Genomic DNA, 144179 nt, shown 5'->3' on the forward strand with positions numbered 1-144179 from the left:
ATTCGAGCACTCCCCTGCACGAGAGTGAGTGGCGCAAGATAAGGTTTTGGTTGAGAGAGCGCACTGAAGCCGAGTACATCGTTTGCAATCGTGCTGCTGTTCGTCTGCCGCCGCAAAACCTTTTACAGACCGTTGCTTGCAACCCCTCGGGCGGTGGGTTTCCCGTTTTGTGTGGGGTTGGAAAAGTGCGCCTGCTGGCGCTCAGTCTCGCCGATTGACGCGCCGATCGTGGACGGGTTTTCCGTGTGCTCCCGTTCGCTAGCAACCGTGTGTTGGATGTCGCCCAGCTGCCAGTTGGCAATAGTGGAGGTGTCGCGCTAGCAGCCAGCCGTGCTGCCAGGTGCAGTGGTTTGATCGAATCCCGGCCCAGCCTCCGTGGTGGATGGTGTGATGTGGTGATCCTTGGTGTGGTGAGTGCGTGGGGCTGAGGTGCGAAATTTCACCGCTTTCACGAGCCAAATTCGAAAACAGTCTTCCTTTCGGGATCCTCCCCGTGTGATACAGGACGTTCGAAATGGTTGCTCTATTCACCGCCACCGACCATTAAATGCTCCCTTGAGTGTGGTCCAGGACCCTTAGCGGCACAGCAGGTGGGTTTGGAAGCGCAAGCCTAGCTATCGCAGGACTTCGAAGACCACCTACACCATTTACAGACGACCGAAACGGTGCAGGTGGCAGGCGAAATAAAGCGAGCTAATGTACCGCTGCCGCATAAGGACGATGCGGTCGGTGCGATATCCTTCCATCAGGATATACGGTGATCTCGCCGGTGAAGAGACCAATTGCTAGCCAGCCAGAGACAGCGTGATGAAAGGTTTGGTTTTGCGTTTCTCGGGTTCACCGTGATTGGTGCCCGGTTCGCAAATCGGAACGAAGTGGTGGTAATATTATTCATTTATTTCGCTACCAGCGATCAGACGCTTCCGGACCACCGACTATCGATTCCAGCGTGGTATTAATTTTTGTTGTGTATGTTTTTTTTCTTCTCACCTCTCCACGAAGATGCTGCGGCCGCGAACGTGCCAGTGAGTGAATTACAAAAATAGCGTTGCGAAAGTGCCACCGAGAAATGGCAGAGAAATGTCACCCGTACGGCCATCGCGCCACCAGCAAACACGTCCTTCAGACGTCCATACCGTGGTAGGCAACTATCTAGCTGTGAAGGCGCGTCCGGGCGCGGAAGCAAAAAAAAAAAAGAAATAAATAAGTGCAGTGAAAAGTGATGAAAAGCGGTTGCTTGTCGCTCAAGCAGGCACGCTGAATCCGTTTCCTTTCTCTTTCTCGTTCTCTCTCTCTCTCTCTCTCTCTTTCTCCTTCTACTTTCTCCTGCACTCTCACACCGTATATGTTCAACGCCTTCGGTGATCGCCGATTGTTGTCGGGGCGAAGGTGCGCGAGTGTATATTTATGAATATGTGCCCGGTGCTTGCGTGCTGAAGGAATGGTAAATTGGCATTTTTGGAGCGTGCGGCTTTAGCTATTTTTGGTGGTATGTGAATCTGTGAGTGCGTGCTGTGTGTGTGTGTGTGAGACACGCGCGTACGTGGGTGTGTGCGCGCGCGAGGTTGTTTGTGTGGAGAAAAAAAAGAGAAGAAAAAGAAACAAACCAAGGAAAACGCAACGTCGGGAAAGCCGCACGAACGGTCGAACGGACGGTGTGTGTGTGTGTGTGTGTGTGTGTGTGCCGCAGGAAGGAAGGAAGTGCCATCGTCCCAGCCGCGTCCGAGAAAACTTCAAACTGAACCCGTTAGTATCCATTTCGTGTGTCGTCTTTGAGGTTGACCTTTTGGGCGTTTGGCTTGATCTTCTAGGACGCCACGCACGTCCTTCGCATAAGAGCATTATCTATGGCCATTATCGTGTGGCATTAATAGCTCGTCTGCCCGGGCTGATTGAAAGGAGCAACCCCCCGGGGGGGTGCAGCAGCCATGTGGGGTTGCGTTTGGCATGTGATCGTTTGGTTTTTTTTTTTATTTTCGCTCTTCGCTTTTCGCTTTCTTTCCGCCTCCACCTCAGAAGGTCATTAGTTTCAGCTCGAGTTGCCCCGGGAGCTTGGGTCACGCACGGAATGCGTATTTCATCACGGGGGTCGGCTTTGGGAGAGCTCCGAGCTGGTGCTATTATTTTTCAGTGACAGCAGGAATGCATCCCGATGGGGGTTTATTCCAAAAGCAATAATAAAACAGGACGAAGCACACCAAAGCCCGTGAGCCCGTTTTTTCGATTTTTTTTTCTACAGCGCGCCCATTTACGAGTATGATGAACTCGAGCTGAATGTGTAATGAAACAGCTGTCAATAACCGCCACGTCGAGTTTGGGACACTCGCAGGATGCGCGACCCAGAGCAGGTCCTTGCGGTGGCTAATGCTACCCTCTGGATGCCTGTATCCGTGGGAAGCGCGTTGGTACCGACCGGGAAGCGGACGACCGAACGAACGTGCAGTATTAAAATTAATGATGCATCCTTTGGCGGGCCGTTCGGGACCGATATCGGGAACGGTGTCGGTGGCCACGCGTGGCTTATGAGAATCCAACAAGTGTTTCCAACGTTCGCTTATGGCGATGAGATGAAATGGGTATGGATTTTACATTAAGTCCAACGGGCAGAACCTGTTGCAGAACGATCGATCGAACGGATCCATGAACGGAGCTCGATGATTTTCTGCCGAAAATGCACACAGCTGTCGCGATTTTGAATATCTTTCTGCTGACGATATGCGACAGCTATAGAAAGATACTTTTCAATTCACACGTGTTACGTCCCCTGACAAGTGATAAATTATTGTTAACAACTTATCAGCATCATTCTGGAACTAGCGAGCCTAACTTCTATGAAAACTGATACACTATTTTTCATCAACCAACCCAGTGTGGGATCTTTGATTTGATAACGCATGCACGAACAACAACGAAAAACACTTTCCAGAAGCCGCTCTTGTTCATCGCGCAAGTTATGGATTTTCTGCTACATGTTTTGCCCTATTTTTGTTGGGGGAATCACCGAAACGCTTCTAGCTTAACGATCCATCACGGTGCTATCTCGCTCTTCCATCTCGATTTTAGGCCGGTGGGGAGCAGATCGTATGCTAAAGAGTGGGTCGCATCCGCCGACGAACGCCTGTGAAGGAGACTTTCTACGCTCGTGAATGTTTATTTGATCCTTGCCGGTGCTGCTAGTCATCCCAGACGGGTTGTCGCGCTGATGTACCTCGAAGAATGTGGGATTGAAGTGGATTATTCGTCGCGCGGTGACGGTCCGCGGAGGAAATTCGACGGAAATGAAATTTCTCCGTGGGAGTACGTTGAAACGTTTAGATTGACATCATGTATACGTGGGGATGGCACCTCTCGGGGTCGGGGTATTTGTCGCGTTGTAAAATGGGGCTCTGCTGTAGAAAGTGTCTTAAAGCAGCAAGCGCCTTTTGGTTAACGTCGAGCAGCAATTGATCGACAGTTTTGTTGTAAAAATCTAAATGCTATGTTTCTGTGAAATGACGTCGACGTTTGCCAAAATTTTCGAGATACCAACTGCTTATGTTACATCACGGGCGGAATGTACTTTGTCTCAATCTCTCCGTAGTTTGTACTTCGACTTGACGAGATGAACTTACGGCCGGTTGGTCTTGCGTAATGCTGGAACAATTTTGTGCCATGATCGATGCGCGATTGCCCCGAAGGAATTTCCCGCATCCGGTGGTTTCGGTATCGATGTCCACGGCAAGTCCTCCCAATCCGTCCCATGGTACAGTTTCTATACGTAACGCAAGGCAGCGAATTAGTTAAAGCACTGCTAATATTGACACAATAATAATGACTTTTCTTCGCTCTATTCTGCTGGCGGGAGGTCTTCTCTGACGCCGTCTTCTAGCACTTCTCGGGCGAAAGCTAGCCATGGGCTTATTATGTTGATTTTCAGAATTCTCGTCATCGTGCGGGCACGGTCGGTAAAGTAATTTCCTCCGAGCGAATCGAGTGCGCTCGTTGGATAGCCAACATCAGTGGGCCATTGACTTGACACCCATTTCCATTTGTTTCCCAACGGCCGCATGCCGACGAGCGATCTATCCACTGCTCCACGGTTATTCTCCGCTGCCGCCTGGAAAAACGAAAGACCGCATAAATGCGAACGGAACGAAGAAAAAGAAAAGCGGCCTTATCAGTTTCGCCCCGGTTTGGGACAGGAATCGTTATTCTTGCTCCTATCCACGCCCCATCGCCAACGGTTGTACGATGGTTTATCATTCGTTTGGCCTAATTCTTTGGGCTTTTTGCGCAAACAGAGAACCGACGTATGAGACGGAACGGACACAAGCTCGTCTTCCTGCATGAGCTCGTTAAAGCGAACCGGGCGGGGCCGGTTTGGCAGCTGCTCAATTGAATTGTGGGCGAAAACAGATTTTCCATTTATTCAAATTACATCGAATCATTTCCTCACCGATGGATGCTCAGGTTCAGGTGGGCAAGTATAATACCGCCCTCGAACCTCGATGCCTCGTTAAGGGCCGAGAAACGCACGTGTTCTGCAACGAAATACGAGCTCCAGCGGGATGGCCAGCAATGCGGCTGCTCCAATGAATGCTGCCGATAGCGATTCTCTACCAAAAGTGCTCAATAGCCCTACGATGAGATTGGTTCTTTTCTGTGCTCGAGATTGGAGCCAATATGTTAGCTGCTGTTGGGTGGTAAGGGCTGGTTCCCTTTTTTGCCTCACACATCGACCCGCCGATCATTTCCAATTTTCCGGTCTGATAGTGCCGGATAATCCTCGATGATGATTTTACGCCACCAGACCCGCACATTGGGCGCTCTGCTCCAGGGCGCTAGTTGGTTTTGTGGAGGTAGAACTTGAGCCGATGCCAAAGCGAAGCAATCCAAGCACTACCTTGGGGCTTGAAATATATAATACCACCATGAGTGAAGCTCGAACATGGGCGCCTATGGAAGAGTGAATCTCTGAGGGACAAACAGCTGCAGGTTGCACACCCGCACTATCTAAAACACGCTCACTCAGATACCAGCTTCTTGACGGGGTGGAATTACTTAAGAATTTAATATGTTTGCTTCCGTCGGATACCTTCCTCTTGGAGAACGTCTATATTTTATTGGGCGCCAAGCTGCCACAAGCTGATGCTACCCCGTGATGTAGGTGCTACGTCGTGGGTTGCTTGTGAAGGTGTTGGAACGTTGCAAAAATGCCGACATAAAAAGAAACACTCTCGACGTCAGAAGCAGTACTCCTAAGGCAAGACGAACAGCTTGAATATAGTGCATATCTGCGTTGTCTGCGGTGTGCTATTAGCGCAGGAAAAGATGCAAGACACGCCAACCAACAGGAGCGGTTTCATGGTTAACGTAATTAATAATGGGCAGTGGAGAAAATACCCACCGGCCATTACCGTAGCTAAGCCCTTGCGCTTTCAGCACTTCATTCCGCACGGCCGAACCGGGTTCCCGGACGGGATTCAGAGCGGGAAAATGGTTGCTCCTGGTCAGGGAAAACTAAAGCGTGCTAGCACCATTTGCTAGTTTAGCTGCACGGCCATTAAGGTGGGCGCTGGTGGGAATGGCAAGAATAAGTGGTTCAGAGGATCCCAGGGCTAATCACTGCTGTCGTCAGAGGTTCTTGCCAATGGGTTGGTCTGGATGGAGCTGGAGCTAAGCCACCCGGAGACCCGGAGTAGATTCGTTCCCTGGGAAGTAAGAGTTAAAAATCTCATTCCTCGCCAGCTGACGGTAGCTTCCGGTAGGGGTTGAAATTTGGCCACCTTACGCTGAAGGCTTCTCCACCGGAGCGAAAATAGATGGCGCCTGGTGGGAACGAATCTGGTTTGGTGGGAAATGAGTCCCGAATGTGACCAGCCATGCAATGGCGCTTCGGTGCTGTACTAATTAGCTTTAATTGGTTTACGACTAATTAGCTACAAGCGATCTGTCGAAGAGTTCGCCCTCACTCTTGGGAATAAGGCCATTTTTGCGGTCGAGATCTCGCGTGGTGCTTGATGGACGGCTCTCACGGCTAGAGACGTTCTTCCCAGCGCAAGGTGTAAATTATGGATGGAAACAGACACATTCGCCGGTTCGCAAACTATAATGGGTCTGGTGGGATGTATGGCTCCGATGGCAGATAAATGGTCTCCGATGTGCCATGGGACTCGAAGGTTTGATGCCAAAACCGAGTCGCTGGATGTATCGCTGCTAATCGATCCACCGGCTTCTACCGGTTTGACATCGTTCCGGTGTTGGATGTGGTTGATTTTTGCCAGGTTACCTGGTACAGCCTCGTTTTGGATCGTTACCGAACGGATGTTCTTATTTTGTAGTCCGTTCGCGAAACTGCACCCACCTCAGACGAGATAATGCTCCCACGAGCCTCGGTTTGCCACGAGGCCTCAAAAAGCATACTGCAGGTCGCTGCACACGGCGAAACGGATCGATGTGGCATCTATTTTTATCCCGCCAACGGCTTGGGGGAACAAAAAAACCCGTGCAAAAGTTTTCGAGGCCACTCCGAGTCGTAAACTGGAATGCGGCACGGTCGGTGCTATCGAACGACTCCGGTATTTTTGGCGAAGGTTTGTCTTGTTTTTTGTTGCAGAAAAATAAAATCACAACCCGTGTCACTGGTAGCCTCGAAAGCGAGAATGGAGCGAATTGCCATAAACACCACCGTCGCTGCATGCTGGTCGGAAAATAGCTTTTCATTTCCTGGAAAAAAAAGGCACTCACCCTATAACGAATTGTTGTACATAGGTGCTTTAGAGCGTGGTAAAGAATAGAAACAGGATGCATAAATTACAGTAGAAATAAACACTATACTGAATAAATAATCCATTACATTCCGCTCTATCACAATTTCATAATTTCAAACAAGCGATCTGTTGCGAACGGCCTGATTCGTTGAATGGCTGCCTTTTCTCCCAAAGTCCCCTATCGAATAACGATTTACGCGCGTTGTAGGAGTCGAATATATTAGTGTCGTTAAATGGAGCCCACGAATAAATTATCACCGAGCCTAGCGAGGCTCGGGTTCGATCCCTAGTGCGACATATTTGCATTCATTACTCTGCCATTCCCGGTGCGATCGATATAATTCCATCCGTTCAAAAATGTCACCTCCAGCCGGCTGATGGGGTTCTATTGTTAAAATTAATTTTCAATCCATTAGCTCCACGGACGCCTCACCGGAAGCTGCGTGGAGCGAATGGGAACGAGAAGTCAAGGCCTTTCACTTGCTCTCCACCGGATACTTCCGGGATGCCTCGATCCGCGCCGGTATTTGTCCGGATTCGCCTTGGGGTTTGGGCGCAACCCAGCTCCGATAAGGGCCCCACGAAATCGCAACCATTCATCCGTCCGACGTTTGATCCTTGGGCTTGATTACTTCATTCAGCCCGTGGAAGAAAAATGACTTTCGCCGACGGCTGGATTCCGTTCGAATGATTTACATTTGCGCAAGGTTTTGGCTCGAGTGGGTTATCAAGCACGAGACCAGGACGGAGCACGATCGCATGCGGCATTAGCATATTCGATTGATTGGAACCCGTCGAGTGGGGGCGCATTTTTGTGAATGTGCGATTCCTTCTCCTTGAGGCAAAACTTCCGATTCCTAAATCGAGCCGGTCGTGAGTCAATGAACGAACCCGTTTTGTTTCCCTTCCATCTCCGGATCACCGGGGAAGAACGAAACGCGAAAAAACCCGTCTCACGAAAGGATCGAAGAAAGCACCGTGTGCGATGGTCCGTGGCATGAGGATGGGAAATTAATCGTATGGAAAAACTGTTCAGAAGCCGAACGAAAATAACTTACTAAACTCTTTTCTTTTATGTGGTGCTTTCTTGCGGTTTCGGTACGCCATTCGCAGGCTGTTGGCCATGGTTGGGTGTGTAGCTGAGGAATGAATTGATGCGAAATTCAACGTAACCTCGCATGGAGTGGGTTGAGTGACGTTTGAGACGTTATGCTAATTTTAAATCTATTTCCCGATGAATTTTCTTCCGCTGGTCGAGAGAAATACTTCTTATCTGATCGACATAGCTGTGCTGAATTGGAACTGCTGCTTTAAGCACATTTGCTATTGGGAAACATATCACAGTTACGCCTGACAATTCGATTAATATTCAACAAATTAGTAAGCCTCAAGTGTGTGCTTTGTTCTTGGAAAATGTCTCAACAGAGCTTTCCTGTATTTTCGTTCAGAAAGATTGCATGAAATGCCGTACTGGCAAAATTGGCTTTCGGTTTGGGTACACAATTCACAGAAGAACGATTTATCGCTGTTTGGTTGTGTTGCTCGAATCGCGAATAATGTCAATTTGAAGCGGACGACATAATTCGCAATTCGTGTTAAAAACGAGTTTGATTCATAATCACGCCCGTACGTAGTAAGTGTCGGGAAAACCGCCCACCAGGATATCGGAATGGGTGCGAGCGTGCTGAAAGACGGCAATCATGCAAAACGGACAATTGACGTCTTCATCGCTCGGGCCATTCGCTGCTAAGCACCGGTTCCATGTAAAGCCCATTACGGCGCTAAGTGCACGTTCTTTGACAGTGCATTATGGAATGGTAAATGTATCATTAAACTTATCAAACATTCAGCGTCCGGAGCCGTCGGTCCGTTTGTTTTGCCGTCTTTTTGTTTGTATCTCGGGTGCGGCCTCCCGGGTGCTGTCCTCGACACGTACGGTCGTGCGGTGGTTCAGGATAAACGCCGGTGGTGAGCCGTTTCGCCGTTTCGCCGTTTCATAAATTGCTCCACCCGGACCCGGAGGCTGCCCAATTGACGCTGAGCTGGCGAAGCGATGGGAAAAACAAGAAGCAAAAAAAAAAAAAACAATCCATGTATAAAGGATGCAGGAAATGGGGATTTCATAAATTTTAAATTGATCATTCCCTTCTGCAGCGGTACGTCGGTTGAATCCCATGAGTATTCGGATACGGAGAGGAAATCTGGTCACCGTTGGGGCTGCCACAAGCGGCCTCAAGCAGAAGGCCAGAAAGGTGACGCAACGGTGATTTTCTTTCCTCTCATGGCCCAGTCGTGAAGGATGGCGTCGTGATGGTTCCGTTCGACACTCGCAGACGGAGGAATGGCCGACGTCGTTACGTGCCCGGTACGTGATTCTACCGCCAGGGCCGTTGCCATTATGATTTGCCCTAATTCAATAAATTCCATCAGCAAAAGTGTGCGATAATTTGATAAGAAGATTCGCATAAATAAATGTGTCGACCGTGGCGACGGACAACGGGCAAAGGGTGATTGAAGGTCGCGTATTTGCATGCAGCAGCTACTGGGAGCCATTTGTAAAACGACCGTGATATCGAGGCCAGTACCATCGGCATAAACTTTGTACTGTGAAAAATTAAATTCCATGCAATTTTCTGAGAAGCAACGCTACAGTGCGTAACCCACCAGCAGCTCGTATTTGTTGTGGGGCTCTTTTTCGCTTGCTTAAAAATAAACTCGTTGACTGAGCAAATCGATAAATAGCGCAAATTTTACGAAATGGTTCCGTTAATAAGAACGACCGAGCGATGGCGTGTCACCTTTTTTATTTTTACGCGCGCTTACGGTGTTTGTGCTGTTTTTGTGTGAGTAAGCGCCATTTACAACCACTGCAGCCAGCATCAGCGGCAACTATTACATTACGTGGTGTTGAGTGACTTTTTTGCCATTTACTTTATGGACGACCAAAAATTTAATTAAATAAAATTACATTTTCCCGCCAAAGGGTCGGCAACGGCTCGGCCGACCAACCAGCGGCAGTTGTTTTCCCTTTTTTTTGTGCTAAGCTATAAATTAAAATTGCACAATTATCACTCGGGAACAATGGACAAGCCGATAGAGCGGCGGTTAGCTGTGGTGTCGGAAACCGACGCACGGGCAGCAAAAGTCAGGCATCGAGCGGCCTGCCACGGTGCAGTAATTGGTCTTGTTTGTGTGCTCGAATAAAGCGGAAAAAGCGTCCCCAACTGCTTGCGGGTGCAATGGCTGAAAGCAAAGTTTTTGAAACTGTGGTGCCGAGGGAAAAAGATAGTAGATATAGAGAGGGAGAGAGAGAGAATTCTCGGTGAAAAGCGTACGAGAAAGAGAGAGAGAGAGCGATTGATAATGCAGTAAAAGTGCTGCATTGTGCGTTAATCATGGTGCCTTTTATTTAATGAAAGTGTCGGTGTCCTTTGGCGGGTTGCTAGCGTGAATTTATGTGCTAGCGACTTTTCAACCACACATTCGCACATTATCGTCATCTGAGAGTTTGCTGTTTGTTCACAAAGGAACTATTTACGCTTTTTGTTTGCAACAGCGTTTAATAGCACAATTGCTGTCAAGACTGCGTAGGATGTTGCATGCGTAAAATGATTTCTTTTTCGTTTCGTCCTGAATAAAAATTGTCACAACAATTTTTTTTTAGTTTTTCACGCCATCATTGTCTTTGTGAGATAAAACCACCTCCTTAGTGCACTTGGGATGGCGAAAAAAGATTCTCAACTAGGGCTATTCCAAGCCCTGATTGGCATGATTAGAATTTTCTAAATACCGCTGCACCGGCAATGCTGAGTTGGCAATCGGCAAACGAATTATGAAATAATGAATCGAGTGTCTCGTGCAGAGCAAAAGCATGATGTGATTAAATTAAGTAAGAAGCTTTTCCAGACCGTGGACAAAGTTTGCGCGTTGTCGTATCTACGAATGCTCGCAGCAAAACAGACACTTCCGCGCTACCTTGTGATGCGCTTTTTCCTAGGACGAGGCAAGCTAGAAGCAAAATAATAAGGGCATACGAACGCGCTTACACGAAACCTTTATGAAAAGGAAAAATGAAATTCCTTCGTCCTGATGGGTCGGTGGCCACCAAGCGGGCAAAGGATATCCTTTGCTCGGTGCCTGACATTCGTTCTCCGTTCCGTGAGCACCGTGCTGAGGGTGAACCTAGCTGCCGTGAAGCTTGCGGGAGATGCAACGCCAGAAAGGAAGCATTCCTTTACAGCTCCATTCAAAATGCGCCACTATGAAAACGCTGAAGTATGCCACTGGGCATCGAAAGATAACGACGACCGCACGCCACCGGCCAGGGGCGATCGGGGACGAGTTTCGCAAACTTGTTGAAAACGGAGGAGCTGGCTGTAAATTTTGCTGACATTTATTCCATTCCTGGGGCTGTGTTTCAAGCGGAACCGGCGTCCAGGCGACCGATGCACGGGGTGCAAGGATGCCGACGATCGTTTCAGTCAGTCCCAGCTCCCATGGAAGGACAGCTGGTATATTTTCTGCTTGTCTGCGCGCTAGTTGGTGGTAGTTCGTTCGTACTATTCACATTCGCTCCATTACAGTAGATGCTTGCTGTATTTGGAAAAACGCGGCGAAACGCGGCGAACACAAAACTTTTCCGAAATGCTCCCGTTTTTGGTGCAGATTTCGATTGGTATCCGAAAAGCATAAACGCGTCAGCATTCAGTAACGGGACATGAAATCAAAAATTTATTCGCAAGAGAATGAGTGAGCTTCAAACAGTTTTCCATGAATGATTTTGCAAATGTAACAGAGATTGGAAAGCTTAAATGCGTAGAGAAAAATAGTGAAAACATGCATTTTAACTACAGGCCCTTTACCGAATACAAAATGAAACATATGTTCTGCACTGTAGAAATAGTGCTCGTTCGTACCCGCGTTTTCGTATTATTTGATAGTGTATTTTTTTTCTGTGCTTTCGTAATCATTTTACAATTTGACTCTACGCTGTCATGAGTGTGGGTCTATGTGTGGCTGGTTTGTTTTTAATCAACGAAATCACTGCAGTCTCTGCAATGGAACGATGCTACAAACTCTGTGGCCCAGAGCCGTCCCATGAGTGTCAGGTTTTGAACTACTGACAGGTTGCTGTTGCATAGCTCTGCTTTTTTTTCCCTCACAAACACACAATAATCGCACGGGCCAATCTTCCGGGGAATGAAATTTAGACGGCACAAATCCCGCTCAAGTCACCCCGTGTTATCAAAGGGCAGTGTCGGACGTTGGCTTGCATCGGTCCATTTGAACACGGTGACAATCTTTTGCCTCCATCTTTACGCCCTTTGACCGAGGGGTGCACTGAAGAGATCTCGCATGGTACGATACGATACGTGCGTTTATGTACGCCGTCAAGAGTGAGAGAGCCGAAATCCATGTTCCTGCCGCCGAAAGATGAATTGGTATGATGAGAAAAGTTTTCCTTTCCCCGATCCGTCTGACCTTTCTCTGGTGACGAAGAAACCATCGGACATTTATTGGGAAAGTTTCGGGGGATGTCTTTGTTCGTCGTTTGCCGTTTTCATCAACCACCTTCTAGTGGCAACACTGAGAGGAAAGACCTGCCTGAGATAATGTTTGAGCTGCTGCCGCTTGTCCAACCAACCCGTTTGCTTTCATTAGCCTCGGCCATTACGAGTCCAGAGTTATGGGGCAATCATTCGGGAAGAAACGGCTTCTTTTCAAGCGAGACGGATTGCCTTCCTTGGGTAGAGCGAATAATGAGTCGTGGATAATTTGTTTACGTAGTGGGGTTTATGAGCCTATGCAAAATGGTCGGGTATTTTCGCTGGTCATCTGCTGAGGATGGTTATTTTCTTGGCGCAAATAAAATAACAATTACCCACGATCCACAATGGGGCCCGGGTGATAATTTTTAATGTGGTGTTATGAATTCGAGCAGCGTTAACATTGGGTGAATACAAATTAATAAGCTCAATTAATGACATGAAATGGAAGAGTAATTCGTGGAGTACAGCAGTACGGTTAATAGTTGAACAACGTGATATTTACTATGACAGACAGTGCATCATTGAACTTATTGAGAAAAGAGAAAGTTTCCCATCAATTTCTTCCTATTTGGATGCGTTGAAGCCTACGTAAAACAGTATTTCTATTCGGATACTCCCAAACGACGGTTAAATTCTATCGATTCGTTGAAAGCGTTTTCGAAACAATATTTACTTTACGGAAAGTCGTCTTGTCTCGCAACGTGACAGCTTGGGCGTGAATCGTAAGCAAGACTTCGATCCTCGGTTTCACCATTTATCGCTTGCTGTTCCACGCTTCTGCTTGTGTCGATACAACCTCGCCCTCGGTGGGCGTTTCTGTGTGAGCTAAAACCAAAGTTTCTAATTCCAAAATCAATACCCTCGAGCTCCCAATACACCGTTCTTCAGTTGCGTGTCCCTCAACGAACCGTGACATACTTTGCAGAGGTAGCTCCTGGGAACGGTAGCAGTTGGTCACGGGGACATCAATTAAAAATTATATCTCCACGCGCTGTGATTCCGTTCCATCCTGGCCGTTCTCCGGGCTGGGAAGGGACTTGTTAATCGGCTTTTGGAAGCTTGTCAAAGCGAAGGACATTCGGTGTTGGTCGATTGTTGTGCGAAATAATTATCCAGCTCACCGGAAGTGTACAGTAGACGAGGGCATTGAATTGAAGCATCGAACGGTAGCTGCTGACGTTAGGTTATCACCAGCCGCATCCTAATTCGTGGTGGTTTCGTTGAGAAAACTGGTCAACGGAAGCGAATCGAAGCAGCAGCACGCTGGTTTTGCTCGCTTGTGCGGCCAAGGCTACGCTACGCTACGCGGCTAGCTGTTATTGGTATTAAGAAAGTTTTAATTAGTTTTTTTATTCCTACATTTTATCATTCGAGCAATTAAAATGGTCTGGTTCCGAACTGCAAGGCAGCAGTGTACTCGATGTCTGTTCTTTTGTGGCACAAATCGTCTTTGGGTTATGAAAGAATTGCATTAGAAGGAGAAGTGCAGTTTGCGCAGGATTGTGTTTTGTAGAGAAGCTAATTCCCCGTTTCCAGGAATAATAATTTCCTTTCGTTTGCTGCCGCTTTGATGGAAGAGTTTTTTCTGTGTTTAAAGTGAAGAAGACAAGTCAGAAAACAACGCAAGAGTAATTTTGTTAAACAAGTTTTGCAGAGGGAATAAATGCACGAGAAAAAAAATCATCTTCCTTTAGCATTTTGCTGCTTGCTCTTAATGTTGCTTCGGAACTAAATTAGTTGCGAGAAATTATGAAACTTTCCGTTTTCATTTAGCGTTTTTCTTTTAAATTGCATACTGTGCAGCAAAACGAAGCCTGCAAAATATGAGAAGCACGTTTATAGTGGTTCGTTGTGAAAAAAATCCTCAGAAACAATCTTCGAGAACTGGTCTACCAAGGGGCGGTATTTTTTGTGCTAACTTTCCCAATATTGGCAGCAGAAGACCCGGGATTCTTCCTGCTTCATGCTAGTTTTAAACTTTCCAAGCGACACCGAGCAGCGCGCAAGATTATTGAACAAATTTGGAAAGTTTAATTAAGTTGAAACTATGAGCGAGATGATTTTTCGTGCCAGTTGTGCCATCCCAACAGATACCTTGTTACGCGCGGATTGATACGAAGTGAAATTAATCACTAGTGACCAAATAGGATCAGGGAAGATTTTTGTATAGAACGTTGCACCACCATCATGACGAAGTGTTTTCGTTTTAGTTCTATAGGAATTTATCAGCTCGTCAAGCGGAAGCTCCATACATAATTCCTTGAAATTATGTGTTTCCGGTCGGTCGAGAGTGTAGGCATCATTCTTCTTTTAAGGCTTCCGTTTCTTGCATTTCCTTCTCCATGACGGCAGGAAATAGAATAAATTAAGCAGATGACGACGATCCCCAGAATAACGCTAAACTAAGCCCTTACCAACCAGCGCGAACATCGAAGGGATGGAACAAAACTGAAGCCGAATTTTAGCCCTTGTTTAGAGATGCTGCTGCGAATGGCGCAGGCCTCGATGGTTGACTTTTGTGAATGTAATGAAAACTTTGAAGGCCTTGAATGTCGCTAAATGTCTGCTAAATTCTTCTCGCTATAGCATGCTTCGCGTGTGCTTTAAAATTCTTCACCTACTGCTCGAAGCGTCGTGCTCTTTTTGTACTTCCCTATCGAGTTCCACTTCAGCACAACAGTTCAGTACGAGTAAGAACGCTAGACCGCGAACGCTGGAAGCAGCTCTGGTGTGCCTAAAACTGAACCGGACTTGCCATGTGCTCGAGCGATGGTGAAAAGCACCAATGGGAAAGCTTTCGTTTTTCAAACTTTTCCTTGTCCTACTTCTCGCTCGCTCTCACCGGCGCTTGTCAACCGATCCTCGGACGGTCTGGCCGTGTCAGGCGAGATGCACATGCACGAGACGCTAAAGGAAACACTTGCCACAATCCCCGGAAAGTGGCACTCTGTCGGTGGCGTGTCAGGCACGGGAGACACACAGCGTGGATGGGGTGGACTCTAATGGTGTGGTTATGCTGATAAAAGCTGTACCATATTTTAGTAGGCCACTTATGTGCTGCGGCCGGGGAAGCCATTGTTGGGCGCTCGAGAGCAACATGACACACTCGAGCGATGGTGGAATGTTTTTGAATGTCTCGTTAAAAACTTTTTCCACCGGGAAGCTCGCTTTTCCTTCCGAACGCTGTTAAAAACGCTGTGGTGAAAAAGGGACGGAAAATCAATTGAATGGCAGTCTCTTCGTGCCCGGGGGGAGAACTTTTCCACATACCGAGCATCTTGTTTGACTAGTTTAAGAGAGAGTGAAGAAGCTGTTTTGTAATACTTTATATGAATTAAAATGAGGGCGTTGCCATATTTGCATGTCTTACACGCAACGTTCTGGAAGTCCGTCGAAACCAATCGATTGGGCAATTTCCTAATCTCAGCTGCGCTTTATCGGCGTTTGTTCGCAAAACCGGCGCGAATCCATAATGACAGTCTTAAGCGACAAATTGTGACGGAAAATGGAAACGACGTGGCATTAATAACGTGCCGTCCGACACGGCCGGTGGCATATGTGTGCGGTCGCGCGTTACCTGTACGTGGCACATGTGTGCGCCCGGTCCCATAATTCAGCCGCCTTGAAGGAGCCGTGGCCGAATTGAGCACAGTTTATGAGGGTATTTTCCACTAAGCCTTCCCCATCGGGACACCGGTTTTCCGGTGCACCGGTGCGCGAGGGATTACCGGAGGGTATGATATGTTTCCCGAGCGGATTAATATTTTGTACCGGTTCGAGCGCAGGAGTGTCTCGGAGCCAGCCCGACCGACCCGGTGGTGGGTGAGATTGGGCGTTTGAAGCATTTATTTTTATTTCACTCGTTCCATCCAGGTTAATCGTTACCGGTAATATCGTTCCGTTGGCGGTGGAAACATATTTTTTGTTTGGCGAAGCTTATTTGTGGAAGTTTTGTAAAACTGATTAATTCATAGCTTGGTTGTACAGTAAATGTGAGAGCTAATTGAATTCGTTCTATCGATAGGGCTATGTAGCATTGGAACAATTAAACATCTCTTGTAAACGTATACCAAATGTATTCAATTGATTTACCTTCAGGATTATTATTTAAAAGTCGGTTATATTATGTTACGTTAATATCTTTGGAATTGAATAATATACTAATTTTTAAACATATTTAAACCCAAATTGAAATTTGATGAGTTATTGTATATTTCGACAAACAAATTAATCCACTCGGCCCCATTTGGCATGACTTCTGATCCCGAAAAATAATACTCGCCAAGTTTGTGTTTTCCAATGGAGCTTCATCAACTGGCAAGGCATAGGACCCAACGACTGGCACGGTTACAGACGACTGTCGTGCCTTCGTGTAGGAACAACGACCGAAGACTTCGAGCAATGGAAAGTGATTAAGTTTTTACTACCGCCCGTTCGTGACCGTGGCCAAGCACACTGCGCGATAAAACGGGAAGTGAAGCAGCAGAAAACCTAGAAAATAGCCAGTGCCCGTTTCAGTGAACCACCTGCAATGGGTCACATCGGGAGGCGAGTGGGAGGAGTACAGCAAAAGCAAAAACCCACCCACCCACCCACACACACACACACACACGGAGATCAGCGTTTCGTGGTTCGCAATTTCGCACAAAAATAACATCGTAAAAATGGCTGGCTGCGAGTTCCTCCAGTTCATAAGACTCAATTACGTGCCCGGGTCGAAACGGGCAAAATTTTACCCAACGGCCGGAAAGCCGTCCCGTGGGCTGTGGTTTTATTAAATTAAACGACCATAACAACCGATCGTAAAACATCGATTATTTTGTGCTCGCAAGAGATGTGATACGATCCCGGAGGCCGGGTCAACCGAGAATCGATTGGCCAGTCCCGAATCTATGCCAAGGTTCGTTTGCTTGCGACCGTGCCAGCCAGGATCCGGAGCAAATCTGGCGGCCAGCTTCCGAGTGGTGGCGTCGAACGGTCGGTTGCGCCTCGTCGTTTCGTGAGCGGCCGTTTATTGCGGCAGTTTAGTATCAATTGTGACTGACCCCTGGAATGCGCGTCACGTATGCGACATATTTTCGAGTGGGAGGTATGACGAAGAAGCAGAAAACGACCGTTTCCGATGACCTCAGACACGCACAGCATAAGAAGCATGGCAAAATGTTTCGCCTCGCTGGCGTGTGAGAAAAAGGATCAAAAGATCATATTGATTATGAGAACCTCGCAGTTTGGAGGAATTTCACGCGCACGGATTTAATTTACACGCCATGCCACGTATGAAAATTCTTCTTGTCATGTTTGCAGCATTTCATGCTTTTTTTCACTTGCTCTTCTCCGCGTGATGGCCGTCTTTTCTCACCCGACTGTCGATGACGTTGGGGTTTTTTCACCCTCGGCAGCGAGTTGGATTCGGTGAAGGAAACCCATATTTCACGCTCGTCTCGTTGATTGATTCGCATTCTCGGCAATATCTCGGCCACTACGTTGCCATGCAATAAGTGAGTGACGTTCCGGGATGCCGACGCTCGAGTTCGACGTGTTGAAGGCACGTTAGTCACGTAGCGCAAACTAATCGTTCGTTCGCTCAAACACTCGAACGCCCCGTGCTCGACTGCAATCGAATGCAAGTGCAGCGTGATTCGAGGAGTCGACGTAGCCGTTGGTCTGGAGGTTTGGAGAGCGAACTCACAAAAAAAAGAAACGTATGAGAACCGTTCGAGACAGGTCTTATTTGGTTTGGTTTGCTTTATTGGCGCTTCTTTTCTCACCGTGCTGCCCTTTCGTGGGCCAATCGGCTTTGCACAAACGGCGGCAGCAATCGATAGCTGCCCTCGAGCGAGAAGGATGGCTGCTAAAAGGTCGAACGGTCGAGAAGCCCTGCCAAATGACATCATCCGACCACTGACAGAAGATGGACAAAAGATGCGATCGTGATTATGTTGGCGCTCACGAGCTCGATTGACGATATTGGCGTGATTGCGGCGTTCGCTTAACGCCTGTCAGCGAGGCGTGCGTGGAGTGGGAAACGGACCGATGAGCTTCGAAGTCGAGCGAATAGAGGCCTTAATGGGCTCAACGGCCTACCGTAATAGCCCACCACCCTAAAGGGCCCGCAAGACGACCGACCGACTCGTTTCATTAGCAAATTAGATGGCGTGTTTTATCCTGCGGCGAATGACGATGAATCGATGATAACGAGTAAGGCAAGAGAAAAGCGGGGCGGGATTCTTATGCGTTATTTCGACCTCCGGATGGACTTTTCGACCAGTTTTTGTGGAGGATTTTGTAACGGTGACCTGCAGTTGTCATGATTCTTGAGCAGCGCTGCAATGCTGCTGGAAAACTTGCCAAGAATTTCTAATCAACCAAAGCCGCAGGGAAAATGACGTTAGACGAACTGAAAGCCACTCGCAAGCTGCCTCAAATCGGATTTGCTCGACCGTAAATTGAACAACGCTCATCGAAGGAAGCTCAAATAAATCCATTAGCTACATCGTTGCGTATCGTGTGCATGTGTGCGGGCGCTTTTTCCTGCTTCGTCCTGGATTGCGGTACAATATCGCTCAGCTGGGCGATTAAAAGTTTCCCAATATTCCGAGCCACACCCGCGGCCACTTTCCCACGGTGCCATCCAGCACCACTTTTCCCAGCCACTCGACCCTTTTCGAGTGGAACCGGGAAACTTGGTCCACCAGCTGCGAGAGCACCGGAATAGGGACGTGAGTGATAGTTTTCGCACAAACTTGCGCACGCCAAAGGGTTTCGCATTCAATTTTGCCTAATGCCACTTCGGAGGGAAAGTTTCTGGGTGAGAAATTTTCACCCACCTCACTCACTTTGCAAAAGGGCGTGAGGGAAATCTTACAGTCCACTATCTGTGTGTATGTGTGTGCGCGCGCGCGCAAGCTGGAGCTTTGAGCTTGCCTCAATGCCAGTTGCATCAGGATGGAATAGCATGAATAGGTGGCTTCGTTCTTCCAGAGTGGCCACTTTGCACAAAGACCTTAAGCCAACCGGTGCTCAAAAGCTGTAAAATCATCTCAACTAGCGTTGGGGGAAGAGCTTTTTGTTTTTACAATCGCTCTGCGCCTGCGAGGATGATGAAGTTATCTTGAGATTGTTGCAGTGCGTTGCAATGCTGGAAAGGAAACTGACGACCAAGTTCGATATTTGTGCTTCTGCGACGAATTACTCGATTTTGCAAGTATTTATAAGAGGCGTCGCTTCAAACTCGCAAGGGATTATAAGAATAAATTTGTGGAAATTTTGAAATGCTCTTCATTGATGTCGGGTACATTTATCGGGATCCTTCACATCGAAACTTACCGCTTTCGTAGAACAACTCTTTAACGCGTTGCGTAAAACGCGAATGAAAGGATGAATGGCTGTTTACAAATTAACTTAAGATGTCAGTCCACAGTTCCGGATGACGAGACGGTTCCGTATTTCAGGTACAACGAATGATTTGAGCTTGATTTGGTGCTCATTTCACCGAAATTATAGGGGAGTAAATTGAAAACGGATGGATACCAAAATTCAGCCCAGCGTTGATGAAGATGTAGCGATCTCACCACCACGGAATGGTTTCGAAGAAACCCGTATCTTCCTTCGGTCCCAAAAAGCAGTATCGGATGCTTTGTGAGTTGTTCCAAAACCAGCGGCACGGGTGTCTTTTGCATGCCGAGACAATGCGAGTGAGAAAACAATGTAAACTCTTGGTAATACCACCGTTGATTAATGACCGTATTCGCCCCTGTCTGCCGGCCAGGCTGGCGGACGGTACGGAACATGCTTAAAAGTGCTTCACTTTTGCCCATCCAAGTGGAATACCTGTGTCGCACCGGCAAGCGTACCGCATCAGTCTCGCCGGGAATGTCACTTTGCGGTTTTTCGGCCGTCGGTTAAGACAGCAACGAGACGCGGCGCTGTTTTCTCAAGCGAACCACATCGGGACCGCAGGACGAATTCATCCTCCTGCGCAACGAACCGGCAACCCAGTAACTTGGTCTGAGGGATGTCTACCATCCTCGGCCCAGCAAGGAACCGGCAAAACGGTTGGAATTCTTCCAAAAACGCAATCAACGCAGAACTGCTTTCGCCGTGACATTTGCCGGGCCTGTGGGTGCTCTTTGGGGGCGGTCGAGAAGAATGAGTGAAAATAATTCTGTCATTTCACGAGCATGTGTGCCTGTGTCGGTTGTGACTGGTTGTGTGGGTGGGTTGGCCAAATTGCACGAAAATTCGGCTACATTGTAACGCGTCTTGGAGAGGTGAAATACGTCTTGTGACGTTAAGTCGAGAGTGATGTAGCTTTGGTGCAAGAACGCGAAGAATCCGGGCCGCATGTGAGTTGAATCATGACATGCTTCGTTTTGAATATGACATTACACGCCTTTTTTTTCTCATACGTAACACATTTACCGGATTAATTGAAATGAATGGCCTGCTATGAATCCATCTTTTCGAAGCAGTTGCGTAATTTTTCATACCAATATTGCGCTCTCCACAAAATGCCTCACTCTGGAAAATCTATTCAATGGAGTGCGATTGTTCACGTTCTTCAATATGCTGCCTTTTTTCCGTCAACTCTCTTTAACGATAACATGCCGTACCAATGCAGATGGCAGGGTAACGAACATTAATTCCCAAAGGCGCCGAGGTCTGCGGAAAAGTCCATTTGCACGGCATCGTCCAAGTGCCGCATCGCCACCACCGGGCGAGCTCGTTCCAAGTGCCGGGAAACATTACTTAACTTTCGCAACTCGACAATGTGTCACCCGTGTCGGGGCTCATTAACTGTCTCTTAATTTGACCGTCACCGAGGCCGCGCTGACGTTCGGTCCCGTGAGAAGTGTGTGAGTGCGCCATCCGCTAACAAGATGCCCTTTTTTCCCTCGACTGGATGGCCGTGATCTGACCTTAGACATGATGCCGTGCCAGCGTGCTCCTTTCGCCACCCGGTCAAGTGGCCCGCCGTTGGCCGCGGAGGTTGGCAATTGGGTCAATTTAGAGCTAAGAGTCCGCGGAACGGCGTGAGCCCGTCGGTTGCGTTTGTGCTGCGTGCTTCTGATGGGGCGCGATTTGGCGATCGGGAATGGAGATTTATATCACGCGAAAGAACGTTTCTCGCTTTCCGTTGAGCAGGATTTGCGCATCCGGGGCGCTTATTTGCTGCTTCAATCAAAGAAACGGAAGCCAACCTCGCCACTACACTGGGCATCCGCTGTACGGGCAGTTCGCTTGGGTGCAGAGATTTATCACCCACCCGTCCCACTGAGCACTTAAATTGACGGAAAAACAATGTGTCGATAAATTAGTGCCACTGCCTGGTTGCCTACAACCGGCTCGGGGTGTCGAAATGTGTCATAAATTTTGGCCCATGACAAGAGCGAACGAGCCCCGACATGCTCGTGTTGATGATGTGCGGCAAGTTGCCGCATCTCGCCGGTAGAGCACATGCCGAGTGTTGGTATGAATAGGAGGCCATGATGTTGCTTGATCGATCACGGCAAGTCGGCATTTAGTGCCGGTGAAAATTAGCACCCGTTCAAACGAACGCGGCTCGTTTGATGATGCCTGTTCAACACACTCCCGGGGTGCTCGATGGGTGGGGATAAATGGGTTTACAATGTTTCATGTTTAAATAGATTGTTTCGGCAGCAATTGTGTGAACGTGCTGCTGTACGAATCAGCCCGCCCATGCTTGGCCATATGGTTTGTAGTGGTTTCGTGCGTGTTTTCTATTCACAAATCCGTACCGTTTTCGATCGATTGCGAGAGCGAGTGGGCGTTACCGTTCCATCGAGTGGTTTTGAGAAAGATTCTATTTTCTGTTTTCAAACATCTGAAGGTCATCTGTAGGGATTATTTCGATGAAGTGAAGATTTTTACGAAGCGAAGATAATAAATGGTAACTTATCGAAATGTGAGGGAGTGAAACCCATGTCGAACATTCGGTAAGTATGTTTATTTTTGATGGTAAAACCTGTAAAATACTTTTATCTTCTTACAGCAATTTATGCTGGCTTTCATGGTTTTTATTGCATGAACATTACATATGCCAATTGGACGATAAATTTTTCTTTTCTTATTCTTCTCGCTATGTTTTGCGCCCCGACGTTTATTGTTTATGAAAGTGATATGGTCATCATTTTAGTAAGGCGGCTCCTATCCAGTAATTAATTAAAGACGCCCTCAAAGTTAACGAGTTGTTAATACCACCTATTTCATGAGACATATGTAGAATGGATAAAAACTAACCCTCAATGCTCGCGTGCAAGAATGTTCTCCAACGTCTCATGCGCCTCGTTATGGAAGAAAAGGCACCGAATACGTGCCGACCATCTCGAAACCCCAATCTTCGACGTGCTTAGACATTAACTGTCCAACCAAGCAAATGACCCAAGGTGTCGACGGTTTGATGATGGCTAGGATGGCTATCCTCGTTAACACGACTTGGCCACGCTAATCTTGTTTATGCTGCCCGTAACATGATCGTGGTTGGTCTGTCAATTTCACAGGCTAATAAACGCGGGACATCGCTACATGATGTACACTCCCAGCCGCTAGTCAAACGAAGACAGTGTTTCGCTTAGGAGCTATTCGCTCTTTATCCGAGCAAAGAAATGCGGTCCGAGATCTTTGCATAATCCGTGCCCAGTCGCGATGGTCTTTTGATGGGAGCTTTAACATTTTCTTTCATTTCCTCCTCGGTTCTTTTCCTTTAGGGAATAAGTTTAATTAACACGCTAGACGACCTGGTGGTACGATGTATTGATCCAGCTAGGAGAGTGGCAAATGCGTTGAGAAATGCCCAAAAAATCCCCAAAAGATTCATTTCCTAGTCGCTAATGAAAGGCTCAGGCAGGATCATCTAAAACCACGAGTCCAGCGTCTGAAAGTTTGGCTGTTCGTTTGTTCCTAGGCATCCTGAGAGCGCATGGGGGTGTCTGTGCCTTCTATTGACCTTTCGCTTCCGACCTTTCAGCAAGTATTGGTAAATTATGGCGCTAGCAAAAGATCCGCCCCCTTATACAAGCACAAGGCGAAAAAAAAAAAGAAAGAACGCCAATAAGCGCAGCATCGTGGTTGATGCGAAATAATGACCCCGAGACGGTAGGCCTGCTGGCAAAAAAAGGGCACCCAAAGCCGATACCCGTAAAGGTGGGAAATTTTTAATTAAAACCATTCCGTGTCCGCGGTTCGAGCAAATAGGATTTACCTGTACGGTCGCTGGGTGTGGTTGGAATCGCAAATGGAGTCCGTCCGGAGGTGCGAGCGGATCGGGCGAACTTGGAAGCAGGTGGAAATAATTAGCGATTCCACGGCCCATCACCTTTCGGTCGGGCTGGGACTTTTGCTCGATCCCAACGCTTCATCGCGTTCGGTCATCATGGCGTCCTCTGTTCGTCCTTGGCCGACTGATGAAGATCGCGTTACTTCTCGCTCGAGCTGGGATGGCGTGATCTTGTGCGGGCGATTTGGCATCCTCGTGTCCTCGTAATGACCGCCATCATCCCTTCGCGTGTTGGTGCCGGTCGACGAAGCAGAAGGGGTTCAGTTCGGTCGCCATGACGAGATGATGGATTTCCATCAATCACGCCCCGAAACATCATCTTTTTCAATTAATAAACGTCAGCCGGCGGGACTGACATCGGAATCTGGTCCGAATTTGTTCCGTGCTCACGCGGCGATGGCGGCAAAGAATCGCCCGTCGTTGGACCGGTTCCTGTTTCTTCATCGCTGTGGTTGGATCGCAGGAAGTAAAAAGAACCCCTCCATTTAGTTGGTTGCTCTTAGCTCACTCTGGGAATATCCTCGTTTTGAAAAAAGGCCTTTTTATCAGACTACTATGTCACTCTCTGGTTCCTAGATGAGTGTCCTGGAAAGAGTTGCTTTGGACGGGGTATCATCGATAAATCATCACGATAGGCCACCTACGAAACAGATGGTCAGAGGGATCAGCGCAGCAAATTCCGTTTTTTTGTGTGTGGAATCCATACCATCATGCAGTGTTAAAAACTCTTCAAGTCAGTGTAGCCTTTCCAAATGACAGCCAATGAAAAATTGAGATCATCACAGAGCAGACTAATGCAGTGAATAGTCCTTTTTGGCTCACATTTTCTCTTTAAGACAAATTGACTGGAAGTTTTCGAGCTTCGAGAAATGTTACCAGGAATGCACGTTTCTAATAATTTCCTCAATATTTGTGTGAGTTGTTGTTTTTCAGTTCACACATTTTCCACCCATTCGCATGCCGTTTCGGAAGTAAAAGTTCAAAAGTTATTACATCGAGTGCGTATGAACCAAACCATTAGATTGAGCCAGCAAAGCGATTTCGACGGTTTGTTGGATTTATCTCCAACAGCTTGTTTTCCTTCATCCGGCTCTAGAGCTTACCAGAAAGTACCACTTTCAATCAACCTGGCCACCAGATCCCAGGCTCGTTTCGAAAAGGAACCGCCAGGTTTTGTGAATGTGTGTTTTTTTTTTCAGTCTTATTTCCTTTTTTTAGTCCGCTGGTTTCCGCTGACCAGCACCGCCACGGCTATGGCTGTTCAAATTTAATACTCTATTTACGTTCGAGCTTCGTAAGCTAAATAAAGCGGGCAAGACAAGATCCTGTCTTTATCCACCGATGCCTTTTCGCCCGTATATTGTGGCATGGGAATAGAACCGTAAGCCGGACGAAAACAAACAAACAAACACCCAAAGAAGGACTCGATAGAAAGCAAACGGAAAAGAGGGCCCATGTCTGTCGGAGTGCCTTGCAGTGTCAGTGCACCCGGTAAGAAGGAAAATCTCTTTTAATTAAACCAATGGAATCCGTCAGGAGGCGAAAGATGAGCAAATCCTGGAGAGGGGACTTTTATTTCTTCCTTTCGCTACCACAAGCCGAAAACAAAAATGAGAAGTGAAGGAAGAAAAGGCAACAAAAGAACTCTGGCCAATCTTCGAGGGACCAGTGAAAGCAAAACTCCTTGGGACGTCTTCAATGAGCTCTATTTTTCTTTCGCCTGTTTTGGCCTGTTTTTGTTACAGTTTGCTGAACTTTTTGACTTGATTTTCGGGACTTGTAACCTGCACTGGAAACCGGCCCTCTCTACCGTATTGAGTGAAAATTGGATGCTGATGAAGGTGCGGTCGACCGCTGGATTTTCATTTTGCGCCCCATCTTTGCTGAAGTTCAAGGGGGTTTAAGATCGTGTGGGAAAAAAATGTTCACCCAAATCAACGAGCTAGTGTCTGAAACAACCTTTCTATCGAGTGTGCTTACCTCGATAGAATGAAACGAGAAAAAAGCCAATCGATATTTCTGCGCTCTAGTCAAACGGGGCAGAACACTGCATGTACTACGGCTCGATGGCTCTGTTAATTATCCATCTGGCTAATTTATGTTCATTCCCCTTGGTGCTTTTCGGACAGAGAAACTTCACTGTTCTTCGTGAATGGCATAAAGCTTCCGCGAAACAGCTGGCAATTGAAATCAACACGCAAGTTGAAACTTTGCGAAATCAATCAAACGTTGAAATCGATCGTCGTAATTGGCCATTGAGCACGGTCGGGTGATTCTGTAAATGTGAATTGAAAATTCGATCTCGTATGTCCGTGGCATTTTCCTGTTTTGTTATTTCGTAATGACCAACCGCCCTAGGGTTGTCGATTGTTGCGTCCTGCTGTGAAAGCTCCGGGTGATATTTCATTATCGAACCATGTATGGGCTATTACGGGCATCGGGCCAGACCCGCCCAGAACATGTAGTGATGCGCAGATGTGACCTCGATTTCCGACCACTTTATCGCAGGCAGCCTCGAATAATTAATACCGCCCTGGTTGGCTGCGCTCGGTTGGGGTTGAACACGGGTGCACACGGGATGGAACGATTGTGGGTAATTTCGAAGTAATTGTGCCGATGTCAGCATGACATTAAACTCAATACTATTGCTCTTGTGATCGACTTTTATAGCCGTTCCAGAAGCAACGTTTGCCACACATCGGAGCGCTAGTCACGTGGTGGAGTAGCAACAATGAAAGGCTATGAAATCCTGTTAGTTTTTTATACATAAGTATATTTTTCCGGTTGATTGCCATTTAACTGCAGAGTATTGAATGGGTCCTGAGATATTGCAGCCCTTTATAGAAAAATGATGTGACAATATATATATCTGAGTAGATTATTCGCAGATCGTGACACTTAAGTGTATGTGATGGGATACGAAGATGTAGAAAAAAATGCACTGAAAGCAGTCAAAGCCAGTAGCTGCATTATTTCAGCATCAATAAATTCGGTTTTTACAGCTAAATGAAAAGCTTGCTGCGAAATAGGGTGAAAAAGACCAGGCGCCTCCATCATGAATACTGTGGTGCTCTGAAAGTACGATAATAGTGAAGAATATTTTCAACAAATTCGTTGAGCCATTTTCGATCCCGTCAATCATCATGCTGCGTGAATTGAGCTCCCTAAGAATCCACAGGGAAATCAGTCGAAAAGTTTACCTACACACTGTTAGGACAGGAGAATCGGTACTAAGCAAGCAGTAGATTAAATTGGATCACAAAGGCGAACAAGCGACTGGTTTGTTTAAGCTTCGTTTACCACTCCTTTGTTGACCATCGAATATCTCATGATACCCGTCTTTTGGTGGCAAGCGCTTGCAGGTTTCGGCCAAAGATTGCGCAGGATGGTGCAAAAAACCGTTACGGACAGATTGGTCATTGAAAAAAAAACACGGAATTGTAGTTCTGAGCGTGACCGAAAAAAAAGCACAAAAAATGCACTGAATCAAAAGTGTGGCGTAAAAAACAAGATAAACGAATGGAAAAGGCTTCCACGCCCACTGCATCATTAGAGCGTGAGGCAAGTCGCAATGAGGAGGTGCCTAGCAGGAGGCCTAAAGGTCACACGAGGGAGGAATGAGTATCATATTACTCGTCGCCACCGGTGGCGCTATTATGTAGCAAATTGATGTCGTTACCGGGAACGATGGTTTTGACACTTTGGGTCTGGAATCATTTGTATGATTGAGGGGGCATTTATTTCGGTCGGTGTTGACTTTCATACGGACGGGATGTACATTGAAGACGCAGGTTTGCCTCAATTGAGTGTGGGGGTCAATTTGGTGGTTGCGATGCGCCGGTCAAAGTCAGTCGGTCTTAAGCTCGTTTTCAAATGGGTAACTGTGTTTCTTAAAACTTAATAAAACTCAAACGGTTTACTTTATCAGAAAATGTTCTTTGCAGCTGGATCTATGAAAAAGACCCTTACTTTTAGCGTATTAATTTCCATTCTGAACCATTCACTCAATCGGTTGTTTTTTTTTCCATTTCAGATACAACACTAAAGGAAAGGTATGCAATTAATGCGGTAACCAAAAGAGTGCATTTCAAATGAAAAGTATACCAGAAAAATCACGTGAAATGCGACGTGTACAACGGTGTATCGCAAAAAAAAAGCTAACGCACCCACATCAAAAGTGCAACCTCAACGCAACCGCGCTTGGTGGAAGAAAATAAATAATACGTGCATTAATTAAATTACGAAAAAGAAAAGCAACAAACACCTATTATTATGGCATTGTTTTCCGTGAAAATGAAAACGCTGCTTGGCAAGCGCATTAAAGTCGGTAATGGCGAGCATCATTATTTCATTTGCGCTCGCCCACCCATTCCGCGTCCGGACAATATTATATTGGCTGCGTACATTAATCCGCGCTGAGGAAAACGGACGTCCATTGTTTGCCAAGGGCGCGGAAATTGCGCGTTCAGTGCACGCATCCAAACGCAGAGCAAATGCAAGCCAACAAAATTAGCAGCCATCCGCGAGAGCCGATTGAAGCGGTGTAAACAATCCCGCGGTTCGCGGTGATTGTTTTTTGTGGTCTTTTTTGTTCGTGCTTTCCTGGTTGCAATATGGGGTGTTTTTTTTTTTCATTCATTTCCCACCCACCACTCTGTGTTCTATGTTTGCCATACTGAAAGATGCTGCCTTTTGAGTGCGTGGGATGTGTGCGAGGAGATGAGCCATTAATGAGCGGATACTTTGTCGTGTAAATTAATGTACCATGAAAGTGTCATTGCGTGTAATTATACGTTTATTTCGACCACAGCAAAATAAGCGCCTGCTGAAGAGGTACAAAAAATGATGCAACGATGCTATGAAATCGATTATATCACTAGCAATTGTGATGAGATTAGCTCTTTATGGCTTTGCTATTGAAACATGTTTTTTCGTTAAATGAATATCAAAAACAATGTAGATTATACTCTAACAGATGAACGAGCTAGAAAAAGTGGCCTTTGCGCTATAATGCCCCGAGAGAAACGCGTTCCAATTTCTGAAAATGCAGCATTCGATGAATAATTAAGCGTTGCTATCGCGGGCTGGTTTGAACACATTTGGGATCTACAAAGGTAGGGGATTAAATTAGACGTAAATGTTTGCACAGGAGTTACTGCAAGGAGGGTGGATTACGGATCGTGTGTTAAAATAATTGGCCAAACATTGAATGATTCAGTAACCATTAGTATATACCAATTTCCCAACGTGGATGGATTGGCGTGCTCCTATGTATGTGTGTTATGCTGATGATCGTGTGCTTACCATCTCGCGCTATGCTTCGATTAGGTTTGGGATTGATTGAATTAGTTGTAAAGTACATTTTGCACCTGTATGCGTCGCTGCATCTGAACAGCGCATTTTTAAGGCTTTGTAGTGCAGTGTTTAATAGTTTTCACTCTGAAATCCATTACAAACAACTCATGAATGAATGATTTTGTACAAGCCTCCATTAGGGGCAGCATTCGCAATGAGAAAACGGTCAGGCCATGTGCGAGATTATTGGGATTGTAAAAAGAGCATTGAAACTAAATGAAATATGTCTAACTTAATCCCTCACACCTTTCGAGCGCATTCGTGCAATAAACTTATGCAAAGCCTTCGAACGGTAAACGAAGCGCACTCATGTGTGCTTATGAATTTTCCCTACCGGTAACTTTAAATGGAGCCAGTGTAGCGATTAATTCAACCCAACCGACAAACCAGAATCGTTTATTAAACAGCTACGATATCGTTACCGTTCTGGTGGCAATTTTCCGACAGGTACGTCAGCTATACAAAGCACTGGGTTTAAATCAACACTTCCTCCAGAGGAAGCTTCTGCCTTGGGGTGACAAATATTCGTGGCTGTCTTCTCCTAATGCCCGATGGCGACCGGGAAATGGTCCAATGACGGAATCTCCGCTTCGGGTTCTGGCCCTTTCCACACCCCTAACAAACAGCTCTCATTTTCCCGCAGGACATTTGGCACCGTCCCGAAAGCAGTCGACGGAGAGAAACTCACTTTCTCTGTGAGAAAACAGCGAGGAGTGGGAAAAGGGTTTGCCCCAAAATAGCACCGCTGGGTCGGAGAATGGCATGTAAAACAATAATCCACTTAATGATTTGCTACGACGAGCAACCAGGAAGGGAACTTCCGGAAGCTACCAACCACAGCGTGTCCTGAACCTGAAGCGGTGTTTGCAAATGGTGCGTCGACATTCGTTCATCAGACTTTCCAGTCGTTTCGGTGGCTTTCACCATACCAAAAGGTGACTTGATGCCCGATCAATTCCTCCCAACGCCATTAGTGGTGGTGGGGTTCGTTGAGAACCAGCTCTGATGAGAAGGATTCTGCTTTTGCGAGACGGATCTGACCCGATTTCCGGTCGACGGACGCTGAAACCGTATCCCAAGCATCCCGTTTCAAGTGTCGACATATCGAGCATCCATCATTTGCCGAGTCCCGAGGGCGTTCGGGGTTCGTTTCGCCTGTGATACATTGCGGATGGCGTTTGATCTACGATCGCACATGAGAGTCGGGAATCGGTCAAATTTCCACTCATCACAGCCAGCCAGTCTGTAGGAGACAGCGAGATTGACCGTGTAAAGACGGGCTGATAATAAAATATCCTGGATCGGATGTTCCTTTTTTTCGTTTTCATTTTCTATCCAATCGCTTAAAGATCCGTTTTCGATTGCGTGGACATTGCAACCTCGACTGTTGCCGAGCAGGATAACGGCCTCTCCTAATGGCCGATAATGATGGCGATTGGATGAAAATGATACTGGCCCGCAAAGTGTCCGCTCGGCAGCTGCCGAGATGGAATAATCGATTCACTCGGTGGAAACGCAATCAGAGTCAAAATTTAATAATTCAATAGTCAGCATTCGCTCACGCACCCTTCAACTTACACTTTGAAGCTCGCTTCTCCACATGGTCCTTTTTGGGACGCAAGATCAAAGCAATTGGTTGCATTTGTGAATCGATTCCATCGGTTGTATTTGTGCACGGCTATTGCTCACGGCCGTGCCTGGATGAAATCGATCGGGTGCAATTTCCATGTCCCGCATGATGCTGCAAATTGCATAAGTACGCAGCCGAACTGTGTGCTACGAGCTGTTTGCATTCTGCCGCAGCTAACGATGGCATGGCTCGTTCAAAACCACCTCCGAGGCTTACCGCAACGGCCCGTACCGGATAGGTTAGCGTGATTTGGAGGGAATTTGCAAATTTCTCATAGCGAACCGAATGAAATCCGCAATGCAACATCACGGTACGAGCGTTTTGATAACAGGTAGCCCAAATGATTGGAGGCTGTCCGATCGAATGAGTCGAATAGTTCATCTAACCTTCGCTCATGTAAGCTTTTTGTGAGTTTTGGTGCGTGAGAGATTTTGTTGAATATAAATTGAATTTCCCGTAACGAGAACATGTAAAGGATTACCTCGCATTTTCCGGGTTTTTGAAACAAATCCAACATCAAATGATTTCAGCCTATCGAACGCACATCCTTTTCTAATTGATTCTCGCAATCCTATTAGCATTGTTTCTCTTAACTTCTCGAGCTTGAGTGCGATCTGGGAAATCCGTCCGAAAATAATATTCATGAGAATTGTTTCCGGATTTGGGTATAAGAATGAGTTTTTGAACCAACGCGTAATTAATTACCAACGCTATTGTAGCAGCTGCTGTACGTTTGACATTCCTTCCAAGAAGCACCCAAAAGGAGCGATGATTTCGTAACAGATTTCGTAGCAACACCAATCAAATGGTCACAGAAGAGGCCGATCCAGAAGCCTTGAGGCCGATTTTCCGGAAGAAGGCTAATTCGAGTGTCTTGCTCCCGGTCACCGGCGGTGGAAATTTTGACCAGACCGGAAAGCGAACGGAAACAAAGTGCCGAAACAATCGTCAAAGACCGATGGCCGCCTGCTCGAAGCTCGGTTGCTCAAGGACGCAAGTCCAAAGTACTGCGTAGCGAGTGAAATCGTGTTCCCACGGCGACAAACAGCACTCGTCGTCGGGTGTAGCTGGAGCGCGCATTCCTTCACGGGGCACTCGAGACTCGACATCGGGACCGCCCTCGGGGGTAAAATACGCCAACGAACGACCTTGGGACTGCGACTCGCTGTTTGGTGGCGAGAAAAACACGAATTTTCCCTTCACCACCGATGCCACGGGATGGTGGTTGTGTTTTATTTTTATTTCAAATTAATTAAGTAGCTCGTCGCCACGCGGGCTTTCGTGGGTTTTGGATGGAGGCGCCTGGTTTATGGTACCGCCGGTGACGGGGTTTTTCCCTGCGGCAGTTGCGTGAGCGTGTGGAAGCGCGCAAGGCGTGGCAAAAGTTTTCCGCCTTCATTACAGTACGACGGTGAATATTGCGTCGAACCCGGCGGTTAGAGCCCGTGTCCTTCGCTGTTTATGAATTTGATGATTCGAGCATTGCATGCGCCGGGGAAGTTAGGAACACGGTTGTTCAAATCCCCGGACAATCTGTCGAAATGAGGCGACGGTCCAACATATAGCAATGTGTTTGTGGATGTGTGCGAGGGGGTTTTCTGTACAAAGGAAAGCTTTTATGACGCATTTTTTTAATGGGACCTAAGCAGTGCACACGGCACAAGAATTGGTGTGGAAATTAATTGCTCCCGTATGGAATTAGCTGCTATCATTTAAAGTTAGCCGAGCACGTAGCCAAAATTAAATGTAAACCTTTTTGATCGATTTTTGAAGCATCGTGTTAAAATAAGCAAAGTATCCCAAGCCAACGGCAATGGCAACGATTTCCCATAATGGAGTGGCTCGGTTAACGTTTTGTTCATTTATCGTAGCTGTCAGCATCGATCCATTTAAATGAGACATGCCCAAAAAGGGATTGACCCACCGATAGCACGCTTAATCGCACCAAAAGCTGCCCATTTCCGAGACAGATTTATCACCAAGCGCCCTTTCGCCAAAGGCGCCAATCGGGTATTCATGGGCAGTCCGCAGACAGAATGGTGCGCCTGCTGTGGGAAAACGAGACCCCCATCTCCGGGCAAAGCCGCTCCAATTAGCTGCGATATCAACGGGTATCGATTCGCTCGACATCACAGACCTGCCGTTTTGCTGCACCGGTCACGTACTAATGAGGGCCACATTTCATGGATGGCATGGTGGTAACCTCAATGCCTCATCCGTGCTGCGGCAACGAAAAATAGAACCTGCACTGAGGCTGCCGTCTGCCCTAGAATTGAACCAACCGCAGCCAAGGTTGAATTTGATTTCCGCAAAGAGAACACCGGTGAACCGGGCCCATGAAGGTAGCGTATCGTATCGGTCCGGGTCATGGTAGCTCGGTTAGCCCGGTGAAGACTTCACTCGGCCATCACTCGTCACTGAACCTGGCCTCTGAAGCCCATCAAAGGGTCAAAAGCGCCCGGTTGCGCCATACACATGCGTCAGGGTAATAAAAACAAATCAAAACAGCTCTAGATGTAATCAGTGCTCCGGTCTGGCGGTTGTTCGGTACAAATAATGAAGATTTATTGGCAGCATCGGGCCATTCGGGCAAGGTAGGTCAATTTCTCGAGCCGGTTCCAGCTTTCGCAGCGGTTTTGGGTATGAAGTGAGCCGCTTGATTGGCTCGCTGTTTACCGTCGGACTCTCATGTGTGGGAATATTTTTTCTTCCCTTTTTGCTTATTCTGTTCGAGCTGAACAAGCTCGTAAAACTGGCGCTCCAGTCATGCAGGAGCATGATGAGAGGGATGGTAGGAAAAGTTTTGCAACGACTATTTTCAGAACGTCTGCGCGTCACATTATGGAGGCACTTTGATTTAGGTCTGCGATGGGCCTACCGGATGGAAAAGTCAATAAATATAAGCTAACAACGGGTTGGTCGTGTTAATGCACTGAGAGAGAGAGAGGCCTGACTTTTAGAATAAGATACCAGCGTATATCTAAATAATGTATGCTCCTGCAGTTTAACGTTTGTTGTTTCATTATTAACGGAACTTTTCGCGCCGCACGTTTTCTTTCTTTTACAACATTCTCTTCCGAGGAACAAAACGATCGTTCGTAAACATGTATGATTTATTTAGCAGAGGCTTGTGTGAAAGTCAACTCAAACGAACGAGTCTCAAGTTTTACATCCCATCGAGCTTTTTTCTGAAGAAAAAACCCTTCTGCCATGAGTGAAGACTTTCCTCTCAGGGTGTTCGGGTACAGGAGAAACTTTTACGTCCCATTCCCAAAACGCGACCTAATCGTCAGCTTGTTGACATAGGAAAAACTTTGATGAGGCCTCGACGACCCTTGCCACCTCGGAAGGGGTCATCCGAGTGGTCGGAGCATGGGTCACAAATCAAGTCAATGGTGTTTCGGAGCGTTTGCACGTTTAAATGGTGACAAATTCGCCATTCTGGCATTCCAAACCATAGAAACTCACGCCGGGAGGTTCTATCGAGTAGAGCTGCCAAAAACTTTAACCCCTCGGGCCGAGCAAGGGCGGTTTCGTAAAGTTTAACGGCTGTTGTTTGCCTTCGTAAAAGTTGTTAGATTTGTGTAAAGAAAAAAATAAAGCCAAAAACTACCCTACGGAGCGGAAATGCATGGGATGGCGCATCTTTCTCGCATCAAACCTCGTCCGCGCTAAGGTCTGCCGGCACCGGAAGTGGTCCGGGACAATCGCCACGTTTCTTACACCGTTCCATCGCATTAGCCGTTAGGCATGCACGGTCCCATCACGACATCGGAAACACGTGTCGGGCTTGCGTTGCGTTTCCAGCCGAGCGCTACCATTCGCGTCAACGGGCTGGATCTGGCTGGGTGTTCTTCGACCACCCTGCCGGCTGGATTATGGAGGTCCTATATACACCATTCGACACATCAGACGATGGACGTGAACGGGCGACATTTCGTCACCGGAACCCGGAAGGACACCCGGTGCGTCCGGTCGAGCACGACGTGAGATTACCGAAAGCTTAACACTTGCTAAAGCTGCTTCCCAGCGCCATGTCGTTGGTGGTGGTGGATTTGTGTCTGGTGAACATTTTGCGCTTCGCTTTCTAAAAGCTGATATTTTTTTTCCGCAGAGTGTTATTTTCTATTCTTCTTTCGTGTCCTGCGGCTTCGTCTGGTGAGGGTTCTAGCCGGTACCAAAAGTCGATTGTTGAAATGGTCCAATTTTGTCGGTTTTATTTAAGGCGATGTAACTGTGGAGCTTCTATCATCGTTTTTGTTGATTTGGGTCCTTTCGTGTAGTTGAAAGTCTACTTTAAAAACCCATGTCACGCATGTTGCAGCCATACTTTAACGAAAGTTTTTCTTTTTGTATGGCAGCCCTTTGAAAACTGTGTTATATATCATATCATTTGTTTGAAACAGCAACTATTACAAGTGTTATTAGTTAAACGTTCACCGTTGATGTTAAGGGAATCCATAGTACAGCTATAAACAGAAAAAAGAGAATTGTATAGAATGCATGCAATTGGTTGGCTTTAGAAATATTCATTATGATGTTACAGTTAATTGAGTTAATTGATAAAGCTTTTGACTACCGTTCGGCTTTCATAAATACTGCCTTTCGTCGCATTTGACTGTTATGATTGCAATCCGAATTACTCGTTCATACTTTACATCAATCATTTGATCATATTCTTCAAATGCTAATTTTCGCTTCGTTTGAAAAAGATTGCACTATTCAAGTATGTCTCAGTAAAATGTCTGTTTTTATGCGTTGTACCATAGAGGAAATATTTGTTTGTTTAAGACAAAAAACCTTCTCGCATGATGAATATTTGCTCACTCTGCCACGAGAGCGGCACAACAACATGTGATTTAATTTTCCTCGTTTGTACTAGGGCGATTCGGAAAAATACAAACAAATATGCCTGATGAACGGCGCGTGTGGAAGTGTATGGGGCAAAGCAAAAAAAAAAGGAATATAAATACAAACCACCGCAAACGGTGAAACAAACGAAACGATCGTGATAAACAAAACCCGCACCGGTGAGTGACTAACTCAGCGCAATGTATTCGTCGCACCACGTGCAGCACCCTACCGGAAACCTCGGCCTCACAGTGTAAGACGTAACAACACGTTAGGAAAATAGATGCAAATAATAATAATCAACAGCGCACCCTACACATCTTGTCACGCCACAAGCCATCTTCCTCGTGGGTGAGTACCGGCTCGTGATCATAAACCAAGCGGAATGCACCGTGCAGGGTGGCTGGGTGGTCGTTTTTTCTCCCCTTCAACATTGCACCCTCACAAGGGGTGGTTCACCATCAGCGAAGTGCAACCCCTTTTGCATCAAACGTGCTCCGACGATGAGAGCCGCCACTTGCAGTAGCGGTTGTTTGTGCAAATAAACAATAATAGGACCGTGTGGTGTCGTTGTGGTTGGGTGTAATTTTTTTTTCGCCAACAGTCATAGCCAGCATGCTCGCTGGAACGATTGTGAAACAGCTTTTTTTTGCGCGTGGCATGACACACAATGTTGCCTCTGTCCAGGTGGTGGCGTTCGTGCTTGCAACTGTATCTGTTTGCACCTACTAATGGCACTACTAAAGAACGATGACTCTATTCCCTCTCACGATTGTGCTACTGATCACCGGACGTATCGATAGCAAAAGTTCAGCGAGGGTTTACTTTCGACCACATTACCCCTTCTGAACGATGTCATTAATCGAATCTAACCCGGCTGACATAGATGAATGGGCAGCGTGTCGAGCATGCCGCGAGATGCACTTTTCTGACGATGGAATGTGGCGGCATCTTCGCGCCCAGCCAGAGTGATGCATTATAATTAAATTATTCCATGCATATTCCCCCAAGGACAGGCACTCCCTCAGTGTCTCATCCTGGCATGCCCGTCAAACTCGTATCGGGATGCATCCATCATTTTAATTCCCGCTTCGTCCGAGCGAACTGAACTGGCCGGAATTCTCTGCTCAGGGTTTGCTCAGCTCGCACGGCGTCTGTGGAATGTATTTGACTGTCTGGCCGCGTCTCATGTCTCCTGGTGACGGCTTGCGCCCATCTTTCTTTGCCATGTGCCGCGTTGACTTGTGTATTATCTATCTGCATAAAGTGGCTTTTTAGGTGAAAAAAGCACAACCAGACAGCAAGCGGTAAAATAAACATCTTGTAATGGCTTCCTTTTTGTACATGCTTTTTTCCCCTTTTGGCTTGGATCGCATGTGAATGAAAGACAATTTACCCGAACGGGAAGCGGGTGCGCATCATATCAATTCAGCAGCTTTCCATCAATCAATCGTCAAGTTGATCAATCGCTCGCCGAGTCAATCATTGATTTATTCTATCCATCATTCATGGTGGTGCTGATTTATGAAGCTTTCTTCAACAACGACAACAAAAAGGCTGTCGTATTGAAGAGTTTTTTTATTGGATTCGAAAAGAAATGGATCATTTTAATATTGGATATTTTTATCCATCTGCTGCTTGAAAGCAACATCAAAACGAACATCTAAAAACAAATGTGCTCTTTTTTTAACCAATTTTTCTATGTTTTTTTCTGCGTCGTCCCGTTTGTGGCACGTGGAGTCTCAGTGGTGGATTAAGTGTAGTGGAAGCAGACGGGTTGAGGATAATTTAATTCTTCCCTCCTAGATTAGATAGACAAACAATCATTTGCATTTTTTACCGATACCCGTCCTAGTCTCCCAACACGTCGCCTTTTATGCACCATCCATTTGTGCATCATACCGGATCTGTACGCCAAGCCAGCATTAATGAATTGGTTTCCTTTTCTACCACCCAGCGAGGGTCGCATCACCGCATCATGCAAATAGCGTGCGCATCCATCAATTCTAACCATTTGCGATACGGTGGCAATGAGGCGAATCAATGGCTTAACTTAATTACCCCCAATCAACGCGTTCCCGGGCGAATTAAAGTTCTGCAGAGCGTGGACGCTTCTCCTCGGCTTCCATCGGTTTTGGTTGTCCATCTCTTCATCACTTGTGCGTTCCTCCATCGGACAAACGACCACCGCCGAGTGGCAACTAAATGCTTCCGGAACTGAAATTCCTAGGCGAAGCAGAAACTGAATTAAATTCATTCAACACGAACGGAGCGATATAGCGAACGGCACGCGATCGCACTCGCGTAAATGGTCTCCGCTCCGGTTGTCAATTGGTGTCGATCAATTCGAGTCTAGCCACTGGGTATGGGGCTAGAGATAGGAAACAAAATATAAAACACCCCCTCGCAGGCATAAAAATCTATTTTAAAAAAGAAGTGAGATGATGAGCGAATTTACAAGCCACTCACGGTCGGCCGGCCGGCCGGCCTGCTTTGAAATGTCATCCGGCAATCGATCGCGGTGGCGATAGGAATGATCGGCAATTAAGCGAGCGCGAACTGACCGATCACACACGGAGCGCACCCTTTCGACGAGCGAGTAATGGCAGCGTGGGGATGATTCGCGAGTGACACGAGCGCGTACTCGCGCCGGCTTAGCGGAAGCCTTGAACTTTGTCGCCGATGATTGTAACGCGTGAGGGCGAACGTGAGACATGCGGTCTGCCGATTTTTACAACACTGGTTTGATGTTTCTCTAGCGCTAAGTCGTTAATGAAGGGTGGTGCAGGAATAGGTCGAACTGGTCTGTCGTTAGAGTTATGTTTATGATAAAAGTTAAATACTTATCCTAAGCCAGCAGTCATAAAAGAGGTTGATGGTGAATAATCCACGATTTTGAATAGTTAAAATCACATAACAAATGTATCGCATAACATTTAACACCTAAACATCTGCAAAACCCAGGTGATTTAATTTAATGTCACTTCGCAAACAGTAAATTTAATTTCAGCTTAATTTCTCCCTCGAAGATGACATTCGTCGAACTCCCTGGTCAGATGAGAAACGGTACTTCATTTATCGCTTCCGCTCCTTTCCAGCAAGAGCAAGTCAAACGGATGCCATTTTCGCGAGCCGGGTTCATTATCGAGCGTGCGAAAACGTGAATCTGCAATGCAAATATGCTCACCGGAGCGGATTATCCACCCGGTCGTGCGTGGCCACCAGCGCGACACTTGTCAGCGCACTTCGAAGCGCTTGCTTACTGCTGCATAATGGTCGCTATAAATAATTTCCATAAAATTATCACCACCACACCAGCAAGCGAGTGAGATAGGAGATCATTGAAATGATGGAAAAAAAACTAATCCTCTCGCTCTCGGTTCGTCTCACCCGGCATCTAACGATGGGCTTGAGCTGAGGTCCAATCCCAGTGCTGCCATCGCTCGCCTTCGGGCGTCGCGAACTGCATCCGTGCTGCAGTTGCACTGAGAATTTGCGACCGTTGGATGCTAGAAACGTGCCTCGGGTTGCTGATAATCGCATGCAGCACGGAACCGATGCTACATTAACGAGTAGGTATGGCTTCCGGGACGAATGGAGCCCTTCTCCTTCGTTGGGAGGAAAGCGAAAAAGGTTTCAATCTATTGCAATCGTAATAACTGTCGCTGTGTAGAAACTGACGGGTGAAACTCCCGTTGCTGAGCATTCGCAATTTGTGCCTTTCCGTTATGGTAGCTGCACATAAAAATCACCGATCGTATCCTTTTTCGAAAAGACTTTCTGGTTCATTGGTGTTTCACGAAGGCAACACAGTTTAACACAAACTTTAGTAATTGTGTTTAAAACCAGCCAAATGTTGATTTCAATGGTGGAGTTTCTGTCGTAACACTGTGAAAATAAAATAGACAAGAACATGATCTGTCATAAGAGCAACTTTTGCAATGCAACTGAAAGATACGCGTAATGATTGCCAAAAAATGTAGAGTTGCATCAGCAAACAGTCATTCAAAAGCAATGGACAAAAAAGAGCGCGACTCGGTTAACAGCTTAGATTATGGTTTCAACACCGAAAATGTCCCCCACAAACGTATGCTCGAAAACGAACTGCACGTGAGCCTGGCACCAAATCTGGCTTACCTTAATGCCTGCCCGGGGAGAGAGATTACATTGCAGCAATAACTTCCAGTGTCCGAAAATGCAAAGTTGAGAATCCGCTATCGGTGACATTTTTTTTTTCATCACCGTCAGTGAGCCGCCATTCCTGAATATATTGTGCTTCAAGCAACGAGTTACATTCGCGTGCGATAGATAGTGACGGTCCGAATGCACCAAATTTACTCGCTCTTCCATCTCATTTCGACACGCGCAAACGCCCAACTGGTGCTGCTGCTGGCTGATGCACAGTGACACTAGGTCGGTGGAAACGAATGGTGCATGTGGTTCCGTTACATAATTCCGCGCACAGACAATATTTATCGCTTGCCCGTTACCGCCCGGCAATCCCGTGTGCCTGCTCGATCAATTTCACGTTGTGCAACGTGGCATTATGCACGTTCGGGTTCATACAGCAGTGCGATGGAAAGTTCATTCAAATGCCCGAGCTCCAGGCCCTGGTCGTCCACAGATTGCACTGCAGCATGCAGTGCGGCGGGAACTGGCAGATAATAGAACTGCACTGCATCCGTCAGCCGTTGGCCATTCGCAACGGCACGGGAATCTAACATCAACGCTCGGTTTCTCGGTATCCATCTCGCTCGCTCGCTCGTTCGCTCGTTCGCTCTCCTCAGAGCTATTTGAATTTGTTTCCATACCGATTCGTACACACGTGGCATACCCTTCTTGCATTCCAATCTCGCAACCGAGCACGTTGAAGCCGACGGATGTCATAAATTTATTAACACTCGACGCTTCTCAACCCAGCGGTTCATCGCATTTCCTTCCCGATCGTGGACATCCCTGTATGGCTACGCGCAATCGAAATCCGCTTCAATTCGGCGATGGATCGCAATCGAACAAGTCGCACCCGAAAAGCTGCCTCCGGAAGTCGGTGGAGGCTCGGGCGGATAAGCACGGGCACCATTAAGGCAAATTGCCTGCAGTTATAGGGTCGTAAAAATAAATCCAATCCAGCACGCTGGAAGCGCACGGTCACACCGTGCAATCAAAATAAAGGCAAAAAGATCTGCCAACAAAAAATTCCACCCAAGGTACAGATCAACAAGACTGCGGACGTGTTAAAGACGCAGGGCCGCTCGCAAGGGAGCACTATAATCGCTTCATTACGACGAAACCACCTCGGTTCCGGTGCCGTTTTGACACGTGCGAAGCTCGCTGGCGGCATTGTCGGTCGCATGAATCGTTTACCACACAACGATCGCGAAACGGCCGCGTTGACCGCCCGTCAGCTCAGTCCGTGCAACCCCCAAGGGGGCCATTTTGCGAACGATAAGCAAGCGGTCGGAAAACGCACACAAACAAACAACAGCCGACACTCGTACGACCATCAAACGCCCTTCTTCTGGGAAAACCCACCCACTCGATCGAATCGCCTGCTTGCAGTTGCACTTGGCGATGGTCGACGGAGGCCACGGATCGATTGACGGCCGCTCCTCCCGAAGGGCTTAAGGACGAGTGCACCCCCGGGGGTTTGTGGGTGGATGAAAACTCCCTTTCCCGCGTAGCGTGAACTTTGCGTGTGCTGGAGCTGTAAACAAGCGGGCAAATGACAGATTTATTTCCCGCAGCGCACCAATCGAGCCTGGAGTGGTACGGGGCGAAACCAACCAAATACAGTGAATACGGGGGGGTGTGAAGACGCCAAAGTGGGTGGGTGGTGGGCGTTTGACATAAGATTGCAATCTTTATTCGACCGCATGCCGAACGCTGCGGTTCGTCGAGACGGTGGGATAATTTGAACAAATAATATCCATTTAACTAGCACGTGAATCATTCGGCGGGCGTGGGTGTTTGTGTGGGTGGTGGGAGGGTTGTGTTTAAATCTGCGGAACGATTTCCCATCGAAGCTGCAAGAGCTGCAAGGTAAGAGTGCGCTCGCGTGCACTTAATTGACGTCCGCACGATCTGGTATCTTCATCGCACGGGTTGAGCCGTAAACAATCGAAGACACGTCGAAGCGGCTCTGTTGGCGAAATTTTGCTGCATTAATTTCGCGTTCGATTTAAAATGGTACGGTCGGGTGTGATGGTTTAAAGTAAACATTTCTGCAACGAGGATACCCTTTTTGGTGGCATAATGGCGGCGGTAAAGAAAACAAATACTGTTTGAATTGGCTTAATGCATTGAGCACTGTTTGCGTCTAATGCGATCTTTATTACAAACTAGTCAAGGTCAAGGTTCCAAGCGTAATTTCTATGCTCAAAGAGCCGTATTCTTGGTAGTTCTTGGGTTCCAAGAGATAACTTTGACGGGAAACAGCGCTGTACACGCTGCTACGAGTGCATGTTAAATCATTTACACAAAGCCAAACCTAAACGTCGGCTCGTCGTCAAAAACCCAAAGCTATACTTCGGGACACTGAGGCGCAAAATCGAAATGCTTCAAAATAGCCCAACGTTGTTAAACATCCTTACTACATGCACTCGGCGACCCACTCGTAGCCGTTCTGGCTCGTATGAAGTGTACGGCGTTCGGTCGGTCGGTCGGTTGTGTTCTCGCCTCACACTGGCATTGACTTTTCACCAGGTCAAGGATAAATCGATCCACAAGACGGAGCACGGAGTCGGTACATTGCCATGCGCCATCTCGACCAATCCAAGGACATACCAGTAACATTTGGTCCCACGGCAAAAGGGTGCTTTTATTTTGGGCGTTGCAACACGAACGTCGCCACGTGGCACCTGGCCGAACACCTGGTGGAAGGAGACAAAGTCACGATCCGCTGTGTCCCGGCATGCAATCGGCAACGGCGTGTGCTATGGACACGAAATTCGTGCCAACGAGCTGACAATTGGAACCATTGGAGCCAGTGTCGCATTTCGTCTTCGTCTGTTTTCTTTTTTCCATCGTCACAACAACACCCGAGAGATGCAGTTGATTGCCGTAAGTGCACAACACCGCACGCCATTGGCAGCCGAAGGGTGAAGGATTTCCAATTAATTACCGATCAATCATCGAACGAAAAGGGTGGTTCCGTTCTGATAAGGGGGGCCTTTAAAAACGACTCAAATGGTTCGCTCCAAACTCTCAGACCGCGGGGAACTGACCGCGTTATGCTCGGTAATCCAGCGCATACAAAAAAGAGGTTCGATTTGACGACAAATAGCCCGGAGGTTAATTATTGATCCGGTTGCTCATTAGAATAACCTCTGACAAGGGCATTTGCCGTTCGCTCTAGCAACCATGAAACCATAAGGCTAAGGCCACCAAAAAAAAAACTTTGCTAAAGGCGTTCGCAGTGGTGCAGATAAGGCGAGAAAAGTGAGGCAAAAATCGTAGCCTCCCAAAAGACTCACCCCGTGCGTTGGCCGGCTGCCATTGCGAATCAACCGGATTGATCGGATTCTGCTTAATTAAACCTATTTTCTCCGCTCCATTACCTCTAATTAGCTCACAACCCAGTTATCCGTTTCGCCGTATAGCCGTATAGCTCATAAAACTGTGCGACCCACCCCGAGGTGTTTCGATGGTGGTGAGCTCGAGCGAAACTCGAAACAGAGGCGCACAATGGCGAACCGGGCCGGGAGCTTTGGAACGCCGGCGTCATCATCATCGCTCGCCCGGCATCATCACACTCACCCCCGTGGTCGATTATGATGACCATTAATATCCTCATCATGTGGCTCGTTTAGCACCGGCGAGCAGGATTCGATGGTCGTGGGAGGCAGTCGGAGAAATGTTGAAGGAAAAAAAAAACCATTCGAAACGAACTGGGAACCACTCGGAACGTAGCTCAATTTATCAGTACCGCAGCGACTGGCCTGCCAAAAAGGGGCGACCCATTCTATTGGGACCTGTCAGATTGATGTTGTGAAAGCATTTTTTTCGGTCGCAAACGCCTTAAACCCTCCGTGGTGCTTCAGCTTGAGCTTAGGGCCGTTTTCGAGGAGAACGAAATGGAAAACCCGAACCTCCTGGAAGCTAGGGTAAGGGATGTACTTTTTTGTATTCGTTAGGGCCACCATGCAAAAAAAAAAGAGAACGAGTTTGTGAATTTACGTATGTATATTGAACGGAAATCGCTTACGCCGCGTTCATGTGCGAAATTGATTGCCGTCCTGGCCCGGGGAGCGTCCTGCGACCTCACATTTTATTTACCAAACCGATACCGATCTAGCTCATCGGTGCGATTTTTCGATTACCTTTTCCTTTTATTTGCATGCTTTTTTTTTGTACATTGGAGGGTCGCTGTCGTTGACGCCCGTACTCAGTCATGTAAAAAGCGTAGCCTTGCGGGTTTGTGGCGATTTGCCTATGTTTTCCTAACGATGTCTCGGTGCGACCGGGTTTGCAGGCAGTTCATTTGCAGCGCTACGATTACCATAAATCTTTCGCCCGCGGCCGAACAATGCCGCGCCACAGGCGGACAAGTTGATGTATGCGTCTTCCGGCAATGGGAAAACTGATGCTGTTGATATATGCGAACGCGGAACCGAGCATATGTTCGGATCAACCGTTGAACGAAGGCGTACGAAACTCCAATCAGCGGCGGTAAATGGTGCAAAATGCGATTTGAGATTTGCTCCGCTGAGGAAAGCTGCTCGAACTTTCGCAATCTTTGCTTACGGAGATTCTCGCAGCCTGGTGTATAAATCAATCTTGGCTGGAAGTTATGAAAACACGCGGATGTGTATTCTACCCGAGCGCTTTGTCGCCCTCATGTTCGATTCAAATGTTGAATAACTTATCTGTGCTAAAGGTAAAGGCAAAAAAAGAGTGAAAAAAGAATGGTTTAAGAGAGATGGAAGAATGGTTTAGTAGCATTTTTTGACCAATTTTGTCTTCATTCATCAAAATCGGATTGAAACCTGTCTGAAACGGCATTGCAACGTCTGAAGTTTTAGTTTGATCGTTAATCGAGCTGGTAATCACTTTAGAAAAAGAAGGCTAAATATAATGGACCAGGAAAAGAGCATTTTTATTCAGGTTCAAGATGAAATACTACGAAAAATCACGATGATCTTTTTGTAATCCTGACGCATGTAGGATTAAAAGCTTTGCGAATTCAGTCAAATCCAGTGACGTGGGAGAGCTTTTTCTTTTCCAGCGAATGCTTCTCGTTGTTTCTCAAGTTCGGAATCCAATTTAGGGTGCATGTTTTTTCCCCAACAAAGTAATGATTAAAATTAAACAAACTTTGCCCAACACAAAATTACTTAACCATCTCCCAAAAGATTTGGGGGCATTTTTTGTGTGTGGTTCCGCCTGCAGCCATAACATAAAGTCGGCTTAAACCTACGGAGTTCGCGGTAGCCAGTACCGGGGCTTCTGCAAACATAATGTTTGCTCAATTAGGGCCGGGTTTGTGGTCCCGTGCCAGAAGTTTACGGTTTCCACCAACACGGGCAACTGAGCCTCTCGGTACCGAATCACGGTGCCCTTTTGCGGGATGGGATGTAATTTTGAAATATGATTTTTATGACGCCACGCGATCAAACGCCTTCACGATGGGATCGCTCGACGGTCGAGCCACCGATACTTTGATGTTATTTTTCATTACACATAGTGACTTCCCGGCGTGTGTGTGTGTGCACCCAACATCTGCTGAACCATTCCATGAAAGGGCAAAGCTGATTCCATCAATACGATACCGCTTCGGTAACAAACTTTTACATTTTCACCCACCCACTGGGGGTAGGGCAGTATCGGGAAAGCACCCGGCTGGAATTATGATGATTGAGTTACAGGCTCGCGGAACGCGGTTGGGCAAACACAGAGAAAAAACAACAAAAAAAAACACGATTCTACGCCATTGCTAAGTCAACGGTGAAGCAAACTTGCGTTATTGATGCGAGTGAATGCTTCCCGTTCGTTTTGGGGCTCGACGCGAGCAGATTGCGCTTCGCCGGATGGCGATTGAGCGAATGTGAAGATAGGCCGAAAATAGAAGCCAACACGTTCGCTTTGGATCGCACCCCTTACCGGTGAGGTCGCTTTCACATTCGGGAAAAGTTTGTGTAATCCTATTACAACACACATCACGGCGCACGTCGGGTGCCGAGCAACTCCTCCGGGAAAGTCAGCAACCGTTACAAATCAAATTTCGTGCCCGATCTTTGCGCCCTTTTTCGACGGCAGGGTCACGTTACTCGTCCGGTTTTGCTTGGGTCTATGGGGACGTGCGTGATTCCAATCCGTTTGGTGCGTTGGTGCGAAATTGATGAAAAAGGAGCCCCTGAGCCTTTAGCAGGAGAAAGCTCCGAAGCGGATGTGTTCGATGCTTCCGATGTGTGGTTTTATTTTAAACGCCTCCGTTCACGGTATTGAAAGTAGTTGTCAGGCTAACGATGATTTGCAGTCTTCGAGTTCTTCCATTTAGGATGCAAGTGAAGGCAAAGTGCGTGGTTTAAAACATGCAGAAAATGACGTCCTGCTTTGCCGACCACAGGATGAACTTTATTTTTAATCTACCACGTGAAACGATCCCCCTAGCGAACATCATAAAGCAATTAGTGCCAATGTTTCATTCATTTGCAGCTAACTCGGTCCAAGCGCAACCGCTAAATAATGTCCATTATTCCTTCGGCCATGTGGATTTTTTTTTCTTCAACCCATTGCTTAGAATCATGCACCTGGCGGATGTACTTGCTAAGAGCAGCGCACGGTCCAATTTCCTGGTGGCTTAATTTGATTGTTAATAAAATATAATCTCATCATTCATGCTCAAGCCCCAGCGAAGTTCAGGCGAAGCCTTCCATAAACCGAGAGCGGAAGTCGGATCGTCAGCGTGAGTAATCGAATCACGGTCAACTCGCTTGTGCACTTCCGTGTAGTTGGTTGGATCGGGCAAATGCACCGAACGCTGTAGTAAACAAGCACTCACGAGGAACCTAACCCCTATGAGTGTGAAAATAGAACGATCGTTGCGAAAAAAGGCGCTTGCTGCATTCCAGTCATTGACGACGCGGAGCAAACCTGTCCATTTCTAGTATGAAATGGCACGTAGCAGCCCGTTTTATTTTCGGATCACTTTTTTACACTTTGTGTCTGTGTTTTATTTCCTTTTCTCGGAAAAACTAAGAAAACAAAAAGGAAAAAACACGCTCGTAAATGAAGTCAATTATTATTTTAATGAAACGTGCCCACTGGGGAGAAAAAATAAAACGCACGAAAAAACCCTGCCACAGTGGCCAAGAGTGATCGAATTTGGTGGGAAATAAAAACTGAAACGACTTCTTCTGGGAAGGGAGAGAAGCTGGAATTTCCCGGAACGGACACCTGCTAAAAAGTACAAAGAACCCCGTCAAGACTCCTGGGTCGTGCTGGGAGGGCTCGCAGTGAAAGATGAAAGAAAAACCATCCGGTAAGGACTGGTCCCGCGGGCGGCACAAAACGATTCTAAATACGTCAGAATCGCTCGCGAAATCGCAAATTGTGAAACGCGTGCGCGCGTTTTCGTGGTGCTCCCTCAGGGACGGCACTCGACCTTCGTCCTTCGTCGAACTGACTTCGAAGGTGTCGGTCGAAAGTAATGAAAACAGAAATAACGCTTTATTTTTACGGGCTTCTTTTTGGGAGCCCTCTCTCTCTCTCTCTCTCTCTCTCTTTCTTTTTCCGATGGCAGGATCACACCGAAGCGGTGCCTTGAAAATCGAGCCGTAAGTCGGTCAGTTTCAGTTCGCAACCCATTGCAGGACGATTTGATTAGGTTTGATTTTTTTTTGCTTCAGCCGCTCAAGCACGAACCATCTCCACCCGGCACCATTTCATACAGCCGAGGTGAAAGTTTTTGGAGAAAAATTGAGCGATACCTCCCACCCGATCTGGTGGAGTGGATTTCGGAGTTGGTTTTACGGGGCTTTATGACTCGAACAAATAGGGTCCGTGCAAGCTGCTTGGTGGAGTTTTATTTACTTTGCCATTGTTTTTCCCCCGTGGCGCAAGTACACCCACCTTTACTCGGTGTTGGGGTCGGGAGGGTTTCTTTTTATGATTTTCCGAGAAAACCGATCAATTCCATTCGCCTTTCCCGTGGCCAAAGCCGGCGGAAAGTTGCGCCGAAATAAAGGGATTAAAAAGCGATCCAACTTTGTAATACGGGGTCGCCGTCCCGATTCCCGATGCCTTTGGGAAGAAACGGCCAATAACAATGGTGAATTTCGAGGGTGGAGGGTGGCTTTTCCCAACAGCATCCCTGTCATCGGTCCGATTCGCCTGTTTGCGTTCGATTAATGGCGCCAAGCGACGGTTTCGATCGTCTGTCTCAGGGCGCTGATGGCGCTTTAATTTTCATCGCTTCGCGTCGTGACCGCGTCGTGGTACCGGTCGGATTTAGAAGTATTGTCCCTCACATGCGAGAGAGTTTCCCGTTCACGTTCATCCCCTTCGCCGGGGGCCCGCGTCGGTTCGCAATCGTGTTCGCTGTCAAATTTAATTTAGCCCTGTTCGCCTCGCGACGAAAGGCGACTGGTTGTCACTTTGCGCCATCATTACCTCCCTTGTGGGCTGCGGCAGGATACGTAGCTCACCTCTCGACTATCTTGCACCCATGGGAGGCCGGGATCGACCAACTCGTGCGCTTGGCTAATTTGATTGTCACGTCGCGTTTTAATGCGGTAATTAGGTTGTTTCGCTCACCTGGCCCTGGGCTGTGGAGTGGCACGGGTTTCTGTTCGCTCGGGACGAACTAATCACGTCGCAATTCGACGATTATGGTCGCATTATGCTTATCACCCGGTTCGGATCGGTGTGTGGGCGATGGCATGTCATTGTTCGCGTTTGGATTGCGAAATATCATCGCTTGAGCGATGAGCGCAAAACGGGCCAACGTAAATCTGGCAGTGACAAACCGGGCGCCAGACGAAACCAGCTCAGATCGGGTGATGCACCGAGCATTTTCTTGACGATTACGAAGGGATCATCGAGATTAATCCGCGCACGTGTCGCAACGAAAGCCGTTTGGTTAGGCCGGGATTTCAACTCGTTCAAGAGAGGCTGCCCGAACGTGTTAATTAATAATGAAATCCATCAATCACAGCTGCTCTATTAAAGCGGCAACGATTAACGGTCAGTCAAATTACAAATGCACGCCTTTTCGAGTCGTAAACGAGAATGACTTTAAGAGCCTCACGACGTAGCGACGTGCTCAATTGGTAGAATGGATTTAAGCAAAACAAAAAAGCTGTTGGATGCGTGATGAGATAGGTCCGTTTTGCCAGGGTTTATGTTGCCAAAGTAAATGTTGTTATGGCATATAGTTGACACATCACGATCCGAGAGACGCGTTTAAAAGCGAGATAATATTCATGTCATGCGATTGCTGAAGAAATGACCACGCTTTGAGCGTAAAACTATGTACCAAAAAATGGTCTCTTTCTCGATGGTAAAGGCCACATAAAGCAGCAGAATGAGCTGACGCAGCATTCGTTTCATCATTTCACAGCCACGCTCGAGTGACATGAACGGGTAGCCTTCGCGAGGGCAATAAAACAAATGGCTAACGGAGACGGAATTGAAAAAGTAAGGAAACGTGGCGAAATGTCCTACTCAATCTTCCACACCACCAGGCAGGGGCAGCTGAAGCTGGTGGCGTTGTTGCGCGATGGAATTTGCCTTCAGCCCGTCCAGCTCGTTGCTGCCTGGCCACGGTAAGCACCGAAAGTCACGCGCATCCATCTCAGCAGCTGAAAATTGGACATTTATCTCCGTTCGTGTGATTTTGCGCGCGAAATGAAGATAAAACGGGGCGACATATTTCTTCCCCGATGGTTGCTTTAGTACAGGAAAAAGGGGAGCCCTAGAGAAAGAGAGAGAAAGAGAGAGAAAGAGAGACAGAGAGCCACCGGCTAGCCAGTATTTCTTATTTATGTATCCCTTTCTCTGTTGCCGTTGCGACGAGTCGTTCGATGTTTTTACTTTTCACTTTGTGCCATCACATCGAGCGGCTGTTGGAGTTGGGATGATGCTCCAGAGAAGCGCCATGCCATGAGGTCCAGGCTTAACTGAGTCACGTCGGAAGTGATGGAAACCCTCCACATGCCGTTCGTCATTCGAGCTTGCGCAACACGCACGGTTCGGAAACGATAAATTGTTTCATTACGGTTTTAACGTGCCACCCATCGTCATCGATCCGGTGGTGGCGTGATTTCGCTAATAAATTACAGCATTACTCCCGGGGGTGCACTTTTGTGTGAGCGCAGGCTCACTGGTTCGCACGCGCTCGAGTATCGATTTAAACCGCGAGCACCTAATTTGTCTACACTCAATTCAGCCCTCTGTTCGTGAACGGAAGCTGCCAAAACACGTGGGGCTCGAGAATTTTCATCACAACTCCCTTTAAAGAAGGATTCAAACTATATTCGTTTCTCATCAAATACGTCCCGTCTCCGACTTGGTATCCTAACTGACTTGGTTTTTTTTTGCTCGCTCTTTTTCTTTCATTCCCCTCAGAAAGCTCCAAGAAGTAACCACCAGGCTTGTTGGCAATTCATCAGCACGGGTAAGTTCCTTTTCTCCGCACCGGTCAAGCTCACTCATCATCCGTTCGACTCCGTCGTATCCTGACAAAGACAAATGGTACTCGAAAACGATGGCGCTGCTCTGGCTGCTGCTAGTCGTCCTGCTAAAGCACCCTCTGGACCGCTTGAAGTGGTCACCCACTAGCGATATGGAACTCGCGACAGGATGTAATAAGCGTCACCTTGTGCACGTCTCGCCGGTCTGTCGTCGAGCGGAAATTCGATACATCCTTCGGTGGCGCGACTTGTGCCTTTTGTTGCCCGACATCACGCACCTTGTCGGGCCGCAGAAAAAGAACAAAGCCTCAGGACCATTCCCCACCAGCCGTCACATGCTGATGTTATATTCTTTTCGGCTCCTGTCTAAGATGCCGTGCTTGTGGGTGGAAAATTGGATCCGTTCTTCCGGCGGTGGCCGTTTGTGAAGGGGCATACATCTGCCGCAGCCAGCGCCAGGACCGGTGCCGGAGGCTTACGTGACACAATTCCATATCGGAGCGCGATTCCGCTCGGATCGAGAGCAAGCACTCGAGTGAGCAAGCCAGCCCGGCGAGGGTGAAATGTCTCGAGAGGCATATTGCAGATAGCGGTCGGCAAGCAGATTAGACCGTGTCCCTTCGGTGCGCTCGGAAAATGAAAAATAACTAAGCTTATCGCTGAAGTTCCGGGCCGGCGCCAGCGCAAATTGACTCGAAGTGTCTGCCGATGTTTGCGCAGTTACGGGTGAGGAAACATTTTAACAAGAAAAACCCCCAACTCAGATGCTGCCTATGCGAGGAAAAGCGCACCCGTTTGGATGGTTGTCATGGTGGAAAATGGGCTTCGTTTTGGATGGTTTTAATGGTGACACGTTCGTAAGCTTTCGTCAATGTTTCGCATACATGTGAACCCGAATGCTCACAGTGGCGTGTTACACTCTCGTCCAGCGTATTCAATTTGCTCCTTGTCGTTGAAACACCTTTAAAATGGTGGTGGCAATTTCGTAAGACTCTCGTGAGACCGAGCTGTAAAAACCCACTACCAAAACGCCATTTTCCACGAATCTAATTGAGAGACGTGCGATGGTTCTGTTTGCAGCGAAAATGCACACACCGACGAAACATCCAGAAATCGTTGAATAACAGCGCGCAATTCAAGCGCGTGGCTCCGACCGGTTTGCGACGAATTCCGTTCCATAATTAAATTAATTCTAATCCACGCTTAAAAAGCTGCTCATGCGACTGCTCGTTTCCCGGTGGTTGTAACACTCGTTAATTTTCCCCGCTCGGTCGTTAGTCCGATTTCCATTTCTGCCACGAAATCTGCTCTTTTCATTTTTCTCCAACACGATTTATATGTTTCACTTGCGCCCCTTTCCGAGTGGGTAGACGGCGCGTCGGCTGCCAAACGCCCCCGGACACGGTACGGTTCAAGGTAATTAGATGTTGCGGAAAATTCTGCTGCTCCTGCTTCGTTGCACGTGGAGCCGCGAGCGCAAGCCGCACGAACCGGGCTAACGTCCCGTGTAATGTGTGGTTTTAAAGTGTAATTTTAAAGCATTTCTTCACACGCACCTCGTTCGTTTGCTGGTACGACACCGGCAGCAGTCGACGTAAATCAAGTAAAACCAACGCTGGCGCGATTGTTGGCGCGATTGAGCGTTCTAATTCGTGTGCAAGTGGGTTTCGCTTTCCCATGGTTTGGCCCTATTTTCGAGCTGCTGCTTCGCCCTTTGGAGTAGGTGGAACCAAATTGGAACCAACAAAAAAGCCCTCTAATGAGCTTCACTTATTTCAAGGATCGTTTTAGCAGTGCGCTCCTATTTTTTTTTTCATCCATTTCATTACCTTCCTCATTTGCCAACGTACTTTTGTTCGTTAATTACCTGAAGCAGCGCTTCAGTGAATTTTTCCTGAATCGAAAGCATCCATTTCACATCGCACCCAACCCTTTATTGTGCTTCACCGTTCAACCCTTCTTGGGATGAGTACAAGAAAGAAGGAGAAATGAAAAGCGTTCTGATTAAAAGATACTTCCTCGGTGAGCAAAGCCAACGTAGATGCTTCCCCATCAGATCCTTGGAGAAATGATAACTCCTTGTGGGTGGCGAAGGTAGTACAAAAAGGAAGCGCAACATCAAAACGCAGCTGCACCGGAGCCATAATCAATGATCTTCTAACGGTGTTGGTGAAATGCTGTCCGGTAACGGTACCTTTAATCTGCTTTTGCCACCAAGCCACTGCAAAAAAGGAAACCACCGGTTATCCTTGGGGCGTATTGGGTGGGGAAAAATGAAATTCGAATAATGTTTCCTTCCCACCCACTCATTTTGCAGTTCGGTTTCACGTGGTACAGACCCGAACGGATCCGAGTGCTTTTCATAAATTACTGATGAGCCAACCGAGACAGAGAAAGGCTTCTAAGCCCGCTACCTTTCCCACCGTTGATGAGGATCAACCCCGCCTTTACCGGATGGTACGAATAGTTGTACGAGTTCCCTCCGGGTTTGAGCGCCACATTGCGGTTACTCGAGAAACGAGAGATAGCGAGAGAGCGAGTGAAAAAGAGGGGACGTTACCGATGGTTGGAACATTTTACATCGGAAAACCACTGGGCGAGTCCGTAGAAGTCGTTCCCACGTCCTGCCCACTTTCAGGATCGAAAAAGTTCAATAGAAGGATACCAGCGACCACTAAGGGCTACTGAGGCGAGTCAACAGAGCACAAGGCACAAAAGTAGTGACTGATGCCATTTGCTATTTTTGGGGCAATTTTTGTCGAGTGCCAAAAGACTGATGAGATCTCTTGTTAGGACCAACAAGCCTGCAAGGGTGGACGAAATTAAGCAATATGTCGTTGGATTCGTTTTTGCTTCTTTTTTGCATCATCGTTTGTGACCCACAAAATAACGGATATTTCGTCGTATTACCGGGTCTCTGGCGTAGAAGGATTCTGCTGCATATTTTGAGCATACCCTTTGCTGAAAAGGGAACTTTTACGACATCGAAGCACAATGCCGACGGAGCTCTGGGAAAAGCTAACCACAACCATAAGCCGGTGGTCGCCGATGGCAGCGGTCCGTCAGTCGAGCAGGCAGAAGCTGGCTTTCGACCACATGCAGTGAACTGACCAATGGCGAGCAAATTGGTGGCCATCGTTCAACAATATGCGATTGATAAGGCAAAGATAAACGGCAAGCAGACAGCAGCTCTATGGGTAAAGTTACTCGTTGGAGAGTTTCAACCATCATTTCACGTTCGTATGCAAATTGAGTTTATCCGGTCAGTTGTTTCACTGGTGCTGCAGCGGTGGCCCACGAGTGTGAGAAAGTATGTAAGAGAAGTGGCTAACGAAATAACATTGGCAACAGGTGGCCGTTCTGTGTAGGGTGAAATTATAATCATCACACAGATAGCCCTGGCTTACGTGCTGTTTTTGCTCCACTGAAGCGATTTAAAACAGGTATATTTACTTCGGATTATCATATCCAGGTGTCGGAATCAGAAGCCGCTCATTTGAACATTCAAAAGGGACAATCATTTGATTAAACGAATGATGAATGCATCCAGCAACCCCAAGATCGATCAACGGCGCTCCCCACAAATCTAACCTTGTCATCGGTGAGACCAAAGGTGCAGCAAAGCGAACGATCCATGATGAAGATGTATCGATGACAAAACCAACCACGAGAACCTGGTTGTGGATGGTTCAGAGACCGCATGAAAGGTGTTACCATCTACGAAGCCACGAAACCGGACGACATTACGCTCGTGATACTGCAAGAAATCGCTCAGTGCGTCTTGCAGTCATTTAGAGAAGGGTGATTGAGCCGTACGTATGACTCGCTGGTGGTACGAAGATCGTGAGCTAAAGATTGTTGCCTTTTGCTGGCTATTACAAGATAAAGAACACAATGGTAGCACGTAACGTGGCATCAGACACATTGCAACGGTGAAAGATAAGAGCGTGTCTAGCGCCGTAATTGATAGTGCTCAATAGTGAACTGGTAGGCATTTGTAGGCCCAGCCAAACCCAGTAAAACAAACCAGCATCTCAAACCCAAATGCTGCAGATGGTAGTTGTTGGAATAACGCTTTTTCGTCGTATTGTTGATTCGAAGAAAAAAAAACGGCGCAATCGTTTTTGCGCACCCCAAAATTCATTTGGATGCAAACCGGATCGGATAAATGAGCGAAATGATAAATGAACGAATCTCTGGCTGCAGATGAAACTGGCAAGCAGGAATCTTGGAACGGAAGCAAAGTGCGCGAAACATTCACTGGTCACAGTGTCTCATAAATACTTCCCGGAACACTCGGTTTGCTACATAATTTATCATCCCACCGAAGGCTCCATGGTGTATGGCTGTGTACGTTGGGATGAAATTCACATTCGAGCAGTTTTCACCACGCCGATGCTGATTGTTCGTCGCTCCAAAAGTTTCTAATCAGTTCCCGTCAGCTACTCAAGAGCTCCGAATTCTTGCCCGACCGCTTCCAAAGAAGCCACTTACTTACGAGCAGCAAAAGCCATAAATTAATTTTCTATTCCGTCGCTCGGCACCTCGTCGGCCCAGTTTTGGTCCTCCCTGTGAGGCGGGTTTTCAAGGAAAGCTTCCTCGGCAACCGCAACCATCCGTACAGGCTGTGGTGGTGGTTTTCCACCATGCTTCCTTCCGGTCTTCTTTCGCCATGTGCCGGACACTCTTGGAGTGAATGCGATTTTCTCCCAGGCTGTCTTTTTTAGTGCAGCGTGGAGAAACTCTGCGACCAACAGAAGAAGGACCACTCGGACGCTACGGACGGCGATGTTGAGCGACTTCCGGCACGCTGCCATCCGAAGGGTGCACAATGTGAAATATGAAGTCATGGTCGCTGTTTCCGACCGACCGACCGACCGACCGAACGACAAACCGTCCCGAATGTCTTCTCTATGTTGCTTTCCTCTTTCGTGCTTCGTGTTTGAGATTTTATTTGTTTTACGACCGCGTCGGGGGGAAAATTAAGCTCACACTTTCACTGGGAAGAGGTTTTCCCGCTTGCTTGACGCCTCTCGTGCAGCAGCCGTTCAACTGCAGGTTGCATCCTTTTGGCGTTTCACGCTTCGTCCTCGCACAGTCCTTTCGGTGGAAAGCGATTGCAAAAAAAAAAGAAGAAAGTAAAACTTCCGGCGTGCTAACGCCACCGTGCAATGGCCGAGCGACAATGAGCGACGCCCGCCCGGAAGCTGTGAGTGAAAATCTAAAATTCCATTATGAATAATGGGAACGATGTAATTATTTTACCGGTGAGTGGGGGCGAATATTGCACCGACTGCCAGTCACCGCGAAGCAAACTGGCGAGCAGAATGGTGGCGAATGTACGCACCGGGAAGTGGAAAGCTAAATTAATAAGCTGTAGCTTGTTCCCGGTAGAGAAAAGCCCGCACCGGGTGCGCTTTTCCAAGTTGACGTCTATTATGTCCGGATGTTCCGCACTCGAACGCTTGATGCTGCACGTACAGCGGTGTGGCACGTAATCGGGCCCATTGATCAGAAGCACCCGCAGCACGATAGCACTCGAGCAGAGGATTAGATTTGCTCTCGCATGCATTGTTTCGCGTGTTGCTGAGTAGCAGCAAACAATTGAGCATGGAATTGGCTTTTCCTCGGCTCCGGTACGGTAACACCACGAACACGTCAAACAACTCGTCGGTTGATGCCATCCTGGCAGATTGGTGAACGTGTTCGGACGGGAAATTGATGCCAATAAACAATTACCGGGTCGCCATCTCGGCGTCGAGGCGAATGCATTCCTATCGAAGAAAAACGATGTACATTAATTTTTATCACCCACCGAATAGAAAAAAACAGCTCGAACCCACTCGAACATTCAGTTCACTCGATTGAATCGCTCCAAGGATTCTCGGTGTCGAGATCTTCGCTAGGGAGCATATCCTTGCGAGTTTGGCCATTTCCTGCGCGTCAGAACGAGAGAGAGAGAGAGAGAGAAAGAGAATCTCGAAATCATTATCGCCCATTTGGCATATGCGGCACGAAACTGCGTGGCCCAACGACCCAGCGCCATCGGCCATAGATGGCCCGCCATTTTCATGATCGTGCAGTGTGCGTGTGATTTCTTTTCATTTCCAATTGGCTGCGGATTTGCCGCAGCAACTGAAGCCGACGCTGGAACGATGCGTGGGCCGATAAAATGGGCAAACAATTTGATTACAGTTCGATTGCTTCTGGTGAAGGCTTCTGGTGTATTTCTTCTTAAAGAAGCCCCGCGTGCCGATTGAACAAGGCAGCAGCAAAACAAAACGATTGTGCTACATTTCACAGGGGAATAATTTTACGATAACTCCACGCGTTTGCTTCACGTGTTTGCAGTTCCCAGCGTCTGCTCGCACGACAAAAGCAATGCGCATGGTAAGGGTGTCCCGTTCGCGAAAGATTAAATTATTTTTACATCCTTGTTTTATGCACTCGGCATATGATACCGACTCGCACACACACACACGTACGCACGAGGGAAGGTTTTTCTGTTTGATTTACGAGCATTGTTTACCCAAACAAGCGCGCCGCTCGTTAGTCCACTTAAGCACGTGCCGCAGTCGTTGGCCTTTCACGATGCATTAGTACCGCGGAGGTCCAGATAGCACAAAGCCAGCCCACGAATGACTTCGAGGCATTCTCTCGTAAAAATTCTCACATAGCTCGGGCGGCTTACCTCCCGGTACGAAGGTGTATTCAAACGCCATCCCTCGAAGCCGCACCGGCCGTGCATTGTAATAAATTTTAGCGAAATAAACCCACCGCAGGCAAGCGCAGACAATCGCACCTGCCAGTGTGCTACTCAGCGCGGTAGACAAAACCACCATCACGGACCACGGCCAGTGTGCGGATGCAGCGTCGCAACATCTGTCGCTGTCAGACGTGCGCCAAAATTAATGGATCAAAAACAATCGCACACCCGCACGGTCGGTGGTTGCGAAAGTGGGTTGATATGTCGGATTTTTGTTTGCTTTCGTTGTGCGTTTGCGTTGGGGGTGTTTTTTTTTAGGTTTATTTTGCTACCCATCCGATGGGGGTTGAGATCCCGCAATCGAGCCACAATCATCATGCGCAGTCGAGACGGAGGATCATCGCGAGCAATCTGACGATCGTGAACTGGTCGCATTTGTCGTCGCGAATTTGGCTCGCGTTCGATACAAAGTGGTGGCCTCATTCTACCACCCTCTCGAAGGGTGACGATTTATGTTGGCCACCCCGGTGGGTTGAAAAGAAAGGCCCACCACCAATGGCGGGTGGCAGGCAGAACGATGTTTGTCGTCGTGCACGTTTCTGCTACCGAAATAGATGTCCCGCAGTGGCCAAAAATAAAGTTCGACGAGTTCCGCAAGTCCCAAACACTTCCTCCCATCGGGCCCAGCTAGAGGCCGGTTTCGGTGTGAATGTTAAACATGCGACAAATTTATCACCTTCGCGCGGTCACATCAGCCGCACTCCCGACCGAGGCATGAACCTTACCCTTGAAGGGGTTCATACACGCAGAACGGTGGGGTGCTTTGGGACGCCATTTTTTCCCCAAACCACCGACCGGTGGCGACCATCATGGCGGATTATCCTCATAAGTGGATATATTTCAACAGTAATTACCATCGTCCCACCAGTGCGACGAGTTGATATTTACTCTGTTCTGTCGGTCGATGTACTCCTGGAGCAGGATACGTCTGAGTGTTTTGCGTTTCTTTTACACTGGTTTTGTGTGTGATTTTTTTTCCCTGCTCGGACATGACAAATGGGTGCCTTCTGGGACGGGACAAACGAATGCAGGGTCGCTTTTGAGCCATGTGCGAGCGATTATCACCTCAACCGCATCGCTAAGGCCTGTTGATAGATTAATACCGGATGGCCGATTAAGAGCCTGTTTGAGCATTCACCCTACGAGTAATCAAAATCTTGTTTAAACACCTCTAATGTGCATCATTCTTGAATAAAGAATCGCTCTCGAATGCTTAGCAGTTCGTAATATAAAACCCAAACACGGCCTACGTCGATTCACTCGAGCACGTGGGACGTCAGAAACACAAGCAACTGCATGCCTCGAGCAAATGGGTGCACTCTGAAATGCGTTTCATTTACCGTCTTCAACCGATGCACTTGCGATGGAATGCCCCCGTGGAGGCAGGATGCAGCTGCCGCTTGCACTGCCAGCGAGATTGACATTTGCGACGTGCGAATGCACACCACCTCCACGCCGGTAGATAGTAAACAACTTCCCAAGGGTCTGTTTTTAGTTTGATTTGTGGAGACCCAGTCGATGTCGAAGGCGAGTGCAGTCGCTCGAAAAAACTACATGTCGCTGGGATGAAACATGCTCGATGTTATTCCACCTGTCGCAGACAATCTCCGTGACGCTCCAGGCCGGGTGCTGATCGGTTTGCAGCAAATCTTTACTTGATGAACTCATCTTGTATTATTGGGATATGTAGTTGAAGTTGCCATGCAGCCCAACAGTGCTGGGTTTTTCTCGGAATTTATGAGGTTCATTTCATCAGGTCGTTTGAACAGCGAGCTCTGGTTTCCACAGTGCCGTAAAACCCACCTCCAGACGGCATAAAATCAGGCACAAAGTCGAATGCAAATATTTACGCTCACCGGGTACGCTTAGCTCGCTTTGCGCACGCTATTCACATTTGATTGGTAGCATGAAATGAAGCTCCATTTTCGCTCCTTTGCCTGGCAGATGCATCAAAATGGGCTCCCCACAAACCAACTCACCCTTGCTGGAGACTCGCTGGAGCGCACATTTTATGGCTCTCCGATGAGCAGCCACGTCGAGCGTGCGGTGATGGATCACCTGCGTTTTTGCGGATCCCATCTTGTTGCGGACTTTGAGAGCCCAGATGCCACCACACGTGGCCATGGGAACGTAGCCCCACGAACCACCAATGAGCGGGCGATAATGGCAGTTGTTGTGCCGCAGAAGCGAATCCCTTTCGGGAATAGTTTCGTGGTTTCACGTGGCCATTTCCCTAACCGCTAACCTCGATATGCGCGCAGTTCGCTGAGGTTTGATGCGGTTTTATTTCACCGTTGGCCCCCGGATGCGTCGCTGGGAGGGATATTTATTGCACAATAAATCTTCCGCACCGGAACACACTCCCGGGTGCATTCGGGTGCGATCGCGAGGTCATTGCGAGGTCGGGCGGAGACCGGTTGATGAATTTATTCGCCCATTAACCCCGTGGCCTGGGAGCCGGCTTCGGTTCCGGCTGGAGACATTTCGACGACGTCCGATGATGAATGATGTTTGATGAGGAATCAATCGCTGGTGTTGCGTTTTGGTTATTTTCCAATGATTGCTGCAAAAACGATCGAAAGTGAGCCTGAACCGTGCCTCAAAAGTTTCGGAGGCTTGAGTAAAAAGTAGAAAAACTCGCGATCGAATGGCGGAACAGGTGGTTCCTGTTTGGAAAGAGTAATTAAATTACTCCCGGCTCCCGCTCGAATAAACTTCCGTCCGTTCGGGTGCGCTTTTCCTACATCGGCGAACTTACCGTGCTGTCGGTGGAAAATTTTTTCCCACACCGGGCCCGTTCCCGTCAATTTCTGATCGATTGGTTCGTAAGCGCAGCGTTTTGATTTTTCGGCAGCAAAAAGGCGAGTCAGCACGAACCGACACCGTTGGGCTGGTGCAGCTGGCACAAGTTTTGCAATCAAACTTTTCCGCCCCACTGCGAATGCACCGCCCATGACGTCCCGTTTTCCAAGATGCTCACACTCAGACCTCGAGCAGAGGTGTACGAGTGCGAATCGATTATTGATTTATGGGAAGCGCAAGAGCAGAGCACAGAGCAGCGCAAAAAAAATGAACAGAAACACGCCATGCCGGCTGGCTCATGGAGCACGGGAACAAAGGAAACCCATTTCCCGACGCTTTTCCGGGCGCAGAAGTGAGCTGCATGCCTTGTTGCACAAATGGAAGCCGCCGCCACTGAGCACACCGCCGCCTGATCACGTCTACTACTGATCAAGTACCGTTTGGCAGGGCGATTTATGAGCCATCGGCCGAGCCGCGTGTGGCTGGGAAGAAGGAAATTCCACACACTCAATCCCACCGAATGCCACTCACATGACCAAGCCGAAGGGCATAGGCGTCAGACCCTTGAGCCCCATTTGTGGCACGAGTTCTGCCCATGCCAGAACCACACCGAGCGGTGATTGAGGTCGATTGCTATCGATTTCCATACGAACCGAGGCTCCCGTAGGGCCGGAACCACATCGGAATGTAATTATTGCTCCAGGCGAGCGGCCTAATGCTCGGCACACACTCAGGCACTCAGGCAATGCGAGAGGCACAGCAATCGTGCCCGGGAAACCTACCGGATGTTGCAGCAACATGTAAATTGCCGGCGTTGCCAGTAATCCGATCAGCAAATAATCTCATCTTTCTCTCGCTCAAGTGCCGCGTATGCGGCGTAAATGTGCGTCCTTAGTTGTTGCTTGCTGTTGCCGTGTTGTCTCAACTCCCTAGCAGTTGAGCTTCCGTTCTAGCCATGCCTGTACGTGCCGATGGCGGCTCTGAATGGTTTGCTCGTTGCTCGAAGGAAACACACCCCCGATAGGGTATGTCATAAAAATTATCTGTTTGCACTTTCCAGCCCACCAGTGTGCTGGCGCCAGGAGGCGCCGTTTTTGTTTATCGAAGGACTCACCGCCCGAATCCTGCGACAAAGTGTTCTTCAGCCCCAATTACCATCAGCTCGCTACAGTGGATTTGAGGGGGTGTAAATCCCCATCGAAACCACTCACCAAACCACCCCGTTACGAGCTCAATGGGGAGAAGGAGGGTGGCCATCAATTTCACATCCATCTTCGTTTGCAGAAAGAAGCCATCAAAAGCTTTCACTATCTGCCACGTGGGGTGTTTGGGTGGTGGTAGGGCCTATTGGTTGTGCTCGGAAATAAATTACCTTCTATCACACGATGACAAATAGAATAAAATCCACCACTGTCAATACCGTGAAAGACGATGTAAAACGGAGAGTGAATGTACGAAAGAGAAAGAGACAGGAAGAATGATAGAAAATTTGCATACAAAACCTCTTTGATATCGTGACGGTTTTATTCGCACATCCTCAGTTCGTCCTCGACCAATCATTCATCTTCTTGTCGACGAGGAGTTATCGCTTTTTGTTTTTCTTCTTCCGCCTCTCTTCCACCTACCTTACTGCTCTTTCTTTCACTCGCCCCTCTGTGGATTATTCTGAAAAGTGTTCGATGGTCGACGGCCTGTTGGTGTCAGCTGCGCCTTCTCAACCCTTTGAGTTCGGAAAATGAAGCCTAACACACACACACACACACTCACGTCAAGTGTCACTCCCCCCATGTTGGGATGCCCAATCTCTTTCCACTGGGCCTGTCATCGTGCCGACCGGCCGCGTATTTGTGGCCAAATGTGTGCTAAATTTTCCCAAGCATAACCAGAGACGTTTTCCCAGCCTGCAGATGATTGAGTATGACGTCGGTTGGTCGTGGAGGCCGGTCGGTAGCCATGCCTCTGCCATGTGTAGGATTGCGTGCTTAGACGAGCAAAAAATAAAGCGCGTGCTGTCGAGTGATCTTGCACTTGAGCGGTGAAAAATCGAACCCTACCGAACGCTGAACAGATGATCGACGAAAATACGCCAATCTCGAGCGGTGGTTTCGCGCAATTCGACACTCGGCGTGGCCTTAAAAATAGCCACAATCTTCAAGTTTCATCGATCGCGGTCAATAAGAATAGCTCACGGCGCGGTGAACTTGGGCCATTGATCGTCCTCGATCATCACACGCTCACGCGCGTCTCGATGGCTTTTCCGGGAGAGAGAGAGGCCGCGAGTAGAGGCGGGAAAATGTATTTACTCACGTGAGCATCAATTGACGGTCAATTACCGCGATCCGTTGTGGCGGAGCGTGTACGTGCTCTTCGCTGTGGCCTCTCATACCCATCGGTCTTATTATGCACTGACGGCAACACCATCTATTTTGAGATGCGCTACGACGAAGCATACACGGGCCAGCGAGGGACGGGCAATCATTCGTCCGAAAATATCTATGCCCTCTTGTAAAGGAGCATAGTCGAGAAGTGAACATGTTTGAGATCGTTGGGAATGGATAAAGTTATTTGAAAAGGAAATGGAAATGAACGTAACTGTTTTGCTGAAAAATTAAGACTGCAAAACTTATCCACTGCCTGCTTTTGAGACTCTGTTTCAGGATTTTATTTACCATAAGAACGCACACTCGTGCTAAACAAATATACTGCTTCAATAATCCATCGGTAAACCAAAGCACAAGGGCTGAGTTTGAGCAGCATTATACCGAACGTAACGTTCGTGTCTTGAACAGTCAACAAGGCCGCCATGCACTTACCACCCAGTAGTTCTTTTATTTACAGAACGCATCCTCGGTACGGGCCCTTTCTTGCAGACAAATACTGCCGTTTCAGTTAGTTTGGCTTTCACTTCTCCTCAGCCTCAGGAGCGTCTGGTTTGGAGCCGTTGATCAAAGGATTCAAAGCAGCAAATCGAATAAGCTACCGATAGCGAAACACTGCTGTCCTGCCACTGCTTCGAGTGCTCAGCAAAAGGCTTATTTTTTTTCTTTCCCTTTGCATGCTTTCCACTCTCAGTCCCACCGGCGGCTACCTGACTCCCTGCGGAACGGTTCACAAGGCACAAAATGCTCCCGGGACGGACGTGCGACTACAAACGATGCCCTTCAGCTGGCTCAAGTTGTAAAAGCCAATAAAAAGCCACCGGCAATACACTCTCGGGACCCTCCCCTTGGCGTAGGACGCTTGGGATTCAATTTTCGCCCTACGGTGGGTGCGCCTTTCGGCCACCCGTCCCAAAAGAGCACAGCAGAAAACGGTCGGTGGACGAGCGACAAACGAATGTGAACGTGCCGAGAGGCACCTAAAGGCACAACCGCATGGTCGAGGGTGCCTATTTGCAAAATCCATCACTCTATCTGCCGTCGATTATCGAATTGACAAGCGGCACGAGTTGCGGAACGACGGGAACCGGATGTGCGGGGCGCGATTTTGGTTAAGCGGGATTTCGAATGGGATTCGTGTGCGTTCGAAAGTTCAATCTTGTTCGATTGGTTTTGTGGTCAGATGCTTGTTTTTTTTGCTTCCCGTTTGCACAAGGATGGCAAAAACTTTCCCCGATGCACCTGAATCTGGGATGATTTGTTGAGAGCTGCTGTAAAGTGAAATTTGTTCATTCGTCCTCGCGTTTCCCAAGTGAATAGGGGCGAGTTTCGAGGGCACGGTTATTCAAAATTACGTTAACGTTACGTAAGTGCGCACATTCATGGTTCATCACTTCGTGCGGAATTGAGATGCCATTATCGAAATCCAATCATATCAGTCACACGTTGCTGTAAGCAATTTCCGATCCAAGCATGCCGATATTAAACATTAAAAATGCCCCCATCAAACTGCGATCCCCGATCGACCATCACATCAAACGGGACGGTGTTTCAAAACTCCGCACTGGCCGCCGTTTTCCGGCTACGCGCTTATTTTTATACACATTTCTAAACCCTGTCACATGCGACGGCACGAAACGACAAACACACATCAAAGCAACCCGGGGTGGGATGCGTGTTTATAACTCCCGCTACTGGCGTTGGAATCGGTGCCGTGTTTCGGCCACCTTTACCACGTCGCGTGAGCGTAACCTCGTGTGCACCGCGGAATGCGCACATTTTTCGCGTTGCTCCGTTGATTTATTTCGCATTTCGAAAGAACCAGCCTACCAAAAACACACACACACATACACAGAGCACGATACGGGCATTCCGGTCCATGGGAAAGCGCCCCAACCGGATGTCGTGGTGTTGTTTTTTTCCTCCCTCGAGCACTGGCGTGTCAGGACAAGCGAAAACAAAACGTTCCACCTACCGATGATCTAATGCCTGGGCGCTCCCAGTACGGTTGCTCAAATTTGTACTGCGGTTTCGTCGCTTTGTCCTGATTCTTGTTATCCGTCGGTCACCCGCCTTTCCCGACCCATGGGGACCACCCGGTGGGGCTTGATTGCGACTCTCGTGCCCTCCCGTGACGACCTCGACGTCGATCGAACGGCACCGAAATTAAGGACCTCCCCCGATAGCGTGGGCCCGCAACCGCAACAACTAAACAAATGCAAACGAGTTGAGTCCACTTTGTTGTCCCAACATGGAAGGAGGCGATGGGCGCGTTGCCTTCAACGACCACCGTTCAACGGGGTACATCCGCCCTTTGCCGAAGGATCTGACCGAAACGGAGGTGAGCCGGCTACACGAGACCGACGGCTTGACATCGATTTTTGGCTTCGATATTTTTAGTGTCCTTGTTCGAGTAGGGAGAGGCGAGAGGTTGGACGGTGTGGAGCTGCGAAAAACAATCCACAAGCATGTTTTCCATCCCCTGTGACGGTGGGTTTGAAATTGGTTTCTAATTTTAAAAAAAGACCACCGCTTTTGTGTCTACTTCACACGAGACGCTTTGCATGGAAAACACAAGAGGAATGGGGTCTCCTCGCTTCTACGCTGGTTCCCATTTTCCCACCCACCATCGACCCATGCATGCATGCCGATGCCGTTTGGTGTATGCCATCGGCGATCTTGTGTTGCGTGAAGCGACATAGCGAGTACAAACGGGGGAGGGAATGGAAGCGAAGAGAGAAGTAGACTCGTCGCCATTGCTCAATGTCGACACCGTCAGCGGGTGGCCCAGAGGAAGTTCGCCTAAGGGAACGAAAGGGAACGGAAGCATCACCTCCGGGTGATTATGTTGAATGAATGAAATCGTTGTACGAAACGTTTCTATCCACCCGGTGGACCGATATTTACTCAGCTGCTCACTGCCCTTGGTCGATTGAACGGTGCGAACACGACCAGATGGCCATCACCTAGTCCGTGCTGAGGAGGAGGAAGAAGAAGAAGACGGCTTGGTGAATGAAATCTGCGCCCGAGCGTGGGAAAACAGTGGCTCTGTGAGCGGTGCTTCGCTTTATGTCCACGCGCGCGCGTTGTTATTAAGCGGGATAATTATTGGTTTACTCACAGGGGTGCCTCGGGTTTGGTGAGGCAATATGAAAATAACATGCCACCGAGAACACGGGATTGATGGATTGTGAATTGGAACGATGGATTTTAAATCGCTTTCGTTGATGGAGGCGCCTGGTACTTCGTAAAAAAGGGCAAACAAGAGGAACGTTATTTGAGGGATGTTATACACGTTTTAAGAAGGCGCCAGGTAGCTTGCAATAAAGAGTGAAAAAGAGGCATGTCTTTTGAGGGATATTAGACGCGTTTTAAGGACAATCGAAATTGTGGTAATATTCATTCTCGACGGAAGGATGGATTTTAAATCACCTTCGTTGATGGAGGCGCCTGGTACCTCGTAGAAAAGGGTGAATGAGAGTCATGTCTTTTGAGGGGCGTTAGACGCGTTTTAAGAACGATCGAAATTGTTATAAAATGTATTCTACCCTTTGGTAATATTTCTACATAATCCCACCTGTTCGTTTGCTCTCTAACGAACGCCCAACGGAGCTGGGCGAGACGAGTTTCGTATCATTATTCATCCCGCTTCAACTCCACGATCAGCGTTAAATCGTCACGGGTGATTGAGAATGGAAAAAAAGGGTCACAACCATCGCACCAATTTATCGCACCTTTGGAGACAACTGGCCGATGGCGTTGCTTGCGGGCGTTCATATTTGACACGTACGAGCCATTCGCTTCTCTGCAGGTGCCACCGAGTGTTAGCAGCATTTGGTGCTCTCCTTTCTACCCTAAACAAGCATGAAGGCGTTTCCTAGCACCGTTTGTCCCGTTTGTCAACGGAAAAACGATTCGCAAACGGGTGGCGGTTCAGCGAGAACAAAACACACGAAAATCTTCACCCTCCGGGTGGCTGGGACTACTACCTCGACGGTAGCTTTATCCTTGAGGACCCCGAGCGATATAGCATCAGCAGCAGAGACATCAGAAACAGTAGCAGCTGGCTATACGAGGTTGCGTTCGTGACAAGCACGAGTTTGTTGTTTTTTATTCTCTCACAGGTGCAAAGTTCCTCCGTCAATCGTCACCACGCGCGACATGCAACCTATTTTCGCTCTACGTGCTCAAACGATGCGCAACTGGGACTGCGGGATTGTGGGTTTTATTTCTTTCGGTTAGCTGGCGTTGTCTCTTCAAAACCTCCGCCTGTCCAGAAAGCTTTATGCCGACGATCTGATGGTGAGCAATAGAGCATCATTTCGCGCTATTGCATCTTCCACAATGGAAGCAAATTCAATTCGTGCAAAACGATTCCGCAATACTGCTCATTCATTATGAAACAAAGCCCCGCGCAAGAATCCGAGACCAAAGTGGAACCACTCGCCAACTTTTCGCTGATGCACCGGAGAACCCTCGATAACCGACCCGGTTCCGTTCGGAGGCGATTGCGAGTGCAATTGAAAATTAAAAATCTCATTTGCAAATTAAACTGGACTCGCGGGACCCTCACGGCGTGCGATGGCTCTTGATTTTAATGAAAAGGTAAAAATTACGACCCAAGTAAAAGACTACACCAACGGAAATGGCGAGCTCTCGAAAGCGTAAGCAGCTTTGCCATTATTCAGCGCTGAAGCAGCTAGCGGAAAAGCAGCTTGCAGAGCAAAAGGCGCTGTCCGATAAAAACGGATCCAGCACTGGGGTGTTTTGGCAGTGAATATCTTTATTAAATTTTCATCACACGTGCTTGCAACGGTCCGCAGATGCAGGATAGATGCCCCTGGCGCAGGAAGCGTTATAAGACGCAGAGAGTGAGCTTTTCTGTTGCTGAACGATGCGGAACGCCGGTACTGCGGTAACAAGCGAGCCACGGTGTTTGACCTCACTGTGTGCAGGATGGGGTGAAGCATCATTAGCATGGTCGAGGCTATTTACTGTTCCCAGCGTCATCTGGCAGTCCCGTCGTCGTGCAAGCACAAGCACACGCTCGAGGCACGGTCGCGTGTGTGAGAGAGTGCCTCATGGCATTCCGACGAATTTCCACACGCAAGCGAGCACGAGGAAAATAGACCAACCTCGCTCAGAAGGAGGGCGATTGGATGCGATTGTGCGAAAGAGATGCAAAAATTATGCTGTTTCCATAGAACGCTGAAATTATTGCGATTATCTGCATTGCAAATAATACGGTGGCCGCGATGCAGATGCTGCAGTTTTTTTTTGCACCGCGGTTTCTGTGTGTGGGATATATTACTAAGCTAAGCGTATTCATTCATGATGTCGCGCAGTCAAGGGTGCGGATTTTCCACGGGTTCTTTTCGTTTGGCTCGAGCTTTTCCCGTTCTAATGATCCAGCATACACTTTCCTGCAGTCATTGCTTTACAGCTGAACACTTTAAACGTTCGTGAATGTGCTACACAGCTTATGGAATCGAAATCGAAAGACTACGGTGTCTACGAACCAAGAGTCTACGTGCTCGCACATCTAGTGGACTGCATTCGAAATTGAATCGAATAACTCTTGCCTTCATTCATTAAAGTGCTTCGATTGCAAAGCGAGTGTGCCTGTGACCCGACCCGAAGCGAAGCTCCCAAAGCGTGCTAACTGCGTAATGGCAGCCCATTCATTATGTTCTCGGAATTCGAAACGCTTCATTTGCCGGGTTGGATTCGTCGCCACTCGAGTCATCGTTTCGAAAGCTCGATATGCGATCGAGTTCTGCTCTTCATCTCAACTAACGAGATAAACCTCGAGCGGTGCTCGGTAAATGCGTTATATTGCTCAAGCTGTCCTCAAGCTAAAGCGGCTACATTTTATCTCGCACACCATTAACAGTCCCACGCAAATGCACCATCGCAAATGGTGGTGGTGGTGGATGTGAACATGCGCAGGCCATCTACACCTCAGGCATGGTGCCCCAGCTTCATCTGACCCAGTTCGCGAGAATGCTGTGCTAGCGTTGGGCTCCGAAACCACCACTCACCTGCATTCTGCAGCAGGCTTTCATGTTTTCCAGCCCACACCAGTGTCGGTGCAATGTTTTGATAAAGAGCGGTGTCACTTCAAAGCAGCCATCGTGCCCATCTTGTGGCTGTGGTTGGCCGGAACCAAGATGCAACCGCTCTAACGTTTGCGCACACAAACAACTCGCCTAATGATTGCCTGCCGCGTATGACTTTGACCGATAGGGGAATGTCCTTCTACGTTCATCTTTCGTTCATCTAGCATCTGTTTCTCAACGGTCCTATTTCTTATGCTTCCTTTTTTATTTTTCTCTTCAACAGCAACTCTTCAACCAGCTCGCTGAACCAGCCGCGATGAATGCGAGAGCTTCTGTCGAACTTCTGGCGGAAAATTAATGATCAATAAATCGAAGATGAAGTGCCATTGAACCTTCGTCTACGTGAGAAAATTGAGTTGGGTACCGTGATAAAATAAATCCTCCTCCAGCCCACGGTCAACTGTTAGCAAAAGCACACGTGTCAGTGTATTGAAGGCCCCGGACACAGAAGAGGCCCACACCTCTCGGCTGCGTCGAAGGGCGTCGCCCTTTGTATGATGAATCCTTCCAACGATGACTCGCCAAAGCACATGGTCTCGTCCGCGTCATCGTCCCACCTGCAGTCGGCTGCGGCTCTGCTGGTGTCGTCGCTTGGTTTTGCTGACCGCGTCGCGGCCTCAGCCGGTGACTACTTCAATCAGAGTGTCCGCGGACGGGACGGTGTTGGGTCACTGGCGGCACCATCGCAGGCGTCGGCGGCTGCTGGAGCCATGCTGGAAAGTGCCGCTGCCAGCGCGGATACACTCGCCGTGTTTGACGCGTCCGGAAGCAGCATAATGTTGCAGGGCTTCTCGTCAACTGCGCCCATTGCCAGCACGGTCGAGGCCACGGTGGATGACGCCATTGGGGGTGGAGCTGATGGGGGTGTGGTTGGTGATGGGAGCGGTGAGTGGATTGATGTGGTGCTGCTGGTGCTGAAGGCTTCCATCATGATGTTCATCATTGTGGCGGCCATCTTCGGCAATCTGCTCGTCATCATCTCCGTCAAGCGCCACCGGAAGCTAAGGTATGTAACGCTCACGTTGTGATGACACCTTTTTTGCCGTTTATGGGACCACACGAAATTATGACCCACGGGTGTGTTAATGCGTCAAAATCTCGTTGGCGCAGCGTGAGAGTGCGAAACGCACCTCAAATCGAATTGACCGTCATCGTCCGGTTCCGCCAAAAATTCCTGAAAAACGATCCCTGGAACCCTACTCACCTTTTGAACCATCTTGTTTTCTCTCTCTCTCTTTTTCTCTCTGTCTTTCTTTCAGGGTAATCACGAACTACTTCGTCGTTTCGCTGGCCATGGCCGACATCATGGTGGCGATGATGGCCATGACATTCAACTTTAGCGTACAAATAACGGGAAGGTAAGCAGCGCGCCGTTGGAGCTCGTCTTCCTGGAAACGGCACCGGTTGATGGGAACCGTTGATGGGAAATATAAATCCCCGTTTATCTGACACAATTCCTGTGGTGGTTTTCCTTTACTTTATTTCACCGAAAAAACATTGAAAAATCCTGGCCAACATCCTTGAACTCGCCTACCTCTTGCCAATTGGCAGTGAGTTTTCCCAGACCCAGCTCGGTTCGGCCCAACACTATGGGATGGGTTTTAAAGCATTTTTTTTTTCATTCCATCCTTCGTCACAGCTGGAAATTCGGGTCGTTCATGTGCGACGTGTGGAACAGCCTGGATGTTTACTTCTCCACCGCCAGTATACTTCATCTGTGCTGTATTTCAGTGGATAGGTACGTACACTGTCATCCCAGCGTTCGACACACCAACGCTTCGAGTTCAACTTCGTTGGCTGGCGTATTTTTGTGCAATAAAAACCGGCAAAAAAAAGGCTCCCCTTTAAACCCATTAGTGTAGAGACGCTTCCGCGTGCCGTCGACAACTCAATTTTCTCTCCCATCGCATTTGCGCGCTTTCTTGCAGATATTACGCCATAGTGAAACCACTTAAGTATCCGATAAGCATGACGAAGCGAGTCGTAGCGATAATGTTATTAAATACATGGATATCACCAGCGCTGTTGTCATTCGTTCCGATCTTTGCCGGTAAGTAAAAACTGTGTGTGAGTGTGGTCACGGAAACCGAAAGGTAAAGAGAGAGAGAGAGAGAGAGAGAGAGAGAGAGAAAATGAGAAACTTAACGAGCGATCTGAAAGCTATGACGATCCTGCAACGGTGGTATTCGAGGACATGCTCAGGAAAGCTTTCTGCAAGTGACCAGTTGGATAAAGTTTTAATCGAGTAAAATGCTGCCAACAATGAAAACCGACAGCTGAACGATCTGAAACTGCCGTAATTTAGCTAATCGATCGGAAAATCTGGTAAAGCTTACAGCTCTACTCGCTCGGATTCGATTTCGAGGCGAACAATGACGAAATAAAAGGCGCTCTCGGGTAAATTACGCGTGAATGCTTCTTCTGTGTTCCGGCAGAGGAATACGTTTATTCGTTCTTCTCCTTCTAGGGTTGGCTTAGTAGAATTGACTGCTCGTACGAGTCTTTAAGAATTGCTTTAATTAAATTTGAAAGCCAAACGTACGTGCACGTGGGACACATGACTCAGTGAATGCTGAGTGTTCCAAGTCAGGTAAATAGGTCAGGTCAGCAGGTCTGTAGGTATTAGCTTTCTCTCTCTCTCTCTCTCTCTCTCTCTCTCTCTCTCTGCGATGAAAGTCAGCATTATTTTACACGAGATCTCGTCTACTAACGCACCACAGCCCAAACCCCCATCTGAGATCTGATTTGCATTTGCATCGTTCCCGGTTTCAGGTTGGTACACCACGGAGGAACACAAGAAGGAGACCCTGCTGAACCCGAACAGCTGCCTGTTCATAGTCAACAAGCCGTACGCGGTCATCTCGAGCTCCATCTCGTTCTTCATCCCGTGCACGATCATGGTGTTCACGTACTTCCAGATATTCCGCGAGGCCAACCGGCAGGAGAAGCAGCTGGCCCTTCGGCAGGGCACCGCCATGTTGATGCACCAGCACAATGTGGGTGGTGGTGCTGGGGGTGGTAGTGGTGGGGGTACCAATGGGGAGGCGCTCAGTGGAAGTGGCTCCTCGAAAACGCTCACTCTGCACGAGGTGGACGCCGAACAGACGCCAACCAAGGACCGGCATCTGATTAAGATGAAACGCGAACATAAGGCGGCTCGGACGCTTGGCATCATCATGGGGACGTTCATTCTCTGCTGGTTGCCGTTTTTCTTGTGGTAAGTGGAAAGCTTTTGGTTTGAATCAGCTGTGAAGATTGAGCGAGTTGTTACACTGCGTTTATTACACATATCGAACGGCTCGTGCTGGGTTGTTTGTGGTTTTTGTTTGCGGAGCAGTCTATTTTGTTTAATTTATCACAAACAAAAGCAAAACCACAAACAAGCCAATACAAAAATGCTGATTATTTCAGGAAAACGAGCCTGTCAGTTGTCTACGAAAAATGCAGTTGCTGTCGAAATGATTTTGCGAAGAAATTAATTAAAAACACTGACTTATAAATGACACATACACGTTCGTGAAAACAATTATGAATGAAAAATAACTCTTCAATGGCTGTAATTGACTGAGCATCATGATGCTTCCTGCACAAAACCCTACCAGACTAATCAGTATAAGTTTAATATTCGTTTGAAATTTTCCATCAAATTCTTTCACCCAAAAAATAAACCACAAAAAGTTAACTCTCAGCATCGTCTCATCCTTGCTCAGGTACATCATCACATCGCTGTGCGATAAATGCCCAAACCCGGACATTGTCATCGCACTAGTGTTCTGGGTCGGTTACTTCAACTCAACGCTCAACCCGCTCATCTACGCCTACTTCAACCGAGACTTCCGGGAAGCGTTCCGGAACACGCTCAACTGCATGTTCTGCGCCTGGTGGCGCCGTGAAACATCCCCGCTCGACATTAACGTACGCCGGGCGAGCCTTCGGTACGATTGCCGGGCCAAGAGCGTCTATTCCGAGAGCTATCTGCGGCCATCTTCCCAGACGGATCGCTTCCACAGCGAGATCGGTGAGAGCCTGTAACGGCGGTGCCAGGATGAGGCTGACCTCGAGGCCACCGAATGCACTCGATTCATCGTGTGAATCCCGGGAGGTCCCTGGTTTGTAAGCCACCACCAGCCAAAGAAGACTACACCACGACCACGAGCGAGAGAGAAAGAGAGAGTGAGCGAGATAGTGGCGGTGCCGAGGATATCTTCCTTTTTCGTTGTTCGTTACTGTATATTAGAGCTGTTTAGAGTCTATGTACCGGATCCGGAACCGACCGTCCGGGTTTCTCTATTTATTATTCTAGCGAATAGTTTATCTAACCGTTTCGAGGAAAGTCTGCTTAGCTGCGTAGAGATTAGGTTATAGAGTCAAACCGTTACCAGACCGATCGCTGTACTCGTTCATGTCCGTTCGATTATCGCACACGGACGCAAACGGGTTTTCGTCCGGGTTGCGTTTATATTTCTTCTCCTCGAAACCTCGGCCATTGGGGGAAAAGCGCACACATACACACACACATCATGGAGGCGGAAATGCAACGATTTTGCTTTCGCCAATGGCGCCGTCGATCGCTCTCACTCACTCAGCCACCCAAAATTGGGGGTTAAACCGATGACACAAAGCAAAAGATCCTCATCCTGCGATCGCGCATCGTAGCGCGATGAAAAAACGATGAAACGCCACCCATGTCATATGCATCCCATTCGGGACATTGCCACCAAAAAAGCCCACCCACAACCAGACCGGAGCGTAACTATGTAATGCGGGTATTTGTTTGTAAGAATCCTTCGACCGAGCGACCGCTGACAGACCGAAAGGTAGTGTGAACTTTAATGAATGTTAATATTTAGCATCATATCGCTGGTAGAGCGCCACCCAACAAAATCACGGGGCTAGCGAGGTAGTAGTGCTCGAAGGTAGTGTTACATCTAAGTCCAACGCTAGTGTTAAGTGTACGAATCGTGAAAATGTGGCTCAATTGCCCAGGGTCGCTGATAGGGATGAGAAATACAATAAAGCCCATCTGGGCGGGAATCAAGCGCGCTTGAAAGATACGGTGACACATTCTTCCGAAGCAGAAATCGAAAAAAAAACCACCAAAAAACCAACTCACACGTTCGAAATCGACGATGCCATCCAATGAGTTGGAAAGGATTTGAGGTTGCAAATTAAACATCGAGTTCGCGTCCCGATGGGGTGAAACATTCGCGAAAAGCCCCGGAACACGACCTACGACCGGTTCGCACGAACGGAGCGCTGAATTTTCCCGACTTTTCACGCCAAATTTCACGCTCGTCACGGTACGGCAGCTTTCAAAAACGATGGCACGATGCAAAAACAGGGGCCACCCTTGCCAAGAGCTGGCTTGCATGCGACTCGGTCCATCACCGGCGTGATTGATGATCGTACTGATTACACCCACGGCAGCGTGTCGATGATGCAAAAGTGCAACGATGCAACAGATGAGCTGCCCTTTCCTTTGGGCAAACCCGTGCTGTGTGGCTCGCGAACGGAAACAGGCACGGGCACGGGAACCGGGAATTAATCGATTGATGCGTCGGGTCCGTTTGCGCAAAAGGGCACGGCAAAAGGCTGGGTAAACATTCAACCCTTAACAGCGTCTTGCAACCCTTCCGGAGTTGCGTTGGTTCGGTGCATTCCCGGAGGGGAAATTGCTTTTCGAAAGTGCCCGAACGACGCAAAACGGACGATGCGACTTTGGAGGTAATTTACATGTCCGATGATCTCTCGACCATCCGAAAGGCCGTTGGGGGAAAATGAAAATTAGAAAATTGTATGCCGATAGTTCGAGTGGTCGCTTGTGATATAGCACTGAACCGGGCAGTGAATCAAACTCCAGCCGATCGATGGCCGAAAGGCATCATCAGAACGCTATCGGCATGTGGGAGGATTTCAGCACTCGATTGGCAGTGAGAAAGGACGAGTCCAGCGAGTGGCAAATTTGTGGCGATAAGATGTGCTTAGGCAGCATGAGTGCGAATAATACAAAAAGCAATATTTAGCGTAAACGTTTCGCGTGGAAATGGTAAGCAAATGCGAGCTGAAACGCTGTGCAATGTGTCGGGAGAAACCCCGGTAGGATCATAAGGTAGGAGCCGTTAATTAAACCTCGTCTATCGTCGATGTGAGCGTGTGCGGAATCGCGAAACAGAATCGTCCTTCGAGTGGATGACGTCAAAGTGACTGTTTTTAGGATCGATGTTTGAACTTGCCTCTTAGCGGCAAAAAGCTCCCACGTTCGTCATTCCATCGATGGTTTAGTTAAAATTCCGTTCCCTAGAAACACGAGCTACACCACGGCAATGAGGAAATGAGGAAGAACACTTTGCTAGTGCATGCTTTTTGTATTGTAAATTCAAGCAAAAGAGATTCATGATTCCAGGCTGCGATTGTGTTCGAAAAGCTCTCCTTTTGATAGGTTTTTGAACTGAGCGAATTCTGATGCGCGAAACCGATGCTGTAGCCGAGTAGATAATAATTAGTAGAACGATGGCAAGTAGTCCTGAGGCTAGCTGCCTGTGTGCATCATCCCATCGTAATCGTACTGATATCCTGCGCCTTCTTCCCATCTACACCTTCTGTACCTTGTCCCTGTCCGTGTTCCATGTAAATCGTATCGTATCGTAGCTCGAAAACTGTCGTTGTAAATGTTGATTGCGCGCGATTGCGGCTCGGCGTAGTTTGTGCTGCAGCTCGCGCAATTGCAATGCAATCTTTTCAAAGTGTGCTGTTAACAAGTTGAGCGAGGCATCTCACGCGGCTGACCGGAAGCCCAGAGAAGATGGCCTCCGTATCGGTTGTAAAATACTCGCGGAAAGCGGAAGAGCAAACAATCAGAATCATCGCCCAGGTTCATTCGTAATCGTAGCGGTGGATTAAACAAACGTATGGTATAAACACACACAGCCACACATGCAGCTCCTGCGCATTGTTGCCCCGTCCGTTGGTCCCTTTCCTGGCCTTCTCGTCGTGCCATCAGCCGACCTCCATCCCACGGAAAACCAGCGATGGCCAGCGGCCCGTAAACTAAGCATAGTAATAAAAAGTCTTCATAAAAACGTAAACAGTAGCGCCGGCGGGATGCGGATGTTGCTGAACGCAAACCAATAAATATCGATCGAAGAAAATCGCCCACCCACGAGCGCAAAAAGAGAAAAGGTAAATAAACACACACGAGTGAGCGAACGAGCAAGAGAAAGAAAGAGAGAGAGAGAGAGAATGGGCGCTTAATTGCTGACGAGCGAGAGACAAATAAACACACGAATGCATAATGCGGATGCTTGAAGAAGATGCGAAAATGTGGCCATCACTGTGTGTACCGTTTATAATTAACTGGTCGAGTTCTGACCGAGCCGCGGTGTAGGAGTGTAACGAAGCATCAAACCCCAAAAAGAAATAATAAAAAAAAACTGCGTAATCTGGCGTTCAACAATCAAAGCTGTTTCTTCTCCCATGCAATACGCATCCCACCACCCACACGTGGGTAGGCTGGGTGCGCAGATAAACCAGTGTTTTTGTGTGAATGTGACTGTGTGTGAAGCGACGTGTCGGTTTTTTTTTTTATTGTGGAAGGATGCAGCTTGCAGAAATCCTCCCACTCTGAAGCCGGTGGGCTGAAAGTAAGCGAAAGTAAATGGATTTTTAGCTCGTAGGAACCAAAAATCAAGGTGGCGCAAGGTTGAAGAAGGACATTATTAGCGAATCACGTAGACATGTAGCGTTAATGGGTCTAGTCGTAACAAGAAGCTGCTTAACAATAGCTAACTTTCACTGATGTGTAAATGTTTGTCTTTAAGCAGGTGTACCATTTTCAGTACGGTCAATATCACGCCAACGCCCGGTGGGTCGGACAAAACTGAGTCGAGTGTTTTGTGTTTCCGATCGCCCTTTGTAGTGTGGGCCGTTTTGTTTGAGATTCATCGTTGCGTTTCGTTTCGTTTGTGTGAGCGCGCGCAAGGATGCAGCAGTGCGAAGAGTGCGAAGAGTGAGACCAGCGAGGAGTGAACGAAAGAAAAAAAAAGGGCGCTAGGACGTGCGGTTTGCGTGTGATGGATGCATTTATCGAGATAGCACCAAGCGGGAAAACGACAGCACCGCCGGAAGCCAGGTCGTGGGAAGGCAAAGAAAGCAAAAGCTCGCCCGCTGAGTGATGAGCGAAAAGGGACGTTTGTTATTTAGGAGGAGTTTATGTTGCATTCCCTCTGAGTGAGGAGTAAGGAACGAAGGGTTAGAAATACCCGGGTGAGCGAGGAAAAGAGTTTCTCGAGGAAAAGGACGACCCAGTGGCATGAATTTCAATGGCGTAGAAGTAACGAAATATTTCGCTCATTTGAACCCATGAGATTTCTCCCAAAACGAGAAGGTGATTTAAGTCCGTTTCTTTAAATAAAGTCGGAATGATTAAAAGGATGTAAAACCAAATGGTGCGTCAAAAAATCTGTTCTTTATCCGAAATTTCTTCACCGACCACGTGACGGTCCTTTTCGTGCTCTTTTGAATGACGGTTGATTAACAGTTTCACATATAGATGGCGCTAGGCATTGCAACGGATTCAAAATAGAAAGCTTCCCACCAAATGTTTGAATGTTTGTACTTAAACACGACTGGGCGTCTCCATCAGTTCACGTTATAAAATAGAAAGAAATTGTTCTCTTCACATTTTGTTTTCATTTACTTGCAATGGAGCCACGAAAACGAAAGAGAAGAGCCATATGTTGCGAACGCAACGGGTAAGTTTAAAAAACTCATAGGCATTACCTGTAACTCGTGGAAGGATCGTTGTTGTTTGCCGAAATAAACATTTAAACTTTGATGGGCAACAATAACGAGACCGAAAACGAGCGCAAGAATAACAGAAAAAGGATCAGACCGCAACAAGTGGGTTCGGATTTTCCCCCAAAAGTAACAAGACTGCATTGAACAGGAAAAAGGATGCATTTACATACGCGCATAGCGACAGGCGAGTGCATCTTAAAACATTCAGAACGCATCCACCATTTACATCCTCAAACGTATCTAGACACATCCTAAAACAACAACCATATAACCATATAACTTACTATATAAGCACAAAAATTGTAAATAATAAAGCAGATTCAATCAAGAGCTCACACGAGGAGGTATTCTTCATTCTGAAACGTCTTCCTCACGCGACTCACAGCACGCGGTTGTTTCTCACACACCGGCTTTCAGACTCTGGTTACAATTATATTTTTGCTGCTGCCAGCGATACTCTCTTGCTAGGCGGCTATTCCTTCGTGGGGTCTGCAACGAGACATTCGCTCCAGCAACACCATATATTCATTAAATGACAAGCGAGCTAAAGAGTGCAGTAAATAGTTAATTCGTATAATATTTGAAATGTTGGACACCTGCCTTTATTTCTATCTCGTTTATCCTTTTATAATCCTCGTGAGAATATGAACTACAACCGTAGCATAGACTGAATTATCGTTTTTATGGCTACGACAGCTAATCCGAAAATGTCGCTTGACTAAACACGATTTTGCAAAAGCATGCTCGTTGAAGTGCTCAGTGTAGAGCATGCTCATACGAAAGTAAAATACACAGCAGCGTGCATTGTCTCTATGGTAAAATAATGAGAAGAAAAAAAAATTTCCTGCACACCGGCAAAACAGTCAATTTTTGCAAAAGTAACAGGAGAGCATACTAGCGAGAAGTTTCTCCTGATTGAAACATTTCATAAACTTGAAGCGTTTCAAGTTCCTGAAACATTTCAAAATTTGACAATGTTTTGTATTTTGACTACTAGATGGCGCTAAAAGTGGTGAAAAGAACTAGTCGCCCATAGATGGCGTGCATGAAAAAATTTATCGAAACGTTTCACACTCTATAATTAGCAGCGCCATCTATAGGCTTTTATTTGAAGCTAGTGTCCTACGCTTCATTATGGTACAGTAGTATAACACTTTAGTAGCCACGTTTCGGTGCAGAAAAAGTCCACCTCTTGTGTGTTATGACCTCCTGTTACTTTTGCGAAAAATTTTCTCAGCTTTGCTCGTGCAGCATGCGGCAAGTTTTGTCAATTTTATTTTTTGTACAGGCTCCAATGAATCTAATAACACTGTTTTTAACTAATGGCAACTGTTTGGCTTGTTGATCTCTTGCATACGATATTTGAATGATATTTTTTACAAATGCATTTAAATGCATTATACAAAATCAAACTGATCTTTTTCGAATGTTGAGGGCACACTAGCAATAATTAACAAAAGCCTTTCAGCTCATCAAGCTCACGGCAAATAAAAAATATGTGTCCTTACATTAAACGACAGCGACTGTTCTTTCAACGATACCCAGTAATGGTTAGTAGCTAGAAGTGCCGCATAATGATCACAATAAAATATTCCGGGAATTATGAAAACATCGAAAGGCGAAAGTTTGCATCCCATGCATTTACAAACAGCAAATTTCTCAACTTTTTTCCACCCTTGCTACATTGCGCATTCACGCATGCATAATCTCGTATCAGCGTTTCTCGGATTTTGAGTTTGGATTTCATTTTTTGACAGTCTTTATTTCGGGTTGCTGAGAGTGCTAATCGTTATGGGGGAGAGCCTGTGCTTGCCCAGGGCCGATAGATTGATGATCCAGCTGCTACCAATAGCTACCGCATTGGCGTTGACTCTCATTTCAGTCCTCACAGTGCTAGAGACGTCCTTGCCCTTACGCCTGACACCGGTTACTACGCGAACGCGTCGCGATGATAATTTATTTAGCCACAACGCGCGAACGCTACGAACACCCCAGGTGACCATCGAATGCTCGCAAACCATCGGCTAGCGGACTCGTAAAGTTTCTGCCATAAAGTGTTTCCAAATTACTACGAAAAAAAAATCCACAAAATCCCAAAAGCCTGCGCCGAGCAGCTACGTATGCGGAGCTGTGCGCGCGCGTGTGTGTCCAGAGCTCCACTTTCCTTTAAATCCTTGCCTTCGCAGTCTACTCACTCCTACACACTCACACATGCACACGCAAACACACACACACACACACATACAGACACACAAACTAACATATACACCGAACAGCAATACAGATTCGTTTACTAGCGCGTGCATCGTTTTGCTTCGTTATGACATCGCTTGTCGCCTTGTGCGAGGATATGATTTGACCGTTTTTTGTTTGTTTTCATTGTAACACTATACGAGCGGGCCAGACAAGAAGAGAGCTCAGCAGCTCAGCAGTAGTAGCAGCTAGGGAGTTTCGTTTTACTAAGATTGCTGAGTATTCGCTTGAGCGTTAGATGAACTGCGGCGGCAATGGCAGAAACGCTTGAAAGCAACCGTCACGTTTCACAGCAGCTCCTGGCGCCTAATTTTTACAAAATATCTCACAAAGCAACTCACGGTTAACAGCTACTTATCAGATGTACCCGTCTGTACTGTATAAGCTAGGAGTTGTCTCACTTGAAAGTTTGCAGTTTACAGTTCATTGGTGCAATCGAGTCAACTACGCTTCAACTAACCGTGTTGATCTACACCATCTCTTGGCTCTTCCACCCCACTGACATAGCCAGGGAAGCGAAGAGTAGAGCCTATTTATATATATATATTCGCTACAAAACATTACCAGCTAACACCGATTATCGTTATCGTTTTCAACCGAGCGAAGCCTTGGCCAGGCGAACGAGCAAACGCAATATCACGCAAAGGAGCAGTGCTGATTTCGGTACAGTATTAATGCAACGGGTGTGCAATCAAAAAGGACTTCGTTTGCTCTCGTTTGCCTGCTCAACTTATTCGATAATTATGCAAAGTCTATGCCATTAGCGTAGTGCGGCGGATTGTCGGTTTAAATTTTGTAACCCGTTGTCGATGCAAGTCAGGCGATGCCGTCTGTACTGTGGCATGCAATTTCGAAAGATTCGAAACGAAAACACTAATAGCGCTACCAGTATTGTTTCCACACAATTTGTTTTCTTACACATCTAACGCTTTCTAGTTTTGCTTAGTGCCATTAATCGTGTTAGCTTTTTCAACTTGCTCGCCACCCAGCGAAAACGAACAAAATATCGTCCTAGATGATGCATCATGAAGCCTTGAAGGGATGCAGGAATTGCTTCTAGCTCTTAAACAGTATTTACGCACCAGGAGAAGGGATTTTTGAAAGAAAAAAAAACGCTCATTCTAACTAGCAGCAAGCGTGGCTAATCGCAAGAGTTTGCAACATAAATTAAATCCATCAAAAACTGTACTACGCTTTCGGTGCTGTACTAAAAGGAAACTTTTTCGAGAAATATTTCATTCGACGAGGAAACTTTTTCCGAGAAATATTTCATTCAACGTGAAATGTTTCGCCCAACGATTCCACCAGTTAGTTGCATCATGCACGTTTGTATCAGCTAGAAGCGGAAGTTGTGGCGCAAAATTAAAACACGAAACAAAAAGAAAACTCCCACCCACTTACGATCGGCTTTAGGACGTTTGCTATGATTTTCTATGCACACCTAAACTGCTCCGGCTCGCTAACGCTTCGGTTGACGCTTCCGTCATCCATTTTGATATAACGTGAATGCTTCTGCTTCTAGCTTCTTCCATCGAGTAACATCAAGTTCTACGTGGAAGAACCACGATAATACAACTGGTTGTGCGGCAAACAAAACAGGCTATTAACTCGGGTCTCAAACGCCCGCTAACAATGGGTTTTGGGTTTGAATTCACTCGATAACAACTATTATTGCTACACTTTTGCACACCCTTGGATCGACGGATCCTGCACCAGCATCTGCGGCATCTGATTGTACACCTTTAAAACAGGTCTCATGCTCGTCTCTCATCAAGCGTGTGATTTTCCTTTCGGGTTTCCTTTTCCCGCTTGTGCGCCTCATCCCACTGCCGGGGGTTTTTCTCTATTGATATTGATTGTAGCCACGGATGGTTATGTCTTTCTTTTTTTTTGTCGAGCCTTATTTTTTCCTTCCCGAAATCCGATTACTGCCGAATTTTGTTCATAAGCACTGCAGCAACAGAGGGGCCTTGGGTGGCCTCACGATGGGCTTGATTGTTGGGGAAGTTTCGCAAAGCCGGCAAAAGGACGAACGGACTCGACGTACGGCGTGAAGCATTCAAACAGGTAGCCTAACTCCCCGTGGGAGCCACCAGCGACGGGTAAATAACGCTGAAAACGTTGGCACCTTCATGTTTGCTCCGACGTTTCTCCCAAGCAAAGCTTCTGGCTTGTGTGAAGGCGTGCGTGCGCGCGCGTGTGTGTGTGTGTGTACGTGGGTGAGTATTCGCGTCATCCATTGCGTGTCACAGGATCGAACAGCCGCTACAACGCGCACCGATGTTTGTCAATATTTGTCCCCGCCAACAGGGAATCGCGAATATTGATCAAAGCTGACACAGGGTTGCCTGGGCTGAAAGCGACCACCGTGGTGCCCTTTCGAGCACTCTCGGGCACCCTTTACCCGAACGCGGTCCTTTTTCAGCTTGGTCCTTGCGACTAGGAGAGAGAGTAAATATCGGGCCAGTTTGCAGACGGGTTTCGTCCGCGAACCCAGCTGCCTAATTCGATTTTGAATCAGCGCACAACTGCGAACGACTCACCGGAACGGTGGAGTATCGGGGTGATGGGCGGCATATGCTTTTGGATCAAATTTATGACACCTCAGCGGGCGGCACCGAAATCGTTCAATTATGCAGCACAAAGTGTCAGACATGATCAGCATGATACCTCACGCAGCGAAGGCTTACCGCAGAGCGAAGATCCTGACGTGGATGACGTGGGGACGTAAGAAGTGAAGAAGGTAAACATGAAGGACTTTGGCTTTGAGAAATCTATCTCTCTCTCGCTTGCTCACACACACACACATACACCTCCACACACACACACCATTTGGTGCAGAAGGACGGATTTTCGCCGGCACTCGAGATGCAAGGTTGGCCATTTTCCCGTGCACATTGCGTTGCGAGTTCCCGGTGGCATTCGTTCTCGGAAGGAAACACGAAAGGAACGGACACGCTTAGCTGCGGGTGTGCACTTAATACTACACGTAGTAGACGCTGTGACCGTACGGGCTGCGTCGAACGAAGCAGGGCAGTAGCGATTGAAGCGTGTTCCGGAACGCTTCCCGGAAGTCCCGATTGAAGTAGGCGTAGATGAGCGGGTTGAGCGTTGAGTTGAAGTAGCCGATCCAGAACAGCACCGTGATGACGACGTCCGGACATGGGCACGCTTCGTCTCCGCATAGTGACGTGATGACGTACCTGCAAAATAGGGAGGGGGCAAGAAACCTTTTAGAAGTCGCGTGATTCGGTTCACCAAACGCTAAAGTTAAACCCCTAAATTCCTGCAACAAAGTGTTGGAGTTTGAGTCGATACAGTGTGCCGTGTCCTACCGGGAAGGATCTCTAATCCGGCAGTGCATGGGACACGGGAGCGCACCTAACTCTGACCCACGCAAAACAAGGACGAAGAGAAGAAACTCGCAATGAAGGAAAATAAATACACCGAGCTCTTAATGAGCTACCGAGCGGCAGTCGGGTTGGCTAAACTTTCGGCTAAAGTTGAAGCTTTTTATGTTTCAATTTGTCATCCACCTTTTCTCGCTCTCTCTCTCTCTCTTAGCCCCACGACGTGCCACTTTATTTTCCGCTTACTTTGGGGCTACTCGAGTAATCCGGAAAGTGGGCTGAAAGAAAAACAATGCGAAAAACAACTGGCAACCGTGTTTCCGTGTTCGAGTTGGCGTACCCCGTGGAACCATCAGCGGTTCTCTCACGAGCCAGGTTCATATTTCACCCGGCACAATGGCTTGACACGTGTTGACAGTTGGCTGAAATCAACGCGCGCGCACACGCACACCTACACCAAAGCGCCCCGGGTAGCGCTGAATGCACGCTGAAAAGCCTGTGCGCTGAATGATAAACAGTTCGTGATAATCTGAACACACGGTGGTACGAAGCCTGATTCGACGAGAACGAGAAGGCACACAAATGTCCTGCACGACTCCGATTACGGCCACTTTTCACTTTTGATTCGTGACAATCATTCTTGCCGGGTGTCGTCGTGTTGGAAGGACCGACTTGCCAATTCTGACAGCTAACGGCAGCCTCCGGCTCGCGGTATGAAACCAGAAAAATTTGCTCCAATTTTCGCCTTTATGAGATGCGATTGTTTGGCTTCGGTTTGCTTCCCGTGATGGTTTGCTTGCTCGTTTTTGGTTCAACTTTTTGCCAAGTGCGGTGTGTTGGCGATTTTGAAAAACGGCTGCTTGTTAATAATACTTCGAGCAACAGCTCCTACGCGATGCTAGGGAAATCTTACGCTTTGATTCATCTTGCTTGTGGGTTTGAACCTGTTAAGAATTGACTGAGAACGATCGTTAATCATAATTAAAAAACGACACCCACGCGGCAGTGAATTTGCGTTCTTTTTATGAAGTATGCTCACTCTCAATTCTTTGCGAATTAAAGCACTGACATCAAACGAAAATAGCTGTGCTTTAACGGTGGATAAACGTTCATCCTTCAAGGACAATCAAATGCGCATAAAAGCGAATGCGACTAGAAAACCCTTTCAATGCTAAGAAGCTCGAAACTCCTGCGCCGAACCATTCCCAAAACGCTCGATTACGGGTAACGGACCGGCCAATCCATGCTTAACGAATCGGACACTTTCTACGCAAATTCAATTTGCTCGGATCCATTTACCAGCGTCGAGGAAGGAGGAACTGAAAAGTAGCTCCCGACGGAACGGCCCGGTTAAACGACCTCCACAAAGAGATCGTTTTGTCCTTGCCCGGCTTGGGGAATCCTTTTTTTCGCTCGCAATTTGTTAATTCAATTCCAAGCGTACTGACGGGGAGATAAACCAGAAAAAAGCTCCACACGCCGGGTGATACTATCGTTGATGAATTTAATTTCCCCGAGCCACTGCCAAGGCCAGCAACGAGACTGAAGAGGGCGTTCGGATGGAAAATCGGTCAATCAATCGGTGCCTGATTCGGCACCGTTGCAACGCACGCCAGTTGAACCGAGTCGCAGCTCGAATGCACTCCCAACGGGTCACGGTCGGGAGTGCTCACGTTTGGCTGGAAACAAAAACCGATCGTTTTGATTTCATCCATTTGAGCGATCAATTTTCGACGCACCGTTTAAATCCAATTTGCGTTAATTACGAAACTGCTCCCCGGTCCGGAGCACCGGAAAAAGCACACGGCATGATTGTTCCCATCAAATTAATGCGCTTCAGCTCAATGTGGTGCTAATTGCCAGGATTGTCGCTAAAGGTAGCCGCTGGTCTGCCATGGCTCGCCGACTCGTCGACTCGCCGAGTGGTACCATCGATTTAAGTGCTGAATTTATTGCAACCGCCAGCAAATGGACGGTTCACCGATGGCATTAGTGGCCCAGTTGCACGAACCATTCCCGGTAAAATCGATCGCAAATGGTGCGGCCGTTGAGGTCGTTGGTGACTGCCCATATATGTTACTCGAAAAAGGATTTAGCTTTTTTTTTAAATCAAATGTGGGTTCCGCTTGTGGTCGGAAACATAGCCAACGTACTGTCTATTACGTGCGGCTAATGCGTATATGTTCTAATCAAATATGAATTTTATTTGATAATGTTCAATTCCGGCTACTTTTGCATGCGGGATTGATGTACGTGATAGAAAAAAGCGAGGCGTCGAGAACAGGAGAGTTCAGCTGAATTTAGCAAAATTGCTAGCGATATGAAATGATACCTATTATAGATCCTGGAATTTTCATGGCAAAAAAATAACATCATATTAATACTTCCACTAACTCGACTGGCTAACAAATTTATAACAAAATTTATACAAAAAAAAATCAAAAACAAAATACTTTGGAAAGCATTTCTCGCGCTGACAAGGGTTTTGAACATGCTAATCATCTGACATTAGCTGTTTAACCCACACAACCCTTTTACAAACAGACTTTTGAATTTATGTTCCTTCATCATCCCTCCCACAGGAACTCATTTGATTACCCATTGCAGAGGAATGCACAGCTTCTCTCTCTCCTCTTTGGAGGCATTTCGATTTAAACTCCCGATATTTTACTCACAAATCAAATCAATCAACGCGCGGCCACCGATCCCGCAACCACAATGTAAACGAATTAATTAATCACATTATCTGCAAAAATGTTTATCCCCGCGGTGGCACGCGGACACATCGCGCAACCAAACCAACGTTCACGTTCACAGCAATTCACCCATCCGCTTTCCACGGGTTTTCCACGAGTTTTCGCGCAGGCCCATCTTTCGCTATCACCGGAAGCGAAGAGACCAGGCCCAATAGGCTCGGGCTTGGCCACTGTAAAGAATCGCAGGAGCAGCTACTCACCACAGAAAGAACGGAAGCCAGCAGAGCAGAAACACTCCCATGATGATGCCAAGCGTCCGAGCTGCCTTGTGTTCCGCTCTCCAGCCCTTCGCGGGTCTCGTCGAGGTTCCGCCTGTCACCGAACGCCGCCATTGCCGGTGCCGGACGAAGTTTAATTAGATTTCCGTCCGATCGGGGTGCGATGCGGTCCGGTTTTGATCCCAGCGGGTCGTTCCGACCGATTCCATTCGACGCCGGTCAGTAGGGTGTTGTTTGATGTTTCGACGACGACGACGACGACGACGACGACGTCGTTGTTGGAAGGCAAACATTGGCCAACGGAGACGATCCAACGATGAGCACGTACACGACGGTGCAGGACGATGCGGTATGAAGCACCGGAGAAGGAATGGAGATGGAGAAAAAAATGGAAAAAAGGGAGAGAAGAACGAAGATCGCGTACCGGTAAGTGGAGGCATAATTAAATCACGTATCGAGCGCACTGCGTGGGCCACAATTCGCCCCTTCGAAGGCACCCTGCCGTGTGCAAAGTGCGTCCTTTTCTGCGACACATAAAGCTTCGAAATTGGGGCACGCTCTCTGGGCACCTGGGACCGTTGGTTCGGTGTTGATACCGTGGTGCCTTTGAGCGCTAACATCGAACAATTATCAGCATGCACAGGGTCTGGGAGGCTTTTTTCCAGAGAGCTTGATCGAAATTCGATCCGCCAAGGCGTCGCAGGTGTTGACGGTGAGCTAAGGGATGATTATTGGAACGCTCACGATTCCAATACAATACCTATCGAACGCCTTCGTTAAACGGTTGTGGTACACAGAAATAATATTTACAACCCCGCTTCGGGGTGAGCCCTTTTTTACGCAATTTTCTGGGACTTTTTCTCATTTCAAAATCACATCACAAACGGATAAAGCCGGCACCGATGTTTCCGAATCGGCTAATCGTTTTAGCAGATGAATTGTGTAAACAAACAATGCCCCAAACTTCTAGGAAGATCAACATCAAGCCTTACCTGCAGAAGTCTCGATGTCAATGAACGGATGCAGAGTAAAAAAAAGTTGTTTCGTTAACGAAAGCTGAGATTCGGTCGAATTCGAGCTTCATTTTTATTCACCCACTGACTTTGGGGTTTTGACTCGAGTGGCGTGTGATAAGCAGCAACTGGTCAAATGATTTCGCTTCACCAGTTCACAGCGTGCTGTTCGTAGAAATAATCATTGCGAAATTGCTCGATTCATAGGCTCTCCTTTGAGGAGTAACGATACGCGTCTCGTTCGCATATTGTACTATCTGCATGGGTCATTGGCGCGAATTGACACGCACAACGAGGGTGCTTGAAGGTTAATTGGAATGATATTGATTTTCGCAATGAAAGCCTTGCGAAACCTGACCTGGAAGTTAACGAAACGGTTGCGCTGCGAAGTACGTTCGATTGCAGCAATTCGAGATGGGCGATATGTTGAGTGTGCTTTCGTGATGATACAAAAATGTCGCAGAAGCAATAAGGCGTCGGCTGCAATTGATGTACGTGATGAAGGGTGTACCTTGCATTTCGGACACGTTGCTGTTCCCGCGCGTTTCACGAAGTTCAGCATTATTATGCTGCTATTTGTGCTGTTGACATTTAACATGATGCAAGCGAAACCCTCAGTGTCCGTGCAGCTAACATCTGGTGCCGAAGAACAATTCGCAATGCACAATCGTGAAACAATAGTGATAATGTTTCGTAAGGTTCACATGCGGCCTGCATCTCCTTGAATTTCTGCGTTTCATTCACCGAGCTTCAAAAGCATTTGCTTGAGTTATGTTCATGTTGGAGCGCATCGGTACAAAAAAAGAACATGCAAAAGACGAACCACAAGAAAAAAAAGGGAAACAATTTCTTCCACGGAGTTTTTTTATCTGCTTTGTGTTTTCCCACGCTTTTCTCACGTTTGCTCCGCGGTTCGCCAGCCCGAGCTTTGCTGTGGTAAATGGTCGCGGTTTGCTTGGATGCATTTTGTGGAGTGCAGAATAAAAAATCCAGAACCAATCTCGAGCAAAGAACGATTGCAGCGAACGCCAGCAAGCCGGGTGAGTGGAGCAAACGCGAATTCTATCATTTCACTTCCAGGGCTCCGAACCCGACCAGGATTTTCCGCTTGTCGTGCTCTGCGGTTGGCAGTTGGCTTCCCTTGCCGGGCATCATGGCCCCCAGACATACCGGGTTACTTTGATCGAGCATAATTTTGCCGCTTGTTAGCGGCGAAAGCGTTGTCGGCACGGAAATATGGCACGCAAAAAATAAAAACGAAGCTAACGCGCTGTAATTGTTGGAGTACGCTTTTGCCCTTGGACCGCCGACCTCGGCATATAGCTGACGGCTCAAAAGTGGCATAGCTAGCGCGAGGCCTTATCATCGCGTCTCGTTTGACCACACGTTTCCTTTTCTCGTTCCTTGTGCCTGTCGAGCGTGGTTTTGCCAAGCGTCAAGGACACCGATACTCCCCCTGGAAGAGCAGATGCAAGCATACGGAGCGTACGGAAATACCCGTCACATCGCTACCGGAAATAAATTATCGCAAAACGAAGGACGAGATAATTTATGGTGCAGCGATGGCGAGCATCGCTATCTTCCCGTAATCGGACGGAGTATGGCTGCCGACGTATCCGGTTCGTTGTGCCACCAGCAAAGGACCCTTCAGCCGCGTAGCAAAAATGCAGGAAAAACTGCACCGTTTTCGATCTGTGGAAAGCGATCCGCCATGGTGGATGCATTTGGTCGATAAAACGTTTCCATACCATCTCAACGGTAAGCCACGGTATGATTTATGCTTAGTAGCAGAACCTTTTACCTGATGATTTTATGACCTATGGAGTTATTTTTTGTTCCACTAGCATGATGCAACGCGATAGAAATGCAATCCATAGCACATGATTCAGCGCGCATAGCCAGCAATCAATCCAATGTACACGAAACATGAGACATTGAGGCAGCAGCTTTTCGCTGTCCGGCTTCCAGCAATCCGGGCGCTCATTCTCTTTCATTAAACGCAAGCCAAAGCAATGCAGGAAAGCTACGCACCATTCGCATTCGTTACACTCTGCGGCATGTAGCCACATCGCTCATCAGCGTGCTAGGGAGGAAAACGGCGTTGCGTGAGGATGACGCGATAATCGCGATAAATCTAACCGTTCTAAAGCTAATGGCTATTGAATGCAAATTACAAAAAAAGGAGCTAAGTCGTCTACGCTACGCGGGCATGGCGCGAAAGCGGCAAAATGAAACATTCACCCTCCCCTATCCGGAGGCTACTTTGGCCATGCCGTTCCTCCAACACAATCGAACCAACAAAAACACCAACGGCTAGAATGGCAGCATGTAGAATGGTGATGAGAAGCAAGCAGATAGCGAGCAAGCAAAAGGCATTCACAGGCGAGTGAGCTTGTGTGTGAGAGACTATGCGTGTAGGTCGTGTGTGGATGATGGCACAGGCAGTCGCATGCGAAACGGCGTGCAGGAAAGGACACTAGACAAGCGAAGGCGGGCAGGCAGGCAGGCAGACAGGCAGGCAGGCAAAGCAACGAACAATGCGCGCCGGAAAGTAGGCAATCGGACTGACCTTCTCCACATCCGACGCTGGAGCAACGCGACTGCCGGCAACCGGGCGGGACCGGGCTGGGCACTGTCAGCCGATTTCCCATGCCAACCCCCGTCGAGACGGTTGGCGAGGGTGGACCAAACTCGCACCCTCCACTGCACCCTGCGTGAGCGGGGGTGGCACGGCGCAACCCATACCGCTTCAGATGGTTCCAGAGGCATTTGATCTTGCGGAACTTGTGGTGCCGGCAGGACGCCGCACCGGAACCGTCGTCCGAGTGGCCAACTGGGTAGCAGCAGTTGGGCTGGTTGGCGTACCGCTGCTGCTGGTTGTGGTGGTGATGCTGGTGATGATGGTGATGTTGGGGATGCTGCTGCTGCTGCTGGTGGTGGTGCTGTTGCCGGCGACTTCCGGTGCCATCGCAACCGGGGCCGCATATACCGCCGGCACACTCATCTTCCTGGTCCGTGTCGGTGTCGTTGGCGTGCACTACATTGTCGTTGTTGATCACAATGCAGATGGCGCCCCGTCGTTGGTGCTTCTGGCTGGAGTCTGTCGGATGCCGGTGTTGTGAGTGGTACGCGCGCATCACCGCAGCCGGAGTTTGTTGAATAGTTTGTTGGTTGTGAGTTGTTGGGGTTTTTTTTATATGCGATGTCACCAATTATCGTTGGCCAGTCGAGGCGGAAGGTTGGCGGAAGGATGAAGTTACAAATTTACACACTCGCACGGAGATTTGGGGTTTAGTTTACATCACACCAACAGAATGAAACACAGAGCGGAGAGAAAGAGAGAGAGAGAGAGAGGGAGCGACAGGGCGATAGGGCATGACAAACAGAAGGAACGAGAGAAATAGGGAGAGAGAGAGATAGAGAGAGAGACAAAATGGAGACAGAGAGAAAGAGCACCAAAATGAAGATGAATTTGGATGACATAATTTCTGGAACTAGGAAAAAACACTTACTACGTGCCGGTCCCATAATATTAGCGTGTAAGTGTGTGTGTGTGTGTGTGTGTATGTATGTGTGCAGGGTTTTTTTATCAAAAGAGCCATCGACAAGAGAAAAAGGCTTGGTATCCATCAACAACGGAACAGCACGTTGCCTGACTGCCGTAAAATCTCATAGAAGATCCGAGTAGTGAAGTGAATAACAGCGCGACAAGCTTCGATTTCGTGCGAAAGCGACTCTAGAACGATGAGTTCATAACATGATCTCAGCGGAGGGTTCAACGTGTGTATAAAGATGTTCAAAATGTCTCTAAGCTATCACTTATCGTAGCTACCCATGGAGCGTGCGGTGTTTCTTGTCAATTTCAATATTTTGATTCCAAAATACGTTGTCTTTTTTCCACAGAACCAGCGACGAGCAACGCAAATCGTTTGCATTCCATTAAACAAACACAACGTAATGGGAGGAATGTGTGTGTGTGTGTGTTTAACTTTCCACTCGCCGACGACCACAGACAGCTTCCGACGAGAAAAGGTTGACGAGGGACCGACAGCACTTAGAGGCACCATTGAAAAGCAACATCATAAATCCATTTTGCTAGCAAAAAGGAAAAAGGTTTACGGGAACTGCCTTTGGATTGACACTGCAGTTCCAGTGTGTCGTTGAGTACTTTATTTACTGTAATCCGGTGGGTCGGATTCCATGGCTGACACGTACGCGAAGACGATGACCCAACGATGGAATTAATGAATAGCGTATCACGGACGTAAGAAAAGTTCCTACCTATGGTTGACCATTGGTAGAAGAAACTTTTTTTATGGCCCATTTGATGTTTTGCAAATTTATTCAGTATTTACAAGCAGCGACTCTAAGCGTTGTAAATAAAACGAACCATCCAAATACGACCATTTGAACGACAAAATGGAAGCCATTCTTCTCTGAACATACCATCCAACTCCGTTAGGCTCTTTATTAATAGCTAAAACATTAAAGCTTTCACACAAGAGTGTCATAATATTAACGTATTCGATTCAGCTACACGTTCAAGTACGGCATGAGAATGGAATTAAGGAAAAAGAAACCGTACACTTTACGTACGCACTTGTCCGAGCGAATGAAAAATCGAGTGTGCGAGATAAAACTTTGGGCTATTGGAGTACCGAGGGATTCTCCTCTAGCAGCGTCCAGCCGAGGAGCTAGAGCTTCCTGCATAACGAACACTCATTAAATGACGGCGATGATTTAATCCTGTAGCATGGAGCAACTTTTTAATCAACTTTCTACAACTTCAGTGAACGCAGAGAGAACGCTCCCCGAAACCATGTTTCCCGAAAACCGACAAAAATGAGCAAACAACACCCCTGCTCTGTTAAACTAAATATTCGCCCATTGCAGCAACAATTCTCCTGCCCACGTAAGTGAGCTATGGTCGCATCAATCAGCCATTTATTGTCGTTCAGAGGCGGACCATGCTGCGGCCAAGCTGAGCCACATGCGGTGTGAAGTGAATTAAAATGAAAACAAGCTTTATTAAATGGAAAAATATTTTTTCAAAATTAACGCAGTGGAGGCGCCCAGTACTTTATTCCATCGCAAGTGATGGAGGCGCCCAGTACTTTATTCCACCGTAAGCGGCGGAGAAGTCTGGTGATGAGTGAGATTAAATATTCACTACGGAAAAATGATCAACAATGCGGCAGATTAAATTGACTGTCTCAGCGGACAATGGCCAACATATTTTCAATTTACACGTAGTACAAAAATACTATGCTGAAAATATGACCGTCTCTTTAAAACGTTACCTTTTTCTAATCTTTTTTAAACACATTTCATTCATTTCACCTGAACTTTTAATCTGTCTTTAAACTCTTCGAGGGGCTCTTTTTATTTATAACAACATGCGTCAAGCCATGTCAACGAATGCCACTTCTCGACGCACGAGAATGCTTTCATCGAGGATCATCCGGGAAACGTAGAGCTTTCCACCCTCTTCAGCGTAACCAAGAGCCGCGCATAACGATGTGTAATTAAATTCTCCATTAGCTTGCTTCGAAAGCGGATTTAATGGCTCCAAACATTTAGTTCGCGTTACGCCTGCCTACCTACTGTAGTCGCTTGGGATGCGACAAACAAAACAAAAACAGCAAAAACAACAACGAAATCACGCTTACGCATTTTCCTTCAGTCTAACATGGTTGTTAGCTTTTACATTCGGTGCACCAAGACGGATACGCGAAGGAAACGTCTGCCAAGAGATAAGTGTTTTATTTCAAGCTTTTTTTTCTTTTTATTTCAACAAATGTTTCAACCTTAAGCGCCTAACCTTGTCTCGCCAGGCAGTCTCAGGCCTTTGGAGCAGGAAATTGACCAACTTTAGAAAGCCCCCCAAGCTGCGGAATCATTTTGAACACGAGTTCTCTCCGTTCCGGTTTACCGAGCCAGTGGGAAGAGAAACACCTGCATTTATCTAAACAGCAACACCAAAAATATCAACATCCACGCGGCACACGTACACACGGCACACCAAACATACACTAAGTCACACCAACAAAGAAGGACCCGAGGACGAAGGAGTGTTGAAAATTTGGAACACCAGGTAGGCTGGAGTGAATGGGAAACAATGGCAAGAAAACACCACACCAAATGTTAGACCTAGGCCACACTCATCCTACGGTAGGGAGCTAGGAAAACATAACCATTACACGTTTACAAAATTGGACTTGGAAGTAGAGTGCGCAAGCAAAGAGCGAGAGATAGAGAAAGCGAAAGATGGCACGGCATATATTCCAGTACGTGCCTTTCCTGGCGGGAATAGAGCAAGATGCTGGCAGATAGAGAACGGATAAAAGCGACACGAAATGGAGTAGTTCAAAAGGGACAGAGAGCAGAATGATAAAAATTTTTTGATAAAATACAAGAGCAAGAAAGGGACCACCGACGGACAAACCAGGTGGCAAAGTCTCGCCACAAAATGTGCAGCATTAAACGAAGGGTAAGCTTTTCGCACGAAAACGATTCATTCCTTTATGTACATTATCCCACCGGAGGACATTCCTCCACGCGACCGCTACGTGCCAGGGCGAGCGCAAGCAGACACACTCGGTGGAAAACTCGCTGGCACGTAGGCGGAAAAAAACACACACACACACACTCACTCACACCGAAACATCGAAAGATGGAAGTAAAACCACAGCACTCACAAACAAACACACACACACACTAACGCCATGGGAGCACAGGGAACACGAACAGGGGAACGATTTGTTTATGCACGCGGGGCAGATTGGGAAAAATGAAGATCAACAATAATCAATCGAGCGAAAACACACAAACACGTCGTCACGTCGCGCACGCCCAAGAATGTGCCGGGGTGTTTAATTACATTCGCATTCGAAGAAAAGCGCCCGTTTGCAAGCCGGGAAATGCCGTTAAATGACGCCGGGAGTTGAATAGTATAGAATGTGTATTCACCGACCGTGTAGCAATTTGAGCAGTTTAACGTGCTCCGGTGGACCTGAGCAGATAGCACAAAATAATTCGCTAGAAATTTGAGCCGCCAAAAACGGTAGGAAATTGAATAAATGTTGACATTGTTTGTGCCCTTTTCAGTACAGAATCGAGCCAGTTCAACGACCTGTATCACTCACTAAGAAGCAGCAGCAATTGAATCAGATCACTCAAACGAGAGTAGCTTTGAACTCAGATCCGTTGAAGCGTTCGAGCAAATGAAAGGGTTGCTTCCCTGTTTGACATTCCGCAGTAACGCTGACTGACGAGTGCTTGTGTGCGTTCGTATCGCGTTGCTACAACGCGTAAATCATTCAATCAGAGCCAATTGGGAGTCTCGAAACACACCGACAACGGGGAAAGAAGAGAACTATGCACGGGAATGGACAGATGTAGTGCGAGTGGTGCGAGTCAATGGCCGACAGGTGCGTGTGCAAACAGATGAAAATGGATGCGGGAGGCACAGGACGTACTAGAAGCAACGGGCATACTCACTCGTGGAGCTGTTCGAGCGTCCTCCAGCCGTGGTTGATGCGCCGCCTCCATTGCTGCGATTGTTTAGCTGGAAGCTGGAGTCATCTTCAGGATTTTCACCCGCCTGGAAGTTGATCACGTTGATGTTGTACGTCACGGTAGAAGACTGCCGTTTTCGACCGAGGCGAGCATGTTGGGGCGATGGCGTCATGATCGAAGGAGCCCGCGATGGCGTAACAGTGCGTGAAGTTGGTGAAACCGTCGCTCCGGTGTGGCTGTTGTCGATGACGATGTCCGGGTTGTCGGTTGCTAGCATCATCATCTCTGCTGCGATGTCGATCGTGGTGACGGTGGCCGGTGCTGATGCTGGTACTTTCGGAAGCTTTTCTTTCGGGCTCGTTGCGACCAGATCGAGCGAAATGGTGGACGCCTCGCTTAGCTGGATGTTGACAGGGCTGCAACGTGCATTCAATGACACGTTCAGTGCCTTCGAGAGTTGATTGTCGGTCGTTAGTTGGTGGCTTGACATTGCCGCCTGGGGTGACTGCAGCTCACTTCCCGCAGCGCCGTTAATCGTTGATATCAGATCGATGACTTTGGTACTTTCTGATGGATCTACGGGGCAACAAACTGCCACTGGAACAACCGCCTTTAGACTTCCGGTTTTGATGGGGGCGCTATCGTCCGCAACGAGATCCTTCACCGTTGGACTATCGAGTGTAGGACGTGATCCGTTGAAGCCATGATCGAAACACCCGATCAGGATGTCTGGAGTACCCATGGTGGCGGAGCTGGGAGCTGCACCATCTACGGCATCCGTTGCGATACCACCTACCACAGGTGTCTGACCACCAGGAACGGTTCCTTCTCCTGCACCGCTTCCATCACTGTTGAGCATGATCTTGAAGATACCTTCGCGATTGACCTCACTCTCAACAACCAGATTCTTGAAACACCGGCGAGCAACACCGTCGTCTTGCTTAGGAAACGCAGAGCTAAAGTCCGAGTCACTCAACGCGTATATCAACTCCTTCTCGTCCTTGTTGCAGTTCTTCAGGCTGTTCGTGTTCTTGCCCAGCTTCTGCCGCTGCTTTTCGATCATGGTGAGGAAGTCGGACTCGCTCGCTGCGATTTGATGGCGTTTGTGCGTGTTCACCTCCTTTCCGGAGTCTTTGTTCAGTGACGATGCCACGTTGATCAGATCGAGGATGTTGTTGTTCGAGCGATTGTCATCGTTCTTGTTGTTCCGCTCCGTTGATCGGACCAGGTTGCTGTTGTTCAGGTTGCTGCCTGTTCCCGTGGAGGCACTCGTCGGACCAGCTCCGGCTGCCGCGCCCTTGATGTACGTCTTTAGCAGGCTATTGCGCGAGAAGAACGGCTGGAAAAAGTTGATCTGCCGGAAGCTGTCCTTGCGGGATGCACGACGCTGCTGCTGGTGATCGCCCTGATGCTGCTGCTGTTGTTGCTGTTGGGCTTCCTTTATGTGGATCGGTTCCGAGCCCGAGTAGCGTAGGTTGTTGTCGTAGTGCAGTGGAAAGATGGACGAAACACTGTCAGAGCCCTTGATTTTGCCCTCGTTTTTGTACTCCAAATCACGAAGGTCGATGCTGCTGCGGCTGAGACGGCGCGGTGGCGAGGACGGAACGAGAAAGTCGTCGTCGGTGTTGGTGACGACCGTTGGCACTATTGGCACCTGTAACTGAGAAATCCGAAACGAAACAAGGAGCTGTAATATATGGCGAGTTGTGCAGTTGATTTAAAGCTCACGGAACAACTTGGGGTAGTACCGTCGGTGATATAAACCAGTGAGGCACCTTAATATTGAGACTAAATGAATGGTTGATCTCTAAAATGCGCAGATTGAATTGAGTGAAGCTTCTTCATCGACGATCAGTGCCCAATACGCATCTCACTGCTCTGACGGCTCGTTAAAGTTACCCATACTACTTATTTACGTTTGTCTTGTTTCACACAAGTTTCTCGAGCTCATAAGTGGATTTGCAACCCACAAACCGTAAGCCGCAGAGCCGTTGGATGTGCTCGTACAGTTCTACTCGCAGCGTAGCGCAAAGCAATCAGAATTAAAACAAAGCAAAAGCCAGATAATCCCATAACTCCGTGCGATTGTTTTAATCATTAGAACCGCTGGTTGGATGAAGATGTTCTGAAGGTATTGAAAAGTAAACACGAGCGCTTGGTACGATGCAAACGCCCAGCTCGCTGCAATGTGTTCACCTCTTTCATCAGCTTATTGAGCTTCCTGGCACCATCATAAAGCTCGACATTGCTTATTTGAACGCATACCAGCTGAAGGGTTTTCTCATCGCCTAAAACAAAAACTAGTAAGCCGATTCCGGTTGTGCGGCACCTTCGATGCGCCATGCGAACGTTTTATGTCGGCAGTGGGCGCTATTATGGAGATTACCCGTTATTGAATGAGAGAAATCTGATCCGCCGGTCCACATCAACTGACGTGCAGGATCGGTTTCTCTCGACGACGTACTACCCTTGTCTTATCTCGGTGTTTCACACGCACCACCGATGCGTCTGCAAACGAGCTTCGAGGAAGCAGATTGTTAATCTTTAATAACGATTATTATCCACTGAGGGAATAATCGTTTTCCCTCCCTTGGGTGTCTTGGCCAAGCTCGGAACCATTGGTGCTTAAAATCGGGCTGGGATAGAAACGGCAGGACTCCATTGCCGTTGAGATCCGACCCATTTTCCTTAATCACGCGCTCAACGTGCTGGGTTGCATTCGAGAAACTATCTTGATGACGTTAACGCTACAGTAAGATTTCCAATGAAAGTCCAATAGGTATTCATTAATACATTTTCACGCATGCGTGCTAATCCTCATAAGTTAAGTAATCTTAAATCATCGTTAAATTCACATTACGTTGACTGATATTATAAACAATGGAAGAAAAGGAGCTACGTTTTACAATATGATGTTATTTGGCTGCATTAATCTTGATTTACATTCTTATTTAATTTTACCTTTAGCGAGCATCAGTTCTCTTTTAGCAATTCCCTTTGGATGCCTCTTAAAACATTTAGATTTGCTTTTATACAACGCAACTTCCCCTTTCCAATGAAATTTCAAACATTTTTTTATCGGTTTATAAATTACCTTTCTCAAGACCAACGCTCTCATCATTTTCTATGTTCCTTCTTTTTTTGCTCAATCTTTGCCGCACGTGTCAAAATCGTCAGCCACACAGCATACGCCTTACACAAATAGGTTTCCTTCATTTTGCCTTTCTTGCGGTTATTCCGTTTCGGTGATCGAGGATAAGACGAAGCATGCAAGGAGCAGTAATTTAAATTTTATCTGCCCCGCAATGATCATCGAATCCGCCGGGACTCGAATCCGTTACGGCAGCCGGTGACGATGGCAGCAATCGTACGTGATTCTTGTTTATAGCCACCCATTTATTTCATCCCCCGTGCTTTCTGTAAACCCACAGTCACGAGTCAAAATCTCCTCTGCACGGGCTGTTGTTGCTCACGTTTCGAATGTGCTTAGCACAAGTAGGATGTCTCCTTTCTGAGGTAGCAATGGGCATTTTTCCGTCACGTGATCGAGTTTAAGTCGATAATCTGTTCGAAAAAGCAACCAACAGAAGGCAATAGTTTTATCAAAAAGGGATAAAGAAAGTACAAACCACAAGACTTGTAGCTTTTGTTGTTCCTGGTTATTGAACAAAAAAATAATACTCCAGAACATGGCACAACTTTAACAATCCCGTTTCATCAGATGCACGGTTACACCTCATGCGCTGGTGTCCAATCAACTTAAATTAAAGAGGAATTGTTGAAATGTCAACTTCATCAAATAAACGGTCATTTCTGCTGCTACATTACACGTGAGAATTCCAAAAAGTGTACGAAATGCGACATAAATTTGATTTACTCCAGCAGTATTTCGGGAAATAAAAGCCTCCCTACGCTCATTCTTCGTCACCTGTTTCTTTGGTCCAACCGGTGCCACCTTTGGTCATTTTCGTTCGCGCAGTTATTTACGGCGTCCGCTTGAATCAAGTGGAATTGTACAGAAAATGTGCTATCACGGTTATTGAAGATGGTGCCGTTGCGAAGTCGACCGACGAACTCACTGCGGTGGAGGAGGAATAAAAGGTGTTTCATAAATCAACTGCGCCGTTCGGCGTCCTTCAGCCCGGGTCTCGGTCGTGTTACGACGTATGCTTTTGACTTGAACAGCTCCCGGTGCGTTTGGTCGCGTGTTTCAACGAGGTTTGCTGTTCATTCGCCCACAATGGAGTCAGGTTTACTCGGACCACAACGCTATTTCAATAAACTCGAGCGTCTTGGGTTACTCTCCTGCAATCCGAAACAGTTTAGCTGGTTTTGTTTTGTATCGTTTTCGTTTCTCTTACGCTCTCGCTCAAGGTCGGTAATCGATCGAGTCTAACAGCGTTACCATACAGCACACGACACTAGGCATGGAAGACGCTGGCTAACAGTCAGTGGTAGTCGCCAAAACAGGAAACGGCCACCGAATATGTATGGACCAGGTAAGATTCACTTCAAAGGAAATCAAATAAAAGGGAAAACGTTTCGCTGGCATGCAATCCCGCCTACGTTTTGTGGTCGGCCGCTTTCCACGCTCCATTTGCAATACCGATTAGCTGGCTACTCTGGGCCATAAACAGAACGTTCAGCGCCAGGAAGGTGCAAAGCGGCGTAAACTTATTTTTATCCTTTTCCTCGGCTGGCGAACACCCCACTCCGTATGTTGGACGTAAGCTAGCAGCCTGTCGAGGTCAACATGCGAGCAGGCTGGAATGTTATCGATTACACTACAAAAACATCCGTACCACGATGAAGTTGCTCGGCTTCAATGGAGGCGCCTGGTGGTGGAGACGCCTGGTAATGGAGACGCCTGTTGGTGGAGAAACCTGGTGTTTGTGGAGGCACGTGGTGATGGAGGTGGCTCATGATGGAGACACCCAATGTTGGTAGCGCTTGGTGGTAAAGATACCTACTGGTGGAGACGCCTGGTGGTGTGTATGCCTAGTGATGGAGGCGCCTGGTGACGGAGTGACTCATTCACATCTGTCGTTAGATTCTATTTCGAGACCGATTGCGTGCTTGCTTTATCGACAGCCAAAGGGCAGCCATGGTGGCTTCGGGTGACCAAAATGAATTGCAGCACGATTAACCACCCGAACAAATCACAAGAAAGACCTTCATCGGTCGGTGCTATGGGTTACCTGATAGGCTTTAGAAAATTATATCGTGAGCTCGAGTGTTCATCTAACAGATGATACACTGCAAACGGTCTGCATAGATAATAAGGAATGCAGCTGTAGATACGAACGTATTCGATCAAAACCTCATTTAAGTGAACTGGTCTTCACAGCTTACAGTAGCGAATACATTGTCAGGAGCATTTTATTGGCTCTACATCCATGCACGAAAACGACACGCTCTCTGGTTACTGTTTCCATTTGAACGCATCTGGTCATCAACAATCAGGTCGGCTAATATTTTCCTCTTAAAAGCCCATTAATTTTACCTACTCCTGCCTGCTGTTCCCATCACACTGATGGCCTTTTCGCATAATTTACTCGTTATCGAAACCCCTCATCTTCTCTGGAACGAGGCTCAATTGGCCAAAGGGATTCTTGGGAACTGTTCCGGTCATTGAAGGCTTAATTTGGCAATTAATTAGCACCGGAAAGTAGGATGTAGTCAACTAGACGACAAGCAAGCGCTCGAAGCTGTTGAAGAGTGGCTGATACTTACGTCCAGATCGCTCAGCTCGCTGTGTGTGTCATGCTGGATGTCTTTGATGTCGATGCCAAGATCGCAGTCGCTGGCCCGTAGATGATGGTGCCGATGATGCAGGTGCTGATGGTGGTTGTGATGATGGTTGGCGTGCAGCGTATTGGATGCGTTGTTGATCTGCACGCTGTTCAGCAGAATGTTGGAACTCGTACGGCTCAATGCCTTCCGTTGACGAACCGCTTCTCTGTAGAGTAGGAGCAGAAGCGTTTATATTTGGAAGACTTTGGGCCCAGTTCAATCGACACAACCACTTACTTGTAGATGCGGTAGTACATCGTCACCATCACGATGCCTGGTATCCAGAAGCTGATCGAGCTAGAAATGATTGCGTACAATTTATTTACAACGAATATACACAGATCCGGCTTTTGTTTCAGCTCCTTCAGATGCTCGTCGGTCGTGTACCAGCCAAGAAAGATAGGCGTGAAGGATATCAGCGCTGGCAGCACCCAAACGTTGGCCAGCATGAAGAACACTGTCCGTTGCGTCATGTACAGTGGATATTCCAGTGGGCGCACGATGGCAAAATAACTGAGAACAGAAAAAAACACGTGGCAAATAAGTAATGGAAAATATCCATAAGAAGATCATTTCTTCCCACTTGTGATTGTGGTTAAAGGATACCTTTTTGGATCAAAAATATGTTCAAAAAATATAACCCTGCGATGTGCCGCTGCGATTGCAATCTGCATGACAAATCTCTTTAAGCTGTAGCATGAAAAAACCATACTTTTTAAACGTATAGCATGAAAAAACTTCGATGGTATCATAAGCTTTGACGAAGGTGAACTTTCCACTGCCCATCAGATAAGTTCTGCGGAGTCCCGACAATGCGGAGTTCAACTTGTTTTATCATGCAACACCAAAACGCAAATTATCTTATTTTAACAGCATACTTAATACGTTAAATTGGTGTTATTTTTTAATATATAATCATTGATGCAGCGTCATAATGATGAATGCTGACTCATTCATAGTGCGAGTTTCTAGTAGGGAATTTTGTGCTACTTTTTCACCAATTGGGTCGTAGTTTTTACATTAATCCCGTGCGCTTCTCTACTCAACCATTCATCATGATTTACCATTCATCTTCTGAGAAGGATAATGTGTGTCATCTTTCGTAAGTAATTCCTACCAGAAGTATATCAAATATGGAACGGTGAAAAGAAGGCGCCAAGCAGTCAAGCTCAAACGGCGAACACTCCTCATGTTTCGTCAATGAAACGTTGCTGATCATTCAGTTTCTTTCCACAACCGAAAGTTAAGCTAAGAAAAAACTAGAACAGTACATCGAGGGCCAAACTACACTAGGCAAACTATGAAGAATGACTAAATTGTTGAAACAGAGAGCAAAAAAAAACGAAAGAAAAAGTCCACGCTTGACAAAGCTAATTAATAGTTCAGTCTTATCATCATTTGTCGTTACCAAGGGCTCGTTCTCGGCTGTTCGTTCGGCCTTCACACCAGAGAGGATCTGAAGTGGCATGAGACAAAACGGCCACTCTGGAATGGGAAAACTTTTTGCAACTATTTGCCAACATCGCTCGACCATGATTGGAGGCTCTGGTGCTAGTAGTAGGAAAAAAATACGCTCATATGCCCAACTCAATAGCCAACGCTGGAGGGAAGGCATAATGGAACGGATGAAAATGAATTTACGTGGCGAATGTCGGAGTTCAGAAGCTGAGTGAAACTTGAACTTGGCAGTACTTACCGGTCGACCGAAATGCAGCAAAGGTGAAGTATGCTCGCTGTCGAGAAGTAGACATCCAGGCTGTTCCATACGTTGCACATGAACGAGCCGAAGAGCCACCTGAAACAGACACGATAAGTAATGACACGTCATTTTTCACTTTTTGTACGGAAGAGAAAGATACATGACTTTTTTAAAATTACTCTGTTAAAGAAATGGACTGAACTGAAATGCAGAGCTGGGATGTTAGGCTGAAACTCAGTTACAACAAAATTTGCTATCTAGTTTGACTGTTCGTTCGTGTCTACATATTTATAAACTGACATAATTTACTCGGTAATTGCAAGCCAGGCATATTATTTGACATGCGTGCTAGGAACCACTTCATTCATTCAACCGGTGGTGGTTTCATTTCATTATGTATGAAGGTCGTTTTGATTGATTTATATTTAATATAAAAAAAAAAACAAACAAAAAGTTCACTGAACATACTCATCAAAAGAATGCATCCCACATAAATATACTTATTTTCATTCTGTTTGGCTTAAATTAAATAACTCCCGCTGTTTTCAATTTTACAAACCACCTGAAGCACAGTTGACAATCCTTTTTTGCCTGTCACAGCTGCCTACATGAGACCATTTATCTTTTTTCCTATCTCTTCTCGGTTTCTTTTTATAGCAGTAAGTCACAAATGGGTTCGTTCGACCACCCGGTGTACCAAGCCGTTTCGACAGTCCGTATGGATAACGAAAGGCTGGGCGGAAATTGAATTTTCCAGCAGCAGCAAAATGGCAGCATCCCGCCGGATCGGCACGAGACGAAAACTTCCTCTACGACACCTTTTGGTCACATCGCGTTCGTGTCGAAGCAAGCTTCAAAAAACTATTCAAACCGGGAGTGAAATGGTTTCGTGAAACCATTTCGAAAAACGGCTCACACTACTCTCTGTCCATTCGAGGACCGGTGCATGGAACGCGCTAACGAACCGCGCCTTCTGGCCGCAAGCGGCAGACTTCGAGCGCGTAATTTCATTTGGCCAAATGTAACGCTGATCGAAAACGAAAGCTCCCGATAATTTGATTGTTTTTGACAACAAAGCTTTTAGAGCCATTGTGGGTTGTTCTTTTTATGTTATTTACTTCCGAAGTGCGTCCCATGCTCACATCAGCCGAAAAGCACGCTTCTATCATTTTAACGATTTCAATTTATACGCTCGAAATGGGACGGCTCGACGCGCTGACGCGAAAAAAAGAACGTTCAATTGGAATCGCACGAATCATGCTCGTTTTAATTGCCGCAGGTATGCATGGTTGCATCAAACGATTCGCATAGTAAGCAGAAATATGATAGGATCAGTGCACGTGGGTTTTTAAAATGTTGCCATATTTTGCGTTGTACTTTGTTTTTCCAAATACATACCTTCCTGATAGCTCCACCGACGCGTTGAACGTCATCGCACAGAGTGCTACCAGCATATCGGCCATTGCTAACGATACAACAAAGTAGTTGGTTATTACTCTGGAAGAGATAAATGATTTCAAATAATTACCATCCTATTGAAGCAACATATTAGTCAGTGTAAAAAAACTGTGATATATTTTTTTTTCGTCTGAGTCTCATTTACTTACACCATTCATTGTGTTTCATTGGTAAATGTATTTGAACTCCCTTAGAGAGGCTCCGGTCCGACCAATTGGGTCGTTACCACACAATAATATTTTGTTTTAACAAACGATGTAAGACACATTGACCATTATGTTCGGCAGTGTCTTGTGATGTGCTAATACTTTCTTCATTTCTTTCTTATCGCACGTTACTAGAATGTCGTCCAAGACCATAACAACTTCACCCTATAGCAAATCACTTCATATTGAAAATCCGTTGTCGTACGCAAGCGTTTATTTTTCAACCCAATGATCCGAACCTTCACAGTTGGCTGCAGTTCTTCGATTGTCTGCGAATTTATCCAGCTCCTGCACCGTACGCTATTCGCTTTGCGCGTACACTGTTGGTTTACGATAATTTTAAAACTCGTCCCATCTCATCGAGCAAAGCCACTCAAGGCAACGAACGTACCAAGAAAGTACGAACGAGAAACTTCCTCGTTCCAGTACCGGGGTCGCGTGTGTAAAGTGCTTTCGGAAGGCGTACTAAATCTAATCAAACTATTCCTGTGCACTGCCTTGGCTAACCCGCACAACCAGTTGATTTTAGACGCGCTCGAAGTGGAAGGAAAACTCATCCCATGCGTCAGCTGCATGCGACAACCGTACAATGGCGAAGGATGAGCTCATGGGACATCCGGGAAAAACGGAAGCAAAAATGAGCAGTTTTCGCGCAAGAGTTCCGAACGATTGGCTCGCTGCATCTGCAATGCTGCCTTCAGCAACTAGCAATGGAGTGCCGCTGGCACAAATGGAAAAGAATGCCCGGTTAGTTAGCGTTGATGGCCTCCATCTACAGTCGATGATTTCTTGATCCGTTATCGCTTACATTTATTGCATTAGTTGAGAAAATTGAGCGCACGCAATGTTCCCCATCGACCGGATAGGAAGCCATTTCAATTATGGATCTTTGATCGACTTACAAGCTCCAGATTGCTGATCAAAAACCGAGCTCCAGGCTGACAAAAGAGTGGTTCTTTCCACAATTGTTAATGCACCGCTAGGTGCGGATTCTGTTGCCCACACATTCGTGGTTATCCACAATATTTGTGGAAGGATAAACTAGACGGAGAATTCTCTTCCTTGTGGCAGAAACTGCAATCTCATTATCCCGGTGAGTGGCAGTTGGAAGCTTGCAGTGCATCTGCAGGCTTCACTTGCGACATAGAGACTGCCTACAATGCGAAGCGTTGTGACGTTGACATGTAGAATCGGGATGTTCTTTGCATGTACTGCACGGAAATAATGATTATGAGAATTATGATAGACATCCCACGGAATTGCTGGAAGCATTGTTCAAACTCACTAGCGGAGTAAAGTTTGAGTAAAACCTATTAACATATTGCAGTTGAGATACGTTACTATCACGCTGACATAACAAAGACTGATATATGCTAGAGACAATAATTATGTCCACATCATACATTACAGGTCGTGCTATTCAATGAATATAATAAAACGAAAAGGTTTATTCAATGGCTTTGCTACACTCAATTTAAAAAAGTGCACCGTGTAAAATTATTCGCTTTTATGTGTGATTGTTGTAACAATCACACGTCTGTAAAACAATTCAAGTGAACATGAAAAATAAAATCCCATCACCAAAGCCAACATTAGTTGTTTGTCATGGAGCTAAGCGAGTTCACATCTGCCTCTAAATCGTGGTACTTGTCGTCATTACATTCAACTCTCTTCACGGTGTATTGCACGAAAGGAAAAGCGATACCTCACAAGTCCAATAAACGAATCACGGTGTAATCATGGTAGCGCAATGCCCTCACCGAGGGACTACTTTGCTTTTCCAGCTGCGACGACGTGACGCCCCTGCAATGTACCTCTTCCATCTTGCCGGGGCTTTGCTCACGCACCGCAAGTGAAAGTAGTGCTAGAGTCCCAGGCCAGGCCCTCGGTACCACGACACACGCAAACAACCTTGTGGACGCCTGGTGGATGCAACAACTAGCTGCAGTCGAGTCAGCTACCGTCGTTCCAACTAGCATGCCATTGGGCAATGAATATCCTCGCACCGGTAGTGAAGGTAAGTCGCAGTCGCGTAAACCCTTGTACCTATTATTTGCGCTGCTGGGTACACACAAACGATATTAAAGCTTCCTGCCGACCAGGCCATTCTGCGACGAGCTAAGCATGGACGCCCCGGAGACAGCTTATCCTTTACGCTCGTGACCGGGAGCCATTTGCTCCGTCTGCTTCTAGGCCACTCAGCAGCTAGGGGACTTACTGCTGGTGTCCCCGATGGATCGTCTCGCTACTTCCACTGCGTCTCGTTATTGATTTTGCGATTTGATTCAATAAAATAAATATTATCCTCGGGGCGCTTCCGATCGGATCGATGCGTTGCTGGTCGAGCGTACGTGGGCGTCCCTGTTTCCGCGTTCCAGCTCGTCCACACGGATAATAAACAACGGAACAAAAAAATAAGGAGCCCCGACACGTCCAAACGGACGACCGCCTCTGTTGTAACCATTGGCTAGCGCTACACCACCGACTAACGATATCGGCTATCAATGGTCAAATCCCTCGGCGCGTAAAACGAGCATAAAGTCCCTGTCCTTGGGCACGGACTACACGTATCTGCGCACTGGGCGCAGGAAAAAAAATACGCTTCGTCTGCATTGGTCCGGAAATCGATTCGGGGATTCAAAAACTCGCTGGATACCTCGCGCTGGAAGTAAGAGTAGGGGAACTTTAATTTAAGTTTATCCCATTCTGTAAGCTCACGGAATCCATCAAACGGAGATTTGAAATCGCATCGAAATGCCGGAAATGCGACTGCGACTCGCTCATAACAATGCACGAATGATGCTAGGGGAAACTTTTTGTTTCACTGAGTCTATAATCGCGCGTGGAAATAAGGTAACAGGTTCAGTAACAGCTTATCTTCAATCTGTTATGAGCTGGAGAATGAAGCTGAAGGAGGTATGAAACAGTTTACCGATGGTTTGGAATTAGATACATACAATATATAAAACCATATTTACCATATATTTTTACACTATCAAAGGAATTTCTAACCGAAAATTGAAATGAAAACATCTTTCCTTTAATAGTCTTGAAATCGATAATTCAATTGCATAACTATCAGTCCACAAGCTCATAAATGTGACTCATTGAGCTTTTGTTAGGTTGATTTCTTAGGCACACATATTTGGTAACGCAAACATACATTTTTCAAAGGTACCTTATTCGATCTCACCAGCACGCTTTCTTCGAGCGACTTTTTCGAGCGACGTTGCTTCGCGTGTCAGAACCCTCCCCGAACCGGGAAAATCCCTTTCCTCATCGCAACACAACACCACCCATTTGCTCAGCAGGAATCTTCCGCACGCGACACGACATAAAATCCGCCTTCCAAACAGCACGCCACACGCCGGCTCCTCCGTGGAAAGCCAATCAGTCCGGTTTTACACGCAATGTTTACCCGGGCGGAGTGTAAACGGACGGATTTCTTGACCAGCAATTACCCACCACACCGGACGTGCCTCCGAAACCTCGGTCGGACGCGTTCAGTTCCGGCACCCAAGCAAAGCGTATGGACGAGCCCAGCACGAAGCACACTGTCCGAGTACGATTGATGTACAAATAAACACAACTGATCGACGATAGCCGGCGCCCGGAGGGACAAAGCACAACGGAAACAAATTCTGCTGCTGGGACAAATCGTCCCACGTGCCACTCCTTGCAGCCGCATTTTTCACTCCCAGACGGTCGGCAGCGAGAAACCTCGGTTCGGGTAAAGTGCGTGCTATTTTTCTTCGTCCTTCGTCACATGTGAAGCTCGGTGTCCATCCGAGTGGGGTATGGAGTTTGCGTGCCAGGAAACGTCCCGTCCGAACGGATGTCCTTGCCGGTGGGCAGCAAGCGGCATAATTGCACCATTGGCGACCGTAATCACGCGCGCCCCCTGGCAGCGATGATGCTGATGGTGGCAATGATCGGTCGATTCGATGGGGACCGTGGGTGCCATTCTTCACACTTCACGCATAAATCACGTTGCGGGCGGTGGAAGGCGATTTATCACGGCGTTATGCTGCAAATGAAATCAATTTACGTGCGTGTCGACAATGTGTCCGCTGGCCGCCAGCTGGCTAACGGACGAGTCTGGAACGCCTGCGTGCGTAGAGGGTCGTGAAGCGAAATTCTCCCACCGGCAAAAAGAGGCCAGTGCCCACATAAGCCCTTAATATGACCGTGCGGTTTGGGTGAAGCTCATTGGCTCACAGGTACTGGCATAGCTCAGTAGCATTGCACACACCCCAGACGGATGGTTCTAGAGGTTTCTAAAGAAGAAAGAAATGGTCCGTCCATACCGTGGAATGCGGTCGGGGATTACACTCGGGCAATTAGTGTACCCGACCGGTCGACCTTTCGAACTCATTCGAGGCAGCCGGTGAGTGTGCAACTTTAGGGCACGCCACCGCAAGCGTATGAATATTAATCTGCAAGCCGGGCTGGTTCACAAATTGGGGTCGGGATGCTTTCCGGCCAGGCGAACGCGTAAATGTTTGGCGAATATGCTCGGCTAGGGTGCGCTTTCGTCCGAAGAATCCCAACAGCTGCTCATTTGGGAGTGATTCGCAGTCTGTTCCAATCCATTTTGAAGCACCTTCAAAGGGGCTGTTCCCAAATTTGTTCACTTCGAAGTTACACAAATGCGTGGCATCAACGGCAAATTTTCCTTTCAGACTAATTTCTAAAAAATTATGCATGAAGCCATTTTTCTCCTAGCACTCCTAACTCTGGGCTAACGGTTTAAATTTGATCTCATGCGGAACTAGTGGGAAAGGTTATAGTTCTAACATACAACAAACAAGCAACAGTGAAACTCTTGCTGACATTTTGTCTACTGCTTTAGAGCTTCATTTTACGCCCAAAAGCAATGACGTTGCATAAGCATCTCGCAGTATTCGGATGGTTCTTCACGACTATGTTGAGAACCGGCTCAATACGTTGAGACGATTGTCCTCTTGAATTGTGGTGCTAGTCCAACTGTGGTGTGTCCATGACAGATCAGAGATCTTTTCCAGCATCAAGATGTGCTGTTTCACGATAAACTTCCAGCCAAAAAGCAAAGCTGCCGGACATCGCGCGTCAAAGTCAATCTACGCAAACAACGACCGGACCGGATTCCGTTTTGACGCCCCCGGTTCAGAGAAAACCCAGCATTCGAGCTTGCGATAAAGTGTTTTTATCAGATTACCGGCGTAAGCGAAGGCAGCTCGAATTGCGCATCATTTACCGTTGTTTGCCTCACGAGTGCTACAGCAAACGAACTTTGCAGCTCCATGTCACAGACAAGACAACGTGTTTTCTCATCGATCTGCTTCTGGCCAGACACCACCTTGCGGTTGATGGGTAAAGCATTCCTTAAGGAGTGGAAAACTTGGATTGCTAAAGCAAAAACTGACTCGGAGCTAACGGAGGTGAACGACATAAGCGATCATGCATGCTCCACACCTTCATGTAGGCCATTATTCAGGCTTTCGATGACAACAGCAGGCCGATGCGTTATCCTTATCCAGCACGTGCAGAACGGAGATGAAAATTATCTATTTCTTCCCTGAACCCGGACGGTGCTACCATGCTTGCTTCTTCACGTGCATTCTCGAGTATCGTTCCGTTAAACTCAACCCCGTTCCAGTCATTTAGCTGGAATGCATTCAAATGAGATTTTCTCAGCACTTCGACGAGCGCACCATGCTTCGTTTCTTCGCGTTTCGCACGGTTACGGAAGGATATGGACCGGTTCATGTCGGCACCGGGCTAAGACGTCAATTCCGCCGAACGTTCGATCAAGTTTCAGTGATGGTTCTTTCCAGCTGGAGCTTCCTTTGCAGCGGCGCAAGGTTGATGGATGCGACGCGTCGTGATTGGCCGCGAGTGGAGGCTACAGCTTGCGGAGAAGATGAAATTTCTTCGGACCTATTGAATCGAAACATGATCGATAACGGTAACCGAAGACTAATGCTGCCCCAACCACCGGTAGCTAACGAGCTTAAAGGTGGCTCATAGAAACGAAGTGGGCTCTTTAAAGCTGTCCTCAATGAGGCTGCGAATGCTAAGGACTAGGGATCATGTCTATAGTGAGTACGTTTCGAGTGAAATCGAATCGAGCTAGCACACACAAAAATTAGAACACATCGCACCAAAAAGGGAAGTGAAGAAAGCTTGATTTAATAACATTCATTTATTCGAGATGCCCTAATGCACCTTATTTTGCCAGAGCACGCACTCCCTGCCATTTCGGCGCGTGAAAATGTATGCCTCTGTTTTTCTGTAAACAATATTTCGGTGCCGAATAAATTAGCATAAATGTTGCTCAGCACACGCACCGTCTTCGAAACTCCACGCGCCACACGCGCCAGGTAGCAGTGCGAGGATATTTTTACAATCGCAGCATCGCTTAACTCAATTCCCGATTCAATCATGACGCCATTCGCAGTAATCCGTCGTTATCGCACGACGGAGCGGCAAACTTCGCCGGGTTCAGCCACGCGGGTCCCCAGCTTCGTTACAATTAATTAAAGGATTATTCAGGGCTCGTACCAAACTCACAGCCGGCCGGTACAGCAACAGCCGAGGCGATAACCGACCAGCTACCATCACCCTAATGAACCGGTGCTGACACTGCCGTGGCACGGATCCGAAAGGTGGACGCAAATGAAATCAATTTTTTTTTCTCAGCACATCTTCATCGAATCCGGTGACCGTAAGGAAGAAAACTTACTCCGTACCTCTTGCAGGCAATTGCCGCACGTTCGACACGGACGCAGAGCTCGACGCAAGTGGGTACGAATCCAATCAACAGTCGAAGCAGTTCGATTTCACGGCACTCGATATTGAGTTATCTTTCGCTTTCACCGAAACCAATTTTCCGAATTCAAAGCCCCCCACTCTAGGACCGGGCCGCTTCCTTCCTGACGGTCAGTGTGTGCTTTCTCGCCAGGAAAACTTTGGCAACGGTCGCCAAATTGGACTCCGTCGCTTTTTGTACGCACCCGGACAACCGATGGCATCAGCTATCGATCGCCACACCCAACAGACAGGCCTCGTTGGGGCTTCCGCTTTTACCTGATGGTGATGGAGAAATGGCAGTTTCGGGACCGGGTTTAAAATCACTTCTCACTCGATCGCTCGGTTCCATTTGCCACGCCTTGGACCGCAAACAAGCGATTTCCGGGCAGAGGCCGACTTGGCCGTCTAATCGATTTCCACCTGCTAGAACCACAAGATGGCACCATTAACAGAAACTATGGCTTTCAGCGAGACGCGTGCGATGGCGCCGGTGATAGTGTGTTTGATGGATTCATATTCTCACCAGTACGGAAAAGTTGTCGTTCAAGGTGGAAAACGAACATGATTTATCGCACAAACATCGTAATGGTTCTCCACTATATGGATACGATAGACATAAGATATTACGTTTTGAAATGTAAAATGTTGCATAATCTTAAATTGGTCAACAGTTAATGCAAATTTGACTTTCTTTTTCTATTTAAAAGCATTGTTTTACTCCTGGAAATATTGAAAAGATGTAAATAAAACAACACCTTTGATTAATTGGCTCCATCTTCTTATACAACCATGTAAGGTTATGGGGAATATGGTGAAAATACTGGAGAAACTTAAAACATGAGACATGGAACACTTTCCCCACGCATCTGTACTAGTTTCAATTAACTAAAATTGTACGCCCACGGGGATCACATGTGCTGTGAGCGCACATGTTGAGCATTACACATCGCAAAGGGCATGGCCTCGGCCACAAATCACCGTTCCCATCCGGAACGCTCTCGTACGATGCTGCAAAACCGTGTTGAATTAATCACAACCCTCGCCCGTACGCCAATCGCAATGCCGACGGCAGGCAAATACGCTCCTTCGAGAAATCTTACACCATCACGGGAATACCGGCAAGCAGGTTCGTCCTATCGCCCAGAAGGAGCTCCATCCTCGATCGGCTTGTGTGTTTTGCAGAAGCAGACGAACCACGGAACGAAGAAAAATGGTTCCGTGGCTCCGCGTGACAACTGCACCAGACGGGAAGTAATTAGTATTTTATAGATTCCGCTGCGCGTCGAACAACTTTCCACCGGAGGTGACGTTTGATGCGAGCGATGGACCCATCCCGACCCAGCGAAGACAACGTTTGGCGAAAGGACACCAAAGATTGATTTTCCCCACGCTTGTATTCCTCGGTTCGTTACATAACAGATCCCGCAGCTTTCCCTCGTCGTAACGGTAATGAATATTGCTGCTTGTTGCCAGCGATGACGGAACGAAAGCAGACGCCTCTCTCAGGAGAGAGAATTTTCCGAAGAAATAATTATTTTAATATTCATTACACGCCCGACATTGATTACAGTTTTCATCGACTCGCTGGAACAGTTTTGCTATGCATCAAACTTCCTGTTCGGTGGTCGATACAGAGCAGTTCGAAATTGTTCATGGAGGTATCGAAGATTTCATTTTGCTTGTACCAATCCGACATGTAATACAATGTGGTGTAAGTTGTGTAATGAAGCAAAGCTATTCGAAACACGGTGTGCCGGTTAAATATCAGAGCAATGCTCAGTTGCTACGATAATACCGGACCATTCCACCGCATCAGTGGCTTTTCGATCGAACCCGAATGAAATGCACTCGCGCTGTTACTCCCAGCAGCAAAACCAATATACTAATTGAACTGTGTACCGATTCGAGGCACATTATTGATTAATGCCGTGCACGATTGATGCATCAACCCTTCCGGGTCAAGCCCTTCGTGGCCACAGGCTACCACGACGGTCTGGCGGCATTTTGCGAGCAGATAGAACAGAGCATCGATCCGCTAGGGACGCCCCGGAATGGAACGCCAAGCTGCTGAATATTTCATTGGCCCAAAAGCCAAGAATGCCAAACGTAATAATTTCGACGTACAATGCCAACACAAGGGTAGTAACGCTCGCCACCGCCGTCGTGGAGGAAAACACTCGAAACCGCACGAAATCGCACCGTGTATTTATTTATTTATAAATAAAGCACACACAGGAGCCGTTTCGGGCCAGCTACGTTACAGCCTCGGTAAGGCGGCTCGCGAGAATCATAATTGAAACGATTTTCCACGCTTTCCCGACCGCGCTCGGTAGCGAATTCGTGAAATGAAATATTTTCATTCTAACGGAAATGGAAACAACGGCTGCATAATCACAATTTTCGCTTCCATGAACTCAAAGACGTGGCTCACATCCATCAAACGCAGCAATTTGCATTCGCGTTGCTATGGTAGCAGGCTCCCTGTCGGCTGCTCGTAGCACTTGCGAAAATCGATTGATCTGGAAGGTACACGGTGCGGCCATAAATCAGCCCAGCCCAGAGGTTGATTTTCTCGTTTGATATTGCCTGTCGCAACGATCGTTTTGATTAACAAAAAATGCGCCGGAAAACCCTCGCCACAGAAACAAAATTAGCTTTTTGCCCTCTTGCTTTTGTGCCAACGAACGTCCGTTCTTGGGTCCGTACGGTAACCGAAGCGACGTACGTGAGCTAGTTCGGAGGTTTCTTCGCGTCAATTACCTGTCAAACGGTATTTGTTTCCCATTACGGCAGCCGGTCTGGTGCCCGGTCAAGATCAACCAATTGTCCTTTGTCGTGCTTTTCGCTTCTCCGATGCCTTTCGATCTGCCTTTCGGATGCTGGGATAATGATTTCCGCTAGCGGCCGTTGATTGATTTTCGCCCTACGAATATCAATTAAGCAGCCATGGCATCGTGTCCCACTCATTACTACCACCAGCTGGCGTTGATTTGTTTCAGTTCGCTCTACAAATGCGCAGTTTTCATCACCGTTGCTCTTAAAGCTGCCACAACTGACCGTCATGCAGGCAAATGCAAACGAAAAGTGACTTCAAACAGTTCAAAGTCCTAGGCATGGCGATAAGACGAAAAATCAATTATCCATTATTTCACCCTACTTAAGCTCTTGGGTGGTTCCAGGAATCGCGTTGGGTGAACTTTACGCCCCGTAAAAGCGTACCAACCCTGAGGGCTTGATTGAGCGCCACCTTTCGTTTGCACCCCACTCAAGTGAAATAATCGCTCGCATAAGGTAGCTGGTTGTTCGCAACCCGCTTACCCGGCCCGGTTCGCCCACACGTCACGAAAGTCTATTTATTCTACCTTCTTCCAATCGAGCTGTGCGGCGAACGGAATCACAATGAATGCAAATGAGCACACACCTAGAGTGAGCATATGCCGGAGTCCTTCCGAAACTCAACTGGCAACGAAGACGCAAGGTAATCGATCGAAAGCGTTTCACCGCGCGGCTCGCAGGGCTCGAAAGGTGCAAGAACCAAGTGTCCTTACCCATGACTTAAATTCACCCAGAAGGAAGACGGATCGATTGCGCCGAAATCGTGCCAACATAACATAGGCCCAAAGTGTTGTCCTTGACGCAAACGTCAATATGAATCATTGCAATCCATTCCCACCGACACGAACACTCCACCGGGTAGAGTCGATGTCGACGTTGTGGTGGAAAATCGCATAATCGAAAAGCGATGTCGCCGTTTGACGAGCGAAATTATCATAATCGTTCACGGCGCGGCGGTTGTATCATCGCAGATTGGACGAACTTCTCGTTGTGCCCTAAATCGTCCTGTTGGTCTCCTAGCAACGCGGGCCAACTTACGGCGTGCAAACCTGGCTGGTTTTGAGTGGCCGGATCTAATAACAGCAAAAAAAAAGTTCCAGTTTCAATTACGAGACGCGGCGGCACGATGGAGAAAGTTTCACCGGAAAGCAGCACAAATAATGGTACTCTGCTCCGGGGCAGCGCGGCGCATTTCGTCATCTTACGAAAAATGATTTTCGATACACCACGAGAGCACTCGGAATATTGTTCCCTGAAAAGTTACGGCGTGTTTGCATTGTTAATGCCCACACTGCCGCCTGACGGCGTTTGCTGCGAGACAAATTTATGCAACCTATTATAAATTTCCCCCGCCAGAGGTCTTAAGCCGTAAAAGCGGTACTCGTGCAATTGTTTCATGTTGTACGAAAGAGATTTTCTTTTTTTAAATTATGTATACATCAAGGATACGAGACAGGAGCGATGTTTGCTTTTGTCTGACGATCATCTTGCATCGTTACCCAAATAACTATCTAACTTTTTCCCAACGAGTGCCGGGTTTTAAATAAGCATTTTCAGGCGACACGTTGTTGAACGAAGCCCCAGTATGGTGCGATTGATGTAAAATCCTGGAATCGTGCAGAACGTGGGAGAGAAAGCTAAAGTTGTCGTTAGGATTCCTGCTAACAAATGGAATTCTTGCAGCTGAACCTTTCTTCGAAACATTCGTACAGCCTCTGCGAGGCTTTACTCGACAAAGTCCCGCTTTTTGGGGAGTTTTGCACGAGCGGAAACCATAGGATGAAAAAAAAACTCACCTTAATTTTCTATTTTTGTGCACCGAAATAATAACGAGTGCATTGCCTAGCACAGCCCCGATGATGATCGATCCGAAGATGAGACTCTTCAAGCACAACACCGTCAGCTCGACAAGCCGATCGGCTGGTTCTACGATTGTTGACGCGGTGGGTTCGGTTCCGTTGACCGCGATGGCCGTGCCGTCCGGCTCGGTGATGGTTCCGTTCCAGATGGCGACACTTTCAACGCCGGTTCCTCCCGAGCTGGGGGCCATCGTGAGTGAGGCTAGCGTCGTCGAGCTGGCAGACGACAACGCCGATGCCACCGTCGCAAGCGTTCCGTTCAGCTTTGGTTGGGTTGGACCAGCAGCAGCTAGCAGCAGCGCGGCTCCGATGGGGTTCACTTCCGGTTGCGCTGTCACTGTGGCACTGTGGCTGGTGAACATTTTCACTGGATACGATTCCGCACCATCCGCTTATTCGCTGGTGGAGAACGAGAACACAACAGCCACCGCCCTATGTCCAGCGTGATCGCCAGCACTGGTTGGTGGTTTTCATCGATTTTTCACACTCTTACTCGCACACACGCTCACACATCGCAGTACACTTCCACTCGCGATCACGGACACACCCCACTTCGACGGTTTCCACAGCGATGGCAGTCACATCCGGTGGCCGAGCCCGTTCCGGTCGAGATCGGGCTACGAGTTGGGCTCCAAATCGCCCCCGCGGACAGGGAAAACGGCGCGTTTATTGTTCGTATTTAATTACGTGGAGTCAAGCGTCAACGCCAAGCCACCGGCTGCCGGTCCTGCCGATGAGCACACAGCGTTTTTTGCGCACCCGATTCCACCATCCATCCCATTCGACAATGCGTTGCTGCGTGGGACCGCATGGCCATTAAGGGGTCGCCACCGGACGGGAAGTTCATTAAATTCTGCACGGGGTGAGAGAAAAACAGAAAAAAAAGGACAACAATGATTACGAGCTTCAGAACACGTGAGGAATCATGAGGCAAGAGAAAAAGAGAGAAGGAGAGAGAGAGAGAGAGAGAGAGAGAGAAAGAAAAGTAAGCAAATAGCCGGTTCGCCGGTTACGATGCGTCCCGGAGAGGAGTCGATTAACATGTCGATCGCCACTGCCGCAAACATTCGTATTCGTTGGCTGACCTGAGTTGACCGTAAATGCGCACATAATCGCTGCGTTGACATATGTGTCAAACCCCGCAAAGACACGAATTTATGCTGCCACGAACGAGCACCCCACAAGATAAACAACAGGACATCGGGAGGGACAAAAAAACGCGTCCTTCCAATCGGAGCGGAATGGAAAGCCAAAAGAACTGCTGGTAGCAGTTGGAGCCGTGTCGCATTATGGCTTCCCCACATTGCACACATCAAAGTGCCCAACGTTTCAATTTGTTTACGACTGATCGGGGGTTAAACAAACAGCGAAAAATAACGCTCGCTGCTCCAGCCCGCCGATTTGTGGCGGCTTTTTCGCTTTACCACCGCATCACATCAATCTTTTAATGTCGAATCGAGCGTAACTTCGAAACAAAAAGTAGAAACGGGGCACCACAATCGATACGAAGTGCAAATAAACCGACGAGAGTGCATCTTTTAGGGCTCTAAACTGTATTTACGCGCTGTTTGACAAAGTTTGGGCACAACCGGGAACGATTTCGGTGGCTGGGCTGCTATCCTGGGTTGGCTTTTGGGGCATGAAAAATAAACGTATTTACATGGGCCAAAAAGAAGAGCAAGAGACTCAAAAGCATGTCCTCAAATAGATGTTGTATCACAAGTTGACACAGGGTGAAATACTACGGCGGAGATACGTGAGAAAGCTCGCGCGATTCAACTATGACCTTCTGATGTTATTTGAAAGCAGAACGGCGGGGTTTTCATATATTTTTAACTAATTAACCATAATAAGGACGACGTATTTTCTAACTTTACAGTGCAAGATCAACTTGGTTCTTACCTCAGCTTGGTTAAACGTATATTTTTATTTTACTTGTATTTACGATATTAAAAAAAATAGGTTTCTTCCAGCTGGATAGGTCTGATTGATTCTATTTGGTCTACCCAATACACGGAGCAAGTATGCGATCCTTTATGTAACTGAAAAATCACGATATCATACTGTACCCTTTTTGCTAAGTCTGTTTTTTATTCATTTATTATGCTCATGTTTAATTCATTAACTTTACACCGGCACCGAGAGCCAACTGGTGCGCTTATATTACCGTGTCGCTTCAAATGATTCATCCAATCCCGGTCGCTCGGTGAAAACGGCTCATTTATGCCGGGAAAAGACATTTGCCGGGCGCAACCACGCTCGCTGGGCACACCTTCCCGGGCTAAAATAGCTCAATCAATATTTAACATCATTATGCAAGCCAACCCAGGCATGGGTTTGCGCGAGTCTTGCCACACTACCGTGCACATGTGTGAAGCGCATCCCCCGGACTCGCACACATTATTGCTTATTGTCATATTCTATTCGAGAGCGGGCCATGAGCTAGACTCGTTGCTTCTGCTGGTGCACGTGTTCGCTTTTCTAAAGCTCAACAAACTGGCAAAAAGAGTTACCTAGCCGCACCGCGATGATGCACTCTCTAATGCACACATGCACACTGGCATACATGAGCCATGTTTCATTTAGAGCACCTTTTTTACTTTCCTCGCTTGCACTATATTGCCGTACTTACATTCAGGCTGTACGCCCTCGAGTTCGCCCTGCTACGCAGTCAGGGGTACACACACTGAAAATTGGTGGAACTTCAAATTTGCACACAAGCGCAACGTGAATCAGGTCAACGGAGCTTCGGTGAACAAAAGCACCGATGTCGTCTCCTTTTCACCCCCCCAAGACAATAAGGGAGAAAAGGCCGTGCACTGAAAAGGGGTTTGGCAAGGCGGAAGCGTCTCGTATTTATTGCGCCCATTTTTAAAGCCACCATTGGAAAACGAGCTTGCCTGCGGCCGTTCCTCTTCACCCGCACAGGCCCAGAAATGAAATTGGAAAGTCATCCGCCTCTGCTCTCGCCGGCATTCATATGCTCGGTAGTGAAAAACGATCCCCAGCTGCAAGGTCGACGCGAACGTCCGTTCAAGAACACCAGAGTTTCCTTCCATCGCGACTTTTCATCGGTGACCGTGAGAAACAGCGCCCGATCCGGAAGCCGGCCGTGAAAGGGAGCGAAATCTGGTTCGTGCTCCCGGAGGCTACAACGATAATGACCCGCTTTCGCGCTGCCAATTCCGGAGCCCGAACGTGGAAATCGTTGCTTTCGAACCCATTGGGAAGCGTGCCAAGTTCGTTATCGGGGCAAACACTGCCATGCCATTCGGCTGGGTCGGTCGTCCTTATTCGGATTTGTCGCCAACGAGGTCACACGTAAACCTACAGCTGTGTGCAATGGAGGCGATTTCGATGTCGTTTGGTGAGTAAATCATTAGCACGCCTTCAGTGACCCTCAAATCAGGCAGCTCTTTATGTGACGCTTAAATGCAGAACGGCTTGACGTTCAATGTCACAGTCTACATCCAAGGAGGCCAAACATGACCAGTTAATAACGCATCCTGAAGCTCATGGCTAAAGCTTTTTTCCATTAGAATTTATAAACTATAGAGCATTCTGATGAGAGCCATAAATTTTTTCAACGATAATGAATCTGCTCTCAAGATCTGCGAGACGACCCAATTTCCTCCAAAGTATATAGTGCATGAAAGATATCCACTATCTGACCATTGTTTAACTAAGCAACATCGATTAACTAATTAAAACATTTAAATTCAATTGCATCTTAAACACACCAGTGACAAATGATTCTTTATGAGTATTTCTAATTTCTCCTGCCTCGATACGTCTAACCATATTAAGACGACATCAGCGCGAAAGCGAGCATTTATGCGCTCGCGATGAAACCGTTTTGCCCATCCTGAAGGGCCGCTTGGCCGGGAGCGGGAGCTTTATACATAACTTTGACGGTAAGCAATTTCGTAATCATTTTGCGACTAATTTTATTTCCCTCGGTCCCATTCCAAGTCCTCGGTGCCAGTAACAGCTTCCGTCAGCTACACACACGCTCGCACTCGAACACAACGTTATCTCTCGGCCCAGCTCCCGAGGTCGCTGGTGCAGAAACCCTTCGCCCGAGTGCCTGCCTACATGAGGTAAAAAAGAAATCAATGAAAAATTAGAAGCACCTCGGCTCAGTGAAGTGCCATAGCTGCCGAGAGAAACAGGGGAAGGCGAAAATAAAAACGAAAAGCATAAAAAATATTTTCCTTGCATTCCCGGCGCAAAATCGAAAAGAAAAGCAAAACGATGTCATTCTATGGCACGATGGTGAGCATTTCCCTGCACGGTTGTGTCACGCGGGCTTCCAGAAATAAGGATGAAAAAATTGCCAGCATCTGCACCACCCTCATCTGCCACCAGCGAGGCAGAGAAAACGATCCCGAGAATAACATCACCGAGAAAAAAGGAGGCTCGAAACAAGTGGGAAAGCGAGCGCTCCCCGCAGTGAAGGTTAAATGGCAAACGGATTTTTCTTCGCTTCGTGTTCACCCAAAAAGATAACCAAACGAGGCGGTCGTTTTAGTTGATTCATCTACGCAGCCCCTTTTGGTGTGTGCACGAAAGAGCACTCTTCGTAAGCAGGAAGCAATCATAAAAAAGGATGATTCTTCACAACGATAGCGCTACCAAAGACGAGCGAGAGCTGGCGAGCGAAGACAGCCGTCCTCTTGGGACAACGGGGTGGACATTAAATTATTTGAAAATATGTATCGACACCCTTCTGCATTCTGTCAAGGTGACACGCTCATGAGAAATGCACGCAACAGGCCGGAACGTTGGATTATTTCTGCAAAAATGCTGCAGAATAATTGTATGTAAACTAGATACGCCACAAATCCCATCTGGGACAAAAAAAAATATAAAGATCATGACTATAACACGAAGCGTTGGCAATAACCGACACCACCCGAGGCCACCCAACAGGTACGCCTGATTCCACGTACCAGTGCGGGAAACTTTCTTCCTTTCTTTATGGGTGACATTGTATATGATCAACGTTTCCTAGATTTATGACATTACATTAACGTGGGTCGCTGCTGCGCCGATAAAGGCTCGCGACCGGCACCTTATATCGATTCCCGGGATTTGACGCCATTTTACCTCGAGCGGTGTGCGAAACGTGAAAAACGCGACGGCCCCGGGCATGATAAATAAATCCCACGATCCCAACACTCTTGGGTGCGCAGTTAGAGAGCCTTAGGAGAAAGAGAGAGAGAGAGAGAAAGAGCACAAGAAGGAGCAAAAGAGATGTTGGGTCGAAGATGGGTAGATTTTAACTTTACATCGTGCAATAAAAATGCTGGATAATGATGAATAAATCAGTCGCCCCTGGCGCGGGAGGATAATGGGAAGAGCACCAGATCGCAGAGTTGTTCTCCATCCACCGCTCTAGCTTTTGGGTTGGCCGTTTAGGTGGCTTGGATAAGAGGGATTTCAACGGCGGACGTAATCTTCGGCCTGCTGGTGGAGCATTTAAGGATTGCTCGCCGATCATGGGCTAGCTGGGGGCTTGTGATGGCGGGTTTCAGAGCTCGTCGGTGGGTTTTACACTGTTGGCAAACACTGCTTGAACCGTACAGTGGGAGGCTACGACCAGCGGCTACCAACGCTTCCGCGAAAATCCGCATTAAGAGCTTCCGCGCTAAGCCGCCTTCCATCGCACCAAGCATGCCGCCTGATCGGTCGCGTCTGTTCTCTAACCGAGAAGTGCACTCGACCGTGTACCGGGCTATTACCGATAAATCACTGCCGAAAGCAGCAGTACGGACTTGGCCGCATGATTGATGAGTCCACACCGATTTCGATTGTCCTCCCGGTGGGATTGCGCAGCGTAAAAGGATTCCGATTCCGAGGCAAGATGGAGGAATTTGGCCAGCAAAAACTGAAGAGTTTCGTTGTTTTTTTTTTGCTGCTCTGATTTGCTTACGATGGAGCCATTTGCAAGGCTCAGACATCTCCCGGAACGAGTATCGAAAAAGCATTTCGATTGTTTTGCTGCCACCCCCAAGGGAGGTCCTTTTCTCGCCCCTGGTCCCGGATTATGGCTGTGCAAGCGTGTGCTCGACGCTTTCGATTGTTGTGAATAACGAACAAACAGGCAGCTGCCTGGAATGCAAACACCGAACCGAATCGAGCGGGGAAATGAAAATCACAATCTTCCGGGAATTTTCTTTTATTTACGAACATACCCCCACGCCCGCCCAGTGCCACGACAACATTCTTGAACATGACAATCCCTTCAGAGTGGGGTGTTGAATCGTAGGGCAACGTGAGAGCCGGCTAGACCCTTGTAGCGCGCGATAATGGCCCACACACCCGTCGACCTAGCAACGGCTTTGGCAAGGATATTCTCTCGGCACTATATGACACTGCCTTGACAGTCTGATCAAGCCGGCTTTCTGTGGGGCTGTTTGAATTTTTGAAGGAATATTTTCACCAGCTCCCATCCGTACGCTTCGACACAAGGTCGCTCTTTGTGTGCGCCCTTATCGAGCGCTAAAAAAGGTCTCCCGTTTCACGGTTGACTCGTTGGCACGCCGGTAATTCCACACGCTTCAACTATCCACCGCAACGTTTTAATCCACTGGCGGCTCGCAAATATTGGTTGTTAAAAATTAAAGATCCAATCTTTCCCTCCCACGGGATGCTACCGTTTAGGGACCGCCGGTTCCATCCAGCCGCACCGCTGGACTGGTCTGTTGACGTTTGAAGATAATCTGGTGCCATTCTCCGTTTAGCTCTGGTTCGCCAGTTCAGAGGACGATGTCATTGTTGTCCCGCAAGACCCCTTTCACGGTCAGGATCTAGCCATCTTCACCGGCGGAGGGATTGTCCCGTGAAAGAGAGTATTCGTTCGCAGGAAATTCAATCAACAAATCGATCAGAACGCGTCTTACTGACCCTTTTCATGCAGCTGAATGGCCTGCACAGGAATTGGATTACTGTGGCCTTAATCGGGTTACATTTTCATGCTTCTATTGTGAGGTACTCGATGAATTCTTGTTCTTGAATGCTCTCTGTGGAAAGAGGATAATTTGGAAATAGTGACAAAAAAAATTTACCAGCAACTGTGGGGAACAGATAAATGAATTATCAAACATTAAACGAAGCGAATCTGCATAGCTATGACGTTTTTAGCATTATTTCGAACCTTTCCTTTAATTCTTATTTAACAAGTAACAAACTAATATGCTTAAACCAAAAGCTGCCTGAATGTAATAATATACAATGTGCGGTTAGTTTCTACTATTTTCATGAGATGTAATCCAGTCTCTTTGGAATGCAACAAAGCTCGTTATTTGCAAGCATTTCTTTCAAATCGAGCTCAAATGAGAACAGAATGAAAAGTAAAGCAATATAAAAACAATTCAACCGCACTTATACGATTTCTGGGAGAAATAAAAATTCATTCACTTTCCCCCGGGCGTAGAGAAAGAGGACATGAAAGATGTAAACGGAACTGATCTATCGAAGCAATGGACCAAACACTGCCCTAGAGAGCAACGAGATGCAATTCGATACGATGGCCCCAGCGAGCCACCGTATCCGTCATGTGGGTGAGGATATTGTGGAAATTCTTCGAGTAGACTCGCACGGAGCCCGCTCAGAGCCATATGGTGGCGGTATAACTTCAACCGATCGATAAAATGTAAAAAGAAGAAAACGAAACTACCAACATGCGTCCGTACCACCGATGAGACGTAATTTATTCCCATCAATAATCATTTTTATGCTGAAACGTTCAACGATGGTGGGACGATTCTGACGGACGAGGACGCGCGCGTTTTTAACCTCTCGCCACTCCTAGATATCTAGAGCGAGAGTGAAACTTTTTCCACATGTACAAGGGCGGGAAACCTGCTTGAGGGGAATAAAAACATTTCATATTGTTCTTTAAAGTGGGTTTTCCTCGTTTACCCGGGACCCGCTTGGTCATGAAATAACATGCCTGCACAGAGGGAATCAACATTTCTTGCCACTTCTGAACTCTTATGAACTTGGAAAACATAATAATACACATTCCATGCTTCAACGCTTCGGCTCAGCTTCCTCAAGTAAGCAGTTCCGAAAAACAACGCTGGGTCGGAGCAACCATGGAGGGCAGAAAAATCGAAAACCCTCTCGCGAAACCACTTGCATCAGCTCGACAACCAGTAATGGTAGCCGCGGGAATCTCCACCTCTGTTAAACGTGGGTTTTCATAAATGTTTTCTCAGTAAACAGCGCAAAAACGGTCTAGGCCGTCACAGTGGGATTATGCGCCGGCGGCGATTTTGAACGAACGTCCTTCAACAATTTATGAAAATCCCGAGCCAGGAAATGCTCGAAAACGATCACTGTTTTGTGCACGTAATATTTGGTTATGCATTCGTGGAATCCTTCCGACCAGCAAGAAATTTAGCTATTGTCTTACCACACGGATTTTCGAGGAAATGAATCATAAAAATCGAGATCACAGTCAGACCACAGAAAATGGAATTCATTGTATTGAAATTCGTGACTTTTCGAACGAAATGTAGTGGCAATATTTTCGAAAAAAAAGTAGTTTTACCCGTTTTAAAAGCTATTGTTTAGTTTGTTAAGCAATGTAGGTATTCAATGTAGGTATTAAGCAATGTAGGTATTTAAATCGTGATCATGACGAGAACCCGTCAAGGGCCATACTCCACTTTCTTTTTCGTAAAACTTGAAATCCCTTTTCCTTGGCAACATTGACGTAATGTTGTTATTTGTATCAACCGGGCTCATTTAATTTATTAATGCGGGCGTCTTTAAAAATCGCTATGGCTACCATTCGCCCAGCAAGATTGCAAGAGCAATCGCTATGGCTACCATTGTCACAACGCAAGAGAGAAAACCCGTACCTTTACGCCCGAGTTGCGCCCGAATTTGGCTCGATCCGATGGACCGAAAACAAACAGCACAATAAATCTTTCTCGAACAAAGTTGGATTTTCAAGGTCTGCTTTCTTTGGCGGTGGTGACCAACGCTACTCAGCGACGTTTCAGACCTTTTCCCGAAAAAGACGACGATTGCTTGAAGCACCGTTTGAAGCAAAATACGGCTGGTTTCAAAACGTTTGGCCTTTCGTAGCACTTGTGTGGGGTCTACGGCGTCAATTAAGCTTCCGTTCCCAGATGCTGAAATCGCTCTCTCCGTTGATCCTGCAGTCTGACTGGGACGTGGTACATCATTTGGCATTTTTCAAGTTCATTGCTTTCCAAGATCCCAATCAGTCTTTTCTCCTATATTTCAAGCATCCCCTCGATTCCTCGAACGAAGGCGTCCGGCGGTATTCGAGCGAACCCTCTTTCAGGAAAAGAAAATTCCTTCATGGTGCCGCTTGAGGTCGCTTTATTTTGCCTTTTTGCCTCGCCCGGTCGCCCACGATAGAGACACCCGGATAGCTCTTCACTGGTTTACCGTCGTGGCCATAAACACAATAGTGCACACTGGAGCATCCTCAGGGATGCTCTTTACCTCCACCAAAGACATTCCTTTGTAAACCTGCATTTTTACGTTAATGCACTCTCTTCACCCCTTACCGGCGGGTTCCTTTAACAAGCTTGGGCACCATCCCTCCCGCGGCATGGTTCAGAACACTTTGTCAGTTTTGATTATGTTTTATTATTTTCCTCCACGCCGGGGGCTACACAAAAGCAGTGTTGGCCCTCGAACCAGCAGAAAACGACTCCCATAACGCAACTTTCACGGCGGAGCCATGAAGCTGATAGGTTGAAGTGCGAATAAAATAAACTGTTCTTTCGCAAAATTGCACGCTATACGACAAGGAAGCGTGTGATACAAAACCACTTGAACGTTCCAGTAGGGTACTTTTAATAGTCAAATTTCGCATTTAGATTTTCCATACAAAATAGAATCATCATACTAGCTTTTTTACAGAATAAGAGTTCAGTATATAGTTCACATAGCTTAGAATTCAATAAAGACATATACAAGCCTTCTACAGTTTTCGATTGCTCTTCAAAAATTCCCAATCAAATCAAGTGCATGAATAAAGTAGATTCAGTGCTTCTGACTGTTTCTTTACAACGGTAGCACATATCGATCCTACCCAAGGTAGCAATGTAGGAATCCTGGCGAGATGGTGTGAGATGTGGGATTTCGCAGCTTCAGTAAATCTACGTTTACAAAATCAAATCTTTGTATTTACACTGTTCACGCTCACATTCGTGCTATGGATTTAGATCTAAGCGAAAACTGAATAAATTTCATGAAAATCAATTTTTGAGACTAAATTATTCATAACGCTCTGTATCGAAATTTTACATTTTGGCAATATTTCCAACACATTTTCAAGTCAATAAATAAGAATATATCAATGTAAAACTAAAAACTTATTGATTTTTTTATTTTTATGTTTATATTCTTATCAAAACTTAGAATGATTTCTAAAGGAGTTTTTCGAATCGATGATCATTCAATTCTTGTTAATCAAACGCTAAGTTATTTAAATGCTAGAGGTGCATTCATAGATTCCTCAAATGAGGATCAAAGCTTAACGAAGCAGATGGCCAACTAAAGAAATAGAATTAAGTAAGAAATATGGAAGCCTAAAGCACTGCCACATGCTGGTTGTTTGTTATTGGTTGCATAAACGCTTTCGCAAATTCCTGCACATTAAGTCTATTCGTAGAAAAACGGTAGCTTGAATTGCACTTAATTGCAAAACTCACATTCCACCAAACCATTTTCAATTCCACTTTCGTTTATTTCTACACCGTTTCCAGGCGTCTTAGAGAAGCAAGACTCTATTCTCTTATTTGATTGATTCACTCGCAGCACTAAATTTATAATTTTTATTTTATATTTTTGGATTAGTTGAGTTTGAATACTGACTACTTTCAATGAAGGCAGTTGTTTGGTAGGAGTACAAACAACAAAACTACATAAAAACAAAAGCATTCTGGTAAACAACTAATAATTTTCATCCAAAGCAAGCAAACGTCATGAGCATCAAAGATTTACTTTTCTGCCACTAAGTGTCTGAACTCGATCAGAGTGTACTCTTTCATTGACGCTTTCTAACGCATTTAAGGACACCTACTTCTCTCCGAATATTAAACGAACATCGCTGAGCTAACTGAGCCCAATCAGCGGTGACAACATTAATTAGCAAAGCAAACAATATCATCCAATTATTCATGAGCACTTAACAACCAGCGGTACCAGTTCACTTCGAGAGAAATCGCGGTAAACCGTCATCCTATCACACAGGACGTTAAAGTTAAACGAGTGTCGAGGGTCATTTTACAGTTTCAGTCCTTGACAAGCTTGTTCGAAGCTGCAAAAGGATCAGTATGCCTTCATTCACCCACCAGGTCATCAAAAGGGTACAACGAAGGCAAACAATCCTCAGGTTAGCTTTCAAAAACCGCCCATTAATTAGTATTGCTCAAAAAATAAACTCCTATCACTCCTGCCTTTATAAAAAGCAATGGTGGTAGCAATTGAAGTGATTTCTGAAGAGCTCTTCATTTGAAATGGAAAGGAATTCTGTACAACTCTCCAAACATTCCAAGCGGTTAGTTTGCTCTTTGACAAACGGATGCCTTACAAAGATCGATAAAGGGAAATAAATTGAATTTCATAGGAAATAGCTATACCAAACAATGCTTTACCAGAGAGTCAATTTTAAAGTATGATTTTATCTTAATTCGAAAATGTAAGTGTAGTCGACGTCATTTTCCGTTTCATTATGCTTTCACCAGACCTAATTTAATGCTTGGTGGAGGCGCCTGGTTATTGGTATAATTTTTGTCAAATGTTTTATGAAGTTTCATGCTATGATGTGCCTAATATGACGAAACACTAATAAGTGTTATTGCCACGTCATCAAATTTAGGCTTCAATTAAGGTATTAAATAATGAATTCTTGCTTGATGGACGGTTTCGATAGGACAATCAATTTCATTCAAGCAAGTGAATGGAGCACACATATGAAAATAATAATGACATGAGTGTTGAGACGAATGTATGACAAGGTAATGATCATCACACACAATTTTTCCATGGAATCTGATTGATTATAACACATACTGTTGAATATTCCTTTTGAAAAATTATTCAAATAAAGAAAGCATAATTTTTCACGAATTATAAAGAAAGCATTTCAGGTAACCAACATCCATATAATTGTTGACAAAAGTGAAATTAAATATAAATCCTGATCGTTCGTAATCGTTCTCAACACTAGTACAAACGTCAAACTAATCGAAACGTAACTTTGCAGCTGTGTCAGCGCACCTTAGCTGCATTCGACGGCTTTTGTAAATACATTTCCGTTACGTACCAGCTGTGGGGCGCTTCTGGCTGATTGCTTCCTGCTTTGCTTTACTGATGCAATACGATGCAATATCGATTTTTTACTAGCTTCCTTTGCCTTGGGCAAAATGTTCATTGAACCATTTGAGGTCGTAAAAGGATTGTCAACCCCAAAGCGAAATTGTCGTTTTCCAAAATTTCAAAAAAGTGAAGCAGCTACAAACATTCGAAAGAAATCTTTGGATTGGCCAAATCTAACAACGAGAGACCGTATCGGACGTTTCAAACTGTTCAAGGCCGATGGAGTTCGCTGAACGATGTTATAAAATTGGTCAGACGAAGCCAAACTTTTTCTTTTGTGTTCTTTTATCTGGGAAGGCTACAACAACTCAGGTTTTAGAATCACTACCATGACACATTTTAAGTTGAAAAGAAGCATTGAGACCCTCATATTTCTAAAAATTATGTAAACAGTTAATTCGTAACTTATTGTGAAGTATGTCTACACGAATAACAATAAACAAGTGTAGTGTTTTCCTTTTTCTGTCTTGATTTATATTCCTATCAAATTTACCAGTCATTTGATTCTCTCCACTGTAGAAAACTACTGTAAATAGACAACCAAATTTAAACATAGAAGTGCAGCGTCTAATTGGACGGCCAGAAGCACAAATCTCACGCGCTATAGTTGCGGCAACGGTGAAAAGCATTCTATAGAACTACGAACCAATCCTAGCCGAATCCTTTTTCGCTTGCACAACTCGTTACGTAACCCGTAGCGTGGAGGCTTGGTTCCCCGTAATCCTTTTACGGTTCATCAATTTCAATAAACTTTCGTACCTCCGGCGGAAGCTCGCGGCGTGAACGAAGGACACCGCGCAGGTGAGGGTCGTTGGTTTTTCCAGGCAAACCTTACTCCAGGTAGTATTGTTCTTCAAACCCTTCACCAGCCGAAGCTCCGGTGCATCCGGTCGGCCGAGGACAGTCGGATGATAGACCTTGCTCAATGGCTCTGCTCGAGGCAGGTTCGAGGGTTGTTTGTAGCCACCTGCCGCCCTAGTGCCTTTGAGTGCATTAACAAGCTGCAATGGATGCGGCTGACCTCGATAACCACGCGCCAATGAACACCGTGACTTCATCTGCAGCTAACCAGCCGTCAGTCAGTGGAGCAGCACGACAAGATTGATAGAAAGCGCCATTGGCAGCGGATAGATCGGGATCTGCTCGATTCGAAACTGTATCATGCAACTCAATACCAGGTTACTCATCGTACGGCGAGCCGCCACCATCGCGCGAGAGTTTTACGTGGAATCGGCGCACTCGTGGCACTGATGCCTAGACGATGTGAAAGTTACCCTACGCCGGCAATCATCCATCGATGAACTAATTAGAAAATTCTTCCAACTCGTGCCCCACGCGGCCGGACGGATACGCACGAGACCGGCAGGCTTGTGCCTTTCAAGCACGTTGCTGAGAAGGCTCGTTCCTTGGAACCCTTTTGAAAAATACAGTGCTCGTATTGCAACATTGTTGCAAAATCAATCCATCGATCGACCGGCTCAGACGACGACTCGTGCCAGGTAAGGGCTATACTTAGCCGGCTTGTGTGTGCACTGGATGGTATAAATATATCACGTTTCCCACGACACGAGCAAAGGAAGAGCAGAGTGTAACACTGTCATTAGTAAAGCTAACGCCAGCTTTGGCTTTTTACGACTATTTCACCCACGACGCTTCCAACGCATTCGATACCATAAACGAACGCATTGAGCAGTAAAGATCATCGCAGACCAACTCGTGAACGTGAAAATGATACCACTTCTAGAATATTTAACCGATGGCAGGATGAAGTCGTACCTGTGTTTGATTACATCATCAGTTAAAGTGATTAAACCAATTTTCTCTCGCTGTCTCTCTTTCTCTCTCTCTTCCAGCAGATTCTCATGAAATTCATAAAAAAATCCCATTTGATTGCTGGCTATTGAATGACCCGATAAGAGGCTTATTGGTGAATTAATCTCTTTAGAGTAAATCATATCGATTACCCGATGTATCCATGGAATGGAAATCAATGTTAACAAGAAAATGATTGTTGAAATTCCACTATTTATGGAAATGGAAAAAATAACAAAATAAAGTAAAAGTATGCGTAATACACACGAATTTGTTTCTGTTAAAGTCCGAAATAATCACAAAATAATGATACTATAATACTACATGATAAAGTGCTTAAAAGCCTGGTCCTCATAACCAGAAAAGTTTATTTATGCTATTAAATCTAGCCATTATTGAGACTACGCCTCACAGGCAGTCGTTATCCTCAGCCAGAAGGGACTTCGGCTGATCATCAACATTAAACCCGCTTCAGTACCTTATGGCTAGGCCACCCCAGGCGAATCATTTGCTCGGCACCGTTGTTTCATGCTGCCTAACTATTATACATGCCACCGATCACAGGACCACCAAAAAAGGTCGCCATTACGCTTCCTTGTGTGTCTCGTCCGTTCGGTCGCGGCGAATCTTTGCTTCCGTTATCAGACAATTGATCAGCTTCAGTTGCCGGAAGCAACAGCAAAAACACCGACCCGGCTGTTCCCCCAACTCATCAAACTTTGCTTTTTTGATTTCGCCAAACTTCTCTGCCCCAACCAAATGCTCCCATAAAGTCTAATGAAAACAGATACCTCGGCCCTTCCGTGACGTTGTTCAGCAGAAGATTTCATACCATCTTACGCTAGGCAGAAAGGAAAGTAGAGAAGCTCGTCGTACAATAAACAACACTCCCATCCTCTGCGTCGGACAAATCGGTGGAGGACATCGAGGACACGAAACAACACACATATACACATACACTCCAGCACGATCTCCTGCAGAGCAGGCGCGTCCTGGATAGGCGTTGAACTTAACCGTGAGCGCACGAGAAAAAGGAAAGCACAGCCCAGGACACCAACATGGAACTTACATCAGCGGCAGCAAGTGTTGCGAGTCGCTTTTTGCCCGTCACCTCGCGCCGAGCAAAAGTTGAGCTATCAAATTTATGGGCCACTTCTCTCGCAAGGCGTGGAAGTGAATTTTCACACTTTACGCGTTGATTATCTGCCTGCTGCAAATCTCCACAACTTCTCGAACTTCCACTCAACCGGATTTCTCACTATTGCCAGCTTTGCTCAAGCGCAATCCATGTGAATTGTTCATAGCATTGGGAAAGCGACTAAACGCGCACTCTTACGTATGTACGAAATTGCAGGAAGTTTAACACTATTCACATCAATGCAATATTCGAAATCAATGCATTAGCATGACTGATCGATAGCACAGAACCGCTATTCGGTACTGGTTCACGAATTCCATCGCGCGAGCTTGTTTTATAATTCAACAACCCGCAATGCACTGCCGATTGCATACGCTAAGGCGCACGGAACAACCCCATAATCGAAGCCCATTTTCACTCACGCTCAACTAACTGGCGATTGATTTTCCAGCGTAATTCTACACTACTGTATTGCTACCACTACGGCCATGGCACATCCTTTAGCCATCACTGTCGTCGTCTCCACGCAACGCTCCACGAGCACTCCCGCCATTCTATGTGGTTGACCTAGTGCTGCCTACAAGGGAATGCAGCCTAGGATAAGGACTCGGGTTTTGGCGCTTCGATTCATTTCCCTTCGGATTCCAGCCAAGCGTCAGATGTTCTGTCTCACTTTGCTACCTCTCTCTTTCGTTCTTTTCATATTCTTTAATTATCTCTCTTTCTCATCACTGTCACTGGAAAGCGTGCGCACCCGTTTTACTCCGCAGCACGGCCTGGGTCGAGCGAAAGTGTGCCACCGGTGGAAATTAGAACAAAAACACAGCGCGCTCGCAAACACACTCACACACACACTTGTGCTCAGCCAGCCCTTTGGCCAGCTGGCTGCTGGGGTTGCTTTTGCGGAACCCGGATGTGAGCGGTTGCGCACTGATACGCCCTGGAAAGGACCAACTTCCGTTCGGTACGCTCGCTGTACTGGTACTGGAGCATCCCGGTGTCGGGCTGTATTTCCATCGATTCACCACCGAACAGGATCCGAGCCGAAAAGCTGTCGGCTGTGTTCGAGGTGTTCATTTTCCCCGCGAACAGTCGCACTCGGGCTCACGTTCTGATAGTCGGGCTGCAAGAATGCGGTAGCAGCATGTGGTAGATCACCGAAAATAGTAAACTGCCTTGTAAACTGTCATTAACTTAGATAAGCCGCGGCTTTTTATTGGAAAATTCCATACTTCGTGAGATAATTTGAAATGAAAAAAAAATCGGAGCCATTGTCAATCAGTGTCAATGTAATATATTGGTGAATGTATTTATTTGAGCTAATAAAGTGGAAAGTACCGGCGAATTTTTAAACTGAGGTAGAATCACCACTAAAAGCGAAGCTAGTTCATTCGCATATTGCTAGATTGTCAAGGGTTGTACCAATTTTTCAAACAGCATAAGGCCGATTGACGGAACACAAGCGGAAAGACAACACACATACGTCTCCCTAACAGAACCACCATTCGTGCGCTCGTTCCGGTCATCGTTTAGCACGTGTCATTGGTATCTTCGACGTTTTCGTTCCGCTGCTCTTTCGTAGGGTCAGCAGTGTTTTACACAACTCTGCACTTTCTTGTGTCTCGCTTTGAGTTTTCCCCGATTTTCAGCTACACAAAAGCTCGGTCTGTTTCCCGAATCTTCAGCCACGCTTGCACTTGCGCATTGCCCAGCTCTAAACTGTGGAAAAAAGAATAGAAAATATCACCCGATAGACAGACGGTTCCTGTCGGCAGTGGGCCCCAGGCGTCGGAAAGGAACGGCTAGTCCGGATTCGAAGCGTTTCCTCTCGGTTCAACCGAGGTAACCGACCCGTATTTGCTAGCGACCGTATGACCGGTTCCAAATGAACTCTGATTTTTTCCCGTCTGGGAAATTCACGGCGTATCGTGTATCTGTCATCCCGTCCACCCCATACTCCGACCTCGTTGCACGATTTTTTCGCAACCTCGTACACGATATGAAAATGTAAATGAGGTTAGAAACGTGATTCTGAGCCATCGTCCGCCAGCCGCGCTGCCATCAAGAGCCGTGGTTCCAGTACAACCACTCCTTGCCACCAGGCGGCTGAAGGACCACAAACAATGTCAAAAGCTCGTTCACGGAAGCCAAAGGACTCGTGCGGCCTCAAGGTCGTTGATGTCAACGGTCGGTCGGAGGATTGTTAAACGGTAACAACGTGGCGTCGTTGGCCCAGCTCCACGGAACACGCGATCTATTTTTCGGGGTCACTCGCTAGGTGACGTCAGCTATTGGCCAAATGAAAATTGTTGTTTAGAATAGCAAACATACTCTCCGTTTGGCTACTGTGAGCATAGCTCGAATGTCTAGTTTCATTTGTTCAACATATAACGGTACATTACGTTCCGTAAATGATAAGGTTTTACTGTATATTTCAAATATTTATAAGATCTAATCCATTCGAATTTTCTATATTTAAAGAATAAAATACTCCCGAATATCATTATATTGGAAATATGAAGAGCAGAATGTATTCTTCATAATAAAATATATGCAAGTAAAAAAAAATGGAGTGCAAGGATAACGATCATAGTGCAATAATTTCAGGCATCCTAATAACGAAACACAGACAGGATAATATCCCATTGAATTAATTTTAAATTTTTATGTATGGTTATTATTGTTTTAAACAACATTCAACCAATTTGTACACAATTTACAATCGAGTTATATTCACTTTTTTCAAAACCTTCAAATCCAAACGACCGGGACCACTTTGGTCCTGATTGAACTGAGAACTCTATTCCATAACATAAACGGCGAACTGAACAAAATGGCAACAAATGGCTTCTCGTCATGTTAGCGCATGTGCGAGAAAAAGAAATAAGATCTAAGATAACGGCACGCTCATTAAAAGTTCCTTATCCTGCGAAGAGTTATTTACCGTAAGTTTCCAATCAATCAATAAAAAGAGAAATTTAAATAAAATGTAGATCAAAATAATAGTAAAATGGCTAAAATGAACCATTTCACAAAAAGTATATACAAGTAAATTAAATTAAATTATGGCCTCGGTGCAAGCCGAATTGATGTAACTCCCAATGTGCAATGTTGTGGGTTGCTCGAAAAGTAGACAGTCTGCATTAGGAAAATTCATGTTTATATGATTTTCTCTAATATAAGCACCCATACAAATAATGTAGTTATCAAAACTACCTGAAATATTAACGTTTCCATACTGCCATACTAAAAATTGTCCATACTGCTTCTCCTTTTTGGTTTTTTGTACAGTTTTACTAAATATGTTTAACAATGTGTCCAATGGGGATAAATTTAACCATTCTCTCGCCTAGAAAGAATTAAACCCAGTCAACTGTTTAAACGTTTGCATAATTTTTCCCACCACCGTAGGCACGTTCAACCCAGTGTGCCTGTTCTCTCCTACGTTGCGTGTCGAGAGTTCTCTCAGCGATTTTCCGTATGCGTTAGAGTGCGTCGTTCCACTCACTGTGATCATTTCATCTGAAACTCCCGACGACGTCGGACGCGTCCTGTGTGCGCTCGCGCAACTTCGATTTTCATCTCGCGTGTGTTTTTTCCTCCGTTTCGTGCCGAAGAAACATGGTCCATTGCGGCGTACCAAGCTAGAGAGCAGTGAGATTAACGGGAGGATTGATTCGTAACTTGTTGGCAGTTTGTTGGTGAATTAGTTTCTGCAGCTCGTATGCTTCGACTTTGTGCTTACCACGCGCAGTCTTACCAGTTGGTGTCCGCAAACTCCGTGATCTGCTTTCTCGATCGCACGATCCGCCTAAACCAGTGACAGTGCGCGCAGACTCTCTTTATTCCCACCGACCCCATTTCGGATCAGTCGAGTTGATCGCTACTCAGTGTGAATCATCGTCATGATCACCACCGTGCCTACTAGAGTTGGATGATCGCCAAGAGTTCGCTAGATCCACGGAGTTGTTCGAAGCTCGTACCCTGGCAGTACCAGAACAACGCGGTCGTGAGCACAAGTGCACATTCCATCGCGTCTACCCACCCTCGATACCATGTACACACCACCTTCCGGGTTCATCTCGGATAGATCTCAGTGCAGTGTACGTCAGGAGAACACGCTTAACCCTCCGCTAGAGAGCGATTCGTGAAAAGCACTCCATTAACGATAGGAAACCTCTCCAAGGCGATCTGCAACGCGTCGCGCCAAACTCAAATGCACCCACGCCAGTTGTCCCACCGAAACCGACGAGTGTAAGTGTGCCTGCGTGTATGTGTGCCGTTGCAAACGCTGTGTAAGTGCGTCCGTAAACCCAGACGTGTAATTAGTGCATTTATCCGCGTGAGTGATCCGTGTTCCTTGGTTTGCTCGTGCTGCGACATTTTCCAACCCACCAAAAAGCGCATTCCCTAGGTTCGCCGGCTGTGACAGAGCTACCTCCATAGTGCCACCCTTCGAAGGTCTATCCACCCTACGAACGATGACCGTAGGCAGCGTAAAACACCCGAGTGTGTTGCCTCAACCCGCCACGGCTTCCTCCGCCCGTGTGTCTGCGGCCTACGATTGCAACAGGCCCGGTTCCGGCGGTGTCGGTGGCGGAGGCAGCGTCGGGGGCGGTATTAGACAGGGTGGAAGCGTGGGTGGAGCCGCTGGAGGCCGGATAGTTCAGCACTCTTCATCCTCCTCGTCGTCATCTGTGTGCGGAATGATGCGTTCCTCGACCGCACGGCGCCTTTTCGACAGCCCGCCGGATCCAAACGAATCAAATCGGATATATGACGAATATTTCAAGGAGGAGCAAAAACGTGCCATCTCTCGGTACGGCTTCGATCCGTACGCCAACACCAGCATCAACTCTTCCTACAACTCGTCCTCGTCGAAGGGATCACACCATCGTCATCACCATCAGTGAGCCGATCGCGGGCGATAGGTGAAAGTGTGGGAGTTGAATGATCAAGAGAGAGAGAGAGAAGGAAGGGAACCGTCCGTCACCGCCGCCTTAGCGACTGCCACCTGCACGGAGTGCGAGTGAGATGCGCGTCACCAAAAGAGTGCAATACCGCCAAACACCGTGGGCTGTGTAAAAGAAAAAAGAAAAGCAAAAGCACCGCATAAACCCTAAAACTAACTGCAGAAAATACAAACGTTCACCTATTGAAAACTATCCGGGCGATTAACCGAAAAAAATCCGTGCGTGAGAGAAAGAGGAAGTGAGTGAGCGAGAAAAGCAAAGAAAACACACCCAACCGTCGTCTTCCATCGACCGCCACTTGGCTCACTTAGTCGGGAAAATGCCCGACCACACTACGGGCACACACACACACCCACACCATTCAAAGCGCCACCGGCTGCAGGATACGAAGGTAGGTTATACAAGCAAATACATCATCCAAAAAGAAAAAAAAAAGGAGAAGGGAAACCGGTGCAAACCAGTGATCCTCGCGGCGATTTTCGCGCCAAAAATGCTTCCTAGTGACACACCGTCGTCAGCTGCTGACGTCGAAGGATAGGCGGTGGGTGGAAACAGCGAACGATCGAGAAGAAGTACGGATGTGTGCGTGATCTTTTGCCTCGCACACCTGACGGGAAAGGATGCGCGCGCAAAACGATCATCTGTCATTTTCCGTCTTTTCTGGCGGGCGCACGCGCGAGCGAACTGCTTTTCGAAGGGCAACCCTGTGTTGCGACGCCCGTTATCGGGATCTCGATCACGTTTCTGCTGGTGCATGGGCGTTGGATTTAATTTTGGAACCACTTGCGTGAGCACGCAAAAATTGGAGCTTCTGAGCTTTGCGGACCAACAAAGAAAGCCTTTTTTGCGCATGCGTGCGAAACGTGCCAACATGGTCCAGGTGGCGTTTTTTTTTTGTTGGAGAAAACTCAATTGTGATTTTAGTGTCCCGTCCAACAAAAACTGCATGTGCTACACTAGTGGTGGTGATGCCCACCTACACAAACACCTTGAGCTCATGCCAATGTCAGGAGCCCTCAACAACCGGTAGCCGCCAAAACTACCCTCACTGACGTGGCCATTTCCTCGGTCTTTCGTCCTTTTCTGCTCTCCCGCACAAGCCCGAGAGCGGAAACATCATTTGCGAGAGGTCGCGCGCCCAAACTGTGGCGAACGGGATTTTCGGCGCGAATGCATTTTCTTTCAAACGTCATCCTTCAAAATCGATTGCGCGCGCGCGCGCGCTCGATTCTTTTGCGTATTTTTGACAAGCCACATTTTGGGCGGGCGAGAATGCGCGTGCGCGCGGTTTTTCTCCATCCCAAAACCTGTTCTGGTTGTACACGTAGGACCATACCATGATCGAGGAAAATCCGTACGTACGAAGGAGGACGAACACCTGCACCCAATGTTTGAGTGTTTGTCGCTTCGCGAGGAAGGCTAGATATGCGCAATGACGTTTGTTCTTCGTCACTTTTGGAAACTTTTTCTTATCTTCCACCCCGATTGAGGTGCGTAGTTTGCATGATTTGTCACCACCAAGTTTACGCACACTCGCATAAACCCACCCTCGACATGCAGGTGTGTGCGAAGGAGCGCAAATTTCGCGCGCAAGTGTTCACGAAGACGTTCTTTCGAGGACGCTATTGCGCTTCCGTAGCCACCGAGTCTGCAGTGTGCAGAGAAGAATTGGCGCGAAAATTCTCGTCTACCATGACCCGGGTGCGGTCTCGCATACAGACTCCTAATAGCGCCATTTAGAATGTCGCTTTTCCGGTGGCGTTTGAATGGTGGAGAAAAATATTTACACAACTGGCATCTCTTCCCGCCTGGTCGCGTTTCTTCGCGCACACCGGCTTCGATTCCCAACAGAAAGAAATGTTTTGTCTCGACCGCGAGCGAACAGAAGAAAGCGTCTTCTTAGCGGGTGCGTTTTCGCAGCGGTTTTCTTTCCCAAGCCCACTACAGCACATTCGAGCACGGGAATGAAATGCCCCCGATGGTGTACGGTTTTGTGTTTGCTTCTATCGGCTTTCAGTCAAGGTGAAGGTCATGCGTGGTTGGCCCACGGTGTTCGTGAGGTTTTGAGTGAAACGAATGAAGTAAATCGCTTGTACACGCGTTAAGAAAACGTTCGTTTCTTATCAAGCAGCCAAATGCTACTCCGGTTCACTGCCACGGCTCGTGGTATTTTTTGTTTGTTGCTCGATCGTACGAACATCTCGATATAAAAATCGATAAGTGAACGCGTGAAGTGCATAATTCGTCTTCAAGGTGCCGGTGCTTCTTAATTTATGTGGTTCTCTAACCGCGTGTTCAAGGAAGTGGTAAATTAGCTTAACCATACCGAAATCCATCAATATGCAATTTTTGCACCAAAGCCTAGCAACAGATTCCTTTGGGTTATTTTTTTCCTTTTAAAACAAACGCATCTACCAACGGACAGGCGCACAAATCACTTCCGCCCAAAATATGCACCGCTACCGGATGCACGTTCGTTTGAATGGCTAATTGCACGCCCCAAACCGATCGACCTTTAGCTCGGTCCGGTAACGTCGGGCCAAAAATAGCCATTTATTTTAAACGCCAAACCCCTTTCAAATGCAGACGCGGACCACTTGAACCGTCTTTCAGCGGCAAATGCACTTGTAGCGTGGACGCGGGAATGAAAATGCACACAAGCGCGGACTCATCGCGATCACAAGCAGCTCAAAATGTTTTTTCGATTAAATACTGCCTTCGTCAAGCCCCAACGACCCGGACGGAGCGCAAACGATCGCCGTCACTTTACGCCGTGCCATAAAATAAATAGAAATAAATTAACCGAGCCTGTGCTCAAGTGCATTTAGCATCGCTTGTTACTGCGTTGTTCTGCACTTCGGTTGGTGGGTGCGTTGAGGGTCGAGTAAAAAGATATTCCGCGCATTAAATGCCCTATCTAATGGCAATGGCGCGCGCGTCCAGAAAGATGATCCTCGTCAGCGCTAGAATATTCCCTGCGAGTGTTTTTTTAAGTACGCGCGTAAGACTCGGAAACGATCGCGGATTCCGCGTGCATCTCGCTTTGTTTCGCACGAGTACCCAAGTACACTTTGGGAGAAACAAACGAATAAAAAAAAAAAAAACAATAAAATATAACGGAAGCCGTCGGCAAAGTGGCCGCAGAATGCGAACGGAATGAAGTCACGTATCAGCCTCGTTTTGACTCGCCGCTATTTTCCTGAGACACATTGCAGCGGATTGCAGTCGGGTGGTGCATTCACTTCCAGCCTTCCCTTTTCGAGATTGCGTTCCTTTTTGATGCTCCTTTTTAACCCAAGTGTGAGCCGGTAAATTAATTTAAGAACGATCCTATCGCACACTGTGACGACGTGTTGTGTTCGGTCGGCGTTGAGCAACGTTCGATGCGCTGCTTGAATTTCGATCAATTATCGGCGCCACATTCGGTGCAAAGAGATGGTTGTCTTCTTTTTTTTTATTTACTCGTGTGCTCAATGTTCGTGTGTGCACATTGCAACACAGTAGCAAGAGGGCTGGCAGATAGTAATGTTCCTACGGTAGGCAAGCATTCAATAAAGTTGTGAGGATTTTATGACTGCAAGAAGTAAGTAATGGCGGTGTCGAGGAATAAGTTCGTGTTTCCTACTAGTAACTTAGCGCGAAAGATAACTAAATCACCCATTTGTGTGCGATCGGTAGATCTCGACCATACCTAACTGCTTCCGTTCAGCTTTCTAGTGCAATTTCTTCATTTGCTGAAATCTTGCCCCTTTACCCGATGCAACCGATACAGCAAACGATGCTACCACTAATGAAGGCAGCAAAAGCCAAACCAAAGTGCACCATCGCATCGTGAACGTGCGCAATTAGCCGGCTACCGCGGTGCATTTTCTTTTCCGTTCGTTGCGGCGCCTTTCGCCGCTGCCATTCATTATTCATATCCACGTAGCCGTACCCCATTCATGCCGTACATTTTTCGCGCGAGTGCACAACACCGCCGGTGGAACAGCGCACATTTCGGGTGAGGTTTTTGTCCTCTGTGCTCGAAAGTACGACTGCATGCCGCAGTGTAGGCTCCAAAGAAACGCCAACTAGCCACGGGTTGCATTCTTTTTATTGCCCCTGTTGAACCAGCCAGGCGTAGATGCGAACCTAACTTCAGGCTTCTTGTGGCCACCTGAACCACTAGGCCATGCAATCGCAACCGTAACGAAACCGTAAGATAATGAGAAAGCCGATAGTTTGTTGGAGAAACGAAGCGGTGCTAGCGTTACTTCCACTACAAAAAAAAAGACGTGGTTGTTAATGGAGCCGTGGGTACGCTTTGGCGCTGAAAGAAGGTGGAATTAATGGTCCAGCTCGTTGTGCCGTACTCGCAGAGCCAGACCACAGTCGAAACGCATCATTGAGCCTATTTTGGGATTGCATAATGCACGCAACGCATTATGCGACTTCCGGGAGACACCTAAATAAGGCATCGCTACCGACCTGAAGCGATCCTCCTCGACTCCATTGTCTACGGTCGGTCGCTTGCAAATAAAACGGGAATGAATCAACCCGAAGCTTGTGGAAAGAAAGATGGTTGGCTTTATCTCGCTTCGGTAATCTGCACAATAAACGTGTGAGATCCAAGATTAGCATATTCAGATATTTAAATTGTCGAAAACGAAAACCATTGACGGTTTCACCAATGTGCCAGTTTTGCCAACGGAATTGTCGTAAAAAAATAATCCATCGCGAGGGTACTAGCAAAATCCATCAACTGCTATCATAATACGCGCGGAAAGTGCGAATAAAACTCCAGAAGTCGGCTGAGGTCCACAACGACTCAGCGACTGCTCGTGAAAAAGTGCAAACCATAAAGGTAATCTTCACCGATCACCTTTAACACCTCGCAAGGCCATAAGGCAGTGCAAACACACTTTAGCGCACGAATTAAACGAGGAAAAAAAAGAGAACACCTTTCGCATGTGTGCGCCCTCTACGGTCGCTCTCGCGCCAACTGATCTCGCGCCAAGATGAAGCGATCGGCTGAAAAATGCATTCGAAAAAGCGCGCGCACGCGATCGCGTTTCGCCACGCCGCGAGCAAAACAAAAAACAAAAAAAAACTACCTCACTCGCGAAGGTTGGCTTTTATGCCGATTACGCCTTCTCTAACGCCCGTTCGCGCGGCCCTCGAAGAAGGACACGCCACGACTCGGGGAAGAAGCTGGGCGCGAAATTTTGCTCCTTCGCACCCAACCCACCCAGTTCGGCCCACCCCAAGGGGTGGAACGACGTGCTTGTGTGCGTGCTCGCGCGCATTCTTCTTCTCGTTTTCCTCGTGACGAGCGGTGCGTTTTCTAAGGCGTTCCTCCTTAAACGTGCACGCCCTCCTGCCGATGTCGAAGCACCCACTCGCGCACATGCAATCTCAGAAACGCGAATGGGTCAACGAGTGTTCCGTTGGTGTGCATAGGAACGCTTCAACCCCTTTTTGGACGGGCGTGTGTTCGTGAGAGCTGGCAAATGAACGTAGTCGCTGTTCATTTCGGGGTGTGTGGGGGATTTTTTATTGTTTTAACATATCATGATAACAGACACCTCACCTCGCAAACGGTCGGCGAGAATGAGGTTGAAGGGAGTCGCGAGGAGCAAACAACACGTCCATTTAGAAGCCAACATCCAGCGCCGCGTATCAACGCAACAGCTTAGAGAGCAAGCAAGACGTTCGCCCAACGGGTTTATTTTTGGCGCGCAGAAAATGGCGCGAAAAATTGCACACCTTTTCGAGCGAATCGTAGCCGTCGAGTCATCCAGGGCACTGCATGAGATTTGGGGCAATCTGCTTTCATGAGTGGGATTGATGTACATCATTCAGATCATTAAAATTCATTTAGCTTTTAAGTCTTTTATTCATTCGCTCATCAACGCGCGAGGCTTTTATTCACGGGAACACAAAGTTCAAGAACGATTGTTAGGCTTTCTTTTTCCGATAAGATGTACTCACTGCTTATTTCGTTTATTTTACTCTCTTACAGCAATGAATTGGAGAGGATCTGCCATCTACCTGCTGGAAGACACGCTACAAAAGGCTGCTGAAATGTGTTGTATGTTTCGAGATGTACGTTCTGTTCGTGCTTTGATTGCAGCGACAGGAAGTAAAACACGGGAGCCATTTTCCCACCTCATGTATAATCACCGTATAAGCACTAACGAGCTGCAAAAAGGTGCAAAAAGGGTGTCATTTTCATAAACAAAGCAGACGTACGAATTTTAGTTGCTCAAATGAGCATCGATACACTAGATATAGAAAGGAGTTCGGTTGACGCTAAGGTGGGCGAAGAAGTTTCTGCCTTTTACTCAAATCGAAGAAGAGAGAAAACACAGAAAACAGAGCAAGAGATGAAGTAATACAAATATGCGAACAGCATAAATGAACGAGATCTCATGTGATATTTTCTAAGCGAGTGTATGCTTATGTCTGTATTCCCGGTACAGTGCGAAGTTAGCCTGGTTTAATATGAAAGAGAAGACTTTAATTGGATATCCGCGACCGACGCGTTCCGGTCCCAGTGATTGTTTCACGATGCATGTTTAAAACATGCTACCGCTCAGTTAAATTTTGAATTGATTTTTTTTTATTTCTCCAATAATTTGCCCAAAACATCACGTTTAACAAAACGTTAACTCATGCAACAACATTAAAGCGTACCACGAGACCAAGGAGGAAAAATGACAATGAAGGAGAGTTATTTGCAAACGTCGTCGTTCTAGATCGATAAAAGATACGTGTGTTTAGTATTGTGTCTTATGTTTTGTTTGTTGGCTCCAATTTTTGTTCTTCCTTTTTACCTTTGTTCAACGTAGCTTAAACTTATCCCACTAGCAACGGAAAACCTTCTCGATTTACTTGAAAACTATTTTCTCGTTCTGCTGAAGTTACTCCTGGCCACTGTTCTGAAATCCATCGCGAATCGACGGACGAACAGATTGAAAGGAAGGCTAAAAATACGGGAGAGAGCGAGAGAAAAAGAGAGTTAGAGAAGCTAGATACAATACATAGTGTAATGTAAGGTGTAGGGTACGCAACCTGGAGAAGAAAAATTAAGGGTATAGATTGAAGTTGTCGTTAAATTATATGTTTATATTTTATACGTTAGTTGGTATGATTCTTTATTGACTAATATTATTTTTTTTGTTGTATCGCTGCAATCAGAACGATCTGAGTTTGGCTTGGTCATCAGACACAAGATCAGATAGTACGGAAAAATTGCAGTGAAGTGAAGGAAAATTTGTATCAAAGTTCAGATCTCAGTTTATTAATATTTTTATTTTTTTTTGTAATGTAGCTCCTTTGCTCCCAAAACGCCACTTTCTGCGCTCCTGCTCTCATCCCTTCAATCCATGTTTTCCTTCCTTCCTATCCTTTTTGTTACAATGCTTAGTAGATTGAGTAGCTGATATATAATTCTTCTCTTTGTTTTCGAGATCGGTACAGAGCAAACTAAATAACAGGTATGGATAGGCCCAACGATAGATTAAGTATCTCATTTTTTTCTCACATTTTCCGTGAAGCAGAAACTGCTTCATTTGTACACGTCTCGATTGGGTAGCGTTTATCTTTTGTTAGGCAAAACAACACGTTAGCACAATTTTTGTGTTCCGTATTGGATCCAACGATTTTCTATCCGGATCCAAGCTCAAGAAGTCCGACAAATTCAGCTCAAAATCAGGCAGCGTTCTACTTAGCAAGCCCTTCCCGACGGAAGGAAGAAAAATGAGCAATATACACTAAACATCGTCTCCAGTGCGTTTGTCGTACCAAATGATTGTGATCGAACGATTTAATAATTATTAGCCAGGTGTTTTATTATGTTTGTTTGTTTTTTGTGTCGCCAGTTTTGAGATTAGTAAAATTGATCCTTCGATTGCCATAAGAGAAAGATGGAAGAAGCTAATAGGAGACAAACTGACCAGTGTGCGCTCCTAGGCTTCTGATCCACCACCATCACAACTTCTAAAATTATTACTGCTACAACCTAATACCATTTGCTGGTGCAGCAGAGGTCTTGAGGCTCGGTTCATGATTTGCAGGCACGCATGTTGCATTTGTCACATGCAGCACATTATTTTAAGTTACTTGTAATATCACTTCCTTATATTTTCTTGCTGTGTTTCGTTTAATTTTTTTTATAAACAATATACGTGCCGTGCCTTGATTGACGAGCGTCAAAATAGTGAATACGGGACAAAAGCTGCTATATATTACCGTTGCATGCACTATCCATTCAGAATGATCATTCAGAGAAGCGAATCGACGAATTAGTTAATTATTTATCGCGCTACCAAAATGTTACTACTGTAAGGTTGTATGTTTTGATACGAATGCATCGGATGTAAGGTGTAACGGAGGTCCAATATCGTTAAACACTACACTTAGACAATTACAGTAATAAGTACTCTGTCGAAATGCGTGCTTGTGCACAGGTACGATTTTAAAATTTTATCCTTGAACCAACATATTTGAGAACTCTTTACCGTATGCTATGCATTGGTCATTACACATGTGACTATTTTGCAAGCAGTTGCTTACCATTTATTACTTCACTCAAACAAAATATAATAGAAAATGAAATAAAATATCATATGAATTCCAGAACACCTCTTGCTTTTTGTTTGCATTAACTGCCTCAGAGCGTCCATTACGATCCGAAACCATGGTCTTAACCCTTGCAGTGCTTGAGAATCTTATATCCGGGATAGAGGTGGCTATTTATCGGTCTAAAGCTCGTGGGCTACTACACGTGCACACGAATACGGTGTCATTGACACCTCGTGGAGTGATTGCTGATAGAAGCGAGGTAAGTAAAATGGTTAATGTACAAGGTTAGAAAATATCGACCCTTCACCTACTGAAGCTCCCCATGGCCCTCAACATTCAACCCGGTGGAGCCGCATTTAATCGGTGGCGAAAGTAAGTGTGAGTGAGGGATGGAAAAAAGAAAGCGATAAGGAAAACACAGTACTGAATGGAAGTTAAATCGTACATTATCCATTTCCTACTAACGGCTACGGTTGGCCTCCAAAAGCCTTGGTTGATCCCATGTACCATGGTTCTAATCAAAGTCGGATTATTTCGTATGTTTGTGGAAAACGATGTCATTTAGATATGCGTGTGCAAATTCACCAGCAGGAAGAAAAAAATCAAATGATAGACGATACGCGTAAGGTGCCTCGAGATAACGCA

At 47.0% G+C, this 144179-nt stretch overlaps 3 protein-coding genes across 3 annotated transcripts; 2 read left to right on the forward strand and 1 right to left on the reverse strand.

Annotated features, from left to right (window-relative positions):
- The first annotated feature begins 220 nt into the window (after positions 1-220).
- On the forward strand, positions 221-72157 carry LOC128731405 (octopamine receptor beta-2R). The gene is made up of 10 exons (XM_053824524.1): positions 221-410; positions 1003-1746; positions 27628-27646; positions 49996-50044; positions 68349-69131; positions 69385-69483; positions 69765-69863; positions 70054-70175; positions 70898-71342; positions 71836-72157. Exons 5-10 carry the CDS (start codon positions 68620-68622, stop codon positions 72155-72157), a joined length of 1599 nt encoding a protein of 532 aa, XP_053680499.1. The 5' UTR covers positions 221-410; positions 1003-1746; positions 27628-27646; positions 49996-50044; positions 68349-68619.
- Positions 72158-82157: 10000 nt separating this feature from the next.
- On the reverse strand, positions 82158-115033 carry LOC128720048 (uncharacterized). The gene is made up of 9 exons (XM_053813694.1): positions 114609-115033; positions 102920-103018; positions 101519-101617; positions 100060-100335; positions 99763-99988; positions 94012-95689; positions 89081-89611; positions 85481-85592; positions 82158-82377 (listed from the first exon to the last, which is right to left on the reverse strand). Exons 1-9 carry the CDS (start codon positions 115031-115033, stop codon positions 82158-82160), a joined length of 3666 nt encoding a protein of 1221 aa, XP_053669669.1.
- Positions 115034-134477: 19444 nt separating this feature from the next.
- Positions 134478-141537, forward strand: LOC128731191 (uncharacterized). Its single transcript, XM_053824296.1, has 2 exons — positions 134478-135360; positions 140971-141537. The coding sequence occupies exon 1, from the start codon at positions 134478-134480 to the stop codon at positions 134907-134909; it is 432 nt and encodes a 143-aa protein (XP_053680271.1). The 3' UTR covers positions 134910-135360; positions 140971-141537.
- The last annotated feature ends 2642 nt before the right edge of the window (positions 141538-144179 follow it).

This window comes from Anopheles nili, chromosome 2, assembly GCF_943737925.1.
Source record: "Anopheles nili chromosome 2, idAnoNiliSN_F5_01, whole genome shotgun sequence".
Lineage (NCBI taxonomy): Eukaryota > Metazoa > Arthropoda > Insecta > Diptera > Culicidae > Anopheles > Anopheles nili.

What these genes read in the sequence shown, in the direction of transcription:
- LOC128731191 (XM_053824296.1), top strand. Translation starts at nt 134,478, where the DNA reads ATGACCGTAGGCAGCGTAAAACACCCGAGTGTGTTGCCTCAACCCGCC.
- LOC128731405 (XM_053824524.1), top strand. Translation starts at nt 68,620, where the DNA reads ATGATGAATCCTTCCAACGATGACTCGCCAAAGCACATGGTCTCGTCC. An exon ending in TGCTGTATTTCAGTGGATAG is followed by an intron (nt 69,864 to 70,053) that starts GTACGTACACTG and finishes GCTTTCTTGCAG; the next exon opens with ATATTACGCCATAGTGAAAC. An exon ending in ATTCGTTCCGATCTTTGCCG is followed by an intron (nt 70,176 to 70,897) that starts GTAAGTAAAAAC and finishes TCCCGGTTTCAG; the next exon opens with GTTGGTACACCACGGAGGAA.
- LOC128720048 (XM_053813694.1), bottom strand. Translation starts at nt 115,033, where the DNA reads ATGTTCACCAGCCACAGTGCCACAGTGACAGCGCAACCGGAAGTGAAC. An exon ending in TGCTGCATTTCGGTCGACCG is followed by an intron (nt 100,336 to 101,518) that starts GTAAGTACTGCC and finishes TTCTGTTCTCAG; the next exon opens with TTATTTTGCCATCGTGCGCC. An exon ending in ATGTACTACCGCATCTACAA is followed by an intron (nt 99,989 to 100,059) that starts GTAAGTGGTTGT and finishes CCTACTCTACAG; the next exon opens with AGAAGCGGTTCGTCAACGGA.